Genomic DNA, 144,179 nt, shown 5'->3' on the forward strand with positions numbered 1-144,179 from the left:
TACCTCCCTACCAAACTTATGGCAAGGTTTATATCAGGTCTGGTACACAGCATGGCATACATTAGAGAGCCCACGGCTGAAGCGTAAGGGACAGAACTCATCTTCTCTCTTTCTGCTGCCGTGGTCGGCGACTGAGTCTTACTCAATCTCATACCTTGCAAAACTGACAAGAACCCTTTCTTTTAGTTTTCCATATTGAACTTCTTCAATATCTTGTCAAGGTATGTACTTTGCGAAAGACCTATGAGGCGTCTCGATCTATCTCTATAGATCTTGATGCCTAATATGTATGCAGCTTCTGCAAGGTCCTTCATTGAAAAACTCTTGTTCAAATAGGCCTTTATGCTCTCCAACATCTCTATGTTATTCCCCATCAATAATATGCCATCCACATATAGTACAAGGAAAGCTACAGAGCTCCCACTCACTTTCTTGTACAGACAGGCCTCTCCGTAAACCTGTATGAACCCAAACGCTTTAATCACCTCATTAAAGCGAATGTTCCAACTCCGAGATGCTTGCACCAGCCCATAGATGGAGCGCTGGAGCTTGCACACTTTGTTAGCACCCTTAGGGTCGACAAAACCTTCTAGTTGCATCATATACAACTCTTCCTTAAGGTTCCCGTTAAGGAACGCTGTTTTGACGTCCATTTGCCAAATTTCATAATCATAAAAGGCGGCAATTGCTAACATGATTCGGTCTGATTTCAGCTTCGCTCCGGGAGAGAAAGTCTCTTCGTAGTCAACTCCTTGAATTTGTCGAAAACCCTTTGCGACAAGTCGAGCTTTGTAAACGGTTACATTATCGTTTGCATCAGTCTTCTTCTTGAAGATCCATTTATTTTCTATGGCTCGCCGGTCATCGGGCAAGTCCAGCAAAGTCCATACTTTGTTCTCATACATGGATCCTATCTCGGATTTCATGGCCTCAAGCCATTTGTTGGAATCCGGGCCCGCCATCGCTTCTTCATAGTTCGAAGGTTCACCGTTGTCTAACAACATGATTTCCATCACAGGGTTGCCGTACCACTCTGGTGCAGAGCGTACCCTTGTGGACCTTCGAGGTTCAGTAGTAACTTGATCCGAAGCCTCATGATCATCATCATTAACTTCCTCTTCAGTCGGTGTAGGTGCCACAGGAACAACTTCCTGCGCTGCGCTACTTTCCTGTTCGAGAGGGGGTGTAATTACCTCATCAAGTTCTACCTTCCTCCCACTTACTTCTTTCGAGAGAAACTCTTTCTCTAGAAAGGATCCGTTCTTGGCAACAAAGGTTTTACCTTCGGATCTAAGATAGAAGGTATACCCAATAGTTTCCTTAGGGTATCCTATGAATACGCATTTCTCCGCTTTGGGTTCGAGCTTTTCTGGTTGAAGTTTCTTCACATAAGCATCGCAGCCCCAAACTTTAAGAAACGACAACTTAGGTTTCTTGCCAAACCATAGTTCATACGGTGTCGTCTCAACGGATTTAGACGGTGCCCTATTTAAAGTGAATGTTGCAGTTTCTAATGCGTATCCCCAAAATGATAGCGGTAAGTCGGTGAGAGACATCATAGATCGCACCATATCTAATAAAGTGCGATTACGACGTTCAGACACTCCGTTGCGCTGCGGTGTGCCAGGCGGCGTCAGTTGTGAAACGATTCCACACTTTCTTAGGTGTGTGCCAAACTCGTGACTCAGATATTCTCCTCCACGATCAGATCATAGACATTTAATTTTTCTGTCACGTTGATTCTCAACCTCACTCTGAAATTCCTTGAACTTTTCAAACGTCTTAGATTTGTGCTTTCATCAAGTAGATATGCCCATACCTACTCAAATCATCGGTGAGAGTGAGAACATAACGATAACCACCGCGAGCTTCAACGTTCATTGGACCACACACATCAGTATGTATTATTTCCAATAAGTCGGTTGCTCTCTCCATTATTCCTGAGAATGGAGTCTTAGTCATCTTGCCCATGAGGCACGGTTCGCATGTGTCAAATGATTCAAAGTCAAGAGACTCTAATAGTCCATCAGTATGGAGCTTCTTCATGCGCTTAACGCCGATATGACCAAGGCGGCAGTGCCACAAGTATGTGGGACTATCATTATCAACTTTGCATCTTCTGGTACTCACACTATGAATATGTGTAACATCACGATCAAGATTCATCAAGAATAAACCATTCACCAACGGAGCATGACCATAAAACATATCACTCATATAAATAGAACAACCATTATTCTCTGACTTAAATGAGTAGCCGTCTCGCATCAAGCAAGACCCTGATACAATGTTCATGCTTAAAGCTGGTACTAAATAACAATTATTAAGGTTTAAAACTAATCCCGACGGTAGATGTAGAGGTAGCGTGCCGACGGCGATCACATCGACCTTTGAACCATTCCCGACGCGCATCGTCACCTCGTCCTTGGCCAGTCTCCGCTTATTCCGCAGTTCCTGCTTTGAGTTGCAAATGTGAGCAACAACACCGGTATCAAATACCCAGGAGCTACTACGAGCGCTGGTAAGGTACACATCAATAACATGTATATCACATATACCTTTAACGTTGCCGGCCTTCTTGTCCGCTAAGTATTTGGGGCAGTTCCGCTTCCAGTGACCTTTTCCCTTGCAATAGAAGCACTCAGTCTCAGGCTTGGGTCCGTTCTTTTTCTTCTTCCCGGCATCTGGCTTACCGGGCGCGGCAACAGCTTTGCCGTCTTTCTTGAAGTTCTTCTTACCCCTGCCTTTCTTGAAACTAGTGGTCTTGTTGACCATCAACACTTGATGCTCCTTCTTGATTTCTACTTCTGCAGACTTGAGCATCGAGTACAACTCGGGAATGGTCTTCTCCATCCCTTGCATATTGTAGTTAAGCACAAAGCCTTTGTAGCTTGGTGGGAGAGACTGGAGGATTCTGTCAATGATAGCATCATCCGGAAGTTCGAATCCAAGTGAAGTCAGACGACCGTATAACCCAGACATTTTGAGTATGTGCTCACTGACAGAACTGTTCTCCTCCCTCTTACAGCTGAAGAACTTGTCGGAGACTTCATATCTCTCGACACGGGCATGAGCTTGAAAAACTAGCTTCAGCTCCTGGAACATCTCATATGCCCCGTGTTGCTCAAAACGCCTTTGGAACCCCGTTTCTAAACTGTATAACATGCCACACCTGACCAGAGAGTAGTCATCACTCCGCGCTTGCCAGACGTTTAGAATGTCCTGTGCTGCTGCGGGAGCGGGAGGGTCACCTAGAGGCGCATTAAGGACATAAGCCTTTTTAGCTGCTTCAAGGATGAGCTTCAAGTTGCGAACCCAGTCCGCATAGTTGCTACCATCATCTTTCAGCTTGTTTTTCTCTAGGAATGCGTTGAAGTTGAGGTTGACGTTGGACATCTACAATATTTATAAAGACAACTTTTAGACTAAGTTCATGACAATTAAGTTCATTTAATCAAATTGAGTATGAACTCCCACTTAAATCGACATCCCTCTAGTCATCTAAGTGATACATGATCCATGTTGACTAACCCGTGTCCGATCATCACGTGGGACGGACTAGTCACCATGGTGAGCAACTTCATGCTGATCGTATTCAACCATACGACTCATGTTCGACCTTTCGGTCTCTTGTATTCGAGGTCATGTCTGTACATGCTAAGCTCGTTGAGTCAACCTAGGTGTTTCGCGTGTGTAAATCTGGCTTACACCCGTTGTATGCGAACGTTAGAATCTATCACACCCGATCATCACGTGGTGCTTCGAGACAACGAACCTTCGCAACGGTGCGCACTTAGGGGAATACTTTCTCAAATTTTTAAGAGGGATCATCTTATTATGCTACCGTCATTTTAAGCAATAAGATGTAAAACATGATAAACATCACAATGCAATCATATAGTGACATGATATGGCCATTATCATCTTTGCTCTTTCGATCTCCATCTTCGGGCATCGAATGATCATCATCGTCACCGACGTGACACCATGATCTCCATCATCGTGTCTCCGTGAAGTCGTCACGCCAACTACTACTATCACTACTACTATAGCTAACCGATAGCAATGAAGTAAAGCAGTAAGCACATGGCGTTGCATCTCATACAATAAATTAAGACAACTCCTATGGCTCCTGCCGGTTGTCATACTCATCGACATGCAAGTCGTGAAACCTATTACAATAACATGATCATCTCATACATCATACACGCAACATCACAACTTTGGCCATATCACATCACATGTCAAACCCTGCAAAAACAAGTTAGACGTCCTCTAATTGTTGTTGCAAGTTTTAAGTGGCTGATTTGGGTTTCTAGCAAGAACGCCTTCTTACCTACGTGACAGCCACGACGATGATATGCCAAAGCTATTTACCCTTCATAAGGACCCTTTTCATAAAATCCAATCCGACTAGAGTAGGAGAGACAGACACCCGCTAGCCACCTTTATGCACGATGTGCATGTCTGTCGGTGGAACCAGTCTCACGTAAGCGTACGTGTAAGGTCGGTCCGGACCGCTTCATCCCACAATACCGCCGGAAAAGAATAAGACTACTAAAGGCAAGCAAATTGACAAATCATCGCCCACAACTTTTGTGTTCTACTCGTGCATAGAATCTACGCATAGAAAACCTGGCTCGGATGCCACTGTTGGGTAACGTAGCATAAATTCAAAATTTTCCTACGCATGTTCAGATCTTCCTATGGAGAGACCAGCAATGAGAGAGGGGTAAGAGCATCTTCGTACCTTTGAAGATCGCTAAGCGGAAGCGTTGCTAGAACGCGGTTGATGGAGTCGTACTCGCGGCGATTCCGATCTAGTGCCGAACAAGGACACCTCCGCGTTCAACACACGTGCAGCCCGGTGACGTCTCCCGCACCTTGATCCAGCAAGGAGGAGGGAGAGGTTGGGGAAGAAGTCCAGCAACACGACGGCGTGGTGTCGGTGGAGATACGAGGTCTCCCGGCAGGGCTTCGCCAAGCGCCGGCAGAGAGGAGGAGGGAGAGGAGCAGGGCTGCGCCGAGAGAGAGATGAAAAACGTGTCCCAAACAGCCCCGAACCCTCAACTATATATAGGGAGAGAGGGAGGGGGCGCAGCCCTTAGGGTTCCCACCCCCAAGGGGTGCGGCAGCCCCAGATGGGAGAGGGGGCGGCGGCCAGGGCAGGGAGGAGGGGTGGCGCACCCCTCTGGTGGGCCTTAGGCCCACCTATGCCAGGGTTTCCCCCTTCCCCTTTTCTCTGGTGCGCACGGGCTGGGTGGGGGGCGCACCAGCCCACCTAGGGGCTGGTTCCCTTCCCCACTAAGCCCATCTAGCCTCCCGGGGTCGTTGCCCCCCTTCGGTGGTCCCCCGGGACCACCTCCGGTGGTCCCGGTGGTCCCGGTACATTACCGGTGACGCCCGAAACACTTCCGGTGTCCAAAACCATCCTTCCTATATATCAATCTTTACGTCCGGACCATTCCGGAGCTCCTCGTGACATCCGGAATCTCATCCGGGACTCCGAAAAACTTTCGGTAACCTCGTACAACAATTCCCTATAACCCTAGCGTCATCGAACCTTAAGTGTGTAGACCCTACGGGTTCGGGAGACAGGCAGACATGACCGAGACACCTCTCTGGCCAATAACCATCAGCGGGGTCTGGATACCCATGGTGGCTCCCACTAGCTCCATGATGAACTCATCGGATGAGCCACGATGTCAAGGATTCAATCAATCCCGTATACGATTCCCTTTGTCTGTCGGTATAGAACTTGCCCGAGATTCGATCGTCGGTATACCTATACCTTGTTCAATCTCGTTACCGGTAAGTCTCTTTACTCGTTCCGTAGCACGTCATCGTGTGACTAACTCCTTAGTCACATTGAGCTCATGATGATGTTCTACCGAGTGGGCCCAGAGATACCTCTCCGTCACACGGAGTGACAAATCCCGATCTCGATTCGTACCAACCCAACAGACACTTTCGGAGGTACCCGTAGTGCACCTTTATGGTCACCCAGTTACGTTGTGACGTTTGATACACCCAAAGCACTCCTACGGTATCCGGGAATTGCACAATCTCACGGTCAAAGGAAAAGATACTTGACATTAGAAAAGCTTTAGCATACGAACAATACGATCTAGTGCTAGGCTTAGGATTGGGTCTTGTCCATCACATCATTCTCCCAATGATGTGATCCCGTTATCAATGACATCTAATGCCCATGATCAGGAAACCATGATCATCTATTGACTAACGACCTAGCCAACTAGAGGCTTGCTAGGGACACATTGTGATCTATTTATTCACACATGTATTACTGTTTCCTGTTAATACAATTATAGCATGAACAATAGACGATTATCATGAACAGGGAAATATTAATAACTATTTTATTATTGCCTCTAGGGCATATTTCCAACAAAAAGTTTTCCCTTCCAGCAACTTAATTTCTTTTCGAAACGATCTTCTATGCATTTCCATTCTTTATTTGATAACTTGCGATGGTGAATAGGGATACCTAGATACGTAAATGGCAAATTCCCCGTTGTACACCCGAAAAGTTGATTATACGTGCTTTGTTGGTTTTTGGCATCTCCAAAACAAAACAATTCACTTTTATTAAAATTGATCTTCAGCCCAGATAGCTGCTCAAATAAAAAAATGATTAGTTTCAAATTTCTATCTTTGTTTAGATCATGTTCCATAAATAAAATGGTATTGTCGGCATATTGTAGAATGGAAACCCCTCCATCAACCAGATGTGGGATAAGTCCCCCTACAAGATCCTTCTCGTCAGCTCTCTTAATCATAAGCGCCAACATGTCAGCAACAATGTTAAATAAGATTGGTGACATTGGGTCCCCTTTCCTAAGACCCTTTAGAGTTTGGAAAAATGACCTATATCATCATTTACCTTTACTCCTACACTTCCTCTTTTAATAAAACAGTCAACGTGCTTTCGCCAAAGCTCGTTGAAACCCTTCATACGTAATGTTTGTTGCAGGAAGGACCATTTAACTTTATCATATGCCTTCTCAAAATCAACTTTGAATATAGCACCATTTAGTTTCTTCGAGTGGATTTCGTGCAGCGTTTCATGTAAGACAACTACTCCCTCAAGAATATTTCGGCCAGATATGAAAGCTGTTTGTGATGAGTGCACCACCGAGTGCGTCATCTTAGTTAGGCTGTCAGTTCCCACCTTTGTGAAAATTTTAAAGCTAACATTCAGCAAACAAATTGGCCTAAACTGCTCAATGCGAGCCGCCCCTTCTTTCTTTGGTAACAGCGTTATTGTTCCAAAATTCAAATGAAAGAGTTGGAGATGACCGGCAAAGAGATCATGAAACATGGCCAGAAGATCGTCCTTAACAATATGCCAGCATTTCTTATAAAACTCCGCTGGGAACCCATCCGGTCCAGGAGCTTTTCCGCTCTTCATTCCCCCAATCGCATCCCGCACCTCTTTCTCTATGAATGGGGCGGATAACGCCTCGTTGTCAGCTTCTCCAACCTAAGGGATATCCGCCACCGTCTTCTCGTCCATTGTTACAAAACTATGATCAGGCGGACCGAACAAACGTTTATAATAATTAGAGATGTATAATTTTAGGTTCTCATGACCTACAATTGTACCCTCATCCTGCTCAAGCTGTAGGATCCTTTTTTTCCTGTGCTTGCCATTTGCAATCAAGTGGAAAATTTTGGTATTATTATCCCCGTGAACGATTGCCCGAACTTTCGCTCTAGTTGCCCATTTTGATTCCTCCTCTCTAAGGATTACTCGTAGCCTTTGCTCGGCCTGGCTCTTGAGTCCTCTCTCGTTCGCATCCAGCAGCATAGTCTCCGCTTTTCTATCCAGGTCGTCAATAAGTTTGATAAGCCTCTCCTGCTCATCCTTATATGACCCTGCAATATTCTTGGACCACCCACGAAGGTACTGTCTAAGATGGCGGATTTTATTTTGCCACCTCATCACACTGGATGTTCCACCAAGATTCTTCTTCCATATATTGCCTACTAACTTTTACCGTTGGGTTTTGAAGATGCTTCAGCATTTGCACACTTGTCCAGACATAAAAGTAAATTGTTTTGCTTTGTCGAGTCTCAAGATGAGTGTAATGCCCCAAGTGTAGGACTTTCCCTTTTTGTAACCTTCCATGTGGGACCACCTTGACTTTGTCATGAGAGTTTCTATGCACGTATGATTTCATGTGTCACCTTCTATTTTGCATTTGCATGCATGCATCCATGCCATACCATCTTTGCCATACCTTTGATTCTATGTCATGTTATGATTGCATGTCATGATCATGTGGGCATATGTGCTTACTAGGAGTTAGTGTTTGTGGTGTTATGATTGCATGTGATCTTGCTAGGGTTATGTTGTGGTATTGCACTATCTTGTGGATGCATGTGATGTTGGTGGTGAGGGGTAGGAGTGAGTGCTAGTCATTTCAAAGCTCTTAGCTAATATAAATCCTTTTTTTCCTCCTATTATCTCATGTCAAAATTCCTTCTTCCCAAAAGTGATTCAAAAATGTCTGGTGGTTAGAGTAAATTGTGATTATGAGGAGGTGCAATTTTGCTGACTTGTTCTTTGATTTTTAAAGGTGCAAATAAACCCAAAACAGTAAATTAATTACTGTTTTGCATTTATTTCAAATGGCTCCAAATATTGCTTTCCATTTTTATTCTAATGGGCCATAATTCCTTATGACCAGGAGGTTTTTCCTTTTGATTTTTATCCCAGCTGTTTATCTTGTGTAATATTTTCTTCCGTGTGTGTTTTTTATCTAAATAGAAAAAAACCCTGCGTTTTTCTTCTCTTCCCTGGCGCAGCATGGGCTTCCTCCCGTGCTGGCCCAGTAGGTCTTCCTCCCAACGCTAGGAGCCCAGGCCAGCAATCCCCCCTCCTTCCTGACACCGTCTCACCCCCACACGTGTTTCTTTCCGTCAGAACGAGAGAGAGAGAGAGAGGGGAGTTGACGCCGTGAGCAGCAACGTCGAGGTCCCCCTTATAAGTGTGTTGGCGTCCGTGCCCTCTCCCCCTCATCTAGGGTTCCTCCTCCCCTCCCATCTCGCGCCGCCACCATCTCTTTCCCACCTCTCTTCCACTCTTCTCTGTCAGGTATGGTAGTGGTAGGAGTAGCAGTAGATAGTAGGTCATCGGCGGCGACCGTTGCGCCCCGCCTCCGTTCGCCACCGTCGCCATGTCCGGGGGCTCGGGATGGATCCCTGCGGTTCATTCCCGGCGCTAGAAGCCCCGGAGAACGGCCACGCCGACGACCCCGAGCCCGTCAAGGACGTGCCCGTGGTGGCTTCTTCCTCCCCGTCGGTCCTGCAGCGCAAGGACGTCTTCGTCGACGGCTTCTTCCCCTCCGGTGCTCCTCCTCCCGTTCAGCGCTCCCTCTTCTCCCCAAGGTGAGGACCATCGCCCCGTGCTTCCTCCTCCTCGGTTCGGTCCAGATCCGAGACAGGGTTCGTCGTTCTCCTCTGTTGCCGTTCGTCAGGGAGTAGTGGTTGCGCATGTGTGTAGTGCCGTAGTAGTGGCGTGTGTTGCTGTTGTTGGGTAGAGGTAGGAGCAGGAGCTTGCCTCCACCCAGCGCGAGGGGCTGTTGCGGCCGAGGGCGTGCCCTTCTTCTCTGACGGGAGGCTGCTGCCCGATGAAACTCCAGGCCAGCAGGTGTTCGTGCGTTCAGTTAGGTTCAGAGCGTCGGTAGGCTCGTAGCAGTAGGAGGTGGCTTCTCCCCCCCCCCCTCGTGCCAGCAGCGCCGTGGCTAGGAGACCTCCTCGTCGTCGCAAACACGTCCGGTTGGTCGGCTTGCTGTGTCTCCGGCGAGTAGGATAGATCAGAGAGCAGATACGTTGTGAGTATCCCTTCTTTACTTCTCTCGCGTGTACCTGTTCAGTCTTCGTTCCGTAGTGCAGTGGTAGCGAATGTTTGCGCCTGATGAGAGGTTCTGGGTTCGATCCCCCTCTCGGCCTATTTTTTGTTGCTAATTCTGTGCACAGTGACCTGTGGAGCAGTTCACCTTGCTTCCTTTCCTCTATCATGTCGAATAGATGACAGTGGTGTGGTGGTGTGTTGCTGTTGCTAGAACCAGACGTTCTGGGTTCGAATCCCAGTAGTCTCTGTGTCCCTTTTGCTGTCCTTTCTTTCTTTTGTCTATTTAATTTCTGTTTTTCCTAACTCTTATACAAAGTGGCTGTTTTGCTGTTAATTCTGCTGATTAACCATCTCTTAGGATTAGGGGTGTTTAATTACTGTTTCTGTTAGAATAATTAGGTTAGATTTAAATGTGTGTGTGTTTTGCACACTAGTGTTTGTTAGATGATGCTAACCTTGTGATGCTTATGAGGAGTGCATCTTGTGGTGTGAAGTTACACTTGGTAGAAGTTTGTGCATGCGATGTGGTTTCTTGTGGGTGTTGTTCTTAAGGTATGAAAGTAGCACTAGTGTATCATGTGTAGCCCCATCTTTGGAGTTTTTAGTGTGGAATAAGTTGATCTTGTAGTTTCTTTTGCTTGCATGGATTTAGTGGGGTGGATGCCTCCCCCTCACCACATGTACTTGAGGTGATGAGATGCACTAGGTGGCTATCTATGTTAGCATGTGTAGGTGTGGATTCCTAGTTAAGCTAGGGTAGTTTGTTGTGGGGGTTGCACTTTGAGGATGACATTATTCCTAGGAAGATCCTAGTAATGCATGTGAGAGTGTGTACCATCACATGCCCATATGTGGGGGGTGCATACTCTCTTGTTAGCATAGAGCCATATTGTGATGTGCTTGATACTAGTAATATTGGGATATGGGTGTGGGTGTTGTTGATGTGCATGACACAAACATGGGGTTCAAACCCCCATGTCACTTTGTCATTGTGCACATAAAACTCACCTATGTATTGTCATCTTAGAAGCATACCTTATGGAGTGGCATTTACATTTTGTTGAAAGTTTGGACTTGATTCCTTGGTATAGGAGGAGCCCAAGGGCATGGATTTTGTGTGTTAGTAGTAGGGGTCTGTGCTCAACACCATAGTGGTGTCAACTACCTCTTGGTGACATGTGGGTGCAAACTATGCCTAGACAAAGTGGGCATGTGGCTGGAAAATTCCAGATTTTTGAACTCTGAAAATTTCACTAAGTCTGGAATGCTGGAAACATTTTCTTCCCCTGTAGATGAGGATGTGCTGGTCATTCTGTTGAGAACTGGACTTAGTTCAGTGCTAGTATTTTGAACCTGGTATGTTTGTGAAGCTTACTGTCAATTTTCAAGTCATTTGGAGTTGTATTTTGATTGTTGTCAAAAAGGTTCAGAACAGAAATAGAAACTCAGGTGCAGGAATTTTCACCAAGTCCCTGAGATCTGATGGTTTTGGGAAAGATTGTGGCCTTGTATCTTCTAGAGTTTAATTCCTTTTGCTGTGATTCTTGCTGGGGCTTGTATTGTTCTTGGTTGGCAACAACCACATATATTATTTGTCATATTTGAAGACCTGTAGCTATGTTGCATGTTGCTCCCAAACAGCTAAGATGCAGAAACTGGCAGATTATGTAGTTTTGCCATTTTGTTCAAAGTTTGTGCTTAATTGTTGTTGGGGTGTTCTACCTTGCTCCATTTCATTCATGTTGGGTTAATATATGTCTTGGCAACTTGGGAATACCAGATTTGTGCCAATTATGTGTGTGGTGTTGAATCTTTCACGTAGAGCTTCATATCTTGTATCGTTGATTCCCGTTGATCCGTAGCTCCGTTGCAATGTACTTTATATGGTTTTGCACCGTTTTTACGAGCTGCATCTGTTCATGTCATTCCCATGAAGGTCCAAATAGTTAGTGCAAAGTTCTGTCCAGAAACTTGCTGTAGTTTATTTTGCTCGTGCTAGTGATAGAAATAGTGGTGCATGCTCAACTTTCATCTCATGCATCATGTGATTGTTGCATTTTGTGGTGTTGCTGTTCATTGGCTGTTATTCTTATGTTGGGTAGCACCGGGAGCGGAGAACGAATACGTGGAGTCCGGAGAGTACGTGCAGAACGATCCAGAACCATTCCAAGCTGAGCATATCACACGCAAGATGATATGACCTTGATCCCATCTCTAGACTTGTTATGTTAGTTTCGATTCTATGTCAAATTGCTCGCTGCCTACCACTGAAAATATATTGCCTCTTCATATGCCATGAGCCTATACATTGAACTCTTTCCTAGCAAACTTGTATGGCTAGGTAGGCTTGCTCAGCTACTAATGTTAGCATTGTTAGTTGCAGGCGTTTTAAACTCATGTGGTGACATGAGCTTGATATCATTATATTAAATTATGTTATTTAATTAATGTATCTATATACTTGGTAAATGACGGGAGGCCTAGCCTTTTGCCGGGTGTCTTGTTCCGTTATTGCCGCCTTAGTTACCGGTTACCGGTGTTTGATTCCATAATGATCGCTCCTAACACATTCAGGGTTGTTATGGGGACCCCCTTGATAAATCGCGTAGTGTTAAGGCTTGTCCGGCAGGACCCAACTTTGGTTTTAATCTGCTAATCACATGATAATCTGCATAGGGAATAGCTACCCCGAGGAATTAATCAACAACCCGGGCCAGTGCTCCTCATGAGTGTTGGCCCCACCTGAGCGATGTCCGGGGCCCCACTAGTCACCCAGAGGTTTAGCCATCCCGACGTCTAGCTCATCTGTCATGTCCCGAGACTGAGATACGCGGCTCTAATCAAGGTCGTCGACACGACGGGAGGTCCTGCTGGTCTCGTCTTACCTTAGCGGTATATCTTGCGTATAGGAATCCCAGTGAAGCTTTGGTTTCACCCAGAGTTGAGGTTTACCTCTAAGGAATCCGACGAGATCACGAGATTCGTGATAGAGGATGCCTTTGCGGCCTGTGTTTGTTTGTGATGGACTAGTTGGAGCACCCCTGCAGGGTTTAATCTTTCGGAAAGCCGTGCCCGCGGTTATGTGGCAACTTGGAATATTTTGTTAACATCCGGTATTAGAGAACTTAAACATAAACTAATAAAAATTCCAACTGTGTGTGTAACCGTGACTGTCCCTTCGAAGATCTCTCTTCGATCGGGAACACGGTGGGGTTATGAATATCGTAGGTAGGTGTGCAAGATCACTTTCTGATCAAGTATTCTCGATCGTTAGCGTAGACCACCTTCACTTCATTTTTTGCGTAAGTTGGCCACTTATTCAATCCTAGGTTGCAGCAGCCTGAAACACTTCACCCCTTCCTTACCCAAATAACGTGACTAGATTTGGCACCAAGGTCCTAGATTGCTGAGTCCCCGTGGCTCACGGATTCCTCTGAAACTCCCAGCAGGTACAGGTATCCCGGAGACAGATGATCCCGACGGCACCCAGCTGGCGTGGCAGTACGACGAGGAGACAGATCGCCTTTACGTGAACTATCCAGAGGACTGAGCCGTGGTCGTGATCGTGGGCCTGCAGCGGGTAGCATAGCATTTTCCTTGTTTTGTAGTCCGTACCGGAACTACCTTGTTTGTATCTGCGTTGTACTCTGTATTATTAATAAGAAGACAGTTGAATCCCAGATTGTCTACTGTAATTATTATTATGTGTTATGTTTACTTGCTTGCGAAACGCTTAGATGCGCTTCTTTCCTATTCGGGGGCTCGACCCCCAGATCGGAAAGGACCGCATCTTGGTCGTTACAAGTTGGTAATCAGAGCCTTACGACCATAGGAGCCTTAGTGTGATCGTATTTGGCCGAGTCAAGTCTAGTTAATGTTTTGAGTCTTAGTTATATCGGAGAGTAGGTTTCATTTTTATCCTCTTCTTTGCTCTGGTGAGGCTTCCGTCTTAGGAAATCTTTAACTCTACTCCTTTTCTCGCTCAAAATTTTTTTTAGGATCACGCGGGTATTTGTGAAATCTATATGATTTCGATGTGACGGAATCATGTCCTGGTGCTCCTATCTGCTCTAAGTATCAGGGGAGTTGAGCTCCAGGGATTATCGCGCACATCGCCATCATTCAGATTTCTGAGTATCTAAGAACGGAGGGTGTTCATTATTGCTTCAATACGGGTAGTGGTGAGATAACCCCGACGTCCCCAGTACTGGTGTAGATTGTTCGAGGGTACTACCGCACTTGTATCGTTGTGATCACGAGGATCTGTTGTAGATGAAGGTCCGAGATGCTGGTCGTGTGTTGAAGGATGTGATACAGGTGACGGGTTAGTATAGGAGTTGTGTGAAATACTCCTTGTATCCGTGTGCCTCATTGGATGACCAGTTATTTCGGGAATTCATAGGTGGGATATCTGTTAGTATCTTATAGGACTATCTTCCTACAGACGCTTGATTGAGGTTTGGGAAATCTCGATCATATGTTTGTTCCGAGCAGTTCTAGCTCACACTTGTTTGCTGTGGCCTTATCGGAATTTTGTCGTCTGTTACTTTGAGAATGCACTCTTGCTATGTTGTTCGAGTGCAATGCTAAGTTCTATTCAGATATTTTGTCTTTTGATTCAGCATATCTTCAATTATTCTGTGGACTAATATGATGTCCGTCTTCAGGATGGCTCCACCAACTCGTCAGACCCCAGCGCGTGAGGATATGCCGCCTCCACCTCCTCCTCCGCCACCGCCGCCTCCTCCTCCTGCAGAGGCCTGGCAGGCGATGATGGCAGCTACCAATGCAAATACTCAGATGCTGTTGCAGTTGATCCAGGAGAGAGCCAATCATCAGCAGGGCAATTTCCAGCAGGGTGGCAATCACTTCGCCAGTCTGAGTCAGTTCCTGTCAAACCAGCCTAAGACGTTCACTTCTTGCGACCAGCCGTTTGATGCGGAAGATTGGATCCGTGATATGAACAAGAATTTTGAGTGTAGCAATGTGCGTCCAGAGGATTATGTCTAGTTTGCAACATTCCAGTTGAAGGGGCAGGCTTCTATTTGGTGGCAGCAGCTTAAGGACTCCAGAGGTGGCAGGGTGACGACTTGGGACGAGTTTTGTCGTGACTTCAGGTCCCACTACATCCCTTCCAGTTTTGTTGAGGAGATGCGCGAGAAGTTCAGGCGCTTGAAGCAGGGCAGCAATTCTGTGTACAAGTACAATGTCGAGTTCCACGAGCTGGCCCTTTACGCGCTGCAGGATGTTCCGGATCAGAAGAGCAAGATATACCAGTTCAGGGGTGGCTTGAAGGAGGATTTGCAGTTAGCACTCGCTTTGCATGATCCTGAGGAGTTTGACAAATTCTATAACTTAGCTCTCAGAGCAGAGGCAGCCTTGCTCAAGGTGGAGAACTCCAAGAAACGTTTCAGAGATTCCAGCTCTTCCTCGACTCAGGTGGTTCAGAAGCAACAGAGGTTTTGGGTTTCTCCTCCTCCTCCTCGGCACTCTCAGCAGCCGAAGCACTCAGGTGGACGTGGTTCTTCCCACCCACCCAACCCTGGCTTCCAGCAGAGATATCAGCATCAGAAGCAAGGGCCTCCTCAGATTCAGTTCCGGCAGCCAGCAGATGTCACTTGTCACAAATGTGGGCAGAAGGGTCACTATGCCAACAAATGCACTTCTCAGCTCCGTCTGCTGCCTCCTCCTCCAGGCAAACCTCCTAGCAACGCTCTTGTGAAGTGCAACCCCAGATCAGCTCGAGTCAACATGGTGAATGCAGCTGAGGCAGAAAATTCATCGGATGTGATCATGGGTAATCTCTTAGTCAATGATTTTCCTGCTAAAGTCTTGTTTGATTCTGGTGCTTCGCATTCGTTCCTGTCCATTCCATTTGCATCCAAGCATAATGTTCCTGTTGAAGAGCTTCCTAGTCCGTTGTCGGTAGTTTCACCAGGCAAGTTCATGCATGCTAGTACCCGTGCTCCGGATGTTTCTATCAAGATGGACAATTATGCTTTTCTGGCCTCTCCGTATGTCTTGGGCAAGTCTGACATTGATTTGATCCTTGGTATGGACTGGTTGGCCATGAATAAGGCATCAATTGATTGTGCAGCTAAAGAGGTGAAACTGACCCACTCTTCGGAGGATGTGATTATATTCGCGGCGCGCGATGACACAATCCGTTTGTTCTCCTTGAATGAAAAGGGTGAGATCAATCCCATTGAGCAAGTTCCAGTAGTCTGCGAATATCAAGACGTGTTTCCTGAAGAGCTGCCAGGCATGCCTCCACACCGTGAAGTGGAGTTCGTCATTCAGCTTGAGCCAGGCACAGAGCCAGTGTGCAAACGGCCGTACAAGCTGGGTCCAGAAGAGTTGAAGGAACTCAAGAGGCAACTCGATGAGCAGGAGCGTTTGGGTTTGATCAGACCAAGCTCGTCTCCGTGGGGATGTGGTGTTCTGTTTGTCAAGAAGAAGGATGGTACGGAACGGCTGTGTGTCGATTACCGCCCATTGAACAAGAAGACAATCAAGAACAAATATCCGCTTCCGAACATAAATGAGTTGTTCGAGCAGCTGAAAGGTGCTAAAGTATTCTCCAAGCTTGATATCGGAATGGGCTATCATCATATTCGCATTCGCGAGGAAGACATACCGAAGACGGCATTCAGGACCAGTTTTGGCTCATATGAGTATACGGTCATGTCTTTTGGTCTGGCTAATGCTCCTCCGACTTTTTGCCGATTAATGAACTATATTTTCTCGCCATTCAAGAATGAGTTTGTCTTGCTATATCTCGATGACATTCTGGTTTTTTCTGAGGATGAGGAAGAACATGAGAAACATCTCAGGTTGGTGCTTGATAAACTGAGAGAATACAAGCTGTATGCCAAGTTTTCCAAGTGCGAGTTCTGGCTGAAAGAGGTGGTGTATCTTGGGCATATTATCTCTGCCGAGGGCATTAAGGTTGACCCGTCCAAGGTTCAAGCCATTGTTGAATGGGAACCTCCGCAGAATGTGAAGCAGCTTCGAAGCTTTCTCGGTCTTGCCGGATATTGCAGAAGATTCGTTGAGAACTTCTCCAAAATCGCCAAGCCGCTCTCTAGTCTTCTTCGGAAGGGTGTCAAGTATGTGTGGTCTCCAGAGTGTCAACTGGCTTTTGATACACTCAAAGAGAAGCTTACCTCCACTCCGGTATTGGCTCCTCCGGATGATTCCAAGCCGTACCAGGTCTTTTGCGATGCTTCTCTCCAAGGGTTCGGTGCAGTCTTGATGCAAGATAGAAAGGTGGTTGCTTATACCTCCAGGCAGCTGAAGCCTGCGGAGAAGAACTATCCTGTGCACGATCTCGAGCTAGCAGCTGTTGTGCACGCCTTGATGACTTGGAGACATCTCTTGTTGGAGCGTAAGGTTGAAGTTTTCACCGATCACAAGAGCCTCAAGTATATCTTCACTCAGCCTAACTTGAATCTTCGGCAAACACGTTGGGTGGAAATGCTCCAGGATTTTAATCCGAGTGTTGAGTACACGCCAGGCAAGGCAAATGTTGTGGCAGATGCACTGAGCAGGAAGGCATATTGCAACAGTCTGATTCTGCAACCTCTCCAGCCGGGTCTTTCTGAGTCTTTCAGGAAGCTCAATCTTCAGCTGGTTCCTCAGGGTTTTCATGCGAACCTTCAGATCTCTCCTACCTTGGAAGATCAGGTCAGAGCAGCTCAGCTACTTGATACTATGGTGAAGAAGGTCAAGATTGGTGTGGGAAAGAGTCTTCCCAAGTATAAGTGTTTCACTGTTGATGCCAGGGACACTTTGTTTTTCGAGGACCATCTTGTCGTCCCGAAAGGTGATCTCAGGAAGGTGATCATGGAAGAAGCTCATAATTCTCTGCTTTCTATTCATCCGGGAAGTTCCAAGATGTACCATGACTTGAAGCAGACTTTCTGGTGGACCCGTATGAAGCGTGAAATTGCACAATTCGTCAATGAGTGTGATGTATGTCGAAGGGTGAAAGCAGAACATCAAAGACCAGCGGGCCTCTTGCAGCATTTTCCAATTCCCGAGTGGAAGTTCGATCACATTGAGATGGACTTCGTCACAGGGTTTCCGAAGTCCAAGAAGGGCAATGACGCTATCTTCGTCGTCATCGACAAATTGAGTAAAGTGGCGCATTTCCTTCCAGTCAAGGAGTCCATTTCAGCAGCTCAGCTGGCAGAGTTGTACACCTCGAGAATTGTCTCGTTGCACGGTGTACCTACGATGATCTCATTAGATCGTGGGAGTATCTTCACTTCCAAGTTCTGGGACTCTTTTCAGTCTGCTATGGGCACGAAGATCCGCTTCAGCACAGCGTTCCATCCTCGGACTAGTGGTCAAGTGGAGAGGGTGAATCAAGTTCTTGAGGACATGCTGAGAGCCTGTGTTATCTCGTTTGGCATGAAGTGGGAAGATTGTCTGCCTTTCGCGGAGTTCTCGTATAACAACAGTTATCAAGCTAGTTCTGGCAAGGCTCCGTTTGAAATTCTCTATGGCAGGAAGTGCCGTACTCCGCTCAACTGGTCCCAGACAGGCGAGCGTCAGATCCTTGGCAATGATATGATAGAAGAAGCTGAGGAGACGTGTCGGATCATTCGCGACAACCTCAGAGCAGCTCAGTCCCGTCAGAAGAGCTATTATGATAGCAAGCACCGTGACATGTCGTATGAGCTTGATGATTTTGTCTATCTCAAGGTGTCGCCTATGAAGGGTATGCAGCATTTTGGCATCAAAGGCAAGCTTGCGCCTCGTTCCGTTGGTCCGTTCAGAGTGGTTGGCAAGAGGGGCGACCTCGCGTACCAGCTCGAGCTTCCGTCAACCTTTGCAAATGTCCATGATGTGTTCCATGTTTCTCAGCTTCGGAGGTGTTTCAAGAACCCTAAGCGCACTGTGCATCTTCAAGATATTGATCTTCAGCCTGACCTCTCTTATCGCGAGCATCCAGTTGCGGTTCTCGAGGCGACTGAGCGCAAGACCCGTAACAAGTCTGTCAAGTTTCTCAAAGTGCAGTGGTCACACCATTCCGATAAAGAGGCTACGTGGGAACGCGAGGATCACCTCCGTTCTGAATTTCCCGATTTCTTTCAGTCTTAGATCTCGAGGTCGAGATCTTCTTTGTAGTGTGGGAGAGTTTGTAATGCCCGAAGTGTAGGACTTTCCTTTTTTGTAACCTTCCATTTGGGACCACCTTGACTTTGTCATGAGAGTTTCTATGCACGTATGATTTCATGTGTCACCTTCTATTTTGCATTTGCATGCATGCATCCATGCCATACCATCTTTGCCATACCTTTGATTCTATGTCATGTTATGATTGCATGTCATGATCATGTGGGCATATGTGCTTACTAGGAGTTAGTGTTTGTGGTGTTATGATTGCATGTGATCTTGCTAGGGTTATGTTGTGGTATTGCACTATCTTGTGGATGCATGTGATGTTGGTGGTGAGGGGTAGGAGTGAGTGCTAGGCATTTCAAAGCTCTTAGCTAATTTAAATCCTTTTTTTCCTCCTATTATCTCATGTCAAAATTCCTTCTTCCCAAAAGTGATTCAAAAATGTCTGGTGGTTAGAGTAAATTGTGATTATGAGGAGGTGCAATTTTGCTGACTTGTTCTTTGATTTTTAAAGGTGCAAATAAACCCAAAACGGTAAATTAATTACTGTTTTGCATTTATTTCAAATGGCTCCAAATATTGCTTTCCATTTTTATTCTAATGGGCCATAACTCCTTATGACCAGGAGGTTTTTCCTTTTGATTTTTATCCCAGCTGTTTATCTTGTGTAATATTTTCTTCCCTGTGTGTTTTTTATCTAAATAGAAAAAAACCCTGCGTTTTTCTTCTCTTCCCTGGCGCAGCATGGGCTTCCTCCCGTGCTGGCCCAGTAGGTCTTCCTCCCAGCGCTAGGAGCCCAGGCCAGCAACCCCCCCTCCTTCCTGACGCCGTCTCACCCCCGCGCGTGTTTCTTTCCGTCAGAACGAGAGAGAGAGAGAGAGGGGGGAGTTGACGCCGTGAGCAGCAACGTCGAGGTCCCCCTTATAAGTGCGTTGGCGTCCGTGCCCTCTCCCCCTCATCTAGGGTTCCTCCTCCCCTCCCATCTCGCGCCGCCACGATCTCTTTCCCCACCTCTCTTCCACTCTTCTCTGTCAGGTAAGGTAGTGGTAGGAGTAGCAGTAGACAGTAGGTCATCGCCGGCGACCGTCGCGCCCCGCCTCCGTTCGCCGCCGTCGCCATGTCTGGGGGCTCGGGATGGATCCATGCGGTCCATTCCCGACGCTAGAAGCCCCGGAGAACGGCCACGCCGACGACCCCGAGCCCGTCAAGGACGTGCCCGTGGTGGCTTCTTCCTCCCCGTCGGTCCTGCAGCGCAAGGACGTCTTCGTCGACGGCTTCTTCCCCTCCGGCGCTCCTCCTCCCCGTTCGGCGCTCCCTCTTCTCCCCAAGGTGAGGACCATCGCCCCGTGCTTCCTCCTCCTCGGTTTGGTCCAGATCCGAGACAGGGTTCGTCGTTCTCCTCTGTTGCCGTTCGTCAAGGAGTAGTGGTTGCGCGTGTGTGTAGTGTTGTAGTAGTGGCGTGTGTTGCTGTTGTTGGGTAGAGGTAGGAGCATGAGCTCGCCTCCACCCAGCGCGAGGGGCTGTTGCGGCTGAGGGCGTGCCCTTCTTCTCTGGCGGGAGGCTGCTGCCCGATGAAACCCCAGGCTAGCAGGTGTTCGTGCGCTCAGTTAGGTTCAGAGCGTCGGTAGGCTCGTAGCAGTAGGAGGTGGCTTCTCCCCCCCCTCGTGCCAGCAGCACCGTGGCCAGGAGACCTCCTCGTCGTCGCTAACACGTCCGGTTGGTCGGCCTGCTGTGTCTCCGGCGAGTAGGACAGATCAGAGAGCAGATACGTCGTGAGTATCCCTTCTTTACTTCTCGGGCGTGTACCTGTACAGTCTTCGTTCCGTAGTGCAGTGGTAGCGAATGTTTGCGCCTGATGAGAGGTTCTGGGTTTGATCCCCCTCTCGGCCTATTTTTGTGTTGCTAATTCTGTGCACAGTGACCTGTGGAGCAGTTCACCTTGCTTCCTTTCCTCTATCATGTCGAATAGATGACAGTGGTGTGGTGGTGTGTTGCTGTTGCTAGAACCAGAGGTTCTGGGTTCGAATCCCAGTAGTCTCTGTGTCCCTTTTGCTGTCCTTTCTTTTTTTTGTCTATTTAATTTCTGTTTTTCCTAACTCTTATACAAAGTGGCTGTTTTGCTGTTAATTCTGCTGATTAACCATCTCTTAGGATTAGGGGTGTTTAATTACTGTTTCTGTTAGAATAGTTAGGTTAGATTTAAATGTGTGTGTGTGTGTTGCACACTAGTGTTTGTTAGATGATGCTAACCTTGTGATGCTTATGAGGAGTGCATCTTGTGGTGTGAAGTTACACTTGGTAGAAGTTTGTGCATGTGATGTGGTTTCTTGTAGGTGTTGTTCTCAAGGTATGAAAGTAGCACTAGTGTATCATGTGTAGCCCCATCTTTGGAGTTTTTAGTGTGGACTAAGTTGACCTTGTAGTTTCTTTTGCTTGCATGGATTTAGTGGGGTGGATGCCTCCCCCTGACCACATGTACTTGAGGTGATGAGATGCACTAGGTGGCTATCTATGTTAGCATGTGTAGGTGTGGATTCCTAGTTAAGCTAGGGTAGTCTTTTGTGGGGGTTGCACTTTGAGGATGACATGATTCCTAGGAAGATCCTAGTCATGCATGTGAGAGTGTGTACCATCACATGCCCATATGTGGGGGGTGCATACTCTCTTGTTAGCATAGAGCCATATTGTGATGTGCTTGATACTAGTAATATTGGGATATGGGTGTGGGTGTTGTTGATGTGCATGACACAAACATGGGGTTCAAACCCCCATGTCACTTTGTCATTGTGCACATAAAACTCACCTATGTATTGTCATCTTAGAAGCATACCTTATGGAGTGGCATTTACATTTTGTTGAAAGTTTGGACTTGATTCCTTGGTATAGGAGGAGCCCAAGGGCATGGATTTTGTGTGTTAGTAGTAGGGGTCTGTGCTCAACACCATAGTGGTGTCAACTACCTCTTGGTGACATGTGGGTGCAAACTATGCCTAGACAAAGTGGGCATGTGGCTGGAAAATTCCAGATTTTTGAACTCTGAAAATTTCACTAAGTCTGGAATGCTGGAAACATTTTCTTCCCCTGTAGATGAGGATGTGCTGGTCATTCTGTTGAGAACTGGACTTAGTTCAGTGCTCGTATTTTGAACCTGGTATGTTTGTGAAGCTTACTGTCAATTTTCAAGTCATTTGGAGTCCAGTAGCTTGTATTTTGATTGCTGTCAAAAAGCTTCAGAACAGAAACAGAAACTCAGGTGCAGGAATTTTCACTAAGTCACTCAGATCTGATGGTTTTGGGAAAGTTTGTGGCCTTGTATCTTCTAGAGTTTAATTCCTTTTGCTGTGATTCTTGCTGGGGCTTGTATTGTTCTTGGTTGGCAACAACCACATATATTATTTGTCATATTTGAAGACCTATAGCTATGTTGCATGTTGCTCCCAAACAGCTAAGATGCAGAAACTGGCAGATTATGTAGTTTTGCCATTTTGTTCAAAGTTTGTGCTTAATTGTTGTTGGGGTGTTCTACCTTGCTCCATTTCATTCATGTTGGGTTAATATATGTCTTGGCAACCTGGGAATACCAGATTTGTGCCAATTATGTGTGTGGTGTTGAATCTTTCACGTAGAGCTTCATATCTTGTATCGTTGATTCCCGTTGATCCGTAGCTCTGTTTGCAATGTACTTTATATGGTTTTGCACCGTTTTTACGAGCTACATTTGTTCATGTCATTCCCATGCAGGTACAAATAGTTAGTGCAAAGTTCTGTCCAGAAACTTGCTGTAGTTTATTTTGCTCGTGCTAGTGATAGAAATAGTGGTGCATGCTCAACTTTCATCTCATGCATCATGTGATTGTTGCATTTTGTGGTGTTGCTGTTCATTGGCTGTTATTCTTATGTTGGGTAGCACCGGGAGCGGAGAACGAATACGTGGAGTCCGGAGAGTACGTGCAGAACGATCCAGAACCATTACAAGCTGAGGATATCACAGGCAAGATGATATGACCTTGATCCCATCTCTAGACTTGTTATGTTAGTTTCGATTCCATGTAAAATTTCTCGCTGCCTACCACTGAAAATATATTGCCTCTTCATATGCCATGAGCCTATACATTGAACTCTTTCCTAGCAAACTTGTATGGCTAGGTAGGCTTGCTCAGCTACTAATGTTAGCATTGTTAGTTGCAGGCGTTTTAAACTCATGTGGTGACATGAGCTTGATATCATTATATTAAATTCTGTTATTTAATTAATGTATCTATATACTTGGTAAATGACGGGAGGCCTAGCCTTTTGCCGGGTGTCTTGTTCCGTTATTGCCGCCTTAGTTACCGGTTACCGGTGTTTGATTCCATAATGATCGCTCCTAACACGTTCGGGGTTGTTATGGGGACCCCCTTGATAAATCGCGTAGTGTTAAGGCTTGTCCGGCAGGACCCAACTTTGGTTTTAATCTGCTAATCACATAATAATCTGCATAGGGAATAGCTACCCCGAGGAATTAATCAACAACCCGGGCCAGTGCTCCTCATGAGTGTTGGCCCCACCTGAGCGATGTCCGGGGCCCCACTGGTCACCCAGAGGTTTAGCCATCCCGACGTCTAGCTCATCTGTCGTGTCCTGAGACTGAGATACGCGGCTCTAATCAGGGTCGTCGACACGACGGGAGGTCCTGCTGGTCTTTTCTTACCTTAGCGGTATATCTTGCGTATAGGAATCCCAGTGAAGCTTTGGTTTCACCCAGAGTTGAGGTTTTCCTCTAAGGAATCCGACGAGATCACGAGATTCGTGATAGAGGATGCCTTTGCGGCCTGTGTTCGTTTGTGATGGACTAGTTGGAACACCCCTGCAGGGTTTAATCTTTCGGAAAGCCGTGCCCGCGGTTATGTGGCAACTTGGAATATTTTGCTAACATCCGGTATTAGAGAACTTAAACATAAACTAATAAAAATGCCAACTGTGTGCGTAACCGTGACTGTCCCTTCAAAGATCTCTCTTCGATCGGGAACACGGTGGGGTTATGAATGCCGTAGGTAGGTGTGCAGGATCACTTTCTGATCAAGTATTCTCGATCGTTAGCGTAGACCACCTTCACTTCATTTTTTGCGTAAGTTGGCCACTTATTAAATCCTAGGTTGCAGCAGCCTGAAACACTTCACCCCTTCCTTACCCAAATAACGTGACTAGATTTGGCACCAAGGTCCTAGATTGTTGAGTACCCGTGGCTCACGGATTCCTCCGAAACTCCCAGCAGGTACAGGTATCCCGGAGACAGATGATCCCGACGGCACCCAGCTGGCGTGGCAGTACGACGAGGAGACAGATCGCCTTTACGTGAACTATCCAGAGGACTGAGCCGTGGTTGTGATCGTGGGCCTGCAGCGGGTAGCATAGCATTTTCCTTGTTTTGTAGTCTGTACCGGAACTACCTTGTTTGTATCTGCGTTGTACTCTGTATTATTAATAAGAAGACAGTTGATTCCCATATTGTCTACTGTAATTATTATTATGTGCTATGTTTACTTTCTTGCAAAACGCTTAGATGCGCTTCTTTCCTATTCGGGGGCCTCGACCCCCAGATCGGAAAGGACCGCATCTTGGTCGTTACAATGAGGGTCACCTGTACACCGACCTATCCAGATGCAAACTGGGCTAGTTTCCATTCACATATTTGGGGATACCGATACATTATCGGAGACTCACAAATGCTGAATGGAAACATGTCGAGGAGAGGCTGCAAAAAAGGCCTAGTAGTTGGAAAGGTAAACTGTTGTCTCTGGACGGAAGATTGGTTCTCAAAAATTCAGTACTAAGTAATATGGTACTATATACGATTTCTTTCTTCCAGTTGCGGAAAGGAGTTTTATATAGATTGGATTATATTCGATCAAGATTCTTTTGACAAGGAGATAGCGAGAGAAATAAATATCGACTGGCTAAATCAAATGTGGTTTGCCATTCCAAAGACCAAGGTGGGTTGGGCATTCATGACCTTGAGGTTAAGAATAGCACTAGTGGGGACGGGGCCTTTAGCCCCGGCCCGTAAGGGGCTTTAGTCCCGATTCACCAACCGGGACTAAAGGGGCGGGACTAAAGGCCTAACCTTTAGTCCCGGCCCTGTTCCAAGCCGGGACTAAAGGTGCTCCACGTGGGCGCCTCGTAGCGCCCTCAAGGGCATGCCCTTTAGTCCCGGTTCGTTACACGGACCGGGACTAAAGAGTTTCAGATTTTTTTTATTTTTGGGTTTTAGGGTTTTAGGGTTTAGGTGTTCGGGAGATTAACGTGATGCCTCGTTTGGTGTTCGGGAATTAGTTTTCATATAATTCTAAATAGAAATAATTATGCATATATATATAAGATTAACTTATCTTACAAGCGAGCATATATATACAATTATATGGAGATCTGAATTATCAGGACTAGAGCCCGTCTATTCGATTACATGGACGAACATCAGTAATGGCCCCTAGCTACACTAAATCGTCCTTTGTCATCTATAGCTTCCGTCCTCAGAAAGGTCGCAAGCTCCTCTGCAACAGCAATCGCGCGTTGCTCTGGTAGGACCTTCTCCCTCATGGCCGTGTACTATATAAGAAGAGGAGATGAATATGAATATCAATCATGATAACAAAGAATGACGGGTAAAAATAGAGGTGTGAATGTTCATTGCTTACGTCGAATCTGTGATCCTTATGCTCAGAGGTAAACGTGTGAATGGTCTCGCAAACATAGTATCCGCATAGATGCGTCCCCCATGGCTGCTGGTCGCACTTTACGAGAATAGAATATATATAATCAAAATAATAATCTAGCATCATAAATGTATTGAAAATACAAGTATATCATACTACTACTTACCTGAGCCGCTCTAAAGGTCACCTTCTCAGGCTCGATACCGGGAGTCACGCACTTGAACCGCTTCCAAACCCTGCCCGACAAGGATAATGATTTGCTAAGTTATTCATTAATTGATATATCAGAAAATCATCGAAAGAGACCGATAGAGCGCAAGAATGATTGAAATTACCCTTGGAGCATGTCCTGCAGGCTTTGGAACTGTTCCAAGGGTCTCGATAATGGGTCGAAGGCATCAACTCTTCCCTTATCAATTTGAATGTCCAACAGAATCCAATGGAAGCTGCACATGTATATATATATATCTGTGTGTGTGTGTGTGTGTGTGTGTGTGTGCGTGTGTGTGTGTGTGTTAGTAACTTATCAATTACACTTATAAGTGAATGGACACAACAGAGTAAAGACCCTCACGTGAAGTTGTATGGAAACAGTATGTGGTCACAGAAATTTTGATCTGTTAGAAACCTTAGAAGGTTTTCCTCCGTCTCCTTGGGTTTATCAGTTAGCGTCGCTATATGTATTTTATCTGGGTCAATAAACCCAATATTTAGGATGTTCTTACTTTTACAATCCCGAATCTTCATTCTGCATAATAGAGTACAAGTTATATAGACAATGAATTGAAATAACTAAACAAGTTATATGTAGACAACGAATTGAAAAACTTACAGACAATAGCAACTCATAAGCGATTTGTCGAAGGCGTCGCCATTGTGCATCTGGAAGAGTTCATCAAAGTCGATATGGATTTCTTCGGGGCGGCCGTTGTACTCCCGTGGGACACTCACCACGATCATCGTTCTCCCATTCTTTGATTCACTTAAGTACCATGTATGCAAGTAACACATATTTGTTGGGAGATCATCTTTGCTGACCAAAGGCGCTCCCATGACAAACTGTGGCTTAGGGGCTACCACAGCCTTGGGTAACCTGTCGTCTTGGGAAGCCAGAATGTCTTCAACCGGGATACCCCATTCATCCGCCCACTTCTTTGCTAATTCCAAATCTTGCCCCTGCACCGGAGGGGGGACATTCGAGGGGAACACCCTGAGGGGTGGGATCGACTGTTTGGCCTGTTGTCCAAGCTGAGGAACATCTCATTTTTTCTTGCTTGTAGTTGAACTTGATTTGCTCCCACTTGCACTTGCACGTGATCTGCTCTTTTTCACTTCCTTCTGCAATGTGCGTGTATAGTCATCAGGCTTATGGTGTAAGTCATACTGTGATGGAAGGTTCGTGAAGTATTTTGCAAATGCTATTTGCTTCTTGGTGTATTCCGGGCGGGGCTCGGGTTCCTTCTTTTTCATCTGCGCATCATGATGTTCCTTTGCTATCCTGGCGTTTTCCTCGGGGGTACGATCATAAGGTCTGATAGGAAGATTAGCATGAGGTACCTTTGGGAGGGGCGACAGTTTGCGCTTTGGGGGGCTCCGTCGCTTAGAAATCGTTGGCGGAGCGTTCTTGCTGGCACGCTTCCGCTTAGTATCTGGAGCGGGCGGCGGCGGAGACGGACGACCCAAGTCCGGCGGCGGTGATCGAGATGGACTCGTGTTGTGCTGGCCGACGTCATGTGGAGGGCTTGGAGGTAATGGAGGTGTAGGTGACCTGCAATGACTCGGAGGCGGTGTTGTCCTTGGGGTCGAGCCTCAAAGCTTGATGTAGTTCTTGTCCCATAGGATGACTCCACCCAGTACTTCTCCGAGTGTCCTCTCATCTTCGGGTCCAGCTATGTCGAGCTCCATATCATGAAACCCCGCCATGATTTCATCCACCCCGACTTTAGCAAAGCCAGCTGGAATCTCACGGCCATGCCAGCGTGCATCAGGGCCAGAAGGTAAAGCTTGTCCGACGGCCACCTTCATGGATATGTTCTTGAATTTCTGATGGAGTTCACATGATGTTGACTCGATTCCATCCACGGGGTAGCCGGGACCGCCCTCTATCATTCTTCGTGCATCGTCGGGCGGGGCCTCAGATTCAGCCACACTGCTTTTCCGCTTAGATGGGGCGCCGGTAATATAAAATGCAGGATCTTTCTGGCGCGCTACTCCTCTAAGCTCATCAATCTGCTTCTGTTGCTCGTTAATCCTGGCAAGCAACTGGTTGAACTTGTCATTCTCCTCATCCTGCTACCGCTTCTTTGCTCTCTCTCGGCTTCTGTAAGTGTCTTGGTCTCTGGCAAACCCAAGCCACCACGGGTAAGAAGGACCGAAGCCTCGCGTTCGTCCTCCATGTTCGTCATTGCCGAGGACCAGTGTGAGCAAATCTTTCTCTCTATTTGCAGTGAACTTTCTTTTTCCCTCCTTAATTTCTTTCACTATCCATTTCCAATTCTCCCTGGGTATCCTAAGTCCGTCACTTCAGATGAGGTCCCCTGTTTCTTCGTCGTACGAACCACCATGCGCAAGGAACCAATTTCTTGCTCTCAATTCCTACTCATCACGGAGTGGTTCAGGTACGATGCCTTTAGCTAGCAGATCTTGCTCTCTCTTATCCCACTTTGGGATGGCAGTCTCATAGCCCCCTGGCCCCAGCTTGTGGTGATATTTCTTCTTGTCGGCATTTATCTTGTTCTTTTCTGATAATGCCTGGGCATCTTCTGACTCCTTGTACTCTTGAAATGCCTTCCAGTGATTCGCCTGCTAGATACCCCTCGAATACTGGCACTTTCTTTGTCTTCAGATAGTTTTTCCATAGCTTCTTCTTCCAGCTACGGAACAGTTCGGCCATCTTATATAGAGTCCACTGCTTGACTTTGGCCCTCAGTTTGTCCGCGGCGTCTTCATTCTCACATTCTGGCAGGTTGAAATGTGACATGAGATCATTCCAAAGATTATCTTTGTACCTTTCGGCGACATAGTCACTATCGGCTGCCCCTTTGCGCTTGTTCCACTCCCGAACGCTGATCGGGACGTGATCCCTAATGAGAACTCTGCATTGCTTCTTGAATGTGTCAGCAGCATTCTTAGGAAGCTTGGGTTCGCCCGTAGGCAATATCACCTCAAAGGTGTAATGCGTCCGTGCATCCAACTTTCTAGTCGGGCCTCGTTTCGTAGCTTTGCTCGATGTGGAGGCCTAAGAGGGAGAAACATTCATCAAATGAATGTATATGTATACAATATAGAGCTATCTCCAATATTTTTCACATATTACAAGTGATTGTCGAACTTCATATGTATACCTCGCCGGACTTTATTATTTCTTCACCGGCTTCTCCACCGGCTTCTCCATCAGTGGAGCTATCACCTTCTCCGTCATTGGACCTATCTCCTGCCTCATCGGCTTCATCTTCGTGTCGGTCGACCTCCATTCCATATCCGGAGGGGTTTAGATATGACGACGGAGATTCAGCTGGTTCAACGTCGGGGCTGTCTTTGATTATATCTTCGAGAAGTTCTTCCTCTTCGAGGTTTCTGATATGTGGATCCTTAGTTCTGCAAAAAACAGACAATTGATTAACTAATAAACTAACAAACTATATAAGAGGGGTTGGAAACTTCGAAGTGTCATTTTATATAGGAGGACCTTTAGTCCCGGGTCTTGGCTAGAACCTAAACTCTAAAATATGTCTAACGGATTCTCTTAACCTTTAAGGATTTAACAAAATGGCGACATTCTAAATGTGTAGAAAATGATCCCATTTTTCCTGATCTCATCTACCCTTCTATATGTCACATTATTCTATCAGGAAATCCATTCCAAAACAACTTTAGTCCCGGGTCGTGGCTCCACCCGGGACTCCTAGATTTCTGCATAGTATTCAAAGTAGGAGTACTTTTCCAATTTGAGCATTCAATAAGCAAAACCAAATCGTAAAATAAAGTAGTATTCAAATTAGCATGCATTCAATTATAAGCAAATACATCGTCGAATATTATCACTAATACTCCTCGAATACTATCATACATATAGCATCACTGATACATCTAGAACCGTAGCGCCCGACGGGTATCGTCGCAGGCGGTGGACACCCAAAGAGAAGGAACCATCACAGGATCATAGCTCCAGTGAGATCCCCGAAGAACCTGCCAGGTATGCTCGAACCTGCCCACCAACGCAACCATGTAGCGACGGACGTGCTCATCCTCCTCGCTGACACGGTGACGTACCACCTCCACGGTGTCCGGAAGTCTCGGCACCGTCACTGGCCCACGCAACCGCCACCAAACAAGGATCGGGTCAACAACGGGCTGGCTCCTCACCAACCTACGCCCCCCGGAAGGTAGCACCTCCCAATACCAGCCGGGCGGAGCCCAGTCCCGGACAGGGCCCCTCTGATCAAGCAGGTGTCCTCCGTCGAGTCGACAACGAGGATGCGGGATAGGCATCGTAAAATGAACTAAAAAAATAAACTAGTTCTATTAATTTTCTTGCTAAAAATAAACTATTAACACTTAAGCATATACAATAGCAAAATTAAACTATTAACACTTAAGCATATACAATAGCAAAATTAAGCAATAATCTAAGAAACACTATTAACACTTAAGCATATACACTATACAATAGCAAAATTAAATGACAAAAAAAAAATATTTCTTCTTCTTGTAACCCTAACCTGATTTTTCCTCTTCTTCTATTTCTCCTCTTCTTCTACTTCTTCTTCTACTTCTACTTCTCCTCTTCTTCTACTACTTCTCCTCTTCTCTTCTTCTACTTCTCCTCTCCTCCTCTTCTAATTTTTTCTCTTCTTCTACTTCTCCTCTTCTTCTATTTTTCCTCTTCTTCTCCTCTCCTCCTCTTCTTATTCTCCTTTTTCTTCTTTTCTTCTCCTCCTCTTCTTATTTTCCTTTTTCCTAATCTTATTTTCTTATTTTTGTTCATATTTCTTCTTCTTGTAACCCTAACCTAATTCTAAATATTACTAACCCTAATAATCTAGCACAAACCTAATAACAATAGGAATTAAATGACAAAAAAAATCTTTTTATTTTTCTTCTTTTCTTCTCCTTTTTCTTCCTTTCTTCTCCTTTTTCTTCCTTTCTTCTCCTTTTTCTTCCTTTCTTCCCTTTTTCTTCTTTTCTTCTCCTTTTTCTTCTTTTCTTCTCCTTTTTCTTCTTTTCTTCTTTTCTTCTCCTTCCCCTTTTCTTCTTTTCTTCTCCTTTTTCTTCTTTTCTTCTCCTTTTTCTTCCTTTCTTCCCTTTTTCTTCTTTTCTTCTCTTTTTTCTTCTTTTCTTCTCCTTTTTCTTCTTTTCTTATCCTTTTTCTTCTTTTCTTCTCCTTTTTCTTCTTTTCATCTCCTTTTTCTTCTTTTCTTCTACTGGCCGGAGTGTTGGGGGGGGGGAGGGGCGGGGGGCTTACCGGCCGGAGGTGTCGACGACGCGCGGCGAGGAGGGCGGCGGCGCGCGGCGAGGAGGGCGGCGCGCGCGGCGAGGAGGACGGCAGCGGCGAGGAGGACGACGGCGACAGCGAGGAGGACGGCAGGCGGCGGCGAGGAGGACGGCCGGCAGCCTGACGGCATCATCGAGGTCGTCGGTGTGCCGCGCCGGGCAAGAGAACGAGAGGAAGAAGAAGAGAAACGAACGATTTGGGTTGGAATTTTTCTAACTCCCGCTTATATAGGTGGATCTTTAGTCCCGGTTCGGGGCTCGAACCGGGACTAAAGACCCCCTTTAGTCCCTGGTCGTGGCTCCACCCGGGACTAAAGGCCCTTTTTGGGCAGACCAGAAGGCGGGAAGCAGGGGCCTTTAGTCCCAGTGCGGAGCTCCAACCGGGACTAAAGGGGGTCTTTAGTCCCGGTTGGAGCCACGCACCGGGACTAAAGCCCCTCCTCGGCAGGCAGCAGGCGAGGGGCTTTAGTCCCGTGTCGTGGCTCCACCCGGGACTAAAGCCCCTCCTCGGTTGCACGATAAGTTTAGTCCCACCTCGCCCAGCGAGGGGGACTAACACTTGTTTGTAAGCCCCGTCGCAGCTACTCCATCGAGCTCCACTCTAAAGCAGGCTTACGGGCCTAAACTGACTGTAAATTAAAAAATTGAAACTATATTTGAAATTGTGGAGAACATTAAACCTGAATTCAAAGTGAGGTCACTTTGAATTTAGGTTTAATTTTCTTTACAAATTCTCATATAGTTTCAATTTTTTTCTATTTGCAAAATTAACTATTTTGTTATTTTCAATTAAAAACTATGTTTATTAAAATTCTTTTTGCATATTTGAGAATTTGACAATACTATGATAATGAAAAGTGTTTGAAATTGAATAAATAATTCAAAACTATTTTCTATTTTCAAAAGTAATTATTTTGACTATCCAAACTATTAACTATTTTGTTATTTTCAATTAAAAACTATGTTTATTAAAATTCTTTTTGCATATTTGAGAATTTGACAAAACTATGATAATGAAAAGTGTTTGAAATTGAATAAATAATTCAAAACTATTTTCTATTTTCAAAAGTAATTATTTTGACTATCCAAACTATTAACTATTTTGTTATTTTCAATTAAAAACTATGTTTATTAAAATTCTTTTTGCATATTTGACAATTTGACAAAACTATGATAATGAAAAGTGTTTGAAATTGAATAAATAATGCAAAACTATTTTCTATTTTCAAAAGTAATTATTTTGACTATCCAAACTATTAACTATTTTGTTATTTTCAATTGAAAAGTGTTTGAAATTGAAAAGCACTACAAATGAACTCTGAAAATGTTGAAAGTTGGCATGCTATCATCATTTCAACTACATAGCATGTGTTAAAAAGTTGAGAGGGCTACGACAAAAACTAGATGCACTTCGTGTACAAAACGGACAATCTCTCTCGAAGTATCAGGGTTTCGAACGAGAACTCATCTCTTACAAAGGGATTTCATTTTTTTGAACTTATTTGAACTCCATACTTTTTCTGTGTTCAAAATGCACCATTCAAAGGCACATCACAAAATTTCAACAATTTCTCACTTCATTTGGTATTCTTCGTGCATTTACTTTTTTTTGAGCTAGTTGACCCTGAAATTGAAAAGCACTAGAAATGAACTCTGAAAATGTTGAAAGTTGGCATGCTATCATCATTTCACCCACATAGCATGTGTTAAAAAGTTGAGAGGGCTACGACAAAAACTGGATGCACTTCGTGTACAAAACGGACAATCTCTCTCGTATCAGGGTTTCGAACGAGAACTCATCTCTTACAAAGGGATTTCATGTTTTTCAACTTATTTAAACTCCATACTTTTTGTGTGTTCAAAATGCACCATTCAAAGGCACATCACGAAATTTCAACAATTTCTGACTTCATTTGGTATTCTTCGTGCATTTACTTTTTTTTGAGCTAGTTGACCCTGAAAATGAAAAGCACTACAAATGAACTCTGAAAATATTGAAAGTTGGCATGCTATCATCATTTCACCCACATAGAATGTGTTAAAAAGTTGAGAGGGCTACGACAAAAACTGGATGCACTTCGTGTACAAAACGGACAATCTCTCTCGAAGTATGAGGGTTTCAAACGATAACTCATCTCTTACAAAGGGATTTCATTTTTTTGAACTTATTTGAACTCCATACTTTTTGTGTGTTCAAAATGCACCATTAAAAGGCACATCACAAAGTTTCAACAATTTCTGACTTCATTTGGTATTCTTTGTGCATTTACTTATTTTTTTGAGCTAGTTGACCCTGAAATTGAAAAGCACTACAAATGAAATCTGAAAATGTTGAAAGTTGGCATGCTATCATCATTTCACCCACATAGCATGTGTTAAAAAGTTGAGAGGGCTACGACAAAAACTGGATGCACTTCGTGTACAAAACAGACAATCTCTCTCGAAGTATCAGGGTTTCGAACAAGAACTCATCTCTTACAAAGGGATTTCATTTTTTGAACTTATTTGAACTCCATACTTTTTGTGTGTTCAAAATGCACCATTCAAAGGCACATCACAAAATTTCAACAATTTGTGACTTCATTTGGTATTCTTCGTGCATTTACTTATTTTTTTGAGCTAGTTGACCCTGAAATTGAAAAGCACTACAAATAAACTCTAAAAATGTTGAAAGATGGCATGCTATCATCATTTCACCCACATAGCATGTGTTAAAAAGTTGAGAGGGCTACGACAAAAACAGGATGCACTTCGTGTACAAAACGGACAATCTCTCTCGAAGTATGAGGGTTTCGAACGAGAACTCATCTCTTACAAAGGGATTTCATTTTTTTGAACTTATTTAAACTCCATATTTTTGTGTGTTCAAAATGCACCATTCAAAGGCACATCACAAAATTTCAACAATTTCTGACTTCGTTTGGTATTCTTCGTGCATTTACTTATTTTTTTTTGAGCTAGTTGACCCTGAAATTGAAAAGCACTACAAATGAACTCTGAAAATATTGAATGTTGGCATGCTATCATCATTTCACCCACATAACATGTGTTAAAAAGTTGAGAGGGCTACGACAAAAACTGGATGCACTTCCTGTACAAAACGGACAATCTCTCTCGAAGTATCAGCATTTCGAACGAGAACTCATCTCTTACAAAGGTTTATTAAAATTCTTTTTGCGTAATTGAGAATTTGACAAAACTATGAAAATGAAAAGTGTTTGAAATTTAGTACATTCCATACATGCATTACATAAAAGGTTTAATACATTATTACATTATTGCACCAATATTCCTATCTATTATTTCTGTTTTCTTCTGGGTCATAGCCATCGAGAATTTTCATCATTCAGTAGGATGCTTGGGTCAGTTTTCACTTTGAAGGGCGGAATTTCATGAAACTTATTATAATCTTCTGACATGTGTGTCTTGTCATCTACTCCCACGATGTTTCATTTCCCTGAAAGAACTATGTGGCGTTTTGGCTCATCGGACGATATATTCTTTTGCTGATTTCTTTTTCTCGTTTTTGTAGACATGTCCTTCACATAGAAAACCTAAGCGACATCATTGGCTAGGACGAATGGTTCGTCCATGTACGCAATATTGTTGAGATCCACTGTTGTCATGCCGTACTTTTGGTCTACAACTACCCCGCTGTTGGGGAACGTTGCATGGGAAACAAAAAATTTCCTACGCGCACGAAGACCTATCATGGTGATGTCCATCTACGAGAGTGGATGTGTGATCTACGTACCCCTGTAGACCGTACAGCAGAAGCGTTAGTGAACGCAGTTGATGTAGTGGAACGTCCTCACGTCCCACGATCCGCCCCACGAACCGTCCCGCGATCAGTCCCACGATCTAGTGCCGAACGAACGGCACGTCCGCGTTCAGCACACGTACAGCTCGACGATGATCTCGGCCTTCTTGATCTAGCAAGAGAGACGGAGAGGTAGAAGAGTTCTCCGGCAGAGTGACCTTATCTCAGCAGGGCTCCGCCCGAGCTCCGCAGAAACGCGATCTAGAGGAAAAACCGTGGAGGTATGTGGTCGGGCTGCCGTGAAAAAGTCGTCTCAAATCAGCCCTAAAACCTCCGTATATATAGGGGGAAGAGGGGGAGCCTTGCCTTGGGGCTCAAGAGGCCCCAAGGGGGTCGGCCGAACCAAGGGGGGAAGGTCTCCCCTTCCAAACCGAATCCAACTTGGTTTGGAAGGTGGAGTCCTTCTTCCCTTTCCCACCTCCTCCCTTTTTTTTCTTTTCTCTTTGATTTTCTTCCTATGGCGCATAGGGCCTTCTTGGGCTGTCCCACCAGCCCACTAAGGGCTGGTGCGCCACCCCCAAGGCCTATGGGCTTCCCCGAGGTGGGTTGCCCCCCCCCCCCCCCGGTGAACACCCGGAACCCATTCGTCATTCCCGGTACATTCCCGGTAACTCCGAAAACCTTCCGGTAATCAAATGAGGTCATCCCATATATCAATCTTTGTTTCCGGACCATTCCGGGAACCCTCGTGACGTCTGTGATCTCATCCGGGACTCCGAACAACATTCGGTAACCAACCATATAACTCAAATACGCATAAAACAACGTCGAACCTTAAGTGTGCAGACCCTGCGGATTCGAGAACTATGTAGACATGACCCGAGAGACTCCTCGGTCAATATCCAATAGCGGGACCTGGATGCCCATATTGGATCCTACATATTCTACGAAGATCTTATCGTTTGAACCTCAGTGCCAAGGATTCATATAATCCTGTATGTCATTCCCTTTGTCCTTGGGTATGTTACTTGCCCGAGATTCGATCATCAGTATCCGTATACCTATTTCAATCTCGTTTACCGGCAAGTCTCTTTACTCGTTCCGTAATACAAGATCCCGCAACTTACATTAAGTCACATTGCTTGCAAGGCTTGTGTGTGATGTTGTATTACCGAGTGGGCCCCCGAGATACCTCTCCGTCACACGGAGTGACAAATCCCAGTCTTGATCCATACTAACTCAACGGACACCTTCGGAGATACCTGTAGAGCATCTTTATAGCCACCCAGTTACGTTGTGACGTTTGATACACACAAAGTATTCCTCCGGTGTCAGTGAGTTATATGATCGCATGGTCATAGGAACAAATACTTGACACGCAAAAAACAGTAGCAACAAAATGACACGATCAACATGCTACGTCTATTAGTTTGGGTCTAGTCCGTCACATGATTCTCCTAATGATGTGATCCCGTTATCAAGTGACAACACTTGCACATGGTCAGGAAACCTTGACCATCTTTGATCAACGAGCTAGTCAACTAGAGGCTTACTAGGGACAGTGTTTTGTCTATGTATCCACACATGCACTGTGTTTCCAATCAATACAATTATAGCATGGATAATAAATGATTATCATGAACAAAGAAATATAATAATAACTAATTTATTATTGCCTCTAGGGCATATTTCCAACAGTCTCCCACTTGCACTAGAGTCAATAATCTATTTCACATCACCATGTGATTCCAACGAATCCAACACCCATATAGTTCTGGGGTCTGATCACGTCTTGCTCGTGAGAGAGATTTTAGTCAACGGTTCTGAAATTTTCAGATCCGTGTGTTCTTTACAAATCTTTATGTCATCTTATAGATGCTGCTACTATGTGCTATTCGGAAATACTCCAAATATCTACTCTACTATACGAATCCGTTTCACTACTCATAGTTATTCGGATTAGTGTCAAAGCTTACATCGACGTAACCCTTTACGACGAACTCTTTAACCACCTCCATAATCGAGAAAAATTCCTTAGTCCATCAGTTACTAAGGATAAATTTTGACCGATGCTAGTGATTCAATCATGGATCACTCTCTGTACCTCTCAACAGACTTGTTGCAAGGCACACATCAGGTGCGGTACTCAGCATGGCATACTTTAGAGTCTACGGCTAAGGCATAGAAGACGACCTTCGTCTATTCTCTTTATTCTGCCGTGGTCGGGTTTTGAGTCTTACTCAAATTCACACCTTACAACGCAACCAAGAACTCCTTCTTTGCTGATCTATTTTGAACTCCTTCAAAACTTGTCAAGGCATGCATCTTGTTGAAACTTCCATTAAGCGCTTTCGATCTATCTCCATAGATCTTTGATGCTCAACGTTCAAGTAGCTCAATCCAGGTATTCCTTTGAAAACTCCTTTCAAACAACCTTGTATGCTTTACAGAAATTCTACATTACTTCTGATCCACAATATGTCAACCACATATACTTATCAGAAATTCTATAGTGCTCCCACTCACTTCTTTGGAAATACAAGTTTCTCATAAACCTTGTACAAACCCAAAATCCTTGATCATCTCATCAAAGTGTATATTCCAACTCCGAGATGCTTGCACCAGTCCATTTAAGGATCACTGGAGCTTGCATACTTGCTAGTATCTTTAGGATCGACAAAACCTCATGGTTGTATCTCATACAATGTTTGCTCAAGGAAACCGTCGAGGAAACAATGTTTTGACATCCTACATGCAATATTTCATAAATAATGCAGCAACTACTAACATAATTCTAACAGACTTTTAGCATCGCTACGAGTGAGAAAGTCTGATCATAGTCAACTGTTTGATCTTGTCGGAAACATCTTTGCGACAAGTCGAGCTTTTCTTAATAGTGACTTATCACTATCATCGGCTATCTTCCTTTTAAAGATCCATCTTTACTCAATAGTCCTATGACCATCAAGTAGTTCTTCCAAAGTCTACACTTTGTTTTCATACATGGATCCTCTCTCGGATTTCATGGCTTCCAGCCATTTGTCGGAATCTGGGCCCACCATTGCTTTCTCCATAACTCGTAGGTTCATTGTTGCTCAACAACATGACCTCCAAGACAGGGTTACCGTACCACTCTGTAGTAGTACGCGACCTTGTCAACCTACGAGGCTTGTAGTAACTTGATCTGATGCTCGATGATCGCCATCATCAACTTTCACTTCAATTGGTGTAGGCGCCACAGGAACAACTTCCTGCGCCCTGCTACACACTGGTCGAAGTGATGGTTCAATAACCTCATCATGTTCTACCACCCTCCCACTCAATTCTTTCGAGAGAAACCTTTCCTCGAGAAAGGATCCGTTTCTAGAAACAAACACTTTGCTTTCGGATCTGAGATAGGAGATGTACCCAACTGTTTTGGATATCCTATGAAGATGCATTTATCCGCTTTGGGTTCGAGCTTATCAGACTGAAACTTTTTCACATAAGTGTCGAAGCCCCAAATTTTCAAGAAACGACAGTTTAGATTTCTCTAAACCTCAGTCTATACTGTGTCATCTCAACGGAAATACGCGGTGCCCTATTTAAAGTGAATGCGGTTGTCTCTAATGCATAACCCATAAACGATAGTGGTAATTCGATAAGAGACATCATAGCATGCACCATACCAAATAGTGCGTGGCTATGACGTTCACACACATCATCACACTATGATGTTCCAGGTGGCATGAACTGCGAAACTATTTCCACATTGTCTTAACTGCGTACAAAAACTCGTAACTCAGATATTCATTTCTATGATCATATCGTAGACAGTTTATCCTCTTGTTACGACGAACTTCACTCCGAAACAGAATTGAACTTTTCAATATTTCACACTTGTGATTCATTAAGTAAATACTCTTGTATCTACTCAAATCGTCATTGAAGTAAGAACATAATGATATCCACTGCGTGCCTCAGCACCCATTCGACTGCATACATCAAAATGTATCACTTCCAACAAGTTACTATCTTGTTTCATCTCAATGAAAACAAGGCCTTGCTCATGTGGTATGATTTGCATGTCACTAGTGATTCAAAATCAAGTGAGTATAAAGATCCATTAGCATGGAGCCTCTTCATGAAATTTATACCAACATGACTCAAGCGGCAGTGCCACAAGTAAGTGGTACTATCATCATTACCTCGTTTCTTTTGGCACCAATATCATGAACATGTGTAACACTACAATCGAGATTCAATAAACCATTGAAGGTGATTATTCAAGCAAATAGAGTAACCATTATTCTCTTTAAATGAATAATCGTATTGCAATAAACACGATCCAATCATGTTCATGCTTAACGCAAGCACCAAATAACAATTATTTAGGTTTAACACCAATCCCGATGGTAGAGGGAGCGTGCGACGTTTGATCATATCAACCTTGGAAACACTTCCAACACGTATCGTCACCTCGCCTTTAGCTAGTCTCCGTTTATGCCGTAGCTTTCATTTCGTGTTACTAATCACTTAGCAACCGAACCGGTATCCAATACCCTCGTGCTACTGGGAGTACTAGTAAAGTACACATCAACATCATGTATATCAAATATACTTCTTTCGACTTTTGCCAGCCTACTTATCTACCAAGTATCTAGAGTTGCTCCGCCTCAGTGACTGTTCCCCTCATTACATAAGCACTTAGTCTCGGGTTTGGGTTTAATCTTGGGTCTCTTCATTAGTGCAGCAACTGTTTTGCCGTTTCACGAAGTATCCCTTCTATCCCTTGCCTTTCTTGAAACTTAGTGGTTTTACTAACCATCAACTATTGATGCTTCTTCTTGATTTCTACTTTCGCAGTGTCAAACATCGCGAATCGCTCAAGGATCATTCTATCTATCCTTGATATGTTATAGTTCATCACGAAGCTCTCACAGCTTGGTGGCAGTGATTTTGGAGAACCATCACTATCTCATCTGGAAGATTAACTCCCACTTGATTCAAGCGATTGTCCTACTCAGACAATCTGAGCACACGCTCAACGATTGAGCTTTTCTCCTTTACTTTGTGGACAAAGAATCTTGTTGGACGTCTCGTACCTCTTAACAAGGGCACAAGCATGAAATCACAATTTCATCTCTTTAGAACATCACTTATGTTCCGTGACGTCTCAAAACGTCTTCGGCGCCTTGCTTCTAAGCCATTAAGTATTTTGCACTGAACTATCGTGTAGTCATCAGAAACGTGTATGTCGGATGTTCACGGCATCCACAGACGACGCTCGAGGTGCAGCACACCGAGTGGTGCATTAAGGACATAAGCCTTCTGCGCAGCAACGAGGACAATCCTCTGCAAAGTTTGCTACTATCAACTTTCAACTAAATTTTCTCTAGGAACATATAAAAACAGTAGAGCTATAGCGCAAGCTACATCGTAATTCGCAAAGACCATTAGACTATGTTCATGACAATTTAGTTCAATTAATCATATTACTTAAGAACTCCCACTCAAAAAGTACATCTCTCTAGTCATTTGAGTGGTACATGATCCAAATCCACTATCTCAAGTCCGATCATCACGTGAGTTGAGAATAGTTTCAGTGGTAAGCATCTCTATGCTAATCATATCAACTATACGATTCATGCTCGACCTTTCGGTCTCATGTCTTCCGAGGCCATGTCTGCACATGCTAGGCTCGTCAATCTTAACCCAAGTGTTCCGCGTGTGCAACTGTTTTGCACCCGTTGTATGTGAACGTTGAGTCTATCACACCCGATCATCACGTGGTGTCTCGAAACGAAGAACTGTCGCAACGGTGCACAGTCGGGGAGAACACAATTTCGTCTTGAAATTTTAGTGAGAGATCACCTCATAATGCTACCGTCGTTCTAAGCAAGATAAGGTGCAAAAAAAGGATTAACATCACATGCAATTCATAAGTGACATGATATGGCCATCATCACGTGCTTCTTGATCTCCATCACCAAAGCACCGGCACGATCTTCTTGTCACCGGCGTCACACCATGATCTCCATCATCATGATCTCCATCAACGTGTCGCCATCGGGGTTGTCGTGCTACTCATGGTATTACTACTAAAGCTACATCCTAGCAAAATAGTAAACGCATCTGCAAGCACAAACGTTAGTTTAAAGACAACCATATGGCTCCTGCCGGTTGTCGTACTATCGGCGTGCAAGTCGATATTATCTATTACAACATGATCATCTCATACATCCAATATATCACATCACATCGTTGGCCATATCTCATCACAAGCATACCCTACAAAAACAAGTTAGACGTCCTCTAATTTTGTTGTTGCATGTTTTACGTGGTGACCATGGGTATCTAGTCGGATCGCATCTTACTTACGCAAACACCACAACGGAGATATATGAATTGCTATTTAACCTCATCCAAGGACCTCCTCGGTCAAATCCGATTCAACTAAAGTTGGAGAAACTGACACCCGCCAGTCATCTTTGAGCAACAGAGTTACTCGTAGCGATGAAACCAGTCTCTCGTAAGCGTACGAGTAATGTCGGTCTGAGCCGCTTCGATCCAACAATACCGCGGAATCAAGAAAAGACTAAGGAGGGCAGCAAAACGCACATCACCGCCCACAAAAACTTTTGTGTTCTACTCGAGAAGACATCTACGCATGAACCTAGCTCATGATGCCACTGTTGGGGAACGTCGCATGGGAAACAAAAAATTTCCTACGCGCACGAAGACCTATCATGGTGATGTCCATCTACGAGAGTGGATGTGTGATCTACGTACCCTTGTAGACCGTACAGCAGAAGCATTAGTGAACGCGGTTGATGTAGTGGAACATCCTCACGTCCCTCGATCCGCCCCGCGAACCGTCCCGCAATCAGTCCCACGATCTAGTGCCGAACGGACGGCACCTCCGCGTTCAGCACACGTACAGCTCGATGATGATCTCGGCCTTCTTGATCCAGCAAGAAGACGGAGAGGTAGAAGAGTTCTCTGGCAGCGTGACGGTGCTCCGGAGGTTGGTGGTCATCTTATCTCAGCAGGGCTCCGCCCGAGCTCCACAGAAACGCGATCTAGAGGAAAAACCGTGGAGGTATGTGGTCGGGCTGCCGTGAAAAAGTCGTCTCAAATCAGCCCTAAAACCTCCGTATATATAGGGGGAGAGGGGGAGCCTTGCCTTGGGGCTCAAGAGGCCCCAAGGGGGTCGGCCGAACCAAGGGGGGAAGGTCTCCCCTTCCAAACCGAATCCAACTTGGTTTGGAAGGTGGAGTCCTTCTTCCCTTTCCCACCTCCTCCCTTTTTTTCTTTTCTCTTTGATTTTCTTCCTATGGCGCATAGGGCCTTCTTGGGCTGTCCCACCATCCCACTAAGGGCTGGCGCGCCACCCCCAAGGCCTATGGGCTTCCCCGAGGTGGGTTCCCCCCCCCCCCCCCCGGTGAACACCGGGAACCCATTCGTCATTCCCGGTACATTCCCGGTAACTCCGAAAACCTTCCGGTAATCAAATGAGGTCATCCTATATATCAATCTTCATTTCCGGACCATTCCGGAAACCCTCGTGACGTCCGTGATCTCATCCGGGACTCCGAACAACATTCGGTAACCAACCATATAACTCAAATACGCATAAAACAACGTCGAACCTTAAGTGTGCAGACCCTGCGGATTCGAGAACTATGTAGACATGACCCGAGAGACTCCTCGGTCAATATCCAATAGCGGGACCTGGATGCCCATATTGGATCCTACATATTCTACGAAGATCTTATCGTTTGAACCTCAGTGCCAAGGATTCATATAATCCCGTATATCATTCCCTTTGTCCTTCGGTATGTTACTTGCCCGAGATTCGATCGTCAGTATCCGTATACCTATTTCAATCTCGTTTACCGGCAAGTCCCTTTACTCGTTCCGTAATACAAGATCCCGCAACTTACATTAAGTCACATTGCTTGCAAGGCTTGTGTGTGATGTTGTATTACCGAGTGGGCCCCCGAGATACCTCTCTGTCACACGGAGTGACAAATCCCAGTCTTGATCCATAATAACTCAACGGACACCTTCGGAGATACCTGTAGAGCATCTTTATAGCCACCCAGTTACGTTGTGACGTTTGATACACACAAAGTATTCCTCCGGTGTCAGTGAGTTATATGATCTCATGGTCATAGGAACAAATACTTGACACGCAGAAAACAGTAGCAACAAAATGACACGATCAACATGCTACGCCTATTAGTTTGGGTCTAGTCCATCACATGATTCTCCTAATGATGTGATCCGTTATCAAGTGACAACACTTGCCCATGGTCAGGAAACCTTGACCATCTTTGATCAACGAGCTAGTCAACTAGAGGCTTACTAGGGACAGTGTCTTGTCTATGTATCCACACATGCACTGTGTTTCCAATCAATACAATTATAGCATGGATAATAAACGATTATCATGAACAAAGAAATATAATAATAACTAATTTATTATTGCCTCTAGGGCATATTTCCAACACCCGCCTCCTGTCAGCTTTATCCATTTGCACCGAAACAAAGGGATCTTAAAAGTAGGTCCATAGTCAAGTTCCCATATCTCCTCTATGTACCCGTAATATGTTTCCAAACAGTGCCCATTCTCGTCTGTTGCATCAAAGCGGACACCACTATTTTGGTTGGTGCTCTTTTTATCTTGGGAAACCGTGTAAAATGTATTCCCATGTATCTCATACCCTTGGAAAGTACATATAGTCGAAGATGGTGGCCTCGCCAAACAGTACAGCTGATCTCCAATGGTGTCGTCATTCATGAGATGTGTCTGCAACCAACTGTCGAAAGTCTTCTCGTGTTCCCCTTTAATCCAAGAGTCAGCCTTCCCCGGGTTTTCGGAGCGTAGAATATTCTTGTGTCTCACGATATACGGAGCCACCACGGTGGAATTGTGTAGAACTGTGTAGTGTGCTTGAGAGAAAGAATGCCCTTCCATACATACTTTTGCTTTCCTTCCTAGTGTGCCTTTTCCTGTCAGCCTACCCTCATACCGAGATTCAGGAACACCAATCGGCTTAAGGTCAGGAAGAAAGTCCACACAAAACTCAATGACCTCCTCTGTTCCGTAGCCCTTGGAGATGCTTCCTTCTGGCCTAGCACGGTTACGAACATATTTCTTTAAGACTCCCATGAACCTCTCGAAGGGGAACATATTGTGTAGAAACACAGGACCGAGAATTCTAATCTCTTCGACCAGGTGAACTAGGAGGTGTGTCATTATATTGAAGAAGGATGGCGGGAACAACAACTCAAAGCTGACCAGACATTGGACCACATCAATCTGTAACCCTGATAGACTTTCTCGATCGATTACCTTCTGAGAAATTGCATTGAGGACTGCACATACCTTCACAATTGCCAGGCGAACATTTTCCGGTAGAATTCCCCTCAATGCAACCAGAAGCAATTGCGTCATAAGCACGTGGCAGTCATGAGACTTTAGGTTTTGGATTTTTTTGTCTTTCATATTTACGATTACCTTTATATTCGACGAGAAGCCAGTCGGGACCTTGATACTGAAAAGGACTTCAAAGAAGATTTCCTTCTCTTCCTTAGTAAGAGCGTAGCTGGCACGTCCTTGAAACTGCCCTGGATGCATGCCATCTCTTCCTTTATGACTTTCCTGGTCCTCCCGTGCTTCTGATGTATCTTTTGACTTCCCATACAAGCCCAGGAAGCCTAGAATATTCACACAGAGATTCTTCGTCAGGTGCATCACGTCGATTGCCGAGCGGACCTCATGGACTTCCCAGTAGGGTAGCTCCCAAAATATAGATTTCTTCTTCCACATGGGTACGCGCTTATCAGGGCCGTTAGGAACATGTTGGCTGCCAGGACCCTTTCCAAAGATTACTTTTAAATCTTTGACCATATCAAATACTTCAGCACCAGTACGGATGACAGGCTTCCCCGGGGGTTCTACCTTGCCATTGAAATGCTTGCCTTTTTTCTTTAAGGGATGCTTGGGCGGAAGAAAACGACGATTGTACGGGTACACATTCTTCCTACATTTGTCCAGATATATACTTTCTGTCTGATCCAAACAGTGCGTGCATGCATCGTATCCCTTGTTTGACTGTCCTGAAATGTTACTAAGAGCAGGACAATCATTGATGGTTACGAAAAGCAACGCTCGAAGGTCAAATTCCTCTTGTTTGTGCTCGTCCCACACACGTACACCTGGTTCGGCCCACAGCTGTAAAAGTTCATCAACTAATGGCCTTAGGTACACATCAATATCGTTGCCGGGTTGCTTTGGACCTTGGATAAGCACTGGCATCATAATGAACTTCCGCTTCATGCACAACCAAGGAGGAAGGTTGTAGATACATAGAGTAACGGGCCAGGTGCTGTGACTGCAACTCTGCTCCCCAAAAGGATTCATGCCATCTGTACTCAGACCTAACCATAAGTTCCTTGCGTCAGCTGCAAATCTCGGGAACTCTCTCTCGATTTTTCTCCACTGCCGACCATCAGCGGTGTGCCTCAACTTATCGTCTTTCATACGATCTTCCATGTGCCATCGCAACAACTTCGCATGATCTTTATTTCTGAACAGACGTTTCAACCGTGGTATTATAGGAGCATACCACATCACCTTGGCAGGAACCCTCTTCCTGGGTGGCTTGCCCTCAATATCACCAGGGTCATCTTTTCTGATCTTATACCGCAATGCAGTGCATACCGGGCATTTATCCATATTCTCGGACTTCTCACCGCGGTAGAGGATGCAGTCATTAGGGCATGCATGTATCTTCTGCACGTCTAATCCTAGAGGGCAGACAAGCTTCTTTGCTTCGTACGTGCTAGCGGGCAATTCGTTCTTTCTTGGAAGCATCTTCTTCATTAGTACCAGCAACTTTTCGAATGACGAGTCAGTCACACCGGTCTCTGCCTTCCACTTCAGCAATTGCAGTGTGCTACCCAGCTTCTTCTGGCCATCTTCACAAATTGGGTACAACAATTTGTTGTGGTCCTGTAACATCTGCTCGAACTGCAACCTCTCCTTTTCTGTGTCGCAACCTCGCCGTGCATCAGAAATGACCCAGCCAAGATCATCAGCGGGCTCATCTGGTTCCCGTTCTTCATCCTGATCTTCTTCTTCATTGTCTTCCATTGCGGTATCAGCATACTCAGGGAACATAGATCGGTAGTTGTCATCATCGTTCTCTTCTTCTTCATCGTCGTCTTCCATCATAACCCCTCTTTCTCCGTGCTTGGTCCAAACATTATAGCCCGACATAAAACCGGACCGAAGCAGGTGGCTCTGAATGACTCTTGAGGAAGTGTAATCCTTCTCGTTCCAACATTCAACACATGGACAAAACATATAGCCACCACCATGCTTGTTCGCATCGGCTGCATCTCGAAAAGAATGCACGCCTTCTCTGTAAGCGGTTGTGCGTCGATCATCGTACATCCATGGATGGCTCATCTGTGTTATACGACAGTATATCAAATACAATCACGATCCTAAAAATTAGTACCGCACGGTCTAAATGAGGAAATATAGTTGCTAACCTTTTAGAATAAGTAGAAATAAAGAGGAAGAGGTTTAAGCGTGGCTCAGGCATCTCATATCGTAGTTGTGTTCGGTGAACTGAAGCGGCATCGCTCTAACACACATTTCAACAAACACCTCTAGTGCATCAAAAAAAAGTGGAGAGCTAGCACACACCCACAATCCTCCATTCAAGAAAAATGCAAGGAAGAGGGGAGAGGGGGGCTGTGCTATATATAGGCAGAGGACTTTAGTCCCGGTTTGAGACACAAACTGGGACTAAAGGTGGCGCACATGCGGGCTGCACCCCGGGTAGCCCTTTAGTCCCGGTTTGGGACACAAACCGGGACTAAAGGCTCCTTACGGGCCGGGACTAAAGCCTCGAGGAAGACATTGCGATTTGGGGCGACGTGGCCGGGCCTTTAGTCCCGGCCCAGAGGCAGGCCGGGACTAAAGGGTCTCGGCCAAAGGCCCGTTTTCCACTAGTGTAGGGTCCCGCTTGGCAAATGGTTGTTTAAACTACTCATGAAAGATGGTGTATTGCAAACCCTTTTCGGAAGAAAATATGTGGGCTCCAAGACGGTATTACAAGTATACTGGAAGCCTGGGGATCCTCACTTTTTAAATTATGTGGCATGCTTGGATGTAGAAAATGTTTTGGCTAGCTGACACCAGTCAGCATTTGCTCCACGGAAAATATTTTTCTTCTTCTTTAGGATGCGGACAAGATCTTTCTTGTAGCTCTTCTAAAACAATGGACGAGCCGGGAACTATTTGGCCCCATGCTTATGTATTGCTTATTATTTCTTAGTTAGTTACCTAGGCCCAATCCATGCACTTTATGCAAGAGTTGATGTATAGCCTTTGAACAAAAGTTAAATAACTCATTTTGGCAAGCATCTTTGCTACTCTGTTTGTTCCTAAAGTTGATGGTACAATTCCGATCTATTCATTACTTAGTATGAGTATTATTGAAAACAAGAGCTAGATACTGTTGGTTCCAAGGAGTATAATATTTCTCAACTATTTGCGTCATCTAAATCAAAAGAAAAAAGAAAAAACAGAGACCGCGATAAATTCCAAACATTTGGATTTTAACCATAGCAAGTAGAATGTTTCTTATGACAACTTTAGTTGACGTGAGATGGCAAGTTTAGTTGGTAAACATGGTAATTTTGTTCTCGGTTCGTTTTTTATGAGAAAATTGCTATGCTTGCTAACTAAATTTGCCATAAATAACATTCGATTTGCCATGGTTAAATCCGAACATTCGGGATTTATCATTTTCAAAAAAATATGTCAAACATTCGTCACTTTAGTATTAACTTTCATATTAATCCATTTTAAATATAGATGAACACGGGAACGTACGCCATCAACGACCTATTAGATAGTCAATACTGGGCCTCCTACACGCCGACCTGCCGAATTTTCTGAATCATTAGGAAAGAACTCGATTCTCTCGCTTACTGGATCAAAAGGCAATGAAAAAGCAGGTTTCAACGAAACAATCAAACTTTTGTTTGCCCCAAACTCCTATGTGGGTTAGGAGGAGGGACAAAAACAAGCTCTCACATAGATTAGGGGTCATGTGCCGTCGGATCTTTGCCGGAACGAGGCCAGCCGTCCGATAAACTTCCAATTGCAACTGAGCGTAGTATCCTTGCCCCCACCGGGGCGTTGTCGTCATTTCACATCAGGGATATAAAAGGTCGGCAGCACCGTGAGAAGCAAACCTAGCCGCCTCATTCTCCCGCACAGCACCAACCCCGCCCCGTCCGTGAGACGAGCTCCAAACTCGAGTTCCTCGAGGATCCATGGCGACCCATCAAGTTCGCCTCTACTCCTCCAGCAACGCAAGCCAGCCTAGCTACCACCTCTACTGCTGCAGTTTCGTATTCTTATACGTATTTTGTTTCTCTGCAGTGTTTCTTCTTTTCTGTACAGCGGGTGAACTGATATGAGGTCTCCTCTTGGTCTGTGCAGTAGTGGATCGCACGCACGTTTCAACTTAAACGTACAATATGTTTTCGGCCCTAGATGTGCGCGTGGTGCGTAGGTCGATGGACGAGCGCGACGACGGCTCACGGCGGGCATGACGACTGGTGGGGCGCGGCGGGCATGCGTCTCCGGAGTTCAAGGTGTGCTGCGGTGGAGGGCCTGGTCGTCTGTTCTACTACGTCGTTCGAGTGGCTCCGATTAGGATATGCCCATTTGTGGTTCTCTGATCTGGGTGCTGCTCCATGCGGTGCGTTAGTTGTTCTGGTGGTGGTGGTTGCGATGGTGCTGCGGTGGTGGATGGCGGCTTCGGCTGGGGTGGTGGTGTATGTCTGGCCGCGATGGATCGTGGGATCCTGCGGCCATAATGAGGTCGGCCTCAACAGTTGGTGATTGGTGGGCAGTTGTCAGTGGCGATAGGTGTTTGGCGCAACTCCGGGAGAAATCTTTGCTCTGATCTCCATCGGATTAGGTTCAAAAGGAATTGTGAGTGATAAAATACCCTGAATCCGGTCCAAATTATGCCAAAATGAAATTACCCGATCTGAAACCCCTAAACCTATTCTATATATAAAACAAAGAGAGTACAACGGAAGGGCATTACCTCCCCGGCAAAGTTGAGCATGTCGTTGCCACTGCTCTCCTTCAAGTCTGTCCAAGAAGACACTGCGGCAACAACGGCGAGGCTAGGCGGCGGCGGAGACAGCGCAGAGGGGAGCGAGGCAGAGGAGAGCGAGGCAGAGGGGAGCGATAATAACCGTGTGAGCGAGAGGAGAGGATGGGAACGCCACTCTTTCCCCTTATGGAACGGGCCGACCGGCTCGGTGCCTATGACCGTTAGCGGCCGTTAGCACGGTGTCGTCATAGCCGTCGGGCAAACAGGCGGTTGGCCACGTCAAAACGAGATCAAATTTGGGTTCAGTGTTTTTTGCCATGATGATTCTCAACAACATATATGCATCTCAATTCCAGCAAGTTCGAGTGGTTAACGAGATTTCACACATGCATGCTCTCTCTCATATATTCACAAACAATAACAAGGACCATACCATGAGAATCCTCGAAAGGCTGGGTATGAAGGACTGTTTCGATGGGATCATCTGCTTCGAGACTCAAAACAAGTCGTGCAAGTCACGGCCATGGGACAAGGTCGTCACCTCTCAGATCTTTGATATCACCAGACACTTGGCCCGTTCAGGTGGCAAGGTCGACATGCTGCCTAAGACCCCTGTGCAGTGCAAACCAAACTTTCAGGCCATGAAAACAGCCTTAGACATGTTCAGCGTTGACCCCTCCAAGGCGGTATACATTTCTATGGCTGTCTTCACGACCTTAAAGTTTGGCTTGCAATGGACGGGTGTCCTAGGCAGCTTGTCGAGTCTGCCATCTGAGCGGGTCAACTGTCCGGCGATATCAAAGATACCAAGGATGGCGGCGTTGTCCCATGGTTGCGGCATGCGCTGCTTGTTCACATGCGCTGGTTGAGGACTCTCACGGTATGATCTTTTTCACTGTTGGTGAATACTCGTTACCCACTCGAACTTATGGGAATTGAGTGCTCTTCATCCTCTTCGATCGGATTGAGTGCTGCTTCCATACGTTTCATATTTTTTCATACCTGTATGGATGGATAAATATGTCAGGTACGGCAATATCAATATGTACTGAACAATTGTGTGGTATGATTAGAAAAGTGCAGCACCACTGGTTGTATACCTATACGTATCGACATTACGGCAGTTAGCTGAACAACTGGATTGGTGTAATTACTATTAGACGAAACCGGACAAATAGTTCCTGAACATTTTACCCCAGGTGCACTAACTGCTAGGAAAAATCTTCATCCCCGAAACAAGGCGCGGCAGCGATACATCAGAACTGAACTACCAGAGAGGATGAAAGAAGAATTCAGAAATGTCTACCTAGAAGGAGGTTCTGAAAGTGAAAAGCGCCCGCCTATGACCTACCATCAATATTGACTGAAATTGGTGAGCCAAAATGTACAAGCAGGCACAAATGCTCTTTCCACAACCTAAAACTAACGGCTGGAATTCAGAGAGCTTAAAATTCTGCAACAGTACGGGTACATGAATACTTGACCAGCTTAACCATAGCTTGGCCCGGCAACAAATGTTTCCTCTAAGAGTATCCTACTCTGAACTAGCATGCTGATACAGATCGAGCGCCGGAACATGACCATAGATTAATTCTAATCCGAAACGACTCAAGCCCTTCTCCATGTATGCGTTCGTATATAACCATCTAATCCATGTACATTTACGCGAACCAATCCATGAAAAAAACGACGCCTGAAACCATGGCTCAACTTCAGATAGGAAGGATTGGACATTTCCGATATCATATTGCGAAAATCCTCAAAACACGAGAAAGCCCGATATAGAAGAACACCAAAAATCAGGTCACTCACCTCTCCATGGCTGCACCTCCCTGTGGAGAACGGCTCGAGTCCCTTCTGCGGTCCTGGATCGGTAGCTGTTATGCAGGGCTGACTCCTCAGAGCCGCCTGGCCTCGGCCATTGTTGCCGGCGATTCCAGCCACGGCGGTGAACTGTGGATCTGAAGGGAGGGAGGGGGGGGGGGTGTTTAAATAGGCATTGCAACTGTGTGCATTGCGTGCTGAACATGCTGTCGCTGAACGGTGGCTATAGAAACGGACTATCGTTCCTCGCTCCATCATTAAATGGAGATATGTTTCACTTGAGGATAGAAAGATAGATACGGGGGAATTTATCCAACAGTATTGATCCAACGATAGCAGCAGGAGTATAGCATTTCACGTAAAGCACCGACGATGTATGCAGCACAGATTCCATTCCAAGTTATCTGCTACGGACAGAGATAATTGTATTTCCGTCTCTTTATTATATATGTTTCCGTTGAACCATTATTATTTCAGTTTGTTCGGGGACGCAAAAAATTGATATGACAGGTTCCATTCCATGTTAACGTTCCAGTGGATAGTTCCGCGTGTCCGCTAAGTTGGCCCCAGTTTGCGAGTCCGAGTCTCTTTGCTTCATCTTTTTTCTACATGCAGAGTGGGAGGCAACCAATGTGGTGGTGGAATCTGATGCATTGTAGCTTGCCCATGCAATCAAATCAATGGAGTTTGCATCTTTTTTCTTGCGTGTGGAGTGGTGGATCACCAATGTGGTGGTGGAATCGGATGCATTGCAGCTTGTCCATGCAATCAAATTGACGGAGTTCCATCTATCCCCGATTGGGGTCCTTTTCAGAGATATTCGAGCTTTTGCTTTACTGAATTTTAGTTCGTCTTTGATTTCTCATTGTCCACTGGTATGTAATAAAGCCACAGACGCTCTTGCACTGTTTGTGTCAAAGATGAAGCATCAGCCCCAAGCCATAAGGTCGGGTGATGTTCCTATCTTTGCTTAGTTCTTTGTTGCCGGTGATCTTGTTGGGCAAGCCGTTTAATGTGATGAGAGGCCATGTTCAACAATATAAGGTAACATTGCAAAAGTAAGGTAATGGAGGAGACCAATGGAATCGATCCCGCGAAGAGTTTCGCCACCAAGGAGACGTGCCTTGAGGCATTAGACGCATTCACACCTATTTTGATAGAGTGGTAGACGTTTAAATTCAAGACCATTTCAAATTTTAGGATGGTATCAGTATTTTTCAGGAACAACCGGGATTTGCAGTTCTCTGCTAGTTTCCGGATTTCTCGGTCCGGATTTAAAAAATCATGGTAGCATTAGTAGAAAACAACGCTTTGGTCCAGGCGAGATAAGAGCTTTAATCCCGGTTCTGTTACGAACCGGGACCGATGGGTGCATTAGTCCTGGTTCGTGAGGCCAGGGCGCCGGCCGGGCCAGGGTCCTGGTTCGTCTGACCCCTTTGGTCCCGGTTTCAGACACGAACCGGGACCAATGATCCTCGCTCCTGGCGTAGAACCTTTAGTCCCGGTTCATGACTGAAACCGGAACTAAAGGTGAGTCTTCTGTCCCGGTTTATTTGTAGTACTTTTCAATTTTAGGGTCATTTAGCTCAAAAAAATCAGTAAATGCATACAAAATACCAAATGAAGTCAGAAAGGGTTGAAAATGGATGATGTGGCTTTGAATGGTGCATGTTAAACGCACAAAAAGTCTAGAGTTGAAATAAGTTCAAAAAATGAAATCCCTTTGTATTAAATGAGTTTTCATCTGAAACTCTGATACTTCGAAAGAAATTGTCTATTTTGTATGCGAAGTGCATCCAGTTTTTATCGTAACCCTCTCAACTTTTTAAAACATGTTATGTGGGTGAAATGATAATACCATGTATGTTTTTACTATCTGCGACTGTAGATGCTTTAACTTGATGGGCATGCGTTGCTTGGAGGGCATGATCAAGTATTTCCATGACGTCCATGGTTGATGGGGTTGTTGATTTGTTGTGGGGTGAGATACTGAGATTCGTTCTTGGGACAGGAGGTATCTACCACCTATCTATGTAGTCCTCACAAAAAGGAAATTCGGAGCAAAGTAGATGTGGATGAACAACGAATTGATTCCTTTCTATCACATTCCTTAATTACAATATTTTCTTTATTTTGTGGCTGTAAATGATGATGGTTAACTGAAATCTGCCCTACACCGATGATCCTTGCTCAGTGTTATTACTTATTACTCAAAAAACGGCCTCTGTAAGTTTGTGTGCGTATGCATGCGTGTGTGCGCACGCGTGCTCAAACCAAGCAAGCTATGGATAACACCTGGATCTACTGTTAAGATGACTGGTTGATTTGCATTACCAAGTACTCCCTTCTTTCAAAAATACTTGTCATAAAAAAGAATGTATTTAGATATATTTTAGTTTTAGATACATTCATTTTTATAAATTTATGCGACAAGTAATTCCGAACGGAAGGAGTAGTTAATTATGTGTTGTCAACTTGATTCACTCTGTTAGGATGATGAACGTAAAAGGTGAGTGAGCTTCCACCCATGAGACGTTGATATGAGGGTAGTCCAAGTGTCAACTTGTTCCTGTAACATAAGAGCATCTACAACCGGACCTCTTAAACCCGCCTCAAACACCCGGATAGCCTGTTCGGTCACTGATCGATCACAAAAATTCGATTCAGCCGAACCCTTTATATCCATCTCAAACGTCCGGATTTACTGGCACCCCTCATATCCATCTCAAATATGGGGACAATATGAGGGCTTGAGGACACCCCCGGTCAGTCCGCCATGTAGGACGCGACCGACCACTTTTTTTCTTTCTTTATCCATTCTTTTTTCTCTTTTTTTTTCTCCACTAATCACATGTGAGTGACCGGGCATATGAGGAAAAAAATATGAAAATTGTGGCTGCATAGATGAAAAGTACGGGCTCAAAACAAACATGCCTGGACGTCCGCGGACGTTTGAGGAGCCGGATTTGCATGTTCCGACTGTAGATGCTCTAATACCTCTCTTTTTTTTTGGTGGCCAGAGGTGAAACCTCCCAAACCAAGTGGCTTAAACAAAAGCTAGGGAGGTTCCTTCCTGCCGTGTCAACTCACACGCGGGCCTACAAAGAAGGACAGAGAATGTTCTGACGGAGAGAGAACAGAGCATGCACAGAAGAGAAGAGGAGACAACGAATAAAGAAAGCATCGATATTTCTTTAGAGCCTTTTGCAAATAACATAGAATAAAGAAAGCAGCAAAGGGAGAGGAATCAATTAACGACGTCTCCTTCCAAAAGATCAAAGATGCAAAGAGAAAAGCTGATCTAGAGATATAACTAACAAAAGACTACCAAGAACAAACAAACAAAACTGCATGTTCCATGGTACAAGCAATACCATCATCTGCCTGCTTTTTTTCTTTTTCTTCAGAGCCTTTAACAAAAGAATAATTCCTCAGCAGGTGAATTTATTATGAGCAGAGAGCAGGCCTTGTGAAAATGGCATCTTTTTGCACACACTATATGGTGGAGCTTCGTATATATGACTGGTTGTTCTTGTACTGGTTATCATTTGTTGAGGAAAGACAAACTCAACGAAGACCACATCTGTTTAAGTAAAATCGTTCGAGCTCTTGCGTAGTATCTGTCTCAAAAGCAAAACGTGCAGGAAGAATTGAGTGCTATCTCATTCCACACGGACAAGGATCAAATGAAATCCAAGTCACCTCTGTAGAGAAAGTATTTGACGCAACACACCTGTGTTCATATGATGGGGTGCCCATATAGCACGTACAAGGATAGAATTGTCCACGACTAGGATCCTAATTACAGGATATGTATTTGAGTAACAAGTGAGACCACTACAGCTATATAATAGAAGTGATGTACGTACCGCTTGCCCAGCACGATCGCCGGCAGCCAAGAACTGAGCAAAGTTACGAACATCACCCGGCCATACAACTTGGGGCTAATATGCTTCATCTTTGACCCAAACAGCACGAGAGAGTATGCCCTTGGACAATTAGAAATTAAAAACGAACTAAAATGCAGTAAATCAAAGGCCCGAATATCTCTGAAAAGGACCCCAGTCAGGGCTAGATCGAACTCCATCGATCTGATTGCATGGACAAGCTGCAATGCATCAGATTCCATCACCACATTGATTATCCCTCACTCTACACGTAGAAAAAAAGATACGACCTCCGCCGGTTTGATTGCATGGAGCTTAGGGGTACTAGGGCGTAGTGTAGTGTTGTTTTCAGGCTCCTCTATGTTATCTTTCGTTCGCGTACTTGTTTATGTGGGCTGACTATCTTAGGACCGGCTTTGTAAGAGGGTTACCTCACCATCTTGTATCATTTGACCGTGTACTTTGTATGGTTATTGCTTTGTATATAAAGTGAGATGAAAGCCTGTTTCGATGATTTGATTGCATGGACAAGCTGCAATGCATTAGATTCCACCACCACAGTGGTTATTCCCCATTCTACACACAGGAAAAATAAAGATGCAACCTCCTTCGATTTGATTGCATGGACAAGCTACAATGCATCAGATTGCACCACCACATTGGTTATCCCCCACTCTACACGCAGAAAAAAGAAAGATGCAACCTCCATCGATTTGATTGCACGGACAAGTTGCAATGCATCAGATTCCACCATCACATTGGTTATCCTTCACTCTACACCCAAAAAAAAAGATGCAATCTCCGTCGATTTGATTGCACGGACAAGTTGCAATGCATCAGCTTCCACCATCACATTGGTTATCCTCCACTCTACACGCAAAAAGGAAAAAGACGCAAGCTCCGTCGATTTGATTGCATGGACAAGTTCCAATGCATCATATTCCACCACCACATTGCTATCCCTACTTCAACACCTCCTCCCACCATCTCCTTCTCATCTGATAGTTCTCTCCCTCTCCAGTAACCCTCTTCCTCGATACTTCTCTCCCTCCCAAAAAAAATCTAGAGTTTTTGATTATATATATATATATATATATATATATATATATATATATATATATATATATATATATATATATATATGGATTGACTATTCGTCATCCTGGATTAGGAATAGTTATTCTTCACCCCCCACTATTTTCATATCAATGCATCGTAATTCTACATTTCGTAAATTTTGTCTTATTTCATATGTAAAAAGAGATGGTAAGAAAATATATAGACACCATAAAATTATTTTATGTCATGTAAAATTACAAATACAAAAACATAGTGTAAAATATACATAAAATGCATTTTCTGGTCTTATAACCTTTTTTTATGTCAAACTTTACGTAATGAATGAGTATAAATGTAACTATTTTGCATTATAAATGTAATTTAATTATGAAATGATCATAAGATTACCTCGAGTGAAGAATAACTTATTCTGCACCCTGGATGATGAACAGAATATATATATATATATATATATATATATATATATATATATATATATATATATATATATATATATATATATAATTATGAAAAGTCATATACGAGGTAAAATGTTTGGGGCACCTTGATAAAAAATGGTAGGATTTTTTTCCCATCCACATTAATTAATTAGATCACTTTCCAAATTTTCAATGCATGCACTAGACCTTCACGACAATTGACTTGTTGCCAAAAAAGTCACATACCATTTGCTCATTATCAATTGATTCATTTCCAAAAGAAGATGCATGTTATATCATTCATGTGCATACTCAAGTCCCTCCGAAATCTATAGCCATGCATGTGACATACTCAAGTCCCCGTGAAAAATAAATTAGAGACATGTCAAAAATGAGAGTAGCTAATATATTCATGAGTGCATATGCAAGTCGCCCAAAAAGTGTATATACAAAAAAATGCATACATCGACGTAAAATTTATATGTACATTCCCCATGTGAAGTTTATGTGTACATACCCTTAAATGTATATACCTTGACGTAAAATTTATGTGTACATATCTTCATATATGTATATACCCTGACGTGAAATTTGAGAGTAGCCAATATATTCATGAGTGCATATTCAAATCGCCTAAAAAAGTCATATACGAGAAAATGCACGACTTGACTTGAAATTTATGTGTACATACCCATATATGTACATATACCCCCATGTGAAATTTATGTGTGCATACTAATAAATGTACATACCCTAATGTAAAATTTATATGTACATACCTCCGTGAATATATATATATCCTAACATAAACTTTATGCGTATATACCCCAATGTAAAATTTATTTGTACATATCTAGCAGATATATATTTGAGGTATGATATTCATGGAATATAATAACAAAATCATACTGCTATCTTTGTGAAAATAATAATATTCTAACATGAATTATATTATAAATATTAATAAACCAATAACATGTATTTTTTTTATTCTCCACATACCTCAGTAGGCATTCATGCTTCAAAAAATGGAAGATTAATGCATTGATAACTATGCATTAATTTAATCCATAAATAGTTACCACGCATGCATGCATGATTACCATATCCACTGATTAATGTCATATAAATTATCATTAATGAGTTATCTATACATGAATCAACATCAGCGTACACCATCTAACGGCTACGAGGTGAGGAGCCTGGGTACCTAGGTGTCCCAAATGATCGTTCGGTAAAATGTTTGGGGCACCTTGATCAAAAATGGTAGGATTTTTTTCCCATCCACATTAATTAATTAGATCACTTTCCAAATTTTCAATGTGTGAAAAATACATCCTATCACCCAGGAGTAGTTACCGCACATCTTCTGTATACTATCATGCGGTAGTATATATATTAATTTATCATTTTATTTATGTTCATATATCATATATAAGATTTTTGAAAGTGAGTTACATGAAAAAATTACAAATTGATCCATAGTTTTTATTATATTTGTGAAATACATATATATTTATATGTAAAAAACAGCATACATAAAATATGATATATACTATAAAAAAGTAGTATATATATATACTACCTAAACATTATTATATACTACATAATACGCATACATTCTCTCTGATTTGATACATACTACATACAACATACGAAACACAAGTGGTGGTAACTACCACCGGTGGTAGATAAAATATATCCCATGGTTGTGACAGGCATCCCGACGCAGATGACCCCATGAGAACAATCCTTCAGACCCAGCCTCTCGTGGGCTCTCGTGGTATGGTTAGACCTACTAAATCTTACTTACGTTTACTAAAACCTTCCAACTAATCTAAACATCCCCCCTGATTTTTAGGGGTGGGTGGGCCTCACCCTCCTCTTAATCCAATCAATGATTGCCAAATCAAACTATCCCGTAAATGTACGTAAACATTTACGTAGATGTAGCAGTACCGTTGGTGAATATCCGAGGCATGCATGCATGTGCGAAAACCCGTTAACCACTGGAACACTCTTGGAATTGAGGTGCGTATGTGTTGTTGAGAATTTTTGTTTCTGTTCTCGGGATGGTGCATGATGTTGAGAGCTGATTGGCATGGCAACATACGTACGAGTTTTACGGATGTGCTTGTCGTTGTGAAAACTGAGTAGTCTAGTCTCTAGGAAGAGAAGCTACAAGCAGGGTGTCCTGTCGTGTGTCTCAGGCTCTCGGCCTGTGGATAGATAACGAACGAGGCCCCCGGTCTCTGCTTCCTGTCGATGGCGGGTGCGTGCGCGGTGGCCGCGCCATCCCAGGCCGCCGTCCCCGGCTCCGGCGGCGCAGCCCCGCCGCCGGGGCGCGGCTTCCGCGTGGGCTGCCGGCGCCCGGCGAGGAGACACGCCGGCGGTCGCGCTCGCTCCTCCCGCGACACCAACGGAGAGCCCGACAAGGGGCGAATTCCGGAGGTAAGCGCTCCTCCTCCCCCTCGTGCTATGTCACAACCCTGGGTGTATCGTGCGCGGGATCTTATCTTCAGGCTCAGCTGGCCTTACATTTTGGTTTTGCTTCCATCGGCCAGGACGACTCCGGCTACCTTCTGACGCTGGGGCTCGGGTCCGTCGGCGGCGCGGCGGCCGTCAAGTACGGCAGCGTGCTGCTCCCCGACATCACGCGGCCCAACATCCTGGAGGCGCTGCTCATGGTGTCCCTGCCCATGGCGACCGCCGTCATCATCTTGCTCAAGCTCAGCTCCACTTCCACACAGGACTAGGGCTTGCTTGTGCAACAACCTTCAAGTTCAGATATGTGTCCTTTTTTCGGTACCGCTTTGCAACTTAATGTAAGACGAACAGCAACAGAATCTTAATGTAAGACGAACAGCAACAGAATGTGCAAAAAAATTGTATTCCGTCCGGAAATCTTGTGTTCTATTTGCGAAAATTGCGCTTGAGGATACGGATGCCCGTTTATTCTGAATTTCGAGCGACGAGAAGGATATTCACTTGCATAGCCTGATGTACCGGGATGCCCTACTGGGAAATTATATGTATTTACAAAGGATGTAAGCTTCATCGAGCTTGCTATCAGCGGCCGTGACTCGACGACTGTTACATGCTCTAGGAAATATGAGTGCGACTACAGCAAAATTCATGATTTACAAGGGTATCACAAAACAAAATAAAAACGGCGTCAATAAAATTAGTCAACACTAAACCTCTCCGTTGCTACTTCACAGCCCGTAAAAGATGCAACGGCTCGTCGAATCCGGATGAATTGAAGAATTGCAGATTGGATAACACCATAACTAGCGTTGAAGAGAATGCATTGTGCGGTAAATATTTACAGAGCTACAGGTTGTCCTTCAGCCACTTGGATGCCCCATTGACAATGGATCTGAAAGAATTCGACAAACTTGGTCAACATGGAAATGTGTTATATGTAAATGCAGGTTATTGCATAACCAAATCAATAAAAAATATCAGTATAATCATTAATAGGTTCAGTATAACGAAAACCATCGACACATCTTTTCAGACATGTAATAACAGAAGATCAATGGGAATGTACTGAAGGATAAATGGACGAGCATCAAGAAGGCTTAAGGATACTATACGACCCTCTGGCATTGATGACAAATAAACAAGAGCAAACACCCATCAGCAACTGAATCGTAACAAAGTCAAGGTTAGTATTTACCCAGCAAATTCAGAAAGTTTCTTCAACCAGTCACCCTCCCCATCATCAGGTTGATCTGATACTTCTGGAGCAGCACGGCTTCCATTCTCTTTATGTACAGCTGCAACACAGATGTGTGAGTATAGTTTCCCCTACAGAAGTACCATATTCCCTTATCAACTAGCACCGATAGGATGCAGCAATGATCCACTGGTAACGATCCAAAATGGAAATGAACTTCTCGTTGACGAGAGAGGGATAAAGGAAGGATCTAATCTATGCATATATAGAATGCTTACGTTTTGGCTTCACAGGTGCACGAGCAAAACCACCATTTTTCAACGATGCAAGTTCCTCAAGTAACTCCTTTTCGCGCCCACTGTATAGCAATAATTCAGAGAAATAAGGATCGAATGCTTATGTAGCTCTAGAGTACTAGTGTATACTTAATAAAAAGGCTCAAGAGGGGAAGTGTATTTTCACCTTATACGTTTGGGTATAGAGACCTTAACAGTGAATAGATGATCACCGCGTATAGATGGCCTATTCAACGACGGAACACCTTGCTTCGCTAGGACCAATACATCACCAGGTTGAGTGCCTGGAGGTATTCGAAGTTCACTACTTCCCTCAACAGTTCTGACCTGTTTGCAACAAAATTTCAAAAGGAATGACTACACAATACCATAATTTATTGTTTTTTAACGATATCAACAGCATAATTTAGACAGTAGGCAGTATACATGAAAGAACCATTACAATATTGCCATCAAACTTGAAACAAACATTCACCAACATGTCACTTTGCTCTGAACCATACATGGTTCAAGGAAGGCACAAAGACTAAAATCGGTTCAAGGAAGGCACAAAGACTAAAATCGGTTCAAGGAAAACAGATTTAACTAGGCCTTGAATAACAGCAGCTCTAGCATTGACCCTGGCTCAAGCCAACTTGGTTAACAAACCAAAACCATGGCCAGTGCAGACTTGCTTCCAGGCAAACGCGGTATCAAATTCGCTCAAAAAAATGTGGCACCAAGTCAAAGGTCAAAGTATCACCTCCTCTGGTTTCGGATTTAGCTTAGGTCGGTATAATGAGTTAATAACACACTAATGTGTGAAAAAACTTGCTTTCATTTTATTTACAATGATCTAAAGTTTAAGTGATTGAGTTAATTATCTTGACAGAACAAACAGGAAAGATTATAGCATTGAAATAAGAGCTGAACAGTCCAAGGCATAGTTAAGATTAGCATTAATATTAAAACACTATCAGTCCTTCTGTTGGATGATTATTGTGAGTCAGGCGGCTGTCAACTGATTTTTTCCGTTCCAAGGGAAATACGCCAAATACATGCAACAGCAACGTGGGTTGTGATCAACACTTACACCTCCACTTGAAATTTGGTGGTCACATCAAAACTGCAATAAAGCTATTTTACTTTAGTAAGGTCTAGATCTCATTTTTTGCTTGTTGGGTTGGTTCTAATCACCAGTTAAAAGGTAAAGTGAGAACTTCATACATTCAACCGAATATGTGCTTACTGAAGAAAAGCAATGGAATATTTCTGAAAGAAAATATCACAACTGAAGATCATGGAGAGAAGGAAACTCCTAAGGCCTCGTTTGGTTAAGGGGGATTTGGGAGGTTTTGGGAGGGAGGGATTTCAGGGGATTGGGTGAATCCCTTTCTTCCACCCAATCCTCTCAAATCCCCGGGGCTTTGCTTCCACTAGTCCCTCCAGGAGGGTTTTGAAACACATGGATAGGAAGGGATTGAAGGGGAACAGAGGGGATTGGGCTAAGCAAACCCCTCCTATCAAATGGACGCCCGAGGATTTGTGGGGTTTCTGGCCCTCCCGTGGATTTTCCTCTCTAAACCTCCCCAATCCCCCTTAACCAAATGAGGCCTAAAGAGAAAGATTTACCTTTTCAACAGTACCCAAAATAGCTTCAATGTAGCTTATCGACACAGTTGAATACAAGTTGATACCATCCCTTTTAATATCGGATGGCTCCTCTACATCAAGGCAAACAAAAAGATCTCCAGGAGGCCCTCTGTTTCCCACAAGAAAAAAGGGTTTCAGCACGGATTTATTTGGATATGCAATGAAGATATAAATACTTACAAAACAGAAAATGGGGAACGACAACAATTGCATGAAAGCTAAAGCAAGGCACATAACCAGCAAATAAATCTGAACATATGCAACATAGGTAGTTAATTCAAAACATATGCAACATAGGTAGTTAATTCAAAACATATGCAACATAGGCTACAAGTAAACTTAAGCATAGCGATCAGCAATACTATAGAAAAGATCCACAAAATTTTCAAGACCACAATGATCACTTGCGATTGTTTCAAAATGTTTGAGGAACGAATTATAAACTTTATATTTGATCTTGCTTTGCTTACCCTTTCGGTCCTGCATCACCTTCACCACGTACACGAAGAGTGCTACCTTTACTAACTCCTGGAGGGATTTTTACTTTGATCTCTTTTCTGATACGAACACGCCCCTCTCCAGAGCATTTCCTGCAATACTCTGAAATGACCTCACCCTCTCCTACACAAGTGGGGCAAATAGAAACCTACAAAATAAGAAAAAGGAAAAGCCCTAATGTAATAATCGCAAATTGCAGTAAATAATCAAATTGAACTAGACATGAAGGTAGAATCAGTATAACTCAGCACCAACTAGCATCAAACAAGGATGACAAGATAAATGGACAAACATGAGATCTGTCATGTTCCACATGATGCTAAATAAAGGGTTTAAACATTTATGCTCCATGGTTACCTGGGAGAAGAGACCAAATGGTGTCTGCTCGGTTCGCATGACTTGCCCTCGCCCACCACATGTGGAGCAGATTTTTGCCTTTGAGCCAGCCTTTGAACCAGAGCCGCTACAAGCATCACAAGTCTCCAAATGGGATAATATGATATCTTTTTCTGTTCCAAATATTGCCTCTGAGAACCCTAGAATCACATCATATCTGGTGGAATAAATCTGTGTAAGTCTAGAATTCACACCAGATTCATTCTTTATATATATGAAATGTTATAAATTGCAGCTACATAACAACTTTGTAGAAGAATCTGGTGGAACAGTGATATTGGTTTCTTTCCTCAAACTATCCCCGGCAACAAGCAATGTGCCAGCATCGCCAACCACAATATTTGTTGCATAACAAACATAAGACAACAAAGATACTATAATTTCATAATAGTGATAATATACATTGGTCTACAGGCAACCGCTTATTCCATGCAGTATTACAGCATAAATGCTTAAGTATTACTTTGACGCAAATAATGCCGGACCTAAAAAGTATGCAGTTGTGACGAAATTCGTGCAGATTAGTAAACATGATGACTACTATTCATTAACTTATTGTCTTAACAGATCTAGCGAGTCTTTTGAACAGCTGGGGTCTGAATATTATTTCACTTCAACCCTTCTTACAACAAACCTGATGTCTTCGCCCTGAGCAGCAGTGCTCCTTCTGCGTGTCCTAAATGCACTCTGGTCCATACCAGAAAAGCCACCACCACCACCCATGCTTGCTCCAAAGAATGTCTCAAACAGATCAAATGGATTCGACTGCACAGAGAAATGGGAAAGAATTCAAACCTTGTTTAAGCAGAAAAGGCATGCAGTAGTTACTTAAGTCTATTATTCTTAGAAGCCAAGGAACTCTAGTAACAGAAATATAATCAAATTTAAAGATACTGTGATGTAAATGCTAGAACAAAGAGTTGAAAAGCAGTACTGTATAAGCTCCAGCGTTGCCCCCAACCGCACTTTTAACCCCGGCTTCACCATATTGGTCATACAACGCCCTCTTCTTATCATCTGACAGAACCTGATGATAATGAGATTCAGTACACCAAAACATGGAATAAAAGACAAAAAGGGAATCAAAACGGCATGAATCATTGACGAAATCTAGTAAAGAGTGGAGCAAGACAAAGTAACTCATTACTCAGATAGACAATGCCATCCAAATTGATTCCTAAGTAGGTTGAAATGTAGCACACACACAGTACTTTGTACAATCCACACAAATTACTAAAATGTGTGAGTGGAGACAGAGACATTCCGTAGTTTCAGTGCCATGAAGCAATACATATTAGTAAGTTTGTGGATGCCATAGCTTAAGACCGAGAAGAAATATAACAGATAAGACACTTTCCACAAAAACCAATACTGCTAGTAGGGCTGCTAGTCTAGGTGAGCCAAAGAACTATACCCGCATAAACCTTGGTTCAGAGTATACCAACTTCTTAAAGAAAATTAGCTTGCAAGTCATATAGCCTAACCTGGACAAATTAACCTTGCCTAAGCGCCCAACTCACTATAGTAGTTCAGTCCTTCAAGGATATAATTCATGTTCCTAACCAAGGTTCTCAACATCACAAGGATCTTTGAATCCTATCTTCTTATGACAGTCAATATCCTATAATCTTACCAGGACGGCAAGTATCTCCAAAGCACATTGACAAAGTTCTGTGAAGAAGTCAGAGTTTTCACACCGTACCACATAGTTGGATGAAATACTTCCATTTTAACATGAATCAATAAGGGTAAGCTCAAGAAGCTACTCCACTAATTTACCTGACCAATCTTTATCTTTTATTTGAGACCGCGTATGTATAGAGTGGCGACAGACGACTGAGTAAAGAATAAAAACTCAACATGTTTCTAAGGTAGATAAAATGACTTTGCTGATAATGGTAAACTATTATCGAAAACATACAGTTTTGAGATATTTGGAATATGTCTGCTTTTATATCCTCTACCCTAAAGCTATGAAGTGCAAGTTTAGATGAAGGGGTTGATTTGCAACCACCCACTACTCCATTACTTAGAATAGTGCTTTAGGTTTTGTGCAAACTGCTCTCTGTGAGTGCCTCTGTTCGTAAATACATTTGATTTCTGGGTTGCAGAGTAAAAGCTAAAAGCCATCATTTGACACGTGGTAAGGTGATAATTCATAATTGAACTCTTAACAAAGAAAGCTAGTTATGAATCAAGACATTGAGGACCTGTTAGGAAGGGATGTTTTAGGTCCATTTTCACAATGGCCCATCCTTAACATATCCTCAGAACAGTCAGGAGTCAGAACAGCACAGAAACATATATGGAGCCAAAATATTTATAGGACCATGTAGTGCATACCTCATAGGCTGAACTTATCTCTTTGAACTTGTCGGTTGCTCCAGGTTCCTTATTGACATCAGGATGATACTACAAGGTAAAGACAGTAAGAAGAGAAACAGATTGTCAAAACTCAGTAGTTTTTAATGGAAGTTGAATCTAATGTATACATCATGTGTGAGAAACCTAGAAGTAGAGCAAAACCACGTCAGTTGGTGAACGTGATAAATTTCACACCAAATTTTAAATCATGAAACTCAACCGTGTCTATGTTCTAAATAAAGGTATGAGTGAAGATTTTTCAAACCTATCAAGGAGGGTGCTTTAGACCTGTTATAATCTAGGCCCAATACAAGATCATGTCCTAGTCCAAAATCAGACTTTTGTAGACTTCCAATGGTATTCCAGATTCCAGCACCCTTGCTCAGCCAGATTCAGGTGAAGCAGAAGGACCTTTGGGGATCTACCTTTATTCTCAACTCACGAGCATGTCATCTGATCCCCCTCCTATGCCCAAAGCCAACTCCAACGGACCCGAAAATAGCTATTGTAAATGGCACGTGGTTGAAGACAAAAATGTTAGACTGGATGTTAGGCCTTGCCCTAAAAGCATCAATACGTGATTCAGGCTCCTAGCGTGGCAGCAATTAGCAATGGTGCCCGTTATTTCTACATGGCAGGCTGATGCCATTGGGTAGGAGAGGAGAGTCAGACTTTCCAGTGTTAAACGTTACAGTGTCTGTCAACATTGCTGGAGCAGTGAGAAAAATTATAATGCTAGAAAGTTAATGAAACACCATGATACAGTCATGTGGATGTGACTGTGAAGATCTCACACAAAATTCCTCTAAATGGTGTCAGGACTCAACCTCTAGAAAACAATTACCTCTCATCTAAAAAAAATACAAAGCAGATGTCAGACCTAGTGGTGTTATTATCTGTACTAGTAAGGGATTTTCATGTATAAAAGCGAACCTCTGCAATACCAAAGATGCACAAAAATAGAAAGTAGGGAGTGATTATTGCGCCAAAATGCAAAGACCTTGCACATGCAAATCAAATCGAGCCAGCAAAGAGATTGGACCGAGTTACATTGTGAATTGCGGCTACAAAGTTGTAGAGGCTACTGATATGTTAGCATAACAAAAATGGGACTCAAACACTATTCACCATATCATCCAACATTCACCAACACTAATGTGGGTTGTTACAATTTACAGGAGGAGATGAGAAGCTGGTCTATTGTAGCAAGCAGAAAGATAACGGTGCTAGGGTTATATACAGTTCGGCAGGGCGTGTCTATCCACACTTCATCCAAACAGAACAGCGGCATCATGCGTGATGCAAGGAACTCCAATCAATTACTATGCGGCACTACTTTTGAATAGATAGACAGTATGACAGGCTTATGGGCACTAGTTTTAAACAGAGAGAGCTCGACAAAACGAGTTGAGATGTGGCTTAAGTGGGAGGGGGGCAAAGCGTCGAACACCTGGCGCGCGAGCTTCCGGTAGGCGGCCTTGATGTCCTTGATGGTCGCGGAGCGCTGCACGCCGAGCGTCGCGTAGTAGTCGGCGGCCGCCCGCACCACCAGGGCCCCGCCGCGCCGCCTCCGCCCGCGGTTCTTCCGCGGCGCCGCGCACGCGAGGGGGAGGCCGACGCCGACGCCGACGCTCCTGCCGGCGGGGGCGAAGTGGGACCCGCGAGGGCGGAAGGCGGCGGCGCGGGACGCGGGCGCCGGGGTGGAGGGCGCGAACGGGAGGGTGGAGAGCGCGAGCGCCATTAGGCGCGCTCCTACCGGCGAGTTTTCTGGAAGCTGCTGCTGTTTCGCCGCGGGGCGGGGGGCGTGTGCTGGGCGTTGGTCCGCGTCTCGGGTCGTGTTGAGCTGCAGTTGGGATGGGAGGGGAAGGGGACGATGCCCGAGTAGGGTGGGCCCACACCGTCAGTCTCCGATGGCATACATGGACAGTTTGTTTTTTGGGTTTTTATTATATACTCCCTCCGTTCCTAAATATAAGTCTTTTAAGCGATTTCAATAGGTGTCTACATACGGAGTAAAATGATTGAATCTACACTCTAAAGTATGTCTATATACATTCGTATGTAGTCTATTAGTGAAATCTCTACAAAGACTTATATTTAGGAACGAAGGGAGTATAATCTAGCAAAAGAGCTCGTGCGTTGTAACGGAAGAGAAAATAACACATGCTCTGAATGCAATATATTTTCACATGACATCACATTTGTGTTGCCGACGATGATTTTAGTGCTCACACAATGAAAACGCGTTTGAATATAGTCGCTCGAAATAAGATGAGAAATATGTTGTTTCTCCTCACGAGGTTTTTCAAAGGTGTGCATGTGTTGTTAACGATGTTTTCTTTCCTCTCAATTTAGTTTTAATTTAATGGATGTTTATTGCAATTCGTATCGTCGCCGGAAAGAGAGAGAAAAAAGGATCGTGCACTACAGATTAAGGTTGCATCAAAAATAATATTTAAGAAGTATTCAACAGCTAAAAATAACATCCTATTTAGATTCTACACTTTTTTTTAATTAAATTTCATATATAACATGTTAAAATCTGAGTTACGGTTTAAAAGATATGGATAATTTTATTTTAGATAAAATGTGGATTGATTAACTGAAAAGTTAGGTTTTTTTTGTTAAAATACGGAGGGCGTGTTGATTACCTGAAACACCAGGGGGTTTTTGAAAAAAATGCAAAAAATGATTCGTTTTCTAACTTAAATCCGGACTGCGGGTTGATTACCTAAAACATCAGGGGGTTTTCTGCAAAATGCAAAAAACAATTCGTTTTTTGATTTAAAAATGGACTGCGGGTTGAATACCGGAAAAGCGAGGGGTGTTTTTGGAAAAAACCGGCGACGTACGGCAGAAGCGCTGCGCGCTTTATTATTAGGGGAGATATACTTTCTGTGTGTGGAATTACTTGTCGTTAGATGTATCCGTTTGAGCGGCAAGTAATTTCAGACGGAGGGAGTATAAGTTTATAATTGGTTATGTCATACTGCTCAATTTTACCATTAGAAAATTTAACTACTTAAAAATGTCATTATTTTATTAAGTATGTGCTTAGAAATGTCACTCCACATTGTTGTTGTCTGGTTGAAGGTAGGGATGAAGTGACCAAAATATCCTAAGACCCCATTTGTCATCCCTTTCCTATAACATTGTGGGTTTTAGTTGTCAACACACGAATAATTAAATTAGAAGAAAAAGAAATATAGGCATACGAGGGTTTTAATCGCCCGCGCGTGAAGCTATCTATTTTAGCTTCTAATTTTATTCTTTGAGTACTAAAAGCTAAGACCCATAGGTTACACCGATAAGTAGGGTCCAAGGGTATTTTGGTCAGTTCATCCTAGTCAATGGCCTTTGACCAGACGAAAACGGTGTCGGGTGGCATTTTCTAGCACATACTTAACGAGATGATGGTATTTTTGAGTAGTTGAAACTTTTAATGACAAAATTGAGTAGTGTGACACAATCAATGGTAAAAACTGACTAAAAATAATGGATGCATGTATACCTGGAGCCACGTAGATTCATTTGAATTTCTATAAAAAAATTAAAAAAAAAGGATATTATTAGAAAATTTTGCTATGTTAATCCTTCGGTTTATAGGATTGAATCATGTAGGGAATTTTCCGAAAGATTTCTTTGTACTATATATTCCACAGAAATTTTAACATCCACTCCAACATCTTGAAATAATTCTTTGTTATCTCGTGATGTTATCAGATGAATCGAAAATCCTGACAACAATCATATGGTTCCCTATATATGAGTTGTGGGATTCATGTGAATAAAATGAGCCCTTAGGTCTTGTTTGATTGAGAGGGTTGTTAAATTAATTGTGGAGGATTCCAATTGTTGGAGAGAGAAAATAGGTGGGTTGTTTGATTCGTATGATTACATTCTACAAAGGATTCATTTGTAGTATTAGATTTCTTACAAACAAGTATCGTCTACTCTAACCTCTTGTGAAGAATTCTATGGTTAAAGGTGCACAATAAAACGTACTATATTCCCTTAGTGTTCCAAATGGCATGCCAATCTATTCCCATCTTCTTCTTTTTTATGTTTTAGAATCTATGCAAATCAAAGAAACCCCCCTCTGCCAACATGTACAATTGGTATGAGAAAATAACTAGTGAGCATAAAGGTCCATGGTAACCTTTCTGCTTGCGAGGGTCATTGCATGTAGCCATGCTTGTCGTGACCGATTTAGTGTAGTAGACGACTATCTTCACATGAGCTAGGAAGACACCATTATTGTTCATTGGAATTATAGGTCACACTAGCCACATGTCTATGAGGAAGAGATCGGTCATAGTTGAAAGAACATGACCAGGGGTATGCCTTGTGCTTTTCTATCCCGTATCTAAGATGAGTGCGTCAGACATCGCCTAGAAAGACACATGTATCCGCTAGATGCATCATCGCTACCGCACGGATCCCGAGTGCTAGAAGGCTGCCAACTGGTGAACAACTCATTTAAAAGGACACAGAACTAAAACCCACCATATGCTCGTCATTCCCTCCACGGCCAAATTTCGTGTTTTGACCTTTTTTTGAACTAAATCGACATTTAATCCTAGTTTGAAAAAAATCGGGATTTGACACTTTTACCTATCGTCATAGGCCGTGGCGTTAGCCTAGCACACCCTACTGTCGGAGACCCTGACGGTAGGCTGACGGAGGACGACGGTCGATGGACTATAGTTAGCCGCTGACATGGCAAAGGGCCTACCGCTACCCTGCCTGGTGGTAGGGTATCTACACCTACCGCCAGAAACCCTGGCGATAGGGTCCTCAGGTGGATAAGATGATTGGGTTTAGGGTTTAGCGTTTAGGGTCTTATCCAACCTAGGACCCTACCGCCAAGATCTCTGGCGGTAGGTGTAGATACCCTACCACCAGGCAGGGTGGCGGTAGGCCCTTTGCCACGTCAGCGGCTAACTGCTCACCGTCGTCCTTCGTCAGCCTATTGCCAGGGTCTTTGGTGATAGGGTTTGCTAGGATACCGTCACGATCTACGGCAATAGGTAAAAGGGTCAAATCCCGAAAAAAATCAAACTAGGATCAAATGTCGATTTAGTTTGCAAAAAAGTCAAACCACGAAATTTGGCCTCCCTCCACATGCTCGTCATTGATACCAGAACAAGCATTGTCAAGGCATAAATGGAGTGAATATGACTTATTATGACAAGAGACGGTCACCGCCTTGCCATCCTCACCAACCTTCCCCCAAGACCCCAAACCACCAGAGGTCATGGTCCACCACACCTCCAAAGGTCACGAATGCCACTAGAGCTACAACAAACTGACCTACACGCTAATGGGAGGGCACATCTATGGATTGCCTCCAAGGACCCTCGAGGGTTAGGGTTCTATATATCCAGGGAAACAACGATTAGTGATGATGGTTACTGGTTCGAGGTTAATAGATCCATGAAGCATTTGTTACAATGAAAGGAAGACATGATTGATACTCCTTCTGTCCCAAAATAACTGTCTTAACTTTATACTAGCTCTAGTATAAATTTATATTAATCTTAAGACACTTATTTTGAGACGGGGGAGTACTTAGCTACTCTCATGTTTGGAAACCACACTTTAAAAGTTGTGGAGAAATCTAGAAATAATGTAGCTGACATATAAGAGAGAACATATAATCTTCCACCACACACAAATAGTAAAACTCAAATATATCACTTTTTCATCATTGTTCCCCCTCCATTTGTAAATGAAAACATATAATTATACCCTTGATGTTAGTGTTCAATCCATAAATTTTGCGCAAATCCTCTTTTTTGTTGCCGAATTTGATGCGATGTGTCTCTTTTTTTGCGGCAAGAACTTCCACTCTATTAATCAACTATAATGGTAGTACAAAGAATACTAAAATTAATAGAAATTACAACTAGATTCATGCACCATCTAGCAATGGTTGCAAGCACTGAAGTGAGCGAGTTGAAGGTGTGTCGCCGTCATAACTCCTTCATCCCGAGTTGAAGGCAGGTCGCCGTCATAACTCCTTCCTCGTTGAAGCTCCACAAACATTATTATAGTAGACAGTCGAAAAGTCATCGTGCTAAGGCCGAGAAGACCAGCGCACATGAACAACATTTATCGTTGATACGTAGATCGAAAAGATAAACTTGTAGACACACAACGAATACGAACAAAGACTACATCCAAACAGATCCATCAAAGACCAGCACATGTCGTATTCCATGAGATTCGACGAGGCACTATGCCAATTTGTAACAATGATTTTTCAGTCCATAAAATGAATATTTTTGGATATATAAGGACACAAATACCCGGTATAAGTTTTCAATCTAAATATTAATTTAGATGGTATTACTGGCAGTCAAATTGAATGGTTGTTTGAAAGCAGTATATGTTTATTTGTGAACAAGAACAATGTAAAATAGGATTTTGCTCCAAATAGAAACGCATATATAAAAAGTTATAAACATACAATGTGCGACTAGGATTTTGCTCTAAATACGTTGATTCTAATACAATGGAAAAGAAAAAAAATGTGACTCGTGGCGTACCGTGCCTACCGTTCTTGTACCTGTAAGAAATGAAAAGGAATGGAATGAACTATTCTTTCATTGATCATCATCACAGATATTTATACAGAGATTCCCGTCTCTTGGGAATGTCGGTTACAAGGAATAGACGCGTATAGGAGGCGTCGATACGAGAAAAGCTGCCTCTTTGGAAGGAAGAGGCGTCTCTACAAGGGAAATGCGTTCGTACGGATAGACACGTCCGTACAACACTTTGGGCACACAATAACTGCCTAAGGCAATTGTAATCTAATTCTAACACTCCCCCTTGCACAAAGCTATGTTTTGTATCTTTTGTATAATCTTGAAAGTACTCCATGTAGTTTTGATGATCTCTGAAGTTGGTAATCTCTCCTCCAAAACCCTGTGAGAAAATATGAAGAGAGTAGTGTGTAGGATATGTTGTTAAAACTCCTTTAAACCCAGTGGGAAAATAAGGAGAAAAAGATGCAAAATATATTGATTAAAAGAGCCGGAGTCGGGTAGATCCCAGGCGCCGTGACAGTTCCGGTATGAGAATGTATGGCAGTCCCATCCAGATTATGATGACATGGTTGGCCGGATTTGGCGCTCAGGTCCGGGCCAACAGGGTCTGGGGGGTGCTGCTTGATGCATTGACAACAGTTCAGACTCACCTCGGCTCCTGGGGGCAGAGAGAGTTTGGGAATTTGGTGAAGAAAGTGCGCAAGATTTAGCAACACCTTGAAAGGCTTAGGCATGCCTCACTGGGACGTGGTCCAATAGTGAAGGAGAAAATAGTGGCGGAACAGCTGCGAGAAGCACTTTGACAGGAAGAGGTTTGGATTAAGCAGCGATCCCATGTCACCTGGCTGAAGGAGGGCGATCAAAACACGAGCTACTTCCAAGCACAGGCGGCTCATCGGAAGTGCATCAATCGCATAACTTCGCTGCAACACGGCGATGGGCACTTCTGTACTGATCCGGCAGAAATAAAACATGAGATTTTTTATTTTTATCAAGGACTGTATCAATCCCAAGAGTACAATCCAATGGATGAATTGTTAAACTGTGTTCAACCCCGAGTGTCGGAGGCAATGAACTTTATTCTCGAGAAGGACTTTGTGGCAGAGGAAGTTCAGAAAGCTCTCTTTGAGATGGCTCCATCAAAAGCACCGGGAGTGGACGGTTTCACGGCTGGTTTCTTCCAGCGACACTGGAATGTTGTTGGTGAAGATGTGATAGCGGCAGTTCTTGGTCTCCTTAATGGAGCTGAAATGCCAGTTGGGCTGAATGATATTGCAATCACACTGATTCCCAAGGTAACACACCCTCAGAAGATTTCTCAGTATAGACTGATATCTCTTTGCCCGGTGCTCTACAAGATTGCTTCCAAGGCGATTGCAAATAGAGCGCGCGGGATACTGGACGAAGTTATTAGCGAAGAACAGAGTGCTTTTGTCCCAGGCTGGTTAATGACGGATAATATCCTTGTTTCTTACGAGACGATACATGCAATCAAATGCAGAAAACGTGGCAACAATCCCTGTTGTGCTATCAAGCTTGATATGCTTAAGGCATATGATTGGGTGGAATGGCATTATCTCGAGGCAATGTTAACTAAACTAGGCTTCAAAGATCGTTTTGTTAGGCTGATCATGAACTGTGTTACTTCAGTACGGTTCACTATAAAGGTAAATGGAGAGCTATTGCCTTTCTTCAATCCAACAAGAGGGCTGCGACAAGGATGCCCCCTGCCCCCGTACCTTTTTCTCATTTGTGCTCAGGGGCTCTCATCGTTGCTGAACTTTTATAATGGAGCACCATTGAACAGAGGCATCCGGGTTAGTATTCATGCACCTTGGGTTAATCACCTGCTTTTTGCTGATGATAGTTTGATTTTCCTAAGAGCAAACACCCAAAGTACTGCGAGGCTGAACGATATTCTCCGCATCTATGCTGACTGCTCGGGTCAAGCAGTCAATAAGGAGAAGAGCTCGATTTATTTTAGTGCAAACACAGAACAAACGCTCCACGAGAATCTGAAGCTTGAGCTGGGGATCACAGTGGAAGCAATCTCGGAGCGATATCTTGGACTGCCCACGGCAATCGGCAAGATCACGAGTGGGACTTTCATGCATATCAACGAATGTATTCGCGACAAGGTCCGGGGTTGGTCAGAGCGTAATCTTGCTTGTGCTGGACGACAGGTTTTACTGAAATCCATCGCTCAAGCAATTCCGACTTTCAGTATGAGTTGTTTTCAACTTACTAAACAGGTGTGCACGGGGATCACTTCGTGTATGGCCAAATATTGGTGGGAAATCTCTGTTGACAAACGATCGCTGCACTGGCTTTCTTGGGACAAATTGGCGACCCTAAGATTAAAGGAGGCATGGGATTCAAGGACCTACACCTGTTCAATCTAGCCATGCTAGGCAAGCAGGGTTGGAGACTCCTTACGCATCCTACGTCGCTTTGTTCCCGAGTTCTCAAAGGAAAAAAATTCCCTACTTCGGATTTTCTCCAAGCTACGTTACCGGCAAGGGCGTCAGTGACCTGGAAAGCAATTATGGTAGGTCAAGAAGCTTTGGAGATGGGTTTGGTTCACCGCATTGGTGATGGAGCTACTACTTCGATCTGGGATGATCCATGGATCCCAAACATCGCAGCTCTGAAACCTACAGGTCGATTGGGCAATGCACCTCTTGAGCTTGTCTCAGACTTAATTGATCCCTACAACAATTCTTGGAACATAGACTTGGTTCGTCAATCTTTCTTTCACCATGAAGCTGAAGCCATTCTTAATATCCTTTTGAGCCAATCTGGTGGGGAGGATAGCCTAGCATAGGCTTTAGAGAAATCAGGAATCTACACTGTTAAATCAGTGTATCGTTCTCTTGTGACCCGCAACGAGCTACGCTCAATAGGGGAAGGGACGATCACAGAATCTTCATCGGCAAATAAACGGCTGTGGACTGATCTCTGGAAGCTCAAAGTGCTGCCCAAGGTTAGAGTATTCTGGTGGGGAGTGCTCCTGGGGATCCTACCAGACTCAATGACCTTGCAATATCGGCATATTAAACCACGCGACATGTGTGAAATATGTCGCTCTTCGGGGGAAAATCTGAAGCACGCTTTGGTGGCGTGTGTTCATGCAAAAACCTTTTGGATGGCACCCAGGGAAAGGTTTGATTTTCATCTCCCAAATTTGCACCCGCTTACTTGGGTGCAAGATATTTTGCTAGACCCCATGTTTACTGCATACAATAGGTGCTTGGTGATTTCTATCATGCATGATATTTGGTCTTCGAGGAACAGATGGACCCATGATCGAGATGGTTACGATTCAGTGCAGGCGATCGAATGGGTACACGAAACCCTCGTTGTTCTAGAGCTTCCTAGGGCAAGATCAGTGCCTGGAGCTCATCTATGGCGGCCACCGGAGGCAGGATGGATCAAAATCAACACCGATGGATCAGTCATCCCAGACGCTCTCTCGGGAGGGGCTGGTGGCGTCGCCCGCTCTCATCTCGCTTTCCTTGGAGCATGGAGTAAACCCGTGCCAGGCATCTCCCATCCCTTCGTTGCCGAGCTACTATCCTTCCGTGAGGGGGTGATTTTTGCACAGCTACGGGGTTACTCACATGTGATAATGGAAGTTGATAGTCTGGAGCTTGTCAACTTATGGAATTCGCGACACAATTCTCGTTCTATTGCGGCGTCTATCTGAAACGAAGTGGAGGATATTACCCTTAGTTTTACTAGTTTAGTGCCCGTGCGTTGCCACGGAACAACAAAATTACTGTCCCTATCATTGTTGTTGGTTATCAAATTCGATTCAATCTACCAGATTGTCTTGACGCTACACTTAACCCCTTATCTTTCGTTGTCGTTGGTCAATGAGAGGGTCAAGAATCATCCTTCCATCGTCCTAGCTGAATGCTTGTGCGTTGTCATGGAACCAAAAAATATTTTAATTCATAAATCTATTGAACTTGTATAAACATTGTTTCAGTCATACAACGACAAGTATCCATTTCTTTCCTGCCCGCTTCTTTCATAATTGCATCAAATATATCCTTATCTAGTACTCCTATATGACAAGGAATGAAAAATAAATAAAATGACATCAAACGTGAGTAATACTGATATGCTTTACAGCCCCTAACAGGCCAACAATCAGCTGGAAACGAACAAATTAATAATAATATAAAACTTATCTTTCAGGACATCTAGATAATAATTCATCTTATATTGAAATATGAAAATACAAAAATAGAATTCTGAATCTGTCATACACTACATACATAGAAGGAAAAATCTTGTATTGAAATAAATTTATATTATAATATTTCATATTTATGGACACTTCAAGACAAGGGTTTTAGCTATTGTTGTACTTCCAGCTACATATATATTTTCTTCTAAACTATAATACATATACACAGGAGCGTGCACAAACAAATCTCCTGATGCAAAATAAAAAATGAGTAGTATGCCCAAAATACACGTCAGTGTCTAATTATACAAGTACAATAATAATTTTGAGGATAGATAGACTAAGACAGACCAAGAAACTGCTTGGAAGTCTATTCATTGGAGTACCAAAATAAAAAAAAGAATAAGCATCAATATTAGGAGTTGTGCTTCCCATTCCTTTCAAATATGATAATATCATCAAAAAAGTAACGCACTCATATAATCAAAGTTGCATGAAGTAAGACGCAGAAGATCTCTACATGGGGCTCGACCGTGTCCCCTGTTATGTCCATCCTCTGCGTAGCACCTCTCACAACAGATCAACTTGTTGCTCAGTAAATCACCGCATTTCTTTCCTTAGAAGCGTATGTGGAGTCTCTCCTCGGCCATCTTCGTCTTTGTGTCCAAACATTGGGCTCCACATAAATAGAGAGATAACCAAATACTTGCAATGTTGTTAATCTGTATTTCAATATTAGTCAGTAATGGTGTGAAATTGAGCTAGTTTTGTATCTATGGGTTGATAAACTTCCCAGTGAGAAGTCATGCATCCGTCAATTTGCAGCATACAAAGAATGTGATTGATGTGAGTGGATATTGGTGTTCTGGTGTTGATATAAGCAAATCTCTTAATGAACTAAAGCCATCGGCCATATCTATACCATATGGGACAATGCCTAGTAAAAACAATTTGCAGTCACAAGACGAAGCCAAGTGCTGACAAAAATGTCATGAGAAGCCAGCTGGTACAGTTCACCATCCCAGCATACTTGATAGTGCAAATGACATACGATTATCACAATGTAAAGTTTTTTTTACCAGTACTAAATACTGCCCATCGGATTAAGGCCAACTTATAAAGATAAGTTTCATGGTGGATTAGAGACCACTCGGTAATTCAGAATCGAGAAGAAAAAAATACATATAACAGGTAGCCGACAAAGCAGATAATAAAGCTGAAATATCCCCTTATATTTCTTCCAGTGAAGTCTCGCCTTTAATCATCCATCCATATGTAGTCATAAACAATTGATAAAAGGAGCAGTATGCTTAGGGAAAATATTTTTTTTCTGTGCACAACACTCTAATAAACACAGTACAGGTTGATTAAAAGATATCCATCTATATAAAGCTCTTGTTTGGTTCTACCCGAGTGCTGCTAAATGTGATGGTGGAGTTTCTGCTTGTGAAGATGCCTTTTCACTCATCGACTTTACCCACTCACTCCTTCAGCTCCTAATCCTGCCTGTTTGAGCCATTACTTTGCCTAATATTCTCCTACCAAAAGGAACAACACATTCACGCATCCGTTCAGTCAGTTATGAAAATTATGATAAGCAGGAGAGGCTCGACTATGAATCAATCGATCCATGCCCCCTTACCGAGGTGGAACTCATGGTGACATGAGAGACTCATCTTCATCAATGTCTCCGCACAGCCACAATGAGGCAGGTTCATACATCTAGCTGATCTTGGTTATTACTCGATGATTCACTGTCATCCCCGTGTCTTCTGTTGGTAGCGAAAAAGTTGAGCAGTTTTACATCAACAATTACATACAAATAAAATCATTGTGTTGTCTTCTTCGTGGTGTAAGACTACTTAGTAGGGTGCATGTCAACCGAACAATAAGATGCGTTTTGTGTGAATTTGAACCCATAAATCTCAGACATGTGAACAAACAGACATTCAATTATTAGTCTGATAGTCTAGTTAGTTTAAAAAATATTGAGTTGCATATAACTTTCAGGTGAGCAACAAACAAAAATCTCTATAACCACATACTTGTTATTGGAGAGTGAACAGTTGTTATTTCACGTATCTTACCTTCATAGACAATAGAGGAAAACTTCAACTCCATTATTGACGCTATCTCCATTGCAAGATTCAGGAAAGAATTTCTGTTGAGAACCAGTGAAAAAACTATTATTAAAAATACAAGACCACATGATGAAGCACGTACTATTTCATTTTTCAGTCCTACAGTGTAACATCAAGAAACAAGCGCTAATTAATTCAAGAATTACATCATAACTTTCAGGTGAGAACCAAATAAAAGTTCCTATTTCATTTTTCAGTCCCACGGTGTAACATCAAGAAAGAGCCCTAATTAATTCAAGAATTACATCATAACTTTCAGGTGAGAAATAAATAAAAGTTCCTATAACCACTTGCTTGTTCTTGGTGGATCAAAATTTAAAACATGAAGGCAAGTTGCAAGTTGTCAATAGGATCTGGACAACACATGAAGCTTCCACCGTTCAGCTGTGTGTGTGAGAGAGAAAAAGAGGGAGAGGATGGCTAACAAGATGATAGATTTGATGCGACGAATGGGGGTGAAGAGGGTGGGTACCTGTGGTTGAGTGCTCCCCGTCCCAGGGTAGTGTTTACTGGCTCTTGGCATTGATGAAGAGAAGAAGAGGGGGGAGGGGGGGTCAGCACAATAGAGGAATAGAAAAAGAAAAAAGAACACTAAATAATAGATACTGATTTTTTCTTGTATTTATAGGCTGTAACACAGCAAAAGAGGGCTCAGTGTTGTCTTTGATCTTCAAGCCTAACACTCACATCTCTTGCTGCATGACATACCCATCACAATGTAAACGAACTGCCCTGGTTATCACTCGTCAGAATGACTATCTGAGGCGCAGAACATCCAACATAAAGCTTAGAAAGATCGAGGAGGCCAGATTTAAGCATTATATCAAGTGTTGTTCTAACCTGGCTTGTTCGCAAATATTCACAGCTATGACTCTGCATCATCTAAGAAAGCACTTTCTCAAGTGTTGTTCTAACCTGACTTATTCGCAAATATTCACAGCTATAACTTTGCATCATCTAAGAAAGCATTTTCTCTAATATGTATTACGAAAAACTGAACCTTGAGGAACAGAGTGGAATGAATCAATTCATCATAGACACTGCGTATTAGCAAATCATGTAGATGCACCTCCCACTCCACTTTCTTATAAGTGCTTCTCAAATTGAAGAAAAAGGAAGATCCTAAACTCTAAAATTGAACCGAACCTTTTGATTTCCTCGTCAGATTGCATGCGTGAGCATAAACATCCGGCCCATGCATCTAAATACTACTAAACTCCTATCCACGGATAAATTGCAAACTGGAGCAAGGTATGCTAAAATTCATTTAGCAAGTGACCAAACACATGGTCAGACCAAAACAATCAATTGGCTATGCCGACGTATACCTAGCAATCTAACAGAAAAGGTCCAAAAAGGAGGAGAAGAGGGATTAACCTGTAGATCAATGAATGTAGACGCAACGGGGTCAATCGGGTCAGACTAAAGGAGGCACCAGCAAGAGCGGACGGATCGATCTGCAAGGAAAACAAGGGGCAATCAAAGAGGAGGAGCAGCCAACGGTGGCCAAGGAGAGGGCACAACATACACTGTAAGTGCATCCAGTGCCCCTTAGTGATTTCGGTGGTTTGAAGACTTATAGGTTAAGTATCTAATGTGTTTATAAGTGTACACATGATCTATAAGTCATTGAGGAGTTTGAGATATTTGAAGAATATCGACCCCTAAAAATATATGTCTTCAGTTGAAGAAATTGGTCTGAAGCTGAAGAAATGAATCGCGAAGAATTTGCGATGAAATTGATATTCCTCATGAAGATATTGATATTGAGAAGATCGGTGGTTCCTGAAGAAAATCGTTCTGAAGAAATTGAAGCATGAAGATTTACGTTTTCTATTTTACTTTCTTCGCATTTGATGAATAGGAACACCGTACTGTTAAAGGGGGTGAAAGTAACGCTATGGAATGAATTTCCTCATGATGCTCAACCCAAACCAAATCCTACCAAAAGCCTCAAGTGAGGAATATGACTGACATGAGGACTCTCACATTTGAGGGTCCCGACCGTTTCGATAGCCACGCCAAGTCACTGGTCTTATCCACTCCAACGGTCATATTATTTAAAGGCATTAATGTCAAATCATGTCGGGATGCTCCCAGGCTATAAATAGCCGCCCCCCACAACCACTAGCTGGTTGGCTGCTCCGTTAGAAACTGACACTTGTCATAAGAGCAACCCAAATTCCTCAGAGCTTTCGAGAGTAAATCATCAGTGAGGAAATACACCACCCACCGAAACCACAAACCAAAACTAGTGATTGAGCATCACTGAAGAAGTTGTTCCTGTGTGGGACTGAAGCCTTTTACCTTTGAGGACTGTGCATCCTCCAGACGGTTAGACGTCATGGTCTAGAGCAATCCAGCAGTCAATTGTGGATCGCCGGGTGACCGAGTTTGTGAGGGTTTGGAAGTCTGCCCTGAAGACTTACCATGAGTGTTGGGCGAGGACTGTGTGTCCTTAGCTCAAGGAGAATGCGGTAGGGACTGTGTGTCCCGGGACTGGGTGTCCTTTGGTTTCAATACCAAGCCGCTCCAAACCAGATGTACAACTGTCACAACAGTTGGAACTGGGTCATCAACAACAGTCTTCTCCAAGAATCGGGTTCTAATTCCTCAACTCTTTACTTTCTCTGTATTTTGTGTTGATGACTTTCACTGTGACTGTTTGAAGAATTTGCTGAAGACTTTCTCTGAATTTCCTCAACCCCAAATTCTTCACTTGAGTTAATCATCATCTGTATTCTGCGTGCCTGCTTACTGTGCAATCTGTTTTCACATTCTTCACTCTGTAATACTGCTATTGTGAAAGTTTGCACGTCTGATCCGTAACCGTTTCCGCTATAAGTTAGTCGTCAGTGAGGAATTTCCTCAAAAGGAATTTCCTCAGTGATGAAATTCTAAAAATCTCCTATTCACCCCCCCCTCTAGTCGATATAACGCACTTTCAATTGGTATCAGAGCAAGGTACTCCCTTGTTCTGTGTGATTTTGGTTTAACCACCTGGAGTTTTAGTTATGTCGACTGCAGGCATGTTTAAGGTGACTGCAGCATGTCCTACCTACGAGGGAAAGAATTTTCCCTTCTGGAAGAACAAAATGCAAATGCATCTACAAGCTATAGACAATGATCTCTGGTATATTGTGGAAAATGGTGTCCCCATTATTTCTGCTAGTGTCACTGCAGCTGATGTGAAGAAATTCAAGCAACTCGATTCTCAAGCGAAGAACATCATCTGTGGTCATCTGAGCCCTGGCCAGTTTGGAAGAGTAAGTGCCTTAGGCTCTGCAACACTGATCTGGGAGAGACTGTGCAAGGTAAATGAAGGAGTATCAACCCAACGCGACTCTCGTGTTGATATTCTTCGCAATCTCTTCAATCGCTTCAAGAGACATGACAATGAAAGCTGCCAAGACACCTTTGATCGCCTCACTGACATATCAAATGAACTGCAAGCACTGGGAGCTCGAGACATCACTGATCACGAAGTTGTGAAGAAACTGCTGAGATCTTTGGATTCTTCATTTGACACTTTAGTTCTCATGATCCAAGAAAGACCAGACTACAAGATGCTAGATCCTGCTGATATCCTTGAAAGGCTAAATACTCATGAATTCCAGCTAGAAGAAAAGAGAGATCTATATGGACAAAGCTATTCCAGACCACGTGCACTGAAGGCAAGAGCAATTTCCTCATCTGAAGAAGAAGACACAGATGACAGAAGTTGTGACCCTGAAGAATTTGGTCAGGAACTTGCAATGCTTGTGAGGAAATTTCAGAGATTTACACGACAAGGCCAGTCCGGTAAATCATCAAGAAGAGACATGAGGAAATCAGAATCTGCATCTGAGGACTACAAGAAACGGACCTGTCACAAGTGCAAGAAATCAGGTCATTACATTGCTGATTGTCCTCGCTGGGGAAAGGAATCAAAGAAGAAGAAATACAAGGATGACAGTTCTGATGACTCAAAGAAGAAGAAGAAATCTTCAAAATCTTCATCTTCAAAGTCCTCCTCACACAAGAAGACTAGCGTCAGAAAGGCTCGGGCACTTATTGGCAAGGAAATGGATTCCGAGGCAGAATCAGAAGAATGTGATGATGAAGAAGGCTCTGGAGAAGATTCAGAATCCGGACAGGCTAGTCTTGCACTAGCAACCAATTTCGTCAGCAAGTCAATCTTCAATCTTGAAGAAAATGAGTGCACCATCCATACTGATGACTATGCTGATGACTTCGCTCCAACCTATTGCTTCATGGCAAAAGGTTCAAAGGTATCACATAATGCCTCCTCATCTGATTCAAGTGACTGTGAACATGATGATTACAAAAAACCCAGTTACAATAAACTTGCCATCATTGCCACTAAACAACAAACTGCTCTGGAAAAGCTTCAAAAACTGCTAGACAAAAGTGATGATTTGTTGAATGATGAAATGAATCTTAATCAAATCCTCGCTCATGACATGAAAAATCTTCAGTCTAGATTTGATATTCTTCAGGATCGTTATGATACACTCCTCACTGATCATGAGAAGCTTTCCTACGAATTTCTTCAAAGGAAGCTTGATCTTGAGAAGCTGAGGATGTCTTATGATGATCTTCGTATGGAAAATGATTCATTACTAGCTCAACAGATCAGCGCTAGTCAAGTTGAATTTATTCCTCCATGTCTTAAATGCATTGACCGTGAAACTGCTAATTCTTCACCAGAATCTTCAAATTCTACCACTGCTACAAATACTTCAACTGCACTTGTTGTGTCTATTTCCTCACTTGAGGAAAACACAAATGTCACTGATGAAAATGCAGGGTTGAAGGAATTGTACGTAACAGGCATGTACAAAAGCCTCAAAGGACATCAAATCCTTTGTGATGTGCTCAAAAAGCAGATCTTGAACAGGAACCCGAGGAAAGAAGGAATTGCCTTTGAGAGGAAATTGAATGCTGATGGATCCTATTGGAAACCTAAGCAGTATCCCAAAACCTCATGGGTTGCTGCTACTGGGCCTCCTTTTGATCCATCTAATCTAACTGGCTTCTCATGTGAATTATCCTATTCCTCGGATGAGTCATTTGATTCCAACTATAAACTGTTCAAAGATCAATCCGGTGAAGTATTTGCTCGATATGTTGGAACTAACTGCAGGAATGGCCCTCCTCTGAGGAAAATCTGGGTTCCCAAAAGTTGTCTTGAAAATCTTCAAGTAAATGTCCTCATGACATCACCTCTGAAGAATCTGAACCCCAGATCAAATTCCTCAGGAGGACCAAAGTCTTCAAGAGGATCAAAATCCTCAACTGGTCAAAACTATGCTCATACCCATGCTTATGCGTCTAACATGCAGGGAAACTACAAGGAATATGATTATGAGCTCTATTCTTCAAGTCATTATGTTCATAAATCCTCAAACCAGTTCTCTGCATACTCATATGAGTACTTTAACCCCCCTACTGTTAAGAGAAGTGCATTAGCTTCAATGCCACCTTTCTCATATGGTGCTCGCAGGATGATGAACGCTTTGCCACCCCTTCAGATGTGGGTGGTGAAGAAATCAAACTAATCACTTCTGCAGGTCAGGTCTCCAGATGAATATCATCATCTGAAGAATTTGTTGGAGACCTGAGGAAATGCTTGATAGGATGCAAGCTAATGATTGATGAAATAGAAATATTTCACACGTCCTTACATTTCTGTTATGATGAAATTAGTATCATATTCTTCAAATTTGAAGCATATGAGATGGTAAGCTGTACTAATTCATCTGCAGGATGACAAACCCAAAAATACTGAGTGGGTTCTCGATAGTGGCTGCACACATCACATGACTGGTGATAAAAGCCTACTGATGAATATGCCACTAACTCCATCACCTCTGAAGCAAATCACATATGCTGATAAAAGGTAAAAGCAAGGTATTGGGACTTGGCAAAGTAGCTATTTCCAAGGATATGCATATGGACAAAGTGATGCTTGTTGAATCCCTTGGTTTTAACCTCATGCCAGTCTCGATGCTTTGTGATCTTGATATGATTGTTATCTTTGGTAGATATAGATGTGTAGTCATCATGGAATCTGACAGATCCAAAGTCTTCGAAGGTGTAAGAAGAGGGAATTTGTACATTGTTGACTTCTCTACAGGTCCTCAACCAGCCACTTGCTTACTAGCAAAAACCTCAGAAGGATGGCTGTGGCACAGAAGACTAGGTCATGCAGGCATGAGGAATTTGCACACACTTGCAAAGAAGAAGCATGTCATTGGCATCGAATCAGTCAAATTCCTCAAGGATCATCTCTGCGGTGCTTGTGAATCTGGGAAAATGACCAGATCCAAGCATCCCTCCAAAACCATCATGACCACTACACATCCATTTGAATTGCTTCATATGGATTTATTTGGACCTACACACTATGCAACACTAACCAATGCAGCATCTCTATATGGCTTTGTCATAGTTGATGATTATTCCAGATACACTTGGGTGCATATCATAGTGTATAAAACTGAAGTGCAGGAAATCTTCAAACGATTTTCTTCAAGGGCCTCGACGAACTTTGGCATCAAGATCAAACATATAAGGAGTGATAATGGAACCGAGTTCAAAAACACTGGTCTTGATGAACTTGGTATTACTCACGAATTGTCTGCTCCTTATACTCCTCAGCAGAATGATGTCGTCGAAAGAAAGAACAGGACTCTGGTTGAAATGGCAAGAACTATGCTTGAAGAATATCAGACTCCTCGTCGCTTCTGGCCTGAAGCAATCAACACTGCATGTCATATCATCAACAGGGTATATCTTCACAAATTCCTCAAGAAAACCTCATATGAACTCCTCACTGACAAGAAACCCAATGTAAGTTATTTCAAAGTCTTCGGTGCAAAATGCTGGATTAAAGATCCTCATCATAGCTCGAAATTTGCACCTAAGGCACATGAAGGTTTTATGCTCGGTTATGGAAAGGACTCGCACACCTACAGAGTCTTCAACAACTATCACAACAAAGTTGTTGAGACTGTAGATGTGCGGTTCGATGAAACTAATGGCTCGCAAAGAGAGCAATTGCCTTCTGATCCAGATAAGCTGTCTCCTGAGGAAGCAATAAAGCTTAAGCCTACTGAAGACATTGTTCCCACTGAGGAAATTGGTGAAGAAACAATCCCTATCGCTGATGAAAGTCAAGAAGATGCTCCTGAGGAAATTGCAACAGCACCACTTCCTCAGCCCAGACAAAATCCTCAACCAGCTCATCCAAGGATTGCAAATGAAGTAGAACTTGACAAAATCCTCAACGACATCAACGCGCCAGGTCCTCTCACTCGCTCAAAAGCTTCACACTTAGTTAACTTTTGTGGGCATTTTTCTTTTGTATCTATCACAGAACCCTCAAAAGTAGCTGAGGCTTTTCTGAAACCGGAGTGGATCCAAGCCATGCAAGACGAACTTCTTCAATTCAAGCTGAATGACGTATGGGAGCTCGTCAAACGACCAGATCCTCGCAAGCATAACATAATCGGCACCAAGTGGATTTTCCGAAACAAGCAAGATGAGGACGGTCAAGTGGTGAGGAACAAGGCACGACTTCTAGCCCAAGGCTACACCCAGGTTGAAGAAATAGATTTCGATGAAACTTTTGCACCTGTTGCTAGACTTGAAGCTATTCGAATCCTACTTGCTTATGCTAATCATCATAACATCATCTTATATCAAATGGATGTGAAAAGTGCATTCCTCAATGGTAAGCTTGAGGAAGAAGTATATGTTGCTCAGCCCCCAGGTTTTGAGGATCCAAAGAATCCAGACAAAGTCTTCAGACTCAAAAAGGCTCTGTATGGCCTCAAGCAAGCCCCTCGGGCATGGTATGATACATTGAAGGAATTCCTCATGAAGAAAGGCTTCAAACCTGGTTCACTCGATCCAACTCTTTTCACAAAATCTTATGATAATGAACTGTTTGTATGTCAAATATATGTTGATGATATCATATTTGGCTGTACTGACAAAAGATACAGTGATGAATTTGCCTATATGATGAGTGAAGAATATCAGATGTCTATGATGGGGGAGCTGAAATTCTTCTTAGGTCTTCAAATTCGTCAACAAAGCAATGGAATCTTCATATCACAGGAGAAATACCTCAAGGATGTTCTGAGGAATTTCGACATGCATGAATGCAAAGGTGCCAAGACTCCAATGCCTACCAACGGTCACCTCGGCACTGATGAAAATGGTAAAGATTTCGATCAGCAGGTATACCGTTCTATGATTGGCTCTTTATTGTATCTATGTGCATCTAGGCCAGACATAATGCTTAGTGTCTGCATGTGTGCACGTTTTCAAGCAAAACTGAAGGAATCACACCATAAGGCTGTGAAACATATTCTTCGATACTTAGCTCGCACACCAACACTAGGATTATGGTATCCCAAGGGCTCCAATCTTCATCTGGTAGGATATTCTGATTCAGACTATGCTGGTGACCGTGTGGATCGCAAGTCAACTTCTGGCACATGCCATTTCCTCGGAAGATCACTGGTTTGCTGGTCCTCAAAGAAGCAGAACTGCGTATCACTCTCCACTGCCGAAGCTGAGTACATTGCTGCTGGTTCTTGCTGTGCTCAATTACTATGGATGAAGCAAACCCTCAAGGACTACGGCATCAACATGAAGAATGTGCCTCTCTACTGTGACAATGGGAGTGCTATCAAGATTGTCTATAACCCAGTACAGCACTCGAACACCAAGCACATCCAGATTCGTCATCATTTTCTTCGGGACCATGTCCTCAAGGGCAATATCCTCATCGACCATGTGAAGACTGATGATCAACTGGCTGATATCTTCACTAAGCCCTTGGATGAGAAAAGGTTTTGCAAGTTGCGGTGTGAGCTAAATATCTTAGAGTCTTCGAATGTTTTGTAAAAACATGCACACATCCTAACACTTATGCAAAGTTGATGACTTAGATGTGCAACACATGATGAAACGATTTTCTTCAACCAATGAAGAAAGTCACTCTGAATGTGAAGAAATTAACGAAGAAATTGATCCTCAGGGCCCTACGACAATTGTATGCGGCGTCTGTAATCAACATTCTTATATGGTGGGCAACGCCACCGCCCAATGTGAAATTCCTCAAAGTTGATTTTCTTCAAATGATCAAATTCCTCACAATGCATTTTTCTTCAAAACAGTTGTTCTTCATTATGATGATCTATTGCAAAATCTTCAAAAAACACTTGATGACTTTCATTTGCCTAGGTAGACTGTGATTTCTAGTCCTCAACAGCATTCACTTATTGCTATTTCTTCAAGTTGATGTTTCTGCTAAGTGAATGTGATCGGACCCTATTTTCCCTCTATGATATACTTATCCGGTCTATTCAATTCTTCATATGCGTTCTACTTGAAACTTTGTTCAAAATCCTCACTGCATCCTTGTCAGCTGACGATTTTGTAACGAAAATCCTCAAATCTTCGAAAAATTGTTTTCTTCAAAGGAACAGTAACTGAACCCCCACTTCCCACGATTGGATAGGCACGATCTCCACTATCTCCACCGCATCGTACGGGAGCTACACGTGTCCTGCGGAGACGTAGAGGCAAGGGCTATTCAGTCCGAAACTTTCGCGCCAAACAGTAACTTTCGGGCTATAAATATGTCCTTATCCCCCTCGGTATCATCTTCTTCGCCTCATCGCTCTCCTGCCACAGCACACCGAACCCTAGCGCCACCGCTGGTAGTCTTGTCGCCGGCAAGGAAGAGCTTCACCGCCTCAACCTTCTCGCCGCCAGGATCACGCCGAAGTCGGAACATCTACGTCCGCCGCCGCCGTAGACGTCCTCTGCTGCCAAGTTAGGGTGCATTGGACACTTGATCGAAGAACCTCTCCAACACCACCTTTTTGTGTTCTTCGTTCGCACCTTCCAGGGTAATTATATCCCATTTTTACAACAGATTAGATCTGAAATTTTACCTCTCCCATGTGAAATCTGTTTTTCCTCAAGATACGATGCGCACATGATTCCTCAAACACTATCCATCACCACAATCATTGATGAACTAGCTAAGCATCTAATATTTTCACGAGATTCCTCAATTGTGCGAATTTTCGGATCTGTACAACTCTGGAACCCAAGAACATAATGCTTAAGCAAATTCCTCAACCACTGGTTATATTCCTCAAACTGTCAAACTTTTCCATTTTTTTTAAATCTGAGAACGCATATGACCTCTCCAAATTCCTCGCAACTATACTCTGTTCACAGGTACACACATGTCAGCTGATGAATCTCTCGGTTCTCATCACATTAACTCATTTGCAGCGTTTCTGGAAGAAACTCTTCAAGGCTCATCAGAATCCGTAAGAGTTCAAAATCCTCAGAAAGTTCCTCGTCTGAAGAAAATGGAGGAAGAAAGGAAACAGAAGGGAGGAAAGAAACTGGAGCAGAACACAGCTGTTGATATTCCTGATGACATATAACTGGACTATTGCACGCCTGATGATGAACCTGAGACTATGCCTAAAAGAAAGATTAGGCTGCAGAAAATTGAACACAGATGGGCAAAGGAGTGGAAGGAGTACATGTTTGTGACTCCAAAATATGCGAAGAAATTCGCTTTGAAGCCCCCTGGCAGAAGGGCCCCACTTGAGGATCATCAAGTAGCTCATCCCTCAAGTCTTATGACACTTGATGACTACCCAGATGAAAAAGAAAGGCATCTGGCCAAGCTCAAGAAGCAAGCAGAAACAGCAGTGAATAAATTTCATGAATCCCCAGCTGCTGCCTCCGGTGCTGCTCATTCCTCATCAGCAGAAACCTCAGGCTCCGAGATTCCTCAACCAAAGCCCTCAGCTCCAAAACCCTCGGTTCCAAAACCGTCAACACCAAAACCATCAGCGCCAAAACCCTCAGCACCAATCGCATCTACACCAAAGTCCTCAGATCCACCTCCAAAGCCAGTACAGAAGAAAGTCGTGAAGACTACGACTGCCAGCTCTAACTCCTCACTCCCAGCTGCAACAAGCTCGGAGACGAAGTCTTCAACACTCCTTTTGAAGACTTTGACAACAACTGAACCTGCACCTCTGCCCAGCCCCAGCAAAATCATCACAGTCCCATCTGCATCAGAGGGAAGTGATGAATATGATGATGAAACTCTGGAAGCCATCATCAGGAACAAGCAAGAAAGGGTAGCACAAGCATCAGGCAGTGCTATTCCTCTGGCGATGGACCCCAAGGTCCTCCTCGACTTCATCAATGTGTGGTATGAAGACCCAAACACACCCATTGATGATTTGAAACTTCCTCCTGGTGTCAGCCACATGGTGGCTACCTTCATAAACGAAGCCAAGTGGAAGGAACAGAAGGCCAAGCAGGCAAAGATTGCAAAGGCCAGAAAGGAGAAATTCCTCAGGCAAAATGTTCTCAAGCTGACGCCTGAAGCATTGGTGTCCACCCAGGCAGAGCTGCAAGTCTTAACTGACAAGTGTGAGAAACTGTCAGACCGCACAAGCATCAAACGCAATTTCATCAAGCTAGCCACTAGTGCTATTGATGACTACAACAAACGTCACCCCCCACCAGCACCGACTCCTCAGTCCCTGGTTGAACAGCCAGAAGATGCATCTCCTGATGAGGAGGAAATTCCTCAAGCTGAGGAACAACACCAAGAGCGCCGTGCTGATGAGTCTGCTATTGAAGAAATCATCACCGAGGCCGCTCCTGATGAATCTGCAACCCCTGATGAAACTGCTCCTGATCCAGCTGCTTCATCAAAGCAGGCTGGTGACTCTGTTCCAGCTGGTTCCTCACTGCCAGCTGAAGAATCTGTTGAGAAAACACCTTCACCAAAAACTTCAAAGGTGAAGAAATTAATCCCATCTGCATCAGACGCGAAAAAGACAAGAACTGCTGAGAAGGAAGCAAAGAAGAGAAAAGCTTCCTCAGCAGAAGAAAAGATTGAGGCAAAACGCCTCAAGGAAACTGAAGAATCTGCCCCTCTGGACCCGGTGCCTCTTAATGTTGCACCCTCATATAAAATGGTCGTCCTTGGTGACCACACTACAAGGGCAGATGAGGAAATGAAGAATGCTGCCTCTGAGGAGCATACTGATGAGGAAATACAAATTGATGACAGTCCTCAACCTCATATTCCTCAGAAAGAGACTACTGAAGCTTCAGCTGCAACAGCTGATGAATCTGCTTCTGCCACAAAGTCAGCTGATGAAAATCAAGCTGAAGAAAATGTCCAGTCTGAGCAGGCTCCTCCCACTGAACAGGCTGACCAAACTCCTCAAGCTGAGAAGGAAGAAGAAATTCCTTAGCCTGATGCTCAGCCTGAGCAAGAAATTCCTCAACCTGAGGAAACTGCTGAAGAAAATGTTCCCGCCCCTGACAATGAATTCATTGTGCTCAACCCAGAGACTGCCATGGTTGTTTCCCCTCCCATTCCTCAGCACAATCTCAATCCAGTTCAGCGTCTGCCATTCTCAAAGCGGCCAAAGTTTCAGAAAGAGAACTTTTTTGAGGAACGCATGTACTTCATCGGAGAGAATCCTTATGACAAGCCTCAAATGAGGCATCTAAAGTTTGGGACAAGGACTCAGATGAACTACTATGCTTCTGTGCTCTGTGGCCGCAACAAGATATTCCAGCACAGGCACATTCCTCATGATGAACTTGAAGAGATTCCCTGCATGGAACCAGTCCTCAGTGTACTACATGATGCAGGTTTGCTTCCTATGTGCTCCGACATATCAGATTGGAATAGTGAGCTAATTCTTCAGTTCTATTCAACTCTGCACATCTCGGGCAACGCTGATGACATCAACACTTTGGTGTTCGACTAGATGACCCAAAATACTCACTACAAGGCTCCACCGTCTGAACTCCTCAGAGAACTGCCCGTACCAATTCCTTCAGAAGGGGCAGTGAAGCTTTATGGTGAGCGTGAGCTGCCAAATGGAATGATGGAAGTCCTCATGAAGCCTTTGGCTGCAGGAAAACCCTCAAGAACCACATTCCTCGTCCATGAGCTCAAGTACACACCCCGGTCTGTCTACCGCATTCTCTGCAGTGTGCTAGCGCCAATCAAAGGCCATGATGATGACGAAGATGTCGTTGGCCTCATGAAGAATATCCTCTTCAACATCATTCACGGTATCCCCATGAATATCCATGATTTCTTCTTGAGGACTTTGGCTGACAATGCAATGTGCCCATATGATCACAAAATTTATGCACCATGGATCATGAGATTCCTCAGGACAAGGACAGGCATCAACTTTCACGCAGATTTCCAGAACCATGTTGGTTATATGCCTCCTATCCGGGTCAACAAGAAGACTTTCGAGCCCATTGAGGGAAAAGGAAAGTCTGTAATTGATGAAGGAAGCAGGCCTCTTGATGGTCAATTTAAAGAGCCAGATGCATATTCCTCATGGGACGATACTGAGACTCGTCCACCAAGCCCAGTTCCTCCTCGCGTGCTAAACACCAGAGAGCTTCTTCTCAGTCTTCATCAGAAGGTGGATCACAACCACAAATGGGTCAAACGCCAGTTTGGTGCCATTGTGAAAACCCTCACTGAGACACAGAACAGTGTGAAGCTTAATCATCACTATCTGCATGAGGTTTTTGATCGCACCTGGGCTACCCTTGCCCATCTGAAGACCCAGACTGAGCTTGAAGAATTGAACTTTGAGCAGGACTTTGACTGGTCGTGGCCTCCCAAGAAGAAGTTCAGGCCCATTCCAGTGCCAGATCTTGAAGACAGCTCCTTCTCGTCCTTCCGCACCGCCGAATCTGATGGGGAACAGCTTGACACCGCAACAGGCCCAAAGAAGAAGACTACACCCAAGAAGCGCCAAGGATCTTCATCAACGGCCAAGAAATGAAGTCTTCACGGGCGTTAGTACTCAGTTTGTCCCTTTTTGTCACTTGATGACAAAGGGGAGAAACTTGAGAGTTAGTCTTCAAACGGGAGTTATTTTTGGGGCTTATGAACTATATTTAAGTTACAAACTCTTGGCTCTTCTGAAGTTTTTATGTAATGAGTTGTAACTTAAGCCCGATGGTACTCTGACGCTTTTTGAACGTTTTTCTTCGCATGCTTATTCCTCAAGTTTTAATGCACGCATGCTGGAATTCGTCAGATACCATTTGCCATCATGCATCTTCATTCTCTTCATATGATATGTTATATGTATGCATGATTTACAAGATTCAGGGGGAGATCTCCATGATATAAATCATCAATGTGCATATGCTATAAAAGCAAAATCCTCAAGGTATGCACATCTTCAGGGGGAGTCTCTGTGAATCTTGTCTTCAAATTCCTCAATTAAGTATTTACACTTCACATTTTTATTCCCTGTGGAAAACTTAACCTAATTGTGAACAAACAGACATTCAATTATTAGTCTGATAGTCTAGTTAGTTTAAAAAATATTGAGTTGCATATAACTTTCAGGTGAGCAACAAACAAAAATCTCTATAACCACATACTTGTTATTGGAGAGTGAACAGTTGTTATTTCACGTATCTTACCTTCATAGACAATAGAGGAAAACTTCAACTCCATTATTGACGCTATCTCCATTGCAAGATTCAGGAAAGAATTTCTGTTGAGAACCAGTGAAAAAACTATTATTAAAAATACAAGACCACATGATGAAGCACGTACTATTTCATTTTTCAGTCCTACAGTGTAACATCAAGAAACAAGCGCTAATTAATTCAAGAATTACATCATAACTTTCAGGTGAGAACCAAATAAAAGTTCCTATTTCATTTTTCAGTCCCACGGTGTAACATCAAGAAAGAGCGCTAATTAATTCAAGAATTACATCATAACTTTCAGGTGAGAAATAAATAAAAGTCCCTATAACCACTTGCTTGTTCTTGGTGGATCAAAATTTAAAACATGAAGGCAAGTTGCAAGTTGTCAATAGGATCTGGACAACACATGAAGCTTCCACCGTTCAGCTGTGTGTGTGAGAGAGAAAAAGAGGGAGAGGATGGCTAACAAGATGATAGATTTGATGCGACGAATGGGGGTGAAGAGGGTGGGTACCTGTGGTTGAGTGCTCCCCGTCCCACGGTAGTGTTTACTGGCTCTTGGCATTGATGAAGAGAAGAAGAGGGGGGAGGGGGGGGGGTCAGCACAATAGAGGAATAGAAAAAGAAAAAAGAACACTGAATAATAGATACTGATTTTTTCTTGTATTTGTAGGCTGTAACACAGCAAAAGAGGGCTCAGTTTTGTCTTTGATCTTCAAGCCTAACACTCACATCTCTTGCTGCATGACATACCCATCACAATGTAAACGAACTGCCCTGGTTATCACTCGTCAGAATGACTATCTGAGGCGCAGAACATCCAACATAAAGCTTAGAAAGATCGAGGAGGCCAGATTTAAGCATTATATCAAGTGTTGTTCTAACCTGGCTTGTTCGCAAATATTCACAGCTATGACTCTGCATCATCTAAGAAAGCACTTTCTCAAGTGTTGTTCTAACCTGACTTATTCGCAAATATTCACAGCTATAACTTTGCATCATCTAAGAAAGCATTTTCTCTAATATGTATTACGAAAAACTGAACCTTGAGGAACAGAGTGGAATGAATCAATTCATCATAGACACTGCGTATTAGCAAATCATGTAGATGCACCTCCCACTCCACTTTCTTATAAGTGCTTCTCAAATTGAAGAAAAAGGAAGATCCTAAACTCTAAAATTGAACCGAACCTTTTGATTTCCTCGTCAGATTGCATGCGTGAGCATAAACATCCGGCCCATGCATCTAAATACTACTAAACTCCTATCCACGGATAAATTGCAAACTGGAGCAAGGTATGCTAAAATTCATTTAGCAAGTGACCAAACACATGGTCAGACCAAAACAATCAATTGGCTATGCCGACGTATACCTAGCAATCTAACAGAAAAGGTCCAAAAAGGAGGAGAAGAGGGATTAACCTGTAGATCAATGAATGTAGACGCAACGGGGTCAATCGGGTCAGACTAAAGGAGGCACCAGCAAGAGCGGACGGATCGATCTGCAAGGAAAACAAGGGGCAATCAAAGAGGAGGAGCAGCCAACGGTGGCCAAGGAGAGGGCACAACATACACTGTAAGTGCATCCAGTGCCCCTTAGTGATTTCGGTGGTTTGAAGACTTATAGGTTAAATATCTAATGTGTTTATAAGTGTACACATGATCTATAAGTCATTGAGGAGTTTGAGATATTTGAAGAATATCGACCCCTAAAAATATATGTCTTCAGTTGAAGAAATTGGTCTGAAGCTGAAGAAATGAATCGCGAAGAATTTGCGATGAAATTGATATTCCTCATGAAGATATTGATATTGAGAAGATCGGTGGTTCCTGAAGAAAATCGTTCTGAAGAAATTGAAGCATGAAGATTTACGTTTTCTATTTTACTTTCTTCGCATTTGATGAATAGGAACACCGTACTGTTAAAGGGGGTGAAAGTAACGCTATGGAATGAATTTCCTCATGATGCTCAACCCAAACCAAATCCTACCAAAAGCCTCAAGTGAGGAATATGACTGACATGAGGACTCTCACAGTTGAGGGTCCCGACCGTTTCGATAGCCACGCCAAGTCACTGGTCTTATCCACTCCAACGGTCATATTATTTAAAGGCATTAATGTCAAATCATGTCGGGATGCTCCCAGGCTATAAATAGCCGCCCCCCACAACCACTAGCTGGTTGGCTGCTCCGTTAGAAACTGACACTTGTCATAAGAGCAACCCAAATTCCTCAGAGCTTTCGAGAGTAAATCATCAGTGAGGAAATACACCACCCACCGAAACCACAAACCAAAACTAGTGATTGAGCATCACTGAAGAAGTTGTTCCTGTGTGGGACTGAAGCCTTTTACCTTTGAGGACTGTGCATCCTCCAGACGGTTAGACGTCATGGTCTAGAGCAATCCAGCAGTCAATTGTGGATCGCCGGGTGACCGAGTTTGTGAGGGTTTGGAAGTCTGCCCTGAAGACTTACCATGAGTGTTGGGCGAGGACTGTGTGTCCTTAGCTCAAGGAGAATGCTGTAGGGACTGTGTGTCCTTTGGTTTCAATACCAAGCCGCTCCAAACCAGATGTACAACTGTCACAACAGTTGGAACTGGGTCATCAACAACAGTCTTCTCCAAGAATCGGGTTCTAATTCCTCAACTCTTTACTTTCTCTGTATTATGTGTTGATGACTTTCACTGTGACTATTTGAAGAATTTGCTGAAGACTTTCTCTGAATTTCCTCAACCCCAAATTCTTCACTTGAGTTAATCATCATCTGTATTCTGCGTGCCTGCTTACTGTGCAATCTGTTTTCACATTCTTCACTCTGTAATACTGCTATTGTGAAAGTTTGCACGTCTGATCCGTAACCGTTTCCGCTGTAAGTTAGTCGTCAGTGAGGAATTTCCTCAAAAGGAATTTCCTCAGTGATGAAATTCTAAAAATCTCCTATTCACCCCCCCTCTAGTCGATATAACGCACTTTCATACACATACCTGTAAGTCAACGACCACATCAACAGATCGACGACCCCAGCAACAGATCCAGCGGAGTGACTAAATTAGATGGGACCTGCACGCAAACAAGATCATGGATCAACGAAGAACTGCGTGGAAAACCAACGGGCAGCAAGGAAAGGCAACTCACCTCAACCGGCGCCACCTTGCCCCGCTTTTCCCTGTTGCGCGCGTCCTATCCTGCTGTGGCATCGACGAGCGCGCGTCCAGCCATGACCACCTCGCCTCACCACTCCCCATCCGTGTGGCTGCTCCTCCACGACTCGGGCAGAAGGGAGGCAGGAAGAGGTAGCGGCTTGGGCCGGAGAGAACGACGACGGAGGAGCGGCCAGGCTCGAGCTCGGCCACGGCCGCCGCTGCGCTCACACGCCCGGCTCGAGCTCGTCCATGGCTGCCGCTGCTCCCGGCGATGGGGACGCTCGAGGTTGACGGGGGAGCAGAGACGCTACCGCCGGTGGCGGCCCCTCCAGAGTGCAAGAGGATGAGCGACGGGGAGGGGGTGAATGGGGAGGGTGGCGGACGCGATCTAGGGTTTGGAGAGAAATCTATTATGCATACATGTGATCTTTTCTGTGAGCTGACGAGGTCGCTGGTGGAGGATTAAGGGCGGGGAAACGCCGTTCGTGGCAAGGACCGTGGCCACCGTGGCCATGAGGCGGACGAGAAGGGCGACGAGAGGCATGGATTGGCCATGCTGATATGAGGGTCGGCGAGGAGGGGAGCGGCAGGAGCGATGGGGTGGGGGAAGTTGGGGGCTGGGAGTTGGATGCGTCGTGCGGGGGAGGTGCCAGCAGATTTTCCAACCGCAGAGGAAGAAAGAGATTTTTTAAAATTAAATCGACTGGTTTTTGAAGGGTTGAATAAAAATCGGTGGTGGAACGTGGGTGGGAGGGTAGCGAGTGTATGAGGTCGAACCATCACGACGAAGGCAGATCCTCCTTTAAGGCCGCGATTGGAATGTTGGATTTCTTTTCCGACTGTAAATGTTTACGCTTGTATCTTACTAGCATCTAGTAAAATCCGGTTGTATTTCTTTTCCGGATGTAAACGCTGTTGTATATCCGATGTAAACACTGCTGTATAATCCAGATGTAAACACTGCTGTATAATCCGGATGCATACAATACTTGGTCGAAGAGGGCGGCCATCAGCAGGAAGCCGAGGTGGAGGACGATGAAATGAACTGGAGCAAGATTTACGAGGGCGTCCTACGCACCAGAATCGCGAAGGAAGGCGGCAGGTCGTCGGCGCTCAACCGGGCGCCGTCCATGCCGGTCACGTCGTACACGGCCATGGGCGACGCCAACGGCCGCTGACCCACCAAAGAACTCCTCCGAGTCCGCCGCCGCCCACCGCGCTCGCCTGCGGCCCTCGACGTCGCGCACCGCCGCCGCCCAGCGCGCTCGCCTGCGGCCCTCCTCGTCGCGCACCGCCGCCGACCACCGCGCTCGCCTGCGGCCCTCGCCGTCGTGCGCCGCCGCCGCCCACCGCGGTCGCCTGCGGCCCTCGCCGTCGCGCACCGCCGCCGCCCACCGCGGTCGCCTGCGACCCTCGCCGTCGCGCACCACCGCACCGCCGCCATACGGAGAGTTGCCCCGCCGCCGCCGTTCCCAGATCGAGGCGAGCTTTCGTCGGTCGGAGCCTCTGGCAACGACGAGATAGGAGGGGCGGAGGGGTGGGAGTGCCGGATCGAAGGAGATCTGTATCGAGCGGATGGAGGCGACGAAACGATGAAAAATGGTCTGTATCGAATACCGGCCTAATCCGGGTGTAAACGAGAAAACCGGTGTAAAATTTACAGCCCAAAAACAACATGCCAAGCAGCAACGCGAGGCCCATCCGTTTTTATTTTACAGGTGTATATTTTACAGGTGTATTGGGCCTCAAAACGACGAACCAAACGGGGCCTAATAGTAGAGATTTTCCAATCGCAGAGGAAGAAAGAGATTTTTTTAATTAAACCGACTGGTTTTTGAAGGGTTGAATAAAAATCGATGGTGGAAGGTGGGTGGGAGGGTAGCGAGCGTACGAGGTCGAACCATCACGACGACGGCAGATCCTCCTTTAATAGTAGAGATCATTAATTATATTGTGGTCAGCAGCAAGAGGAATGTCTAAATGAGCAGCAATTCAAATAAAACTAATGTGTCTAGGGTATGTGTTTTAAAAATTTAGAAATGGAAGACCAGGTAAACTTTCCAACATCCACTACACTTTTTATGATGAGTGGACTGACAATCATAATTTTTTGATGGGCTACGAGTATCATATTCAACAACCAAAATGACATACTAAGTGCGGATTGTTAGAAAGAATCTCTGTGTGTGAACTATTTTCCTGCTTGCAAACATGCGGCAAAGCATTTTCATTTTCATTTTGTCGGTGTATTGTTACTAATCGGTATCCAAACAAAGCATTTTAACTGTACAAGTGTATTATTCTATCATAATATAATCGGATTATTCTATCATAAACTAATCGGATTACATTATGCTTAAGGGAGAAAAAAATCATAATATAATCCTAAAAGTTCTACAGTTTGCCAGTTCCTATAATTATACAAACAATCCAAAGACAATCCACCATAAATGTGTTCTGAGAAAAAACATATGTGAATTTTATCCGTCATATTGAAGTGACAGAATTCAAAGGGCACATTGAAATGGGCAGAATCCATAGCGAGACAAACACTATATTTAATATGTGTGAAAGTAATCTGAAAAAAACAACTTGGACAAAATTATAATAATCAGTGAAGATAAGAATGAAGAAAATACAAGGGCCAAGGGTCAAGATCAGAGCTAAAAGGATGTGAAACTCACAATTTCATTAACAGCTACCAATAAATCTTTGCGGGCCTTAGCAAATCGTTTTAGCTGTCCTCCAATCATATTGAATAGAAGTGCATCGAGGGTCAGCAAGGGTGCCATTCCAGGCCTCTGAACTTTGATTGCGACAAGCTCTCCAGAGTTTAGATGAACTGCATGACTTGAAATATCAAAGGCATGCATTTCAATTTGGAGAACACATGTCTGAAATGTATGCTAAAGGAAGCAAAATAAAATAAATGAGAACAAGGATGATCATACGAAAATAGCCAAATCCTAATCAGATACAACTAACCTTTGTATACTTGCCCCAGTGATGCTGCTGCAATTGGCGCTGGACTGATATCAGCAAATAGATCAGACATTCGAGAGCCCAGTTCAGACTCGATGGTCCTGATTGCATTACGAGTAGGAAATGGTGGTATTTGATCCTAATAAGATTGTTGTCAGCAAACACAGTGAAATGAAATCATCAATAGATAAAAGAAAGAAGAATAAAATATAGTACACCGTACAACAAGTTCTTAGCTTTCAGATTCCGAATTTAGTGCTGTTAATTACAGAAAATCTCATTGGGCTATTGTCATTTTAGGATCAAAACTTTTCAATGGCCATATATTGATGCCTTGATTCCAGAACCTTATCTCCATCTCTAATCCCTGACCTTGTCATTCCAGTGCAAAAAGATTATATTCTTAAACGCTTGGTTGTCGATCAAGTGAAACTATGTAATGCACGATGAGATGATACCTGCAGCTTTGAGAGCTCTTGACAATATGCGCTGGGCAATATATCAGGGCGCGTGCTCAATGCCTGTCCAAGCTGCATGGTGTGGAAGGATAAGAAAAAGATTACATTATGAACTCCCGACCATGGTCAGGGAAAAGGATTACATTATAAACCTTGGACATTATAAACTCAGAGATAACTTCTTCTTAGCTCATGCCCTCCGCTACTAAACTATGAAGGATTACATTATAAACCAGGGTCGAACCATCACGGGCAATTTACTACAACGGGAAGTGACACATTTTCTCCAATTAACTCAGAGTGAGAGAGCGTTGGTGCTATATATGTAAAGATCCTCCATGTGATGACTTAAGATAGTCTCTGCTTCTGCTTATTTTTTGAAGTGACATAAGAAACCTGACTAAGTGCTCTACAATGTCTAGCCCATGACAGTAGCCACACCTGATGTTGAGTGCCTCTGAAGGTGAGCATGCCTGACCCCTTTTTTCACCAACTTCTCCTTCTCTGCGATTTCTTTCAGGTACAGGCAGAGGCAAGGAAATCATATCAACAAGCCACAACTCTCGAGTCTCAGCCAACATTAAGTGACCCTATACGGCAAAATAAATAAACTGTCTTATCTTACCGGCAAAACGAGCCTGACGTCGTCGCCGTCCTGGATCCAAAGCTCCATGGGCCCGGCGAGCTAGAAGGGCGGCAGTGTGGGTTCGAAGCTCCCCCGTCCGATCTCGGCGAGCGCCGTGTCGTCGGCGTCGGCCTGGGACCGGAAGATGGGCAGGTCGACGAAGTCCCAGCGGTTGACGTCCTCGAGCAGGCGCACCGGCACGACCTTCCTCCCGACCTCCATGTCGAACTCGTACGCCACCGCGGGGCCCACCAGCGCGTCCCTCACGTCGAACCCGAACACCTAGAGCTCCTCCGACTGGAACCCCAGCCCCTTCACGATCGCCTCCCTCAGGTCCTGCAGCGCGGATCCGCCAACCGCGTCGGCCCGTCAGCTCCGATCGATCGACGCGTGGCACGAGAGATAAGAAGGGATGGAGTGGGGGACTCACGGAGATGGCCTTGGGGACGGGGGGCTTGGGCGCCGCGTCGAGGCCGCGCGGCGAGCCGGTCGTGAGGAGCAGCGCTGGGAGTGGGGGGGCTCAGGGAGATGGCCTTGGGGACGGGGGGCTCTTGGGCGCCGCGTCGAGGCCGCGTGACGAGCCGGTTGCGAGGAGCAGCGCCAGGGCAGTGCGAGGAGCCGCCATCGGGCTCGAGCGGCGGCGGCCATCGCTGCTCCTCGTCTTCCCTATCAATTCGCCCGGATTGCCTGCTGTTTCTCCTGCGAGGAAGAGGAGGAATAGAAGGGAAACGGAACTCTCTGGAGGAAGGGGGGCGGTGCTGCGTGCGTGCGTTAGTGGGTTTGTTGTCAACTGTCATGTTGATCGCACGAGGTGGGGGTATTGAACCGGTTTATGAAGGGTTGGGAAAAAAATCGGTGAAAGGGCCGCCTGGTTTATGGAGGGATGAATAAAAATCGGTAGAAGGGTTAGCTGTAGCGACGGAGGATCTGCCGTCGTGGTCGAACCATCACGACGGCAGATCCCCTATAATAGTAGAGACTTTTTTTTTTGTTCGACATGTTAGTAGAGAGCTTAATTTTCCAGCTCATTTGTGTGCAAGGCGTGCTTGTACGCTCGAGGGCACTGATAGCTGGGTTGAGTCCTGCCCGGATTTTCTTATCAGCAACTTGAAGGCTGATTGTAACCGAACCTTGTTACGTTAAATAAAGCCTCTATCTTTGATGAAAAAAAAACATCTCTATAAGGGAAAGGCGTTCGTACGGACAAACGTGTTCGTACAACACTTTGGGCACACAATAACTGCATAAGGCAGTTGTAATCTAATTCTAACAGTACCTAGTACCTAGCTATATCTGGGAGCGGCAGGAGTTAGGACTTAGGACAGCGCACGTACGTATGCGCGCGACAGCACCACCAGAGCCCTAGCCGCCACCAACTACGACGACGAACCACCCCACACCGGCGAAGACGGCGAGACCAGCAGCAAGCGATGGCATCAGCAGCAACTCACGATCGCGTAGTGGACACGGCCGTTGGCAGTGCCGACGACGACGGGCTGAGGGGCCTCCCCGACGACGTCCTCCTCGCCATGCTGGAGCGTCTGGTGACGGCCGGCGACGTCCGCACGGCCGCCAAGACCAGCGTCCTCTCGCGCCGGTGGAGGCACCTGCCTAGGTACCAGATCCCCCACGTCTGCCTCGACGTGGCGGACTTCTACAGCCCCGCCGACGACGGCTGGTTCCCGGCGGCGTTGGCGCGCGCCCGGCGGCGCAAGGACTGGCGCCTGCCCTACCAGCGCCACGCCTGCGAGGGCCTCGTCCAGGCGCTGTGGTGCTTCCTGGCGGCGCCGCCCAGCGCGCGGGTCATCGAGACGCTGCGCCTCAAGATGGTCCTGACCAAGTACGAGGTGCTGCGGCGCGCCGGGAGGCTGGTCGGCGAGGCGGCCCGCACCGGCAGGATAAAGGCCGCCGGCGCCGCCGTCGAGCTCGAGCTGATCGCGGAGAAGGAAAACCATGAGCACGCGCCGGTGGAGGAGCTGCTCGGCTACGGCGCGCGGTTCACGCAGTTCCTCCGGGGCTGCCCGCGCGCGTTCCGGGCGCTGACGAGGCTGGCCGTGGAGAACCTGTGGTTCGGGGACACCGGCGCGGTGACGGACCTCGTCCGCCGCTGCCGCGCGCTGGAGCACCTCTCCCTGCGCTGCTGCGGCTTCGAGGACCCCGTGGCGGAGTTGGTCGTGGACGCGCCGCCGGAGTCGCGGCTGAGGACGCTGCTGTGCCTCGAGTGCGACGTCCCCGGCGTCTCGGTCGTGCGGGCGCCGAGCCTCGTGGAGTTCCACTGCGGGTGGAGGCTGTTCCACGAGGGCACGCGGCCGGCGTCGTTCGGGTGCACGCCGGCGCTCAAGAAGGTGACCCTGCATTACCGGCCGTACCACAGGGATGATGATGCTCATGTCGGGAGGAGGCTGAGCGAGTTTCTGATGCTAGAGCCTGACAAGTTAGAGGTGCTCACGCTCTTGTTTGAAGCTACCAAGGTACGTATTCCTATATTGCTAGATTATGCCATCCGCATATATAAACGGTTAATTATTCCGGAGTAATGCTACATCTACAAAGGTAATTTATATACAGATTTTACATATAAGCTAACATGAAAGATTGTGATTGATAATAGAGGGACGAGGGCCCCACCCCCACTGAAAATCAGTGGGAGAGAGGATTAGTTTGGAAGGTTATAAGTAAACTTTTATAAATTTTTGTAGGTGGAACATTGTTGGTTATTTATGTAGCGAATTGAAGTTAAAACCATGCAATGCCATCAAAGAAAAGGCTTCAAGTTGCGATAAGAACTAAACTTGTTCGCTTTGCAAGTTGGGGGTGTAACTCATCAACTCCATCGGTTTTCAAATGTAAAACTTTTTACAGATTTCAATATGAACTTACATACGTATGTAGATTTTAGAGTGTAGATTGATTCACTCATTTTTGCTCCGTATGTAATTCGTATTAAAATCTCTGAAATATTCTTATATGTAGAAACAGGAGGGAGTAGTTCTCATATTGGGCAATGGAATCCACACTCGTTATACTTCTTTTTTGTTTTAGTGATGATATATGTTAAACGACATTAGTTGTAACTTGATTTATTGCCGACTTAGGGTTTATGGTTGAAGCATAGAATTTGATGGCCGAAAGAGTGGCACAAAGAACCTACAGTGGTGGTTGGAAGTAGTTTGAAGGGGGGGGGACCGGCAATGGTTATGGATGGTTGAATCAAATTTACGACTAATGGTCTGATATGTATAGGCGGAGTTAGGATTTAGAGGCTTCATATGTCTACTCCTTTCTGCATCTACATAATTACAGTCGAAAAGAACTGGTTTAGTTCTTTTCAACTATAATTATTTAAGTACGGATAGACTATATGGTAGTAATACTTTGAAAGAACGGAAAGAATGACGGGTGGTTGATGCGCACGCGTGGATGGTAGAAAAATGACTCTTGAGAAACTAGGTTGTTGGAAGAAATAGTACACTTAAATAGAGGCTAAAGAAAATAGCATGATAGAGGTCGCCAAAACTAAAAGTCCATTTTAATGATATTTGCATGTTTGTGTGACACTTCGTTGTACACATGATGTTCTTTCAAACATTTGCGTGGGCCCCATGTTCTCATCAAAGTTTTCACGTTCTCACAAGTGCATGCCAACGCCATGTTTTGAGATTGTGCCCCATCACCGTGGTTTGTTGCAGATTTGGATGCGCCCAGAGATGCCCAAGTACCTGCGGCCCGTGCTCGGCGGCCTGAAGGAGCTCCGCCTGGTGAATGTCCACCCCGCCCGTGACCTCTCCTGGGCGCTCTTCCTGCTCGGAGCCACACGGCACCTGGAGACGCTTTACATCGAGGTACGCTCGTCGCTCATGCTCAATGGGGCTACACACACCATGCATGCAGATGAGGTTCGTATTCACGGGCCGTGCATGCAGATCTTCAACCACGTGTGCGGCCTCAGCTGGAACATGGAGCTCGATGAGGACATGGTCCTGGACACGGCGTGCCTGCCGCCGCCGGGGTTCAGGCACCGCCGCCTCAAGGAGGTGGTGATCCGGCGTGCGTTCCATGTGGCCAGGGACGCGCCGTTCGCGAGGACGGTGGTGGAGATGGCCGTCAACCTGGAGAAGCTCACCCTCGGCGTGGAGGACCTCGGGTGCGACGGGTGCGCGGCCGCGGAGGCGAGGCGGCCGGTGCTGGCCAGGTCCAGGTTCAGGTCCCCTGGAGCTGGGAAGGACGTCGACACCCTCGTGGAGAGGGTGAGAGGTGGCCTCACCAGGTCTGCCCAGGTAGTCGTGCTCTGATGAGTTGAGGCTTATGAGAATATTGCACGCTTCTTTGGGTCTGTTATGTTGAGTATCGTGATTAGTTAGGAAAACCATAAGATAGACTAGGATTATTTTTGACTTGTTTTTTATTCTAAGTTGATCATATACTTCTATATATATATATATATATACCCATGAGGCTCAAGTAATACAATAACTATTCCATCAATCCCTCTCTTACACCAACACGGTATTTGCCGCAAGTTCCTTGACCTAGCCGCCGCCACCGCTTCTTTGACACGCTCGTCGAGGGAGTGAGAGGAGGCGTCACCATGTCTGCCCAGATAGTCGTGCTCTGATGATTTGAGGCTTATGAGATTGTGTTTATGCTAAATTATGCTATTGCACGCTTCTTTGGGTTTCTTATATGGTTTTTCATGGGATAGCTATGCACCGCATGCCAATTCCATACTATTAAGTGAGATAATTTCAGAACGTTTGGACACTGTTAAGTGTGTTTTATTACTCACGTTTGAGGTAAGTTGACGACTCGTTGTGTCGGTTGGCGCTTGGGTGACAGAATGTTATTATCAACTCATTATGACTATTGTAAATGTTCATTTTATTACTTAATACTCCCTTCGTAAAAAAATATAATAGCGTCTAGTCTTATACTATTTGTTTACCGAGGGAGTACTTGAGATGAATTGCACGGCTTGTTTAGCATCTTGTGTGAAGTATATTAGTCATTCTAATGGTACTAATAGAACACCGTGACAAGGCTTTTTGAAAAAATTAAGATGCTACTCTCGGAACTAAAATAACCGAGAACAATGCACGCCTCAGCTATCACACATCTTACATCATTGGTTCTCAGATAACACGCTTCTCCAACCAAACTTGAAAAGCCAAGTACTTTGTGAATAACAAAGAAACAACACCCAATTTATATATGATCATATAGGCGCATGACTCAAATTCTGAAGTCCTATTAAGGTTTGGTCATCCAAACTTCATGCACGAGTTGCTAACCTGCATATTCTTTAGTAGCTTTGCCACCACATCAAGCAGCTTCTCGGCCACTCTAGTCTGAATGTTGTGATAACACACTCACATGAAGAAAATCATGTCGCGGGACATGTTCAAAGAAGCCATTGAAACAAGGTTGTTTGGAGCTCGTTACATGCCTTGCAAACCTAGCTCGATACCAACATTTCTTTGAACACGACCCTATTTGCTGAGCTTAAATGAATGCTGTTGAAATTCACAGAATAAATGTCCTTGCATGATCCACAATTTCACATCCTGAATCCTCAGGAAGATGCAATTGAACTGTGCCTTGAATACGGGTGACATAAGTGCATCTCCAACAGTCGCGTTAAAAAAGCGTCGCGCCCCAAAATTCGCCTTTTTAGCGTGCGCGCAATAGCAAAAGGTGCTCCAATGGACGCACGATAAACGCACACGCGTCATATAGAGTACAACGCGATGTTCGAATCATCATCGCGCGTTACTTATTTGGTGCGCCCGCTTCCGCGCGCTGCACTCTCGAGCGCTCACGCCGCACTCTCTCCACCGCACCACCTTCACCCCGTTGCGCGCCGCCACCGGCGAACTGACCCGATGGACGCCCCCGCCGGCACCCCCCCTCACCCCTTCCTACACCCGCGACCCCTCCTCCGCCGCCGCCGCAAACCCTAGCGCGGGGAGCTTTGGCTTCGCCTCTACCGGCGCTCCTCCAAGCACTGGCGTCGCGCGCGACCTTTCCATGCCGCCACGGATGACCATGGCCGCGGGTGGCCTCGCACCGGCGCCCGCCGTGAACCCACGTGCCCACCTCTCGAAGCTCCCAAATGCTGCGCGGCCGAAGAAGGGCAAGGTTTCCGCGAAGAAGAACAAGGCGGCGGACGGCTCCGGCTCCTCCAAGCCGTCGAGGAAGAAACTTGCAGGGCGTGCGACGGCCGTGGCGGCTACCGAAGCGCCGGCGAGCTCGCTTGTTGAGCCGGCGACCGACGCGCACAAGGTGTTCGAGGAAATGCACCAACGGTAAAAAATCGCCATCTTTTTGTTGTTGTTACTTTTTGAATGCATACATATAGATAGCTCATTTGCTTCGTTGTATATCCTTTGTAGTGTCACGATGAGGCACATATGTCAACTATGGGTGTTGGCTCCAACAATTCTCATTGGTCTCAAACCAATGACATGCATTTCGATGACCATGAGTTCGAGGTGGACGAGGATGGTGAGCGCATTCTCGACGCACCGAAAGGAAGAGGAGGCAACTGCACCAACGATGAAGACATATTGCTATGCAATACTTGGTTGCAATTGTCGAGGGATCAATCCATTGGAGGTGATCAAAGTAAAGATGCATACTGGAACCAGATGAAGGAGCACTTTGATCTACACAACAAGAGTGAAATTGATCGCTCGGCACGATCTCTTCGCTCCCGGTGGTCGATAATCAACTGAGATTGTTAAAAGTGGGTGGTCGCACAAAGGGCGGTTGACAAGTTGAACCCAAGTGGCACTAATGATATAGATAGGGTAAGTGCCATTTCATCCATGTTCATCATGCTTGTTCTTGGTGTTTGTGGTGCTAACTTGTTTTGTTTTTTGTAGTTCAATATTGCAGAAAACTTGTTCAAAGGAGAGGAGAAGAAGACTAAGGAAGGGAACATCAAGAAAGGGAGACCATTTACCTTGCCTCATTGCTATGAAGAATTGAAGGATGACGAGAAATGGAAGAAGCGTGAAGGCATCGATGATGTTGATGAGAGCAACAAACGCAAGCGAACAATTGAGTTGGATCATGATGAGGAGGAGGCATCAAGTGATAACGGCAAGAGAATCCCTACACTAAACTTGGTTTCATACTCGAAGCCAAAACGACCGGATGGGTGCAAGAAAGACGCAAAAGAAAAGAAGAAGAGGAAAGAGGATGATGAGCTCAAAAATGCTATGGAAGCTATTGTGAAGGCGAGAAATGAAGCGAACGAGGTGAGGAAGATGGCAAGGACCCAAGTGCCGCGGCCGAGGAAAGGAGGTTGGCGGCCGAGGAGAGGAGGGTGGCGGCCGAGGAGAGGAAGGTGACATTGAAGGAGAGGAAGGTGGCCATGGAGGAGCGATCTAGGTTGTTGGAATGGGAGAAGTACTTGTTCTTCTTGGAAACATCTACTCTCGATGAGGCGCAAAAGGAGTATATCAATCTTACCCGTGAAGAAGTCTTGATCAGAAAACGAGCCATGATTCGCGGCATGGGTGGTGGTGGCATAGGAGGCATGGGTGGCGATGGAATTGGCGACATGGGTGGCGGTGGCATTGGCGGCATGGGTGGCTTTGGAGCTACCATGGGAGGCATGGATGGCTTCGGAGCACCTCCGGGCGGCATTGGCCGTATGGAAGGCATGAGTTTTGCATCTCTCATGGGAGGCATGGGAGCACCTCTGGGCGCCATGGACGACATGTCTTCCGATGTGCCAACACCTTCGCATGATGCCGTGCGCGACCATGAAGAGGAGGAGGAAGAATCCGCTTCGGATGATGAATCGGAGGAAGAGGAAAACGAAGAGGAAGATGAAGACGAGGACCAGGCTTGATTCTTGATGGACCATTCGTTGGTGTAAACTTTTTATGTGGGCATGGACTTGGTTGGATGATTTTGTGGGCAAGAACTTGGTTGGATGATGGGCATGAACTTTATGTTATCATAAACTTGTTTGTGTGATTTAAATTATGACATGTCTTTGTTTTGATGTTTGAAATTCATTTTGTGTTCAAAATGTGTCCAAAATGCAACATATGGCAAGCGTCGGCTGCTCGCGCGTCCTGCATTTTAGCGCGCCTGCTGGAGCTACGCGCGGGCGCTGCATTTTTAGTGCGCCTACTGGAGTCAGCGCTGACCGTCGCATCAAAACAGGCAAACAACGTGCTGCAAACTGTTTTTTAGCGCGCTGCGGGTTGGACGGCTGTTGGAGATGCTCTAGACAGTACACATTATCTTCCTTTTTTATATTGTTGCACAACAGTAAAATAAATAAATAAACAACTGAGCTTATAGCAAAGACCTTTTTCTTCAAAACCTTGTTGTTAATCAGGTTGTGAAGAAACAATTTTGTTTTACGTATTTCAGAACTTTGCGATAACTGAATTTGCACTACGAGAGTAAGAAATTCACATGTGTTAGCAAGTTACATTCTATTGTTGACCATACAACAAAGTAGACATTATGTCAGTTATAGTTTGTGTTCAACAATTAACTGGAAACTTAAAAAGATCTAGTAAAACAAGAGAATTATGTCATTGCCTAGGTCACAAAGGCCATATTCAAAATGTACCACACCACACAGTAAGCTAATATGAATTACCGATATCTTTTGGTAAATTAAGAAACCTCGGCTCAGATACTAAAACCACATAAAAAACATGTAATCATGTCTTTTTCTGAATACAAATATTGTAGTACACAGCAGATTCAGTTATTGTGACCACTATCAACATTTATCTTCTAGAGAAAATATCTGTATTCCCAGTTATTATGACCGCTATCAATATTTATCTTCTAGATCTAATATTTATATCCCAAGTTATTGTGACCGCTATCAATAATTATCTTCTAGAGCAAATATTTATATCCAAAGGAGACATACATTTGCAAGTGTTTGTTGCTGCCAAAACCCTCTTGTAGCCATGGCGGTGATTCTACAGAGCAAATTCGTGCAATGGTTGAAATGAATGGGATGCTCTGTTCTTCGAGGCCCATGCATACTTGAAGATATAAATACATGTGTTTGTCCTCCAAACAAGGGAAGACCGTCATGGTCTCCTCCAATCAGGGCAACATGACCATGACATGCCCTGTTTGGTGGTGTCTGCTTGTCCGTGGGGATCCATATGGTGGCGGCGGCGACTGGGTCGTCCGCGAAGATCCGTGATACCACGGTGACGGCGGCTACGTTATTCATGAGGATCTGCACCGGCTGCGGCTTGCGATGACTCCTTACAAGTACGGTCTGCCGAAGAACAAGGAGGAGTGGCAGCGACGGCACGGGGTCTTATTTATTTTGTAATTATATATAAATGTAAAGAGATAAAAACCGGTGGGAGAGGGCCATCAGGGGTAGAAGCTGAGACAAAAATAAACTGGGGTATCAGCCTACCTACTCCCTCCGTCACGGTTTAGAAGGCGTGCATGGCAATTCTCTAGAACCTAGGTGGTTATTGATTGGCTGTGAAATGAGTTAAAAAATAGTATGGACACTACGCATGCGTATAAAAGTAGTACAACGGAGTACTAATTAGAAGTTAGAAGTAAATGCATTGCGCCTTAAACCTTATCTATTGTGGAAATGCACGTAAATTTAACTATGCCTTCTAAACATGACGGAGGTAATACTCCTCTAGAGATGATTGATCAGTGGGAGAGGGGTCGATGAGGGAGTGCCAACCAATGAAGTAGGAACATTTTTTTAGGTGTAGAAGGGAAGACAATAAAGATTAGGAGACAGGACGAATAGTATTGTAGATGAAAAGGAAAGTTATGATTCTGTTCATAACTGCTAATTGATTTTTATTTAAAGAAGGAAGGTTCAGATATTTTTATATGTCAATTGGTCAATTGTAGTTGTCCTTAAATTGTGTTATCTGTTTCCTTAAATTTCATTATTTTCATTTTGTAAAGGAAATTGCATTGATGGGACGTATCAGTTGATTTAGGTAAGTTCGAAAAGTTATATTTGTGATCTTTTATACCTTAGGAAATTGGAAAGAGTAAACAGGAAAATAAACTAATGGGAAAGGTATGGTGGAAGGTGAGATGAAAAAAAATCAAACAAAAATAAACAGACGAAAATAAACCATGGAGGCGAGGCTACCAAGTGAGACTTAGAGATATGATGATGGGAGGAGGACGAAAAACCAGACAAAAAAACGAAAGTGGGAGGGGAGAGGTAAAAAACCTAGAATAGAATGTTAATTAATGTAATTTGATGATGTATGAAAATTTTACTTAATGTGACTTATGATAAGATTAATTATTTCATATTTGATATTTAAAGATTTATTAGAAGTTAATCTTGATTGATTTTTTCACATAAATACATTACTAAATATATAATGATGGGAGGAGGGACAAAAAGACGGACGAAAAAAAAGAGTTGAAGTTGGGAGGGAAGAGGGGGGAATCTGAAACGGAAGCTACCAACTACTCCTTTAGAAGTAGAGATCAGTTATGGACGTAATGCCTATATAATAGTATAATCTAAACATATGTGATAGTTTACCATGATTGTTAGGCCACCCATTATGTATACCTATGTCTATATTTGTGTGTCACGCATGGTCTGAGAGGTGTTAGCTAGTGAATCTATGAAAATACAAAAATATAGTAATTTTATTCATAAGAAACCTATCATTTATATTTGAGTGCCTATTTAATCCAAAAGTATGGAAATAATTCCATGTACATTATATGCTTGAAGCTTCTCACAACTAGCAAAAACCTAGTAGCGTTGGGAGCACAAATGGATTATTCATTTGTTGTGAATCGTTGAGGGGACATGAGTTCTTAATTTGTTTTGAAGTGTTGCTTGAGTGAAGCTAGGGGTGATTCTCAACTAAGGGAAAACTTGTGTGCTAACTCAAACCCTTGCATTTGGGGCCTAACAACTTGGATTCCAATAGTAGACGTTTGAGGATTACATGTTTCAATCTGGTGATGGAGCTGACAACCATCCTTCTATCATGAAAAAACAACGAATAGTGAGGATGGAAGCTCCTAAACTAAGTACCTATTATTTTATCACCTGGATGTCAGACACTGGACGCCTGAAGAGGTGAAGCATGACAACACTTGTGGATGATGTTGGATTGAGACGAAACAACAACTACTGGACACATGAAGACGTGTCAGTTGTATGGTGTTGGACTTAGAAGAAAAAACGACCACCATTCAGACACAGAGCTTCACTCGAACCAGGGGGCAAATGCCCCCTCCCTCCCCCACCACCCCCTTCATTTTTACATATGTATAAGATCAATAGTGTATTTAATCTTCTCTAGTTAGAGGCCGGGAGGTCTTGGGCAATTTCAATCTTATTCCGAAGTCCTTAAATAAATCCATCTCTAGCTTCAACTCCGTCACACGAAAAAAAATCAACTCCGTCGAGGCCGCAATGTTTTCTGGCGCTATTAACTCCGCCCTCCTACACGAAATGCCTCTCCTAGACAGTATGTTTATGTCGACTAGTAACAAACCGGATCTCCTCGAGGTGAGGAAAATTTGGCTTAGTGTGCACATCCGCCATAATTCGTGGCTCGATTTAGGTGTGATCCTTTGCAAATAAAACTTAAGCGCACGCGTAATGCCGTCAAGCTTTGGGTGGTAGATGCCCAAAATCCCCTAAGATCTAAGCCACTTGTTGTCATAGGGTCATCAACATCATGGACAAGCTTTGAGGAGAAACGGCCCTTGTCTTTGGATGCACGTTCATTCAGATCTGGTGTTATATGAGCCTTCTCTCCACCGTCATAATGCCTTGCTAGCACACTATTTACGCCAATCAAAAAGCAAAAAGCCACATCCTATCTCCAAACTTTTTTCAAAATTTTGGATGGAATAAATCACACACACAAAAAAAAAATACCTAGGCCAACTTCATAAATGCCTTAGCCACTTTCTGCCTAGAATAGCTGGAAGTTTGTCAAAAGTTTCTTCATTTTATCCTTATTGATGATTATTGCAAGTTCACAATCACAACAAAAGTTAAAAAAAAACATATGCCTGGGCCAATTCCATAAATTCAGAATACGAGATATTGTTCAATCACAACATTGTGATTTGCCTTAAAGTTACTGCTCCGATAGGGAAGTGGCGATAGCTGCGAGTCGGTGGCGATAGCTGCGAGTCGGTGGCTCGTTCTGACGACGGTAGTAGTCGTTTGGTAGTCTCGAAATCTTGACATAATTTTATTAGAGTAAAATACATTAGAGGTCCTAAAAGTATTTCAAGTGTGTCAAGTAGGTCCTAGAAGTTTGAAGTCGTTAACTGTGGGTCCTATATGTGTATTTTACCCGTGACTTTTAGGACCTACTTGACATATTTGGAATATTTTTAGGACCTACAGTGAACGATTTACACACATTTAAGACCCATGATGAATTGTTTCATACTTTTAGGACCTACTTGACACATTTGAAATACTTTTAAGACCTTCAATGTATTTTACTCATTTTATTATGTTTGAGATGCTTTATACCTCCGTTGAACTTTTATAATATAATTGATTCATTTGAAAATAAAAGTTGCTTTAAGATAGTAACTATAGATGTTTGTACGATGCAAAAAAATATAGATAGATAGATAGATAGATATGCAAGTCCCATGGTTGATCTACCGGTGTGTACTCAGACGAATAATTTAAGCCGGTAGTTATATGTGTGAAAAAGAAAACAGATTTGCTATTTCACATCTAGATGTGAAATAGTATCTCACATCTAACTTTCTAACCACATGATTTAGACATCAAAATTCATATTCTTTTGGTCTTCTTTTGTTGTTTGGTGTTATCCGTGTACACGTCTGTCCTGCGAGAGGCCATTTGTGGCGTTTTGGTTGTTGTTTGCCTCAGGGCTGGGTCACAGACGGTTTCTTTGATTTTCCTTTTTTTCTCATTTATTTGTTTCAAATTCATAACAAAATTATGTTTTTTTTTTTTAAAAATTCATTATTATTATTCATATTTGTTAGTTGATTGTCCACCATCAAATAGGGGTTATCTTTCTTTGTCCGAGGTGCAAGTCCACACTCAACTTGTAACTAGGTCCAACCTTTTTTATCCCAGCTGTAATTCCATTCTCAAGTCATTATTGGGTCTTGACATTTTTGTATCAGTTGCAAGTTTATCGTCGACTCGATCGAACTTTTTTTGTCACAGTTATAAGTCCTTTTTTGACTTGTAACTGAAATCCAACCTTTTTTATTCTAGTTGCAAGTTTAATGTTGACTCGTAACTGGTCTAATTTTTTTTAGTCCCAATTATAAGCCCACCTTCGACTCGCAACTGGGGTCCGACTTCTTTTGTCCCAGTTGCAAGTCCATCATCGACTCACAACTTTGGCCTGTTTTTTTTTTCACTTTGTAGTCCAACCTCGACTCATAACTGGAGTCAACCTTTTTTCTCCTAGTTACAAATCTACTGTTAACTTGCAACTGGGCCTAACCTTTTGTGTCCTAGTTGCAAGTTCATCCTTGAGTCACAACTAGAACCCGTCCTTTTTTTCTCTGTTGCAAGTCCATCCCCGGCTCCTAACTTGGGTCCAACACTTTTTTTGTCCTAGTAGAAAGTCCGCCATCGGCTTGCCACAGGGGCGCGACCTATTTTCTCCGGTTGCAAGTCTATCCTTGACTCGCAACTAGACCCCGACATTTTTTCAGTTGCAAGTACATACTCGACTCGCAACTGTGGACCGACCTGTTTTTGTCACAGTTGCAATCTCATACCCGACTCGGAACTCGGGTCCGACCTTCTTTTTGTCTCAGTTACAAGTTCATCCTCAACTCGCAATTGGGATCCGACATTTCTTTGAAAATTCACGAATATTTTTCTTATAATTATGAACTTTTGAAAAATCATGATTTGTTTTCGAAATTCGAGTTTATTTTTTATAAATATTAATGAACTTTTTTTCAAATTTGTCGATATTTTTTTCACGAACATATTTTTGTATGAGAAAAATTCACTATAGGTCCTCATACTTGTCCTGGTGGTCACTTTAGTCCATGTACTTGCAAATACCCGAAATACGGTCCTCATACTTGTCCTTGAGGTTCGCATACGGTCCACTATATGGTTTTGTGTACGTATTTACTGAGTTGACGTTTGACCGACCTCTCCATGTGGCCTTTGACCAACAAGTCAGCTTTGGCCGAAGAAAAGTGTTATACGCGGGGCATTCAGTTTTTTATTTTTTTGCAAAATCACACACGAACTAAAATCCCTCCCACTGAATCAGGCTTGAAGTCGATTGCGACTGGAGCTGTTCAGGAGGCCCAACCGGAGCTGCCCTAACTTGGGCGGCACGCCGCCCTTGCGGTAGCGTTGCTCCCCCTCGGTGGTCAAGCCGTCGCATCTCCTCCATCTCGAGCTCGGGCTCGAGCGCTAGCTCACCGCCGGCGGCGGCGAAAGCAGGCCGCCGCCGGCTGTGAGGTGGTGCTTGACCCCGAGCTTGAGATGGAGGAGATGTGGCAGCTCGACTACCGAGGATGAGCAGCACGACCGCAAAGGTGGTGTGCCGCCCAAGTCCGGTCAGCTCCGGTCGGGCCTCCTGGTTGCAGCTGACTTCAAGCCCGATTTGGTGGGAGGGATTTTAGTTCATGTGTGATTTTGCAAAAAAAATCCTGGATTTCCCGCATATAGCACTTTGCTTCGGCCAGAGCTGACTTGTCGGTCAAAGGCCATGTGGAGGGGCCAGTCAAACACCAACTCAGCAAATACGTACACAAAACCATATACTAGACCATATGTGAACCCCATCACAAGTATGAGAACCATTTTCGGGTATTTGCAATTACATGGACTAAAGTGACCACCAAGACAAGTACGAGGACCTACAGTCAGTTTTTCTATTTTTGTATTCGCTAACTTTTTTAATTCGTGAAAAAAATTCAAATTTCCTACTTTCTAATTCATGGACTTTTAAAATTTGCAAAAAGTTCTTTTATTTCACCAAATAGTTTATGAAAAAGATAAGAAAAAACGTCACATCATTTCTCACATCAAGATTTAGGAAACACACAAAAAATGCATTGGCTTCATGACGGAAACTCAACTTTCCGAAGATAACAACAATTTGTTTGTTTCTGAAGATTGCTTCCGATGCTTGGTCTGAATACTTCACGTTGTTGATCGACAGCTGTGTCGTGCTATGTCTCCGCATCTCGCGAACTAGTCGCTGACTGCCTTTGTGAGCATGGCAGGCAGAAGGGGAGGTACTGCGACGGCGGCGGCGGTACGGATGAACCCGGAGGCAGCCATGGAGATGGCACAGAAGGGGATCAGGCTGCTGCTCCTCGAGGTGCCGCAACACACCGTCCTCGGCATCGACACACAGGTATATGCCATGCCTAGTTGCATGTTTCCGGTACTTTGGGAACGAGGAACGGGAGTCGATGGTTGAAAAAAAATAGAGTACAACGGGGGTATACATCTCTGAAACGATTTTTTACAACGGGGACGCGATCCAATCCGTTTGGATACGATGAACCCGATACGGTACCATGGTTCAAGGAGTTTGATGGTGTTCATTGGGCTCATGGCGAGTATTTAAAGGGATAAATCATTGAAGAACGAAGAGTCCCTCACGATCAGCATTCCTTGCAGTTAATGGACTGGAGGGAGAACGAGGAGTCCTTAAGAAATGAAGCGGTTGCTTGAGTAAATTATATCTGGTGTTTTGGTTGTTGGATCATCGAACCTGAATCGAGGTGCAGGTTGCGGGGATGCTGAATCTTCATCGAATCATACCGAATCCAGCCTCGTTCCCGAATCCGAATCCGGATCGATGAATTGGGATCAAGGGACGACCTACCATTCCCCATTTCCGACTACTCTCTCTCTCTCTCTCTCTCTCTCCGTGCTTTACTTTGATTTGATTGGGAGAATTGATTATCACCCCCCTGTTCGTGCGCCACCACAACGTAAGCCCTCATGTTTGCCTGGCTCCCTTTTAACCCCCAGATTTTACCATGTTGTAGCTGATGCCCCCCTTTGCAATGTTTAACGGATTTGACTGGGTACATGAATAGACAATACTACCCCTCAATATGCTGGTTGTGCTTGTTTCGAACAAAAAAATGCTATAATTTGGCTGCAATGTGAACATTCACAGAAACATATAAAACTACAGCAAAAATGCATGGTTTCACAAACTCACAAATCTGACACCAAACTCAAAGGATAAATTGAACAAGGTTCACAAGGATAAATTGAACAAGGTTCACAAGGTTCGAAATTAGTTCATGACAACAAAATATTAGTGAGTTTGCACCTCACGTACACATCAAATGAAAGTGAGTTTTTGTTTCTCACGCACAGCAAATAAAGTAGTTCATGACAGCACAAACGAGTTCATGGTTCACTTAATTTCTTCTTCTTTGGAGTCATCTTATTCTTCTTTCCTTTTCCTGGAGACTTTGTTGGTGTAGCAGCAGCTTCGGATGTAGCTTGGCTCCTTGTAACAGGTCCAGGACTACCAGTTGTGGTAGCTTGGGATGCAACTTGGCTCCTTGTAACAGGTCGAGGACTACTAGTGGTGGCAGCATTCATGCTCTTAGTTGGTGTAGAGGGGATTGTATTGCTAACTGGAACATCAAACCATGATGATGCATTCTTTTTCCTTTGAGATTCCTACAAGCAATTTTATGTAAAGAAACCATGGTATTAGAACTAGAAACAACAACATGGTATTAGAACTAGAAACAACAACAATTATGATTTTCTACCTTTTCTTAGTTCTTTTCGTAGGACAGCCAACTTCTCTATGTTCTAGCTCTCCACATTTTCTGCATTTGTCCAAGGACCCCTTCCTTGATCCACCTTCCCACAAACTCTTCATCCTCTGTTTCCTTGTTCTTCCAGCACCCTTTTTGTTGCCTTTTGGAAGTGGTGCACGCAACACAAAGCCTATATCCACTTGTGGACATTGATTCTTGTCGGTAAGAGGCTCAATTACCCCTTCATATGTTGCCCTGAATTTGCTAACCAAGTAGTACTCATGTACATAATCCTCCATGTTGACAAAGTTGCGAGCTTGCAAGACATTTATGAAGGCTAGTGCATTTGATGCCTGACAACCTATAGCAAAAAATGGTACAGATTGAAGGTTATTACCATGGTCAACCAATGAAGCAAAAATTATATACACAAAGCACAAAAAACCTATTACCATGACACACTTTTCGTCTCTCTTCCAACTAGTAGTTAGTGACCATTTGCAAGGTTCACCTATTGTGGATTGACCTTTACAAAAAGCCCGAAACCTCTCTCATTTTTTTAGTGCCAAATTCGAACTCTCCATTGATGGCAAATTGTTTTAAAGCCTTTCTAAATGCAACCATATGAGGATATGGGGTCCCAATATCCATCTTTTGGTTTCTTTCATCCCACACGATAAGTGGCTCCTCTGGAGCCTTATCATCAACAAGCATAGCAGCAACTTTCACTTCATGTTCATCATAATGCGGAATAGGAGTGAACATGGCTGCAGCTTTCACTCTAGCATCTCTCCCGCGTGCCTCTGTTTTTAAACCAAACACAGCAAACATGGCTTTCTCGTCCACCGGCTTCTCATCCTCACCAAACTTTTCATCAATTTCAGGTTCAATCACAAGAGTAGACCAATCGACAATGGTGCTAGCATTTTCTACTTCATTGGATGATATCACTCCGGTGGTTAGGTTTGTTACACTAGATTGATTAGAATCATGCACAGACTTTGCATTGATCCTATTCAATATATAGGGAACAAATCAGAAATTTGGCACACTAAAACTCATGCATAAATCAAACAAAACAGGGGAATATGATGTTACCTTGTTGGATCCATCACACCCCTTTGTCAATCGAAACCCTCTCAAATCTCCAGGTCAATCTCCTCCCATATCTAGGGTTTCAGGGAATTAGACCAACTATACCAGAGGAAGGAAGTAGAATCCAAGAAAAATGGAAGGGAAGAGGCTTGCCTTACCTTGGAGCAGCAATGGAGATGCGGCGGCTGGGGCAGATGCGACGGAGGCAAGGCGCAGCAGCGCTTGGGGCGGCTAGGTGAGGGAGCGAGCAGAGAACGGGAGCAACTTCTGCCCCCAGCTCGTGTGACATATAAAATAGATGAGGGAGGGCAGTTTTGACATTTCAGAAAATAATTAGACTAGTCTGTGCTATTATTTGCTTAATGTAGAGCTAATCAACTTAAAGGGGGGCATTAGCAACATCGTTAGCACAACTGGGGGCAAAAGGGGAGCCAGGCAAACAGGAGGGCTTATGTTGTGGTGGCGCACAGACAGGGGGAGTGATAATCAATTCTCCCGATTTGATTCGAGATATTGGCATCCTCAAGTAGAGTCATCTGATTCAGGTGTTCCCAGGGATCAAGATGGTGCTTCTAGGCCTGCACTTGGTCCATTACTGCTCCCCTAGCAGGTAGCAACATGCTTGAGCAATAATACTGAGACTGAAAACTTTCAGATTTGTCACTACGTCCACTACTACGGTTTGATGCATGTCTTTGTCACTGCGTCTTTGTTGAAAACTGAAAACTTTCAGATTTGTCACTGTCAATACCGAAAGAGTTTGACTGAATAAAGTTCCTACAAAAGATAATGAGGTCACTCCCTACGAGGAGTGGTCAAAGAGAAGGACGACGCTCTTGTACTTACGTACTTGGGGCTGCTTGGCGAAAGTCAATGTACCGATCCCCAAGAAGCGTAAGCTTGCACCAAAGACTGTGGACTGCGTTAATTTGGGATACGCTAAGAATAGCGTAGGCTATAGATTTCTAGTAGTGAAATCTGAGGTACCTGACGTGAAGGTCGGTACAATAATGGAGTCGAGGGATGCTACATTCTTTGAGGATATATTTCCCATGAGAGATATGCAAAGCACTTCTAGACAAGAATCTGAGATAACTCCTGAGCCTGCCATTCCTATGGAATACTATGAACAAACACATGATGAAAATCTTGAGGAGGATGACGAGGAAGCCCGTGGTAGGGGCAAGAGACAAAGGACTGTAAAGACCTTTGGTGATGATTTCTTCGTATACCTCGTGGATGATAATCCCACTTCTATTTCAGAAGCGTATGCTTCTCCAGATGCTGATTACTGGAAAGCTGCGGTCCGTAGCGAGATGGATTCCATCATGGCTAACGGGACATGGGAAATCACTGATCGTCCCTATGGTTGCAAACCATTGGGATGCAAGTGGGTGTTTAAAAAGAAGCTTAGGCCCGATGGTACGATTGAAAAGTACAAGGCTAGGCTTGTGGCCAAGGGCTATGCCCAGAAAGAGGAAGAAGATTTCTTCGATACTTATTCACCTGTGGCTAGACTGACCACCATTCGAATATTACTCTCATTGGCGGCCTCTCATGGTCTTCTCGTTCATCAAATGGACGTTAAGACGGCTTTCCTGAATGGAGAGTTAAATGAGGAAATCTATATGCAACAGCCAGATGGCTTTGTGATAGAAGGTCGGGAAGGAAAGGTGTGTAAGTTGCTGAAATCTTTATATGGTCTGAGACAAGCACCTAAGCAATGGCATGAGAAGTTTAATACAACTCTGACATCTGTTGGCTTCGTTGTTAATGAAGCTGACAAATGTGTATACTATCGCCATGGTGGGGGCGAAGGAGTTATATTGTGCTTGTATGTTGATGACATACTGATATTTGGAACCAACCTCAAAGTAATTGAGGAGGTTAAGTCTTTTCTGTCTCAAAACTTTGAGATGAAGGACCTTGGGGTGGCTGATGTTATCTTGAACATCAAGCTGTTGAGAGATGATGAGGGCGGGATTACACTTCTGCAATCCCACTATGTTGATAAGATTTTGAGTCGCTTTGGATATTCAGACTGCAAAATTTGTCAAACACCATATGATCCTAGTGTGCTTATTCGAAAGTTTAAAGGCACAACTATAGATCAATTGAGATTCTCTCAAATTATCGGTTCACTTATGTACCTAGCGAGCACAACGAGGCCTGACATCGCGTTTGCTGTGAGCAACCTTAGCCGGTTTGTTGCAAACCCAGGGGATGTTCATTGGCGTGCTGTTGAAAGAATTATGCGCTACTTGAAAGGTACTGTCAACCATGGGCTTCACTATACGGGATTCCCATCGGTACTTGAAGGGTATAGTGATGCGAATTGGATCTCTGATGCTGATGAGATGAAGGCCACTACTGGGTATATGTTTACTCTTGGGGGTGGTGTTGTTTCCTGGAAGTCTTGCAAGCAAACGATCTTAACAAGATCGACAATGGAAGCAGAATTAACAGCATTAGACACATCTGGTGTCGAAGCAGAATTTCTTCGAGATCTTTTGATGGACTTACCTGTGGTTGAGAAGCCGGTTCCGGCTATCCTTCTGAACTGCGATAATCAAACAGATATTGTTAAAGTGAAGAGTTCAAAGGACAATATGAAGTCCAACAAACATATAAGAATGAGATTGAAGTCTGTCAGACGTTTGAGAAACTCCGGAGTGATAGCGTTGGATTACATCCAAACGGCTAAGAATCTGGCAGATCCCTTTACTAAAGGGCTATCACGTGTTGTGATAGATAGTGCATCGAGGGAGATGGGTATGAGACCCACATGAGTTGCCATGGTAGTAACCCAACCTATATGATCGGAGATCCCGTGAAGTAGGACCTGGGAAAACAAGCCGGTGGTGAACTGAGGAGAGTAACTTTACTAACCCACTCCGTTGGAGATGCAATACTCTCAGATACTGTATGGTAGGATGACTACTGTCTTAATGTGTTCTAAAGCTTATATGTAAGCAAGATGCTGTCCTACAGAGCGATTTTTGGAGGAACACACCTATATGAGCTTGACTGTTGGTCACAGTCTATGATATTTGGGTGATCTCTAGTAATCTCATGAATAGGCCAGGAGTGTGACTAATATGATCCACCCGAGGGGTCACCTTCGGCAGCCTAGTACTAGTAAGACTTGTGGTGAAGCTCCTTTACGCCAAACTGACAATTCAAGGCATAGTCCATTGTTCAGTTGTAAAGGGGTGTAGCTACTTGCTCTAGGTGAAGCTCAACCTTAACGGGTCTTCACTGAAATGCTGGTTTAAAACAGTGTTTGGAACGAGGGAACACGATGTGCCCTTGAGATCTGGTGGGGGATTGTTGAAATTAGAGATGGGCCTTAGGCCCATAAGACAAATTTCAGAAAAATCTCCAAGGGCCCATGTAGGTGGTGGCATGACAAGGTGGTGGGAAGTTTAGTCCCACCCCGCTAGTGGAGGAGAAGTTGGACCCCTTTATAAGGGTCTCTCTTCCACATGCTATTGGAGAGTGAGAAGAGAAGGTGCCCTCGCGCACTCCTCCTCCGCCGCCCGCCGCGCCGCGCCGCGGGTTGCGGGAATGATCCGAGAATACGTAACGGACAAGGCACGATCCGAGACGTCGGATCGTGGCTGTTACCGACTCGGACGTTGGTTTGGCCCACATCTCTCCACCCAGCCGCCTTTATAAGCAGGCTATCGCCTACCCTAGCCGTCACGAGAATCAGATCACATCTGCCTCACGCGATCGTTCCTTGACTGCTGCTGCCGCCGGCGACTCCGTCCCGTTTATCGCGTACAAGGTCGACGGGAGAGCAGGCCTCCGAAACCTCGCCTCTCCGGTTCCTGTACGGGAGAGGGGCGATTAGGTTTTTGGGGAGCGATCACGCGACTGCTCGCCTCCGTCCATCTACTTCGTCTACGTCCGCGTCGCCCTCGTCATCGCCATGTCTTCACCAAGCGAAGTTGACCGTCTCGTCCGCGAGAAGGCCGAAGCCGAGAAGAAGGCGGCAGAGGATACTGCTGCCGCCGCCGTTGCTGCTACGGCCAACTGGCCGATCGGAGGGTATGATATGTTTGTCTCTCTCCTGTTTCTGTCTGCACTAGTAGTATTGCCTATATGCGTAGATGTTTCTGCTATATGCGTAGTACTTGCTAGTATATACTCCGTGATCAGTATGTCATGAACCTAGTCAATGCCATGTTAGTAATTATTTCATGGATTAATCTGCTCGGAAAATTGCCTATTTACTCATCATGGAGTACACACTGACTGAATTTGGACAAAATCATTGTTCTGACCCACGTTACAAAAATATTGCACAGAATGAACTACGTTTAAAAATATATCACGTTCTGACCCTTTTAAAAACGTCACAAACCGTGGCATTGCTGTCCCACTATGAAACGTCAATCTATTATGACGTTTCAACTCCAGATTCAGACCTCGTACTAGCTCGCGTTGCAGCCAGGTCAAAATGCCAGAGTAGTTGGCGCAAGTGCAGGTGTGCAGTGAGGAGGTGTGCAGGTGCAGTGCATGCATGCTCATCCGTGGCGCCAGTTCATGCGTGCATGCGTGTGCGTGGCAAGGCAGCGGCCGGAGCCGTGGAGCGAGCATGGCGCACCGCTGCTGCGGTGTTCCGGCAGTGGCGCCGCTGTTTCCGCTGCGCGCGCGTACTGTACCACTTATTACCGCCACCTGCACCCGCTTGTGCATGCGTGTGGGGTGGTGAAAGCTGATGGTGTGCGGGAAAAGTGAGTGGGAGGCGGGAGAATGCATGCCTGCATGCATGTAAGACCCTTGACAGCACCTGTTAAAATGATCAAACAGTGGAGCTTGCTGGAAACGAGGAGGCTGTGTTTTACCGGTAGATAGCAATTGTTGGCGTTCCATAGTAGGACAGCAACATCAGAGTAAACTGGTGTTTTAGGGAAGAATAAACGTCACATGACACTGGCGTTTCACAGTAGGGCGGCAGCGCCACACTAGAGTGGCGGCTTGCGGTATTTCGAAAAGGGTTAGATCGTGAAATATTTTCAGACGAAGTTCATTGTGTGTAATATTTTCGTAACGTGGATCTGAACAGTGATTTTATCCACTGAATTTAACTTGGAGTACAGTCGTACACATTGCTTTTATTTTGGCAGGGCTATATCTTCTCTGCTTACACAAACCTGCATGCATATACTGGAGGATTGCTAATTAAAAACGATAAAATTAGCAGGGATTAGCAGGGACGATGAGGCGAGGCGCAGGGACGACGCAGGTGGGCAGCGGCACGCTGGGTCCTATCACGGCTGCCGGCGATGGCCAGAGCTGGTTCCTATCGTCGGGCATGGTGAAAGGAGGAAGAAGCAGAGGAGGGTTGATTAGCAAGGGATTTTAAATCACAAGGTTGTTGTTGCAAAACGGCAAATGAACTAAGCCTTGGGCATTCTTTTTTGGGACGGAGGAAGCAGTGGCATAGCTAGGGGGTGGACACGGTGGTCCACGGACCATCCTGAAATTTCTCCATAACATGAATATGTAGTAAAAAATTATTTCTTTAAAATTAAATAAGTATATCTAAATATTTTTACCATTGGACCTCCTCGGTATACTGATCTGGCTACGCCACTAGGAGGGAGTAGTGATAATTGCAGTTTTGTTGCACCACGTGTTGGGTTGTTGTGTGGGAATCAATCATACATTCATCACCATTTACGGCGCGTTTGGTTGCCTGCATAAGGCCCAACCAGGCCCGCACGGGAAGAAAACGGGTTGTTTGGTTGCTTGCATACATTGTTGGGTCTGCATGACACGATGTTAAAAACACTCCTGGGCCTGGTTCCCTGGGAACGCTCGAATCAGCAGTTTCTCCAGAGCCAGGCCCAAGCGGTGCACGTGGGCGGCGGCGGCTGCACGCGCGCGGCCACTCTCGAGAAGTCGCGTTGCTTCCCGAAGCGACGACAATTATTAGCCTCACCGCTCCCTCTCCCCACTCTCCCGACTCTCATCGACGGTGGCGGATCGGAGGAGAGCAAGAAGACCACCGGACTCCATCACCGGCGAGCGGATCATCACCTCGCCCGCGGCAATGGCGGTAAACACTTTTCTGTTCGTCATGCACTACTTTTTCGCGTTCGATCCGACGGTAGATTCGATCCACGACGGAGAGGGGAATGGGTAATAGAGGTAGATAAGCATGGCAGTTCATACTAGTTCAGATGATTTCATACTAGTTCATGCAAGATTGAAATAGAGTTAGATGTAGATGGAGTAGAAGGGGAATTGGGGGTACACAACAGACACTGGCTAACCGCGCTGTTGAGGCGTACAGAGCGGCGGGTCGAGTGGCTGGCCTTCATCTTCTTGTCCATCACCGTGCGGGGCGGCGGGTCGTCGTCGTCCTCGACGGAGTCGAGGTCAATCTGCCAGCTACGACAGCCGGCCTCCGGCGCCCTCACTGGCATCTGCACCGGTTCTTCCTCCTCCTTAGGCTCCCCACCGATGACCGCCGGTGGCACGATTGCCGTCTCCCAGTACACTGCGGCACGGCTGTCATTAGGAGCCCAGTAGTTCTTGTACTTGGACCACCTCTTCCTCTGTTTAGCGTCGTTGGAGACAGCCTCATTCATGGCCCAGCGAATGATGTCGACTGCCATCGCGCCCTTCGCTGGGTTAGGAATCAACGTCTTCAACTCTTGTGCAGTCGCCCTCATGAGCACTGTATCATATTCCTTCTGCATGTCATGCATGGAGCCGAAGTTCGAGCACACCTCCATGGTGTTCTCAAACTTGGTGTGGTCACCAGTCGACCACCCGAGGAAGAAGGCCCTCCAGCTAATACCCCAAGGGAAGGGGTTGGCGTTGGAGCTGGAGCTGGAGCTCATGGCGATGGAGAGGAGGAAGGTTGATAGTGAGAGAAGAGAGGGGGTGGGTAAGTAGTGGTTGACAGGTTGAGTAAATATAGGCATGATGGAGAGGAGGAAGAGTGACAGTCATGTTGTTTTAACTACATGCTCTTCAATGAGCCATGAACTTTGTATGTGCCTGACTCCATGAATTTTGTGCAGATCAAGGAGAGCAATGAGATGGGCATGGAGGCGGTTCATCCAATGCCCGAGGTGGTGTCGCCTCCCACCAATGAGGAAGAACCGAACACGCCAACGGTTGGCGACGACGAGTGATACGTTCATTTTGCATCATGTTTTCATGTTGATATTTATCGCTTCTTGGGCTGTTATTCCACTTCACGGAACAATACTTATGCCTTTTCTCTCCTATTTTGCAAGGTTTACATGAAGAGGGAGAATGCCGGCAGCTGGAATTCTGGCCTGAAAGTGGAGCAAGTTTGAGATACCTATTCTGCGCAACTCCAAACGCCGTAAAAATCAACGAGGATTTTTTCTGGATTTATAAAAAATACTGGGCCGAAGAAGCGCCAGAGGGGCACGAGCAGGTGGCCACAAGCCTGCTAGGCGCGGCCACCCCCCTGGCCGCGCCTAGGGGGCTTGTCGGCAGCCTGCTGGCCCACTGGCCCCCCTCTTCTGCTATATGAAGGGTTTCGTCTGGAAAAAAAATCAGGGAGGAGCTTTTTCGTGGATTCGCCGCCGCCACGAGGCGGAACTTGAGCAGAACCAATCTAGAGCTCCGGCAGGACGATCCTGACGGGGAAACTTCCCTCCCGGAGGGGGAAATCATCGCCATCGTCCTCACCAACACTCCTCTCATTGAAGGGGACTCATCACCATCAACATCTTCATCAGCACCATCCCATCTACAAACCCTAGTTCATCTCTTGTAACCAATCTCCGTCTCGCGACTCCGATTGGTACTTGTAAGGTTGCTAGTAGTGTTAATTACTCTTTGTAGTTGATGCTAGTTGGATTACATGGTGGAAGAGTTTATGTTCAGATCCTTGATGCTACTCATTACCTCTCTGATCATGAATATGATTATGCTTTGTGAGTAGTTACTTTTGTTCCTGAGGACATGGGATAAGTCATGCTAATAGTAGTCATGTGAATTTGGTATTCGTTCAATATTTTGATGTGTTGTATGTTGTTTTTCCTCTAGTGATGTTATGTGAACGTCGACTACATAACACTTCACCATTATTTGGGCCTAGAGGAAGGCATTGGGAAGTAGTAAGTAGATGATGGGTTGCTAGAGTGACAGAAGCTTAAACCCTAGTTTATGCATTGCTTCGTAAGGGGTTGATTTGGATCCACTAGTTTAATGCTATGGTTAGACTTTGTCTTAATTATTCTTTCGTAGTTGCGGATGCTTGCGAGAGAGGTTAATCATAAGTGGGATGCTTGTCCAAGTAAGGGCAGTAAGGACTTCTCATCGCTTCTTCATATAAAGTGGGATCACCTTTCGTATGAACCAATTCTGTGTTATAAACTTTATAATCAGCAGAAGTGGTTGATCTTCTTGTTCTGTTAGATCTTCTAAGTGCCTCATTCTCTGGCACATCCTCTAAAATTGGCTGATGTACCTCCCTTTCATGATCAACGACAGGTTCAGTCGGATCCTGAAGGACAGGTTTCGGATCTTCTCCGATAGTTGTCATGGTTGGAGCTACAACAAGTAGTGCGAAAAATGGCTATTGACTCATCGGATTAGGTGCATGCACCCTCTTCTCCTCAAGATCAATTTTCTGAGCTACCATGCTCCCCCTCATCATTTCGTCCTCTAAGAAGACCGCATGTCTTGTTTCTACAAACTTTGTGTATCTTTCTGGACAGTAGAAACGAAAACCTTTTGATCTATCAGGATAGCCAATGCAACGGCAACTCACCATTTTGGGATCTAACTTTGCAATGTTTGGATTAAACATTTTGGCCTCAGCTGGGCATCCCCACACCCTGAAGTGTTGCAGGGATGGTATTCTTCCTGTTCATAGCTCGTGCGGTGTTTTGGGCACCGACTTGCTTGGTACTCTATTGAGAATGTGAATGGCGGTTTTAAGCGCCTCCATCCATAATCCCAATGGAAGGTTGGAGTAACTCATCATTATGCGCACCATATCCATAAGGGTACTCCATTTTGCCGAGGCTCACTCGGCATTGAATACTGGACAACTATGCCAGTCTCCTGCAAGAACTTTGCAAAAGGTCCAGGGAATTGGCCATATGGAGTGTGTCGACCGTAGTACTCCCCCCCCCCCCCCGGTCTGACCTCACTATCTTTATCTTTTTTTTCAAGCTGATTTTCAACTTCATCTTTGAATATTTTTAATTTATCCAATGCTTCATTTCTTTCTTTGATCGGATAAATATAACCGAAGCGGGAGTAATCGTCTGTGAATGTTATGAGTGAATCATATCCATCCACACTTATCATAGGAAATGGTCCACAAATGTCAGTGTGAATAATTTCCAGTGTGTGTGCTTCGGTTTGCACCCTTTTTATTTGTTTTACATACTTTCCTTTAACGCAATCTATGCATTGTTCTAAGTCAGAGAACTCCAACGGAGGAAGAATTTCACTTTTGACTAATCTTTCTATTCTCCCCCTGGAAATATGGCCCAAGCGACAATGCCATAATTTTGATGAGTCGTGAGTTCTCTTTCTTTTCTTTTGTTCTTTGTTCGACGAGGAACTTTTCTCACTCACATTATATGCATAATGCACTTTTTCACGAAGTGATAACAAATAAAGTTCATTGTGAAGGAAAGCATCACCCACAAAAGCATTATTATACCAAATGGCACATTTGCCATGTCCAAAAAAGCATTCATAATTGTCTTTATCCAAACATGAGACACTAATTAAATTTCTATTATAAAGGAACAAATAGAACATCTCTAAGCAAAAGCTTGAATCCTTCGGTTAGCTCCAAGGAGACGTCACCGACAACTTCAACTTCTCCTTGGACACCATTTGCCACTTCAATACTTCTTTCTTTTCTTTGCACAATCCTCGTTGAACTGAATCCCTGTAAAGAGTTTGCAACATGACAGTTGCACCTGAGTCAATCCACCAAGTAGATTTCGAAAACTGTAAATACAGAGATTCATTAACAAAGGAAGCGATGTTGTTACCTCTCTTTGCATTAAGGCATTTAGCCACTGAGGGCAATCCTTTTTATAGTGCCATGTTTTCTTGCAGTGAAGACAAGTGTCCTTGTCCACTGGAAGAGGCTTTTGCCGATGCTGAAAATGAGCGTGACCTTTACCATGTGGCTTTGAGGGAGAACCTTTGTTGTTGGGTTGGAAATTATTTTTCTTTTCCTTGACATAGTTCACGGAGCCACCATGTAAGGCTTTAATTCTCTCCTCTTCTTAGGCACACATTGCTATTACCTTTTCTATGTCCCATCTATCACGTTGCATGTTGTACTTCACAACAAAGATTTCAAATTCTTTTGGCGGCGAAGCCATTACCAGGTGGACGAGGAGAGCTGGTTTGATCTCCAGATCCGCATTCATGGGCTTGAGCTTGGCTGCCATATTGCTCATCCGAAGGATGTGCTCTCTTATGCCATGGCCACCTCCAGTGTAGCTCTCTGTAACCAGTTATTTTATCAACTGGGTGGCATATGTCTTTGAAGAGCCAGTGAACTGACTCTTTATCTTGGCAAGCATCTTCCCTGCGGAAGTGCACTCTGCAACTGAGCCCACAATGACATTCTCAATTGTATTTTTTATAAATGCCAAACACTTTTTGTTGGTATTTATCCACTTTTGGTTGCTGAGGGAGTATGACATCTCCACTGGAGCATAATCCCTCTGCTTCTTTGCCCATGCATCATCATCATCATCGGCCTCTCTCACTGGCCCTGGAGGTTTTACGGGTTGTGGTTCCTCCAGAACCCAGTCCACCTCAGCATAGATAAAAGCCATATCAACTTTCTTCCTCCACTCAGTGTAATTATCACCTCTAAGTGTAGGAACGTCCTTTAGGCAACTCATCAGGTGGAAGCCTCCTGAAATCACAATTTAAGCGAGATCAATACAACAATTATATGCATTAATCTAACATTGGTCAAATTAAACATACAATTGCCTATGCAAATAAATCTATATTATCGTTGGGCAAATAATAGAAATAAATGCATATTTAATGCCAATAAATGCAACATGATCATGTTATGAACAACGTTGGTCAAAAAAATAATATAACCATATTTCTTTCAAAAATCAATTTAATATGCTCTTAAAGTTTATTCTCCCTAAACTTTATTTACTTCATAAAAGAGCACTATTAAAATTACTTTGCAGCGGAAAACGTGAATATAAAATTCATGCACTTTTCTAGTTTACAGAAGAAAAAAAGTCTGTTAAAATTAAAAATTCATGAACTTTATTATCCCTTTTATAAAATCCATGAACTTTCCTTTTTTCTGAAAAAACTCTATTTTATTTTCAGAAACTTTTATTTTTATTTTTAGAAAATTTTATATTACTTTTACACAAACTTTTCACTTTATTTTCTATTTTCTAACTAAAATTTTCGTTGGAAAATATGCATAGAAAAAAGGAAATCAAATTGTTTTTAATCCTGTCCAAATTTGGGCAATTTTAAAAAACGAAACTTTAGTTGGCCAGCTTGCGATTTATGGTCACGAGCCGACCCAGCTGTGCTCGCACTGGTCACCGGCCGGCGCTTTCGTCCCACGAGGCCCGATTGGGGCTAGGGTTCCCTCTGAGCGATCGGGGCCATCGGATACGATCCGACGGTGGCCCTTCGATTTCGCTAGGTATAGAACCCGGCTTGCCACCAGGGGTTGAAAACCCTAATCCATTCTTCTCCCCACCCCGCCGCTCTCTGTCTGTGGCTCTCCCGCAGCTCTCTCGAGCGCGAGGCAGCAGCTGCCAGTCGCCGGCGTCGGGGCGGAGCCCCCCGCCCTGCGCCGCTCGTGGCTCTCCCGCAGCTTTCTCGAGCGCGAGGCAGCAGTTGCTGGCCGCCGGCGTCAGGGTGGAGCCCCCCGCGCCTCGCCTTTTCTCTTTCGTGCGGCGCCTCCCCTGCCCCGCCAGAGAGCACTAAGGCTGGCCGCCGGCAGCGGCCCTCCCCCACGTCGCGCGCGCCACACTCTATGGCCACCTTTGAGAGAGAGAGACAAGACCAACTGTTGGGGAACGTCGCATGGGAAACAAGAAGTTTCCTACGCGCACGAAGACCTATCATGGTGATGTCCATCTACGAGAGGGGATTTCAGATCTACGTACCCTTGTAGATCGCACAGCAGAAGCGTTAAGAAACGCGGTTGATGTAGTGGAACGTCCTCACGTCCCTCGATCCGCCCCGCGAACCGTCCCACGAACCGTCCCGCGATCCGTCCCACGATCCACTCCGATCTAGTGCCGAACGGACGGCACTTCCGCGTTCAACACACGTACAGCTCGACGATGATCTCGGCTTTCTTGATCCAGCAAGAGAGACGGAGAGGTAGATGAGTTCTCCGGCAGCGTGACGGCGCTCCGGAGGTTGGTGGTGATCTAATCTCAGCAGGGCTCCGCCCGAGCTCCGCAGAAACGCGATCTAGAGGTAAAACCGTGGAGGTATGTGGTCGGGCTGCCGTGGCAAAAGTTGTCTCAAATTAGCCCTAATACCTCAGTATATATAGGAGGGAGGGGGAGGGAAGAGGCAGCCTCAAACCCTCAAGGTTTGGCCGAAATTGGAGGTGGAGGAGTCCTACTCCAATCCTACTTGGAGTAGGATTCCACCTTCCCACTTGGAAACTCTTTCCACCTTGTGTTTTTTCCTTCTCAAACCTTATGGGCCTTAGTGGGAACTTATTCCAGCCCACTAGGGGCTGGTTTATCTCTTCCCATAGCCCATGAGACCCCTTGGGGCGTGACACCCCTCCCGATGGTCCCCGGCACCCCTCCCGGCACTCCCGGTACACTACCGATGAGCCCGAAACTTTTCCGGTGACCAAAACAGGACTTCCTATATATCAATCTTTACCTCCGGACCATTCCGGAGCTCCTCGGGACGTACTGGATCTCATCCGGGACTCTGAACAACATTCGGTAACCAACCATATAACTCAAATACACATAAAACAACGTCGAACCTTAAGTGTGCAGACCCTGCGGGTTCGAGAACTATGTAGACATGACCCGAGTAACTCCTCTGTCAATATCCAATAGCGGGACCTGGATGCCCATATTGGATCCTACATATTCTACGAAGATCTTATCGTTTGAACCTCAGTGCCAAGGATTCATATAATCCCGTATGTCATTCCCTTTGTCCTTCGGTATGTTACTTGCCCGAGATTCGATCGTCAGTATCCGCATACCTATTTCAATCTCATTTACCGGTAAGTCTCTTTACTCGTTTCGTAATACAAGATCCCGCAACTTACACTAAGTCACATTGCTTGCAAGGCTTGTGTGTGATGTTGTATTACCGAGTGGGCCCCGAGATACCTCTCCGTCACACGGAGTGACAAATCCCAGTCTCGATCCATACTAACTCAACGAACACCTTCGGAGATACCTGTAGAGCATCTTTATAGTCACCCAGTTACGTTGCGACGTTTGATACACACAAAGTATTCCTCCGGTGTTAGTGAGTTATATGATCTCATGGTCATAGGAACAAATACTTGACACGCAGAAAACAGTAGAAATAAAATGACACGATCAACATGCTACGTCTATTAGTTTGGGTCTAGTCCATCACATGATTCTCCTAATGATGTGATCCCGTTATCAAGTGACAACACTTGCCTATGGCCAGGAAACCTTGACCATCTTTGATCAACGAGCTAGTCAACTAGAGGCTTACTAGGGACAGTGTTTTGTCTATGTATCCACACAAGTATAGTGTTTCCAATCAATACAATTATAGCATGGATAATAAACGATTATCATGAACAAATAAATATAATAATAACTAATTTATTATTGCCTCTAGGGCATATTTCCAACACCAACCGCATCCCCCTTCTGCCCTCGTCCGCCCATGGAGTGGCGGCACCTTCCCCGGCCCTCCAGCCGGCGCGCGCGAGCACCGATTGGTGTACGCGCCGCTGTCAAGCGGCCCGGTGGTGATGCCTTTGCCCCTCCGCCTCCGTTGCGCCATTGCCTTTGCGTCGTTGCCTCTCCTTCACCGGTGGTGTGTTTCCCTTAGCGGAAGCGCGCCGCCGTCGAACAGTGTGGCTGCGGTGCATGTTCTTTGCCCCAAAGGGTGGTTTTCTTTGCATGTTTTTTTTCTTTTTCGGATCCAATCCGATCTTTGCTTTGCCCCGGAGGGGTATAATCTTTGCCCCGTTGAGGGGTGGTGTTCTTCTTCCCCACACCTCAGCTTGCCAATGCGTGTGGGGATCGAGGGGAACAGGCGCGGCCCAGGCGGCGCTATTTGCCGGAGAGGGTTCCGGTACTTTTTAGGGGAGGGATCATCCTTTTCTTTGATTTGCTGTCTACCGAAACAAAGCTGATGCCTAGTGGCTCTGAAACCATTGTTAGACCCCGTGGATCTTCTAGGCTAGATTAGTCCGGTAGGAGTAGAGGTTTTACCTTGTCTTGTGCTCGAGGAACTCGAGCCTGACGCCATCGGAGAGGGACGAAGGTGATGACGGCAGTGAGTGGTGGTGGCGTCGGTGGTGCTTCTCGTGAGCACCGCGCTAACCCTAGATCGGATGGGTTTGTTGATGGGATGTGTGGCGGCGGCGAATCTCGTAGTCCGTGCCCCGGCCCCCAACTCTGTTTATATAGCGCAGGTCATAGGGGCCCATCAACCATAACGGGTTGGGTGTCCCCGATCAGGACGCATATAGATCAAGGGTCCGGTGGACCGTTGGGTCCATGCGGAGAGATCAACCTAACAGGTTGGAGTAACTAAATGATGGTATGGTATAGTATGATAGGTTTAATTAAGTGAACTAATGTGATTCCCTAGGTTAGTGTGGACCGGGTGCTAAATGAAATGATGATGAGGTTGTAACACCACTCTTGGTAATTCAGTACTCTGCTATGCTTTGCTCTGCTCCTTTAGTTGATCTTCATTCATCTACAAGTAAAGTATGGATGAATCCTTGGTTGCTCCTTTAGTTGCATTGCTGGCATTTGCATTTGAAATTTAACCATAACTATCAATCAATCTATCTATTATTGCTGGTACTTGCATTGTTGTGAAGCTTGTGTGAACTTGTAGTTGAGCGACTGGATGCAGCACGCAGCACACATTGTCACAATTGTTTTTTGATAATAAAGAAAGAGTGGCATGTGCGAGAATAAACTAGATGCTGACTGTCTCTCAAGACATGCTGCTCATTGTGGATTTGGTCTTATTCCCTGTGTTGGGAATTATATATCCAACACAAGGATATAATATTAGCAAATGTTGTTGAGCTGAATATGTTGGATAAACATGTGCCGCCACAGTGGGGAAACCTTTCAACCTAGAGGAGCAGAAATGAAATTATTGTTTGTTTGCAACAATTTTCTTGAAAAAATAAATAGAGAACCCAGCTTAATTTCATTTAAAACACGCTTGTTCATCGGCCAAAGCAAATGTTGTGAGAATAATAGTTTTTGTTAGAGCGATCGCATCACATTGCATGCTGTGTGTAGCAACTGAACTGAACTGAACGCTCCATAAATAAATAAGAGTAAATTGTAGTTTTTACCCCTAAGTTTAACATTTTTTACGCTAATTACCTCATTTAAGAGAATTTCGTTCATTATATCCCATTTAAGAAAAGTGTTGCCACAAATTACCCTTTTCTATTTTTGTGAGTGTTCTGATTTATGGCCCGGATTACTAGGTCCACGTGGCGTGCCACGTCGTCGGTTTTTCCCCGATTTATGGCCTAGACTTTAGTAGGCAAAGTATGTCAGTGGTCCCGATGCGGCCAACCCCGTTGTGAACAACTGAAAATGAAATGATTCAAAATTATTCCAATGAAGCAAGAAAAAACAATTACACAAGAGATTAGGTGGCATTGTAGGCCGCTTCAAATGGATAAGCGGGAAATGAAACGATATGAAGTTATGGTGAAACCAAGAATTTAAAGACTAATTCATCGGATCTTCTGGTTTTGACTTCCTCTCGGAATAATAATGTACTAGAAGGGTTGTGCACGTTTTGTTGCGCCGTTAAATTTGTTAGGATTCTTAAATTTATTTACCCATTCTATTTTAAAATACATGGCGTATTAAAAAAAATTTAAAGTCAAACCTTTTTAAGTTTGATCCAATTTGTAGAGAAATATATCAAAATTCATAATATTAAATTGGTATTATTAGATTCATCATGGAATCAATTTTCATATTATTGTTTTTTGTTTAATATTGTGGATGTTGATATTTTTGGCTCTGAACTTCGTCAAAATTAAAGAAATTTGGCTTTTCAAAAAACTAGTAACCCTTATATTCTAAAACTGATGGAGTATTTAATTTGACCGGTTTGGGAGACGATGGAGTGTGTTTTACGTTTATTTATAATGCAGTTATTTGGTGGGTATTTCGCGGTGTGATTCTATGTTATCCGCTAATCAACCCATGTTTATGTGAAGATATTTGTTCATCCTTGATTGCATATATTATATACATGCTATAGTATCATATGGTAACGCTTTTGTATGGGTGATAGGAGTCTGCGAGGGGTTGATATCTTGTTATACGCCAGTTGTTGTTGAGTGATTTGAAAATCGTTGGCCCGATCAAAATCGTAAACCAGATCCAAAATTGAATACCTCAATCGAATTAAAAGCATCCGCATTATATACGCTTCCGCTTAGCGATCTATAAGTGTATGTAGATGCACTATCCGTCTCGTAGATGTTGATCTTCATAGATAGATCTTGAATGCGGGTAGGGTTTTTTTTTCATGTAACATTTCCTAACAGTTTATCTATTAAACCGTGTGTTTAAATCTCAAACCGTTTTTACCGTTGGTATTTTCAAAAGTAGATCCCATGTTGATAGGTTCTGATGAAACTTTTTTCGTAAAAAAAACGAACGGAAAAACCATGCCTATCGCGATAGAAAACGAAAATAGAAAACACATTTTTTTCGTTTCTGAGAAGCACGACCGTGCCTCTCACGAAGGCAAAACCGTACTTTTCGCGGAAGCAAAACCGTGTCTTTAAAAAAATAAAAAACATGTTTTTTTCGAGAGGCATGACCATGCCTCTTGCGAAAAAAATAGAAATCATGTTTTCTTTTTTTCCGAGAGGCACGGTCGTGCCTCTAGCGAACGCAAAACCGTGCCTCTCGCGGAAGCAAAATCGTGTATTTTGCAACAAAAAGAAAGTGAGGCACGACCGTGTCTCTCAAGGAAACAAAATCGTGCCTCTCATGAAAAAAAACAGAAAACACATTTCTCACATAAAAACAAATAAAAAATCGTCAAAAAGCTAAGAAAGACGGGTGAAAAACCAAAATACCAAAATACCAAAATAACCCAAAAAAATCAATTAAAAGGCCAAAAATGTGTGCGAAAAAAATTAAAAATACAAAATCCATAGGATACACTCAGATCGCGACACGTGACGGCGATTGAGAACGCATAAGAGTGATCTTTAGGAGATTTCAAAAGAAATGTTCGCTAACCAGTCGTCCTCGTGAGAGGTCGGGTCAGACATGGTTGGGGAAGAAGAAGAAAATGAATTTGATACTATTTTTTTTAGCGATGAATCTCATACTAGATGAAAAGATGGAAGAAGGTAGAAGGAGATAAGATGACCGCGATGGGTCGGCTTATGGACGGGAGGGACACGAGCATCAGATCCACGCGGACCGGCGGAATGATTCAGCTCGCGCTGCTATGAAGGCAAACCGGGGAGTGCCTAAACCCTATCACTTAGGCACTTGAAAGTTCCCTTCTTTGAGTGTCCGGCATCTGTTGGCATCTCCAAGTGTCGGTTCTTCAAAATTCATTGGAAACCTACATAAAGCCTTTGATCATATTTCTGACAATTTTTGAGCAACCCTTACTAAGGCGCGGTTCTTTTGGCCGATTCTCCCACAATCTTAAGAATCGACCCTCCACCCAGCTTCTCCCAAATCTTGAATCCATATTTTCTTTACAATTCTATACAGTAGGATGTGAACAGTTAGGATTGTAAAAAACAAAGGGATACAAAATCATGGAAGAAGCTGGACGAAGGATCGATTCTTAAGATTCTGGAAGAATCGGCCGAAAGAACTGGGCCTAAGTCTCTGTTCACAAGTCATGCAATAAGAATCCAACAGGACGGGCCGGCTTGTGGACGGGACACGAGCGTCGGATCCACGCGGACCCGCGGAACGATTCGGCCCGCGCTGGCGTGAAGGCTTTTTTTTTTCAAATAAAACGGCAAACCGGAGAGTCGCACTTTGCTCCGTCCGTTAGCACTGCTCAGTGCATCGGGGAAAGGCGCCGGGGGCAAGGGAAAGGCGAGGCGGCGGCGGCGGCGCCGGAGAATACGTCCGCAGCAGCCCATCCGGCACCGCATCGCCCCTGGTCTCCTTCCCCATCCGCAAGGCAAGGCAAGGCAAGGCCTCTCTCTCTGCCCCCCGTCTGCGTTCATTGATGGACGATAGGCATACATTTCAGTTTTTATTAGTGGGTTGTTTTCATCAATTTGAGCGCCCCTGAGATGAGATGATCGATGTGCGCCTGTCACATTTATTTACATACATACAGAATACTCATACAGATACATGTATTTCCCATAGGCAAGCTAGTACGTACGTATCTTCTTGCCCTGGGTGCTAGTATTAGCTTATTCCGAACACGACAAGGACGACCACTGAAATTTAACCACATCAAAATTGTCGCTTTTACAGTTCCTTTGATTCATAAGCATACAAGAATATCGATCGCATATTTGTCCATCCACTCTTCTTATTATTCCTGGTGCAACAACAAGTTTGTTTGATTGGTAGATAGATAGGCATATACTCCATCCGTTCATAAATATAAGTATTTTTAGAGATTTCACTAGGGGACTACATACGGGGCAAAATAAATTAGTCTACACTCTAAACCATCTCTACATACACATCCCTATGTAATTCCCTAATGATACCTTTAAAAAGATTTATATTTAGAAACAGAAGGAGTAATTAACATGCTACTTATGCCTCGTATTTGTTAAGCAGCTTACTGTTTTAATTTTCTACTGCTTGCAGAGTTTGCCATCAGCAGGGCACCATGCAAAACCCCAGCAGGAGGTCCACTATCTCTCTCGCTGGACCCCCTGCTTGTTCCGGGGTCCAAGGTTGGGCTGACCTCCCAGATGAGTTGCTCCATCCCATCGTTGCTCGGCTGGGCTCCTTTCGAGACATTCTTGGCTTCGCCGCAACATGCCCCTCTTGGCGTACTGCCTACTCTTCACACCCATCGAAATCTACATTCCGCACAAGATTCCCACCTCTCCTCATCCAGCCCCGTGTCCGTCAACGTCCTCTTCTTCCTCCTACTGATGGTTGTCGTGAGCTACTCACATGTAAGGTTGTTGATCCAGCCAACCCGAACGCGGCCCTTCGCTGCCAGATTCCTCAAGAAACCCTGGAGAATATGAAATGCATCGGCTCTTCCTATGGCAATCTCATCTACTACTGCAATGGATGTTGTCGCATCGTGGATGTCTTCACTGGCCTGGTGTGGAGGTTTCAGCTCCATGCATGTCTCCCACTCAGTGCCAAGAACTGTACGATATACGGCTTTAACGGCATTCTAACAGCCCCTGTCGCATCACCCAACTCACATCTCCTTGTCAGTACCACCACCTCCTACCACGACCACGAGTCCTACTTTTTTGATTGGCCTGTTGGAAGCGACTCTTGGTCCCAAGTCCGGATTCCTTATATGTGGTCAGTGGACCAGATTGTGGAATTCAATGGCGAGCCCGGAAAAATGGGGAAGGAGGAGCAACACCGCGTACCATGCCGACGGCCTCTCTCAGACTTGTTCTTTCCACGGATTGTGGGAGGAGACGGATCATTGGAATTCGCCGCCTTCTCGCGATATCGTGGACTGCTACTCCGACCCTGCTTGGGCTGTACGCTGGGACGGCGAACGGGACCCCGTGGAGTTAGCTCTGCCAGTATGGCTGTACCCAAGCATGTTCTACTCTGGTGCCGGAGAGTGATCCGCCGGCCCAGCCATAGCTCTCGCCGCGGCACTTGGCCTCTTTGAAGGCTTCCATTCCATTTGGTCTGGGTGTGTTGGTGGCGGCGGCGTTGGTTCTGTGACCGTGAGCTTGCTAGAGTTAATTACCCAAGTCGATCTCATGCTGTTGGTCTATCAATATGCTACTGTCATGTATACTTACTATATATTCAGGACATGCTTTTGAAGCAGCCATGGCAGCACATGATCTGGTACTGAAGCTATGTTTTGCAATAAAAATGAAAGAAGGTTTACTGCTGCTCCGATAGTTCATATTAGTCCCGCTTTCACTTTGATCGTGGCAGAGATGCGCCGCTGAGGCCCATGTTGTGGCCGGCCTTCCACCGATCTCGGCCCGTCCTCGGAGGAGGTACCAACAGCGCCGCCTGGTTGGAGGTGGTGGATGTGGCCGCTGGGGAGGGCAATGACATCCCCCGCCTCCCTCTCGATAGAGGGGGGCCATTGTGCATTGCCTTGGAGGAGCCTATTTTGAATGAATAATATGTTCTTTTCTACTAGTCTTGTACGTATATGCGTATGGCTTTGCCTTTATAATCAAGCTATGTAGAAATCTTTGGTGGTTCATTTGCAGTATACCTATAGGGCGGGGGCAATAATATGTTCCTTTTTACTAGTCTTGTACGTATAGGGCGGGGGCAATCCTATATGATACCTGCGTGGGTCGTATGGTTGAGGCTTCGTTGAAGACTCCTTCAGATGTAAGGGCTGTTCTGCTTCCGTCTTCTTTCCTTGTTTGTATTTTCCACATTAGCTAAATAACAGTCAACTGAATTTCAAACTGGGGTCAGTTGATTTTTGAGAGTTTGTCGGAGGGAAGGAAGGGGCTCGCAGCAGGGCTACCCCATTATCTATCTTAGGGTTTAGGGTGGGGGCGAGGGTGGACGAGGTGGTGGGGCTTCACCAAAGAAAAAACTCAGCGCGGGGGAGGGGGGCTAGAGGGATGGCCGAGGACGACAGAAGATCGTGCAACTCCTTGACACCGAAGGAATACTTAGTGTGTATCCAAACTTCACTTCATAAATGGATAATGATAAAGGCGTTCTACAAGTATCTCCGAAGGGGTTTGTTGGGTTGACACGGATCGAGACGGGTACTTGTCATCTCATATGACGGAGAGATATCTCTAGGCCCTCTCGGTAATACAACATCATAAATAGCTTGCAAGCATGTGACTAATGAGTTTAGTCACGGTATCTTGTATTACAAAACAAGTAAAGAGATTTGCCAATAACAAGATTAAACTAGGTATGAAAATACCGATGATCGACAATCCTACTTTGTGTATTAGTGGCACGAACGAATATTGTTCGGAGTCTCAGATAACATCCCGGACATCACGAGGAGATGCGAGTCAAGGATAAACTTGCAACCGAGACAAATACACAAAGCTACAACACAAGTTGCAAATTAAGAATGTACTTGCTCTGAGACAAATAGAAAAACATTAATCCTAGTGCTTAAATTCACCGGCTAGAAATTTAGATTGAGATAATATATTGCATCTAGATGTGAAATAGAATCCTATTTATTTTATCCCTTTAATGATTTTTGCAAGCACAAAATCACACCAAAAGTTCAAAAAAAACATACCTAGGACAATTTTATAAATTCAGAATACAAGATACTGTTCAATCACAGCCTTGTTTTTTGCCTTAAAAGCTACTGGAATTCTTCAAGTTGGACAGCACAGAATAACTTCTGGACAGTACAAGAACGAAGATAAGTGTTTCAGGCATATATTATACACTTAGATATATAGGTGGCATATATATATACACGCGCAATAGCATAGTGCGCAGAGGTTCCGGAGCAAGGCTTGCTTTTAATTCAGAGTTCATCATGCATAGACAGATTACCACTACAGATATAGCATCGAATCGAATGACAAGCCAACAGTAAGAGGATAGTATAGGTTAGCGTAGGGTGCCGCGGACGAATCTAGCTTCCACATGCCAGGCAGTCCTCCCGGTTGTTCAGGGAGCAGGTCACCTGCGCCATCTTGGCCTCGAGATCCTCTTCCTCCTCGGCATTGGCAGGCTTCTTATCCTGCATGTTCGGTGTCGCTCAAGGTAAGGTAAGGATCATGCCGAAGCAGTTGAGTGAAGAAAAATATGGTTCTGCAATTCGGTGAAGTGTTCACCTTGAGAAGACTAGTGTCCACTGTGAATTTGATCGCATCCGCAGCAGCCCGTGTCCTCAGATAGTACATCCCAGTTTTCAGGCCCTGGCACACGAAGGAACAACGAAGCAGTGGCATAAAGAACAGTGTTATATCATGCAAAATTACAAGCTCAACGCTGAGTGCTGAACTTTTCAGTAAAATCGCATAGTGCTAGAACAGTATTGAAATTAACAAGCAAACCTTGGACCATGTGTGGAAGTGCAGGGAAGTTAGCTTCCCGGAGTTGGCTTGATCCATGTGGATATTAAGGCTCTGACTTTGATCGATATAGCAGCCACGGTCCACAGCCATGTCCACAACAGTTTTCTGCTTGATCTCCCAAACAGTCCTGGTTCAATGATAAAGAAAAGTTAGAAACGTATGAACCGACACCTTGTGAAACTAAAGCATGGGATGATCTTATTTCACATACTTGTAAATTGCTTTCAGATCATCTGGGATCTCAGTGATCTTTTGGACAGAGCCATCGTCATAGATAATATTGTTTTTCAGGACAGGAGACCAGATACCCATCTCGGTCAGATCATGGAGGAGATGCTTGTTCACTACAACAAACTCACCACTGCCAAGAGAAAAATAATTGTGTTGCATCTAAGAATGGAAAAGTCAACAGCTCGGAACTACAAGGAGCAGATATGCAAACCTTAGGACTCTTCGACTGTAAATGTTTGACGTGTATGGTTCAAAGCACTCGTTGTTGCCAAGAATTTGACTAGTAGAAGCAGTGGGCATTGGAGCCACCAGAAGAGAGTTCCTTAATCCAACTTTGGAAATCATCCCCCTTATTGCTGGCCAGTCCCATCTGTCTGATGGCACTACATTCCACATATCAGGTTGAAGAATGCCCTGAACAAAAGTGTATTGAGGAGAACCTTAGAAATAATATTGGCTGCTAAAATGCTATTAAGGAACAAAAGGACCCCATTCAAGAAACAATATCATCGTGTGAATACACTTATTGCACTAGCACAAGCACAAGTTTTCAGTTAAGTGGTTAATTAAGCTCAACCTGATGGGAACAGCAGTGCTGAGAAGAGCCTATCTCACAGGTATAATTGTTTAATTCTTCAAAGTTGTAAGTAAATCATGCTAAAACTGCATCTCCTTAAATAACTTACCACTAATGGTGAGCACAGAAATAATTTTATTGTTTTCTACCATCAATTAAAGTTTATGTGACAAAATGTGTAGTTCAACATAATCACACCATATATTCAGCACAAATGACAGGTGTATTTACAGACATGAAACAAACCTTGCTGACTGGGCACCCATCATAAGTTTCATAAGGACCTTCTTTTGCAGCAATTTCAGCAGAAGCTTTCAATGCATGATAGTAGATAGTCTCAAAGATATCCTTGTTTAACTGCTGGGCCTGAGAAACAATTCCATTATAATGAGTATCAGTTAAGTACAAAATGAAATGACCATACTTGAATTAGCTTGAAAATGTACCTCTGGTGAATCAAATGGCATGCCAAGTAAAATGAAAGTGTCTGCTAAGCCTTGAACACCTATTCCAATTGGCCTGTGCCTCATATTTGACGTCCTTGCTGTCTCAATAGGGTAGTAGTTGATATCAATAATTTTGTTGAGATTCCAAGTAACAACTGAAGTAATCTGTCATATATTCAACAGTTTGTTAGTTAGAACTCAGACTAATGGTACAGGATCCCACAATAAAGATGAGCCAGACAAACCTCAGCTAATTTATCAAAATCGAAATATCTATTTTTTGACCCAATGCTGCCAACAAGCTTAGCTGGATGGGACTCTATCGGAACACCCTGAAACATCAAATGTACAGGGTCAAGTAATGCACACACGTTGCCAGGTTACAACCGCTAACGAAGAAGCTCAGCAGCCATCAGCACATACCTTTTCTCTTACAAAACGTGGCAAAGCAATTGATGCCAGATTGCACACAGCAGTTTCAGTGGGACTTGTGAACTCAACTATCTCTGTGCACAAGTTGGAAGACTTAATTGTGCCCAGATTTTGTTGATTACTTTTTCTGTTGCAACTGTCCTGCACATCATCATCATCAAGGACTTTTTAAGCCAAACCATTGGAAGAGAAAGAAGTGTTCAGGGACTTGCAAAATTTAGACAAACCTTGTAAAGCATATATGGTGTTCCAGTTTCTATCTGTGCCTTCAAAATTTCAAACCAAAGGGACTGTGCTGAAACAATTTTCTTGGCTTTGCCCTGAAATCACGCAGCTATGTTATTACATGTTTTGTCACTTCAAGATATATGTACCATCTAGTTCAGCTTACTTCTCTTTCATATTTATTGTACAGATTCTGAAACTCATCTCCCCAGCAATCAGCCAAACCTGGAGCTTCACTGGGACAAAATAATGACCATTGCTCATTTTTTTGCACCCTTTCCATGAATAAATCAGGAATCCAGAGAGCATAGAAAAGGTCCCTGGCACGATTCTCCTCCTGTAAATTACACATATTGAGGGTGAGATGGGGCAGTACAAGATAATAGCATGAGGGTCATGACCAAATGCCAAAAAAAGTAAATCCAAACTGGTAATCAGTTTCTAGTATCTCTGCCTGAAAGTGTTACATGTTACTTCAAGTCATTCAAGAACGTTTACCTTTCCATGGTTCTTTCTCAAATCAAGGAACTCATAAATATCAGCATGCCAAGGCTCCAAGTATATAGCAAATGCACCTATAAAAATAGGAATCTGTGAGAAATCCTTAAGAATATGCAAACTGGGTGGGACTAACTGAGTAACTGATGATATTTACCTTTTCTCTTGCCTCCACCTTGATCAACATAGCGTGCAGTGTCATTGAAAACACGTAGCATGGGAACAATTCCATTAGAAGTTCCATTTGTTCCACGAATGTAACTGCCAGTAGCCCGGACGTTGTGAATTGAAACACCAATCCCTCCAGCTGATTTGCTTATGGAAGCACATTCCGAGAGAGTATCATAAATTCCCTCAATACTATCGTCTTTCATGCAGACAAGAAAGCAGCTGCTTAACTGCATCACAAATAATAGGAATATGAATACACAGCTTAACCATCAATATTGAATTGTTTTATGGTAGAAGGTGCAGTACTTGAGGCCTTGGAGTGCCAGCATTGAAAAGGGTTGGGGAAGCATGAGTAAACCAGCGCTGAGACATCATGTGGTATGTTTTGACAGCAGACTCAATATCATCCTTGTGTATCCCAACAGAAACCCTCATTAACATATGTTGCGGTCTTTCCACAACTTTCCCACCAACTTTCAGTAGATAGGACCTCTCAAGCGTCTTAAACCCAAAGAAATCATAGTCAAAGTCTCTATCATAAATTATCTCACTGTCCAGGCGTGTAGCATTCTGAAATGATACAGCAATCAGAAATTCCATAAGCATATATATTCTGTTTTTTCAGAAAAGTAATTTTGTATTTCAATGAACAGCACAAATAAACCAATATGAAATGAAGCATCTGAAAACTATCAATGCACAAGACGGAGAACAATGTAACAAAATGGTCTAATTAAGGACAAAATCATCAAACAACTAAAACGAAAAAACAGTAAGTACAACATTGCAAATTGCAACACAACACATGAACAACCAGCTACTCATGTAAGTGCAGACTCACTAGCTAACCAATTCACATGTGTGCCAGAGTGCCAGGCGATCATGTTTAGCATGTTACAAGCGGTGGCATTCTGAAATAATACAGCACTCAGAATTTCCATAAGTAACATTGTACATCTGTTTTTTTAGAGAAGTAACACTACTGCATATCAGTTAACAACACAGATACTCGCATATGAACTGAAGCATCTAAAAGATTAAAACTATCAATGCACAAGACATGGAACAATGTAACAAAAGAGTCGGATTAAGGACAGACTCATCAACAAACCAAAATGAATAATAAGTACAGCAAAAGGCATTGCAAATTGCAACACTAACATGAAGATAGACGGCTACTTATGTCAGTGCGACCATAATAACTAGCCAAATCCCGACAGTGCCAGAGTGCCAGGTGGTCATGTTTAGCATCTTACATCTACAATCTCCTTAGTTACGATATGTAGTCAAACGACTCAGGCCATCTAAATGACAGGAATAGAGCATGTTCCCACAGAAGACACGGTTAGCATCTAGACCGCACCTTCATGATGATCTCGTAGACATCATCTGCGATCAGGGGAGCCATCAACCCAGACCTCTCGTTGAAATGTGTGTACATGACCTTCACCCTGCACACGGAGAGCAACACTGATCATCAGTC

General features: G+C 44.3%; 5 protein-coding genes and 2 long non-coding RNA genes across 7 annotated transcripts in view; 2 read left to right on the forward strand and 5 right to left on the reverse strand.

Annotated features, from left to right (window-relative positions):
* Positions 1–49,473: 49,473 nt before the first annotated feature.
* On the reverse strand, positions 49,474–51,128 carry LOC123404978. Its single transcript, XR_006611940.1, has 2 exons — positions 50,908–51,128; positions 49,474–50,097 (listed from the first exon to the last, which is right to left on the reverse strand). It is a non-coding gene; the product is annotated as an uncharacterized LOC123404978 (long non-coding RNA).
* A 7,321-nt stretch (positions 51,129–58,449) lies between these two features.
* On the forward strand, positions 58,450–59,209 carry LOC123402250. Its single transcript, XM_045096141.1, has 2 exons — positions 58,450–58,756; positions 58,870–59,209. Exons 1-2 carry the CDS (start codon positions 58,571–58,573, stop codon positions 59,059–59,061), a joined length of 378 nt encoding a protein of 125 aa, XP_044952076.1. The 5' UTR covers positions 58,450–58,570; the 3' UTR covers positions 59,062–59,209.
* A 79-nt stretch (positions 59,210–59,288) lies between these two features.
* On the reverse strand, positions 59,289–67,019 carry LOC123402249 (chaperone protein DnaJ). Its single transcript, XM_045096140.1, has 11 exons — positions 66,624–67,019; positions 65,153–65,221; positions 63,744–63,836; positions 63,444–63,574; positions 62,771–62,966; positions 62,386–62,561; positions 61,895–62,024; positions 60,450–60,610; positions 60,266–60,345; positions 59,988–60,087; positions 59,289–59,684 (listed from the first exon to the last, which is right to left on the reverse strand). The coding sequence occupies exons 1-11, from the start codon at positions 66,912–66,914 to the stop codon at positions 59,639–59,641; spliced, it is 1,473 nt and encodes a 490-aa protein (XP_044952075.1). The 5' UTR covers positions 66,915–67,019; the 3' UTR covers positions 59,289–59,638.
* A 10,114-nt stretch (positions 67,020–77,133) lies between these two features.
* Positions 77,134–100,634, reverse strand: LOC123405833 (serine/arginine repetitive matrix protein 1-like). Its single transcript, XM_045099374.1, has 8 exons — positions 100,268–100,634; positions 99,838–100,099; positions 98,758–98,893; positions 98,457–98,622; positions 92,617–92,690; positions 78,010–78,083; positions 77,565–77,694; positions 77,134–77,460 (listed from the first exon to the last, which is right to left on the reverse strand). The coding sequence occupies exons 1-4, from the start codon at positions 100,632–100,634 to the stop codon at positions 98,494–98,496; spliced, it is 894 nt and encodes a 297-aa protein (XP_044955309.1). The 3' UTR covers positions 77,134–77,460; positions 77,565–77,694; positions 78,010–78,083; positions 92,617–92,690; positions 98,457–98,493.
* LOC123403702 lies at positions 98,900–99,831 on the reverse strand. Its single transcript, XR_006611539.1, has 3 exons — positions 99,654–99,831; positions 99,213–99,284; positions 98,900–99,126 (listed from the first exon to the last, which is right to left on the reverse strand). It is a non-coding gene; the product is annotated as an uncharacterized LOC123403702 (long non-coding RNA).
* Positions 100,635–136,741: 36,107 nt separating the features above from the next.
* Positions 136,742–137,971, forward strand: LOC123401812. Its single transcript, XM_045095661.1, has one exon. The coding sequence runs from the start codon at positions 136,753–136,755 to the stop codon at positions 137,737–137,739; it is 987 nt and encodes a 328-aa protein (XP_044951596.1). The 5' UTR covers positions 136,742–136,752; the 3' UTR covers positions 137,740–137,971.
* A 1,477-nt stretch (positions 137,972–139,448) lies between these two features.
* Positions 139,449–144,179, reverse strand: part of LOC123401811 (ribonucleoside-diphosphate reductase large subunit) — a 5,429-nt gene continuing 698 nt past the window's right edge. The window contains exons 3-17 of the mRNA XM_045095660.1: positions 144,060–144,147; positions 143,003–143,266; positions 142,683–142,923; positions 142,526–142,602; positions 142,194–142,364; positions 142,030–142,122; positions 141,794–141,943; positions 141,616–141,702; positions 141,371–141,535; positions 141,171–141,290; positions 140,559–140,761; positions 140,328–140,477; positions 140,096–140,243; positions 139,874–139,957; positions 139,449–139,779 (exon numbers count right to left, since the gene is read on the reverse strand). Coding sequence (XP_044951595.1) covers positions 139,672–139,779; positions 139,874–139,957; positions 140,096–140,243; positions 140,328–140,477; positions 140,559–140,761; positions 141,171–141,290; positions 141,371–141,535; positions 141,616–141,702; positions 141,794–141,943; positions 142,030–142,122; positions 142,194–142,364; positions 142,526–142,602; positions 142,683–142,923; positions 143,003–143,266; positions 144,060–144,147 — 2,149 coding nt within the window. The 3' untranslated portion in view covers positions 139,449–139,671. The remainder of the gene's footprint in view (positions 139,780–139,873; positions 139,958–140,095; positions 140,244–140,327; positions 140,478–140,558; positions 140,762–141,170; positions 141,291–141,370; positions 141,536–141,615; positions 141,703–141,793; positions 141,944–142,029; positions 142,123–142,193; positions 142,365–142,525; positions 142,603–142,682; positions 142,924–143,002; positions 143,267–144,059; positions 144,148–144,179) is intronic.

The sequence above is a fragment of the Hordeum vulgare genome, chromosome 6H (assembly GCF_904849725.1).
Source record: "Hordeum vulgare subsp. vulgare chromosome 6H, MorexV3_pseudomolecules_assembly, whole genome shotgun sequence".
Lineage (NCBI taxonomy): Eukaryota > Viridiplantae > Streptophyta > Magnoliopsida > Poales > Poaceae > Hordeum > Hordeum vulgare.

Excerpts from the sequence above, each read along its gene's own strand:
- LOC123402250 (XM_045096141.1), top strand. The coding sequence starts at position 58,571 with ATGGCGGGTGCGTGCGCGGTGGCCGCGCCATCCCAGGCCGCCGTCCCC. Across the intron at positions 58,757-58,869 it reads ACAAGGGGCGAATTCCGGAG|GACGACTCCGGCTACCTTCT; the intron begins GTAAGCGCTCCT and ends TCCATCGGCCAG.
- LOC123402249 (XM_045096140.1), bottom strand. The coding sequence starts at position 66,914 with ATGGCGCTCGCGCTCTCCACCCTCCCGTTCGCGCCCTCCACCCCGGCG. Across the intron at positions 63,575-63,743 it reads GCAACGCTGGAGCTTATACA|TCGAATCCATTTGATCTGTT; the intron begins GTACTGCTTTTC and ends TTCTCTGTGCAG. Across the intron at positions 60,611-61,894 it reads TTTTGGGTACTGTTGAAAAG|GTCAGAACTGTTGAGGGAAG; the intron begins GTAAATCTTTCT and ends TGTTGCAAACAG.
- LOC123405833 (XM_045099374.1), bottom strand. The coding sequence starts at position 100,634 with ATGACAGTTGACAACAAACCCACTAACGCACGCACGCAGCACCGCCCC. Across the intron at positions 100,100-100,267 it reads CCGTCCCCAAGGCCATCTCC|GGACGCGCTGGTGGGCCCCG; the intron begins GTGAGTCCCCCA and ends GTTCGACGTGAG. Across the intron at positions 98,894-99,837 it reads ACGTCAGGCTCGTTTTGCCG|GATCAAATACCACCATTTCC; the intron begins GTAAGATAAGAC and ends CAATCTTATTAG.
- LOC123401812 (XM_045095661.1), top strand. The coding sequence starts at position 136,753 with ATGCAAAACCCCAGCAGGAGGTCCACTATCTCTCTCGCTGGACCCCCT.